Source organism: Cupressus sempervirens, chromosome 3 (assembly GCF_028749045.1).
Source record: "Cupressus sempervirens isolate cs-2001-9-10 chromosome 3, ASM2874904v1, whole genome shotgun sequence".
Taxonomy (NCBI): domain Eukaryota; kingdom Viridiplantae; phylum Streptophyta; class Pinopsida; order Cupressales; family Cupressaceae; genus Cupressus; species Cupressus sempervirens.
The window spans coordinates 706,238,033-706,382,211 of NC_143120.1; the positions used below are offsets into that span (position 1 = coordinate 706,238,033).

At 33.8% G+C, this 144,179-nt stretch overlaps 2 protein-coding genes across 6 annotated transcripts; one reads left to right on the forward strand and one right to left on the reverse strand.

The window, feature by feature from the left end:
• The first annotated feature begins 7,396 nt into the window (after window positions 1-7,396).
• Window positions 7,397-72,452, forward strand: LOC149568704 (immune-associated nucleotide-binding protein 9-like). Its single transcript, XM_089821592.1, has 6 exons — window positions 7,397-7,493; window positions 7,594-7,787; window positions 24,139-24,413; window positions 39,820-39,984; window positions 40,099-40,209; window positions 71,988-72,452. Exons 2-6 carry the CDS (start codon window positions 7,613-7,615, stop codon window positions 72,114-72,116), a joined length of 855 nt encoding a protein of 284 aa, XP_089677718.1. The 5' UTR covers window positions 7,397-7,493; window positions 7,594-7,612; the 3' UTR covers window positions 72,117-72,452.
• A 39,562-nt stretch (window positions 72,453-112,014) lies between these two features.
• HEI10 (RING/U-box superfamily protein) lies at window positions 112,015-115,440 on the reverse strand. Of its 5 annotated transcripts, none has more exons than XM_089817605.1 (11): window positions 115,128-115,440; window positions 114,902-114,993; window positions 114,714-114,762; window positions 114,380-114,492; window positions 114,234-114,306; window positions 114,084-114,129; window positions 113,946-113,976; window positions 113,600-113,855; window positions 113,346-113,515; window positions 112,672-112,975; window positions 112,015-112,473 (listed from the first exon to the last, which is right to left on the reverse strand). In XM_089817605.1, the coding sequence occupies exons 4-11, from the start codon at window positions 114,447-114,449 to the stop codon at window positions 112,467-112,469; spliced, it is 957 nt and encodes a 318-aa protein (XP_089673731.1). In that variant the 5' UTR covers window positions 114,450-114,492; window positions 114,714-114,762; window positions 114,902-114,993; window positions 115,128-115,440; the 3' UTR covers window positions 112,015-112,466. The 5 variants fall into 5 exon arrangements, with proteins under 5 accessions (XP_089673731.1, XP_089673732.1, XP_089673733.1 ...); XM_089817606.1 differs by having other exon boundaries at window positions 114,676-114,762; XM_089817607.1 differs by having other exon boundaries at window positions 112,105-112,473; window positions 112,672-112,936.
• Between the last annotated feature and the right edge of the window lie 28,739 nt (window positions 115,441-144,179).

Genomic DNA, 144,179 nt, shown 5'->3' on the forward strand with positions numbered 1-144,179 from the left:
CGTTAAGAGATCTTTAAAGAATGTAATTTGTTATGTATGCTATGTTTACTTTTAGATGGACATTGCTATTGCTTCCGTTATTATGCATAAGTTATATGTGGTATTTACTTTCGTGTTTTAGAAAAAGAAAAATGCTACCAAACTTAGTGGAATTCTAGGTTAATTCTTTGGATCCCTTGGCGGGGCATTACACACACACACACACACACACACACACACACACACACAGAGAGAGAGAGAGAGAGAGAGAGAGAGATATTCAAATATATAACATAACTTACATTAATACCTTTATGATTCCCCTTGCACCCTTGAGATCTTTATTTATTCTCACATTAAATGAGAGAGAGAGAGAGAGAGAATGAAAACTTCAATTATACAACATAACTTACATTAATACCTTTATGATTCCCCTTGCACCCTTGAGATCTTTATTTATTCTCACATTAAATATATTCCAATAGGTATGCAATTATACCTCTTTTGTTACAATTTTTCTTCTATATTCTTAGTCAATGCTAATTTATAATTCTTATTTATTCACCATGTATGTCCTTATAAAAAGTTAGACCCTTTCATAATCAAAATCTTATAAAAAAATCATAACCCTTTATAATAACATTCCTTTTAAAATGTCACAACATTTTGTAATTAAAATCAATACAAGAGTCACAACCATTCACCATTACAACCCTTCCAAAGATTCACATCCTTTCCTCATTGCAACCATTTGAGAAATTCATTTCCTTATTTTCTTATCATTCATGTCCTCTTCCATTAATCCCTTTCTAATTACTATCTTTTCCTCTTCCCTCTTCCACTTAAAAATGAACTCTCCTTCCTTATATATCTAAATTTGAATGAGTCACATCTCTTTGTTACTTATCTCTTGAATTTTCATTCGAATTAGTTAATTTATACTATTCTATATTCTATATTTTTTATTTATTTATTTTGTGTTTAATATGTTTATTAATAAATCACATTTAGAAAGGTAACATACTTTCTACAATATTACCTATCGTATTTTATTTTATTTTATATTTATTAAATTTTTATTATTATTTAATTATTTTAAATCTTATAATAAATCTTATTTTATTGATAATAAAATAAATATATTTAATTATTATTTCTTATTCTAATTTGAATTTATTATAATCATTTATTTAATACTATTATATTATCTAATTGTTATTAAAATTCTATCTTAAAACTGGGACATGATAGAGAGAGAGGGTAGCTGAGAGAGAGGGGGGGGGGGGGATGTGACTCTATGTGTCTTTTTGTGTGTGAAACACAGAGAGAGAGAGAGAGAGAGAGAGAGAGAGAGAGAGAGAGAGAGAGAGAGAGAGAGAGAGAGAGAGAGAGAGAGAGAGAGAGAGAGAGAAGCCTTGACTCACTTGTAATTGGTAATGATGAAGCACTACACAAAGATGTGAAAAGGAGGTTTACTCAATAAGGAGAATCTTATCTCTAATATATTTATATATATTAGAAATAAAGAAACATTTAATATCATGATCAAATATAGGATAAGATATCTAAGCATGCAAGTGTTTAAATTTACCAATAAAATCAATAACTTTATCTTTAACAGTTTTTTTACAATGCATCAAATCAGTCAAAGAAACTTGGAGATCATTATTATTGTGAAATTATTGAATGAAAGTGTTTTTTGCAAGAGTTTGAAAAGAATAATAAGAATAAGAAGGTACAAAGAAAAACCATTACAAGGTTTTATCCCTAAAAATATGTGGAAATGACTTAGCCATAAGCCTATAGTTGTGAGAAAAATCACTACATACAATCTGGAAACTCTTAACATGAACTATGAGATCTCCCTTACCATAATAACTCTCAAGATGTTGTAACAAACATGTTGTGGTATATAAACATGAAGGATACCAAAGGAAAGGTGATTAACAATGTCACATGTAGGAATATTATACTTAGATTGAGTGAATTGAACTACTTGTTTTTACAAAGTAGTGATAGATTGAACCAAGCTACTAATGGTAGGATTAAAAGATGTGATAGTAGGCATAGATATATTAGATTTATTAGAAAAATAATAAGAAGTGGAAGGAAGATACAAATATTTTCAAAGAGGATTAGAAGGAATGGGTAAAGGATTGGAATGTATAAAAGGAACTACATTATATAAAGGAAAAGGAGAAGATATAGAAGTAGAAGGAAAATTATAGGAAGTGAAAGGTTAGAAAGACAAACACTTAGATAAGTGGAGACTTTCATAGAAGTAATCATAAGCAATGGAGTATATGTAGAAAATCTCGAAAGAGTAGTGGAAATTGGAATGCAAGGTTTAATGATTGTTGAAGGAAGAGAATATCCTAAATCTTGATCAAATTTCATCAAAGTCTTATCATGAGTATTGATAAGGTGAGATACACCACACAAGATAGAAATACTATTGTCATAATTATTAAAAAATTTCTTAACAACCTCAATAGAAGCAACACTATCAAGATTTTGATGTTCTTGCACACACTAATTTTCAAATTTATTAAATTCATGAGAAATCCTATCAACATGCGAAGGAGGAATTCTAAAGGCTTCATCTTCATCATGGGATGAGTGAGAAGAGTTATGCTCCATTATAGGATTGAGATCTCGAGGAAAGATATTGATGTCATTATGAGTCCTAGAGAGAAAAGATGAATCATGATCAAAGGAGACCATGAATATAAGGATTCTCATAACTGGAATGCTATAGGTTGGACTTAGTGTATTTAAGATCATAAAAAGGGATACCTCAAAAGGAAAATCTAATGAGACCTAACCAAAAGAATGTAATAAAGAGAATAAATGAAGAGATCTAACCACATAAAAGATATAGCTAAATATAAATTTAAGAAGAAAGAGAATACAAGGGTGAACACTAAAAGGAATGTAAACACCTAAAGAAACAATTTAACTCCAAAAAGAAAATGTCACAAGTTGGGTTCACCAAAATGTTTAGTAGTGAAATGGAAGCTATTTAATATGATGTAGGCCTCCACTTCATGCACTAAAGAATTCAAAATGTATGTATAGTGAAAGGGAGGATTTTTAAATATGATTCCTCTTTGAATCCAAATTAGATTAACTTAATGCCCAAAAGGAAGGGATGCCAATAAAAAATTGAAATTATGAAAAGGAATACAATATAGAGAAATACTCTCTTTGGCCCCTATGTGATAATGTGCATGCAAAATTGAACTAATTGATTAAGTAATGTAGATCTAAATGCTAAGTGTACACAATCATCCCGATCACTATACATAATTATGATAAAATTATGAATAGAAATGAAAGATAGAAGACTCGCCTCAAAATGCATAGAGGAAGTTGTATTTTGGATCTAAAAAGTGTGGATCTAGACCTATAACTAAAAATCTAATTGTATATCCTTGGACAGAATGAAAAATCTAGAATACCTGAAAACTAATTTTTGTCATCTTAGAAGAAAGTAACACATTTACATAGTGGCGATTTTTTTGGAATGATTCACATGATTTCAACATATTCCTAGAGCACTGTAATGAGGCCACCCTAGATTTTTCAAAAAGCTTTTGAAGAGTAATTTCAAGATTTGCAATCACAATTTTGCTATCCTACTCTTGTACACATAAAGAAGAGATTTTTTTTTGTCTAGTTGATGAGGGTTTTCCTTGGTCAAGCCCTAAATTGAGGAATCAACATTAAATGGAGAAATGTAAATGTAAGTAAACAAGGTAAATGTAAGTATTCACCTTGCTTGTAAAAACCTTGGTCAATAATGATTTTGTCTTGTTGTATGTTGTAGATGTTGAATTCAGTACATGTAAATGTAGCATATTTGCACATGTTGCAATTGATCTACCATAACCACACTACAAAGCCATGGATGTAAATGTTCATCAATGAAGCGGATGGTAAATTCCCCAATGTAGATCTCCTCCCTTGATGGCCAACAATAATCTAGATCTTGAAGAGGAAATGCTCACAAAGAAGCCTTCAATGCTTGGTGGAAACTCCTTTGATTGGATGTTTGAATCCCTTGAATATATTGATTGTAAAGTTTAAATGTATCTTTCATGTGTGATACGAAAAATGAGGCATCGAAGCTTCTTTATATACTAGTTAACTGGAGAGTGAGATTTAACAATTTGGAACCTCAAGACTTTTTGAGGTCTAAGTATCTCAATCTCTAGGGAAGAGGTTGACCTAGGTCAACCTCTTTTGGACTAGGTTAGTTTAGGTCAACATATTCCCAGAGAGGAGACAAGACAAGGCCTCATAAAGATCAAGATCATTACAGAAAGATTTAGGAAAATGTGGAAGAAAATAGGACAAAGTGGGAATTGATAATTTGAGCACATATCCATCCATGGTCGAGGAAGTCACTATGAGACAGATGCTAAAAGGTCTTAAAAGACAAGTGCATCCATTTTAAGATGTTACTATGGGAAGTGATAATTATCTTCTCATCATTTATGCATCTATTTACAATTAACATCTATAATTATATCGAGTATATATGGAATTTTTTAAGTTGATGACATTAACTCCAAAAACTTCAAGAGCTAATGATATTCTATATCACACTCAATGTTAATATAATATATTTTTAAAATTATTTGATAGATAAAATTATTCAAACATTTATAAATTCTAGAATGATTAGTAGGCAATTTTTGTGCACAAGGATAAGTGAGATATATTATGACAGATTCCATATTTTATTTCATCTAGATACAAATTAATGGCCTTTTGATCTAATCAAAAAAATTCAAGAATGTAGTGGTTATATGAAAGAAAGTGTGTATTTTTATACAAACATAGAACAAATTTTTTTTTTTATTCCAAGTCTCTACTAGCTAATAAAGGAAATTCGTTAAATATTTACTTTAAAATTTTTGAAAAATCAAGATTATGACTACAAGAACAACAAGAACCAATAAGCACGACCAAGTAAATACACTAAGCTATAGAATTAGATTATGATGGTTAGATTTTTAAAGTATAATAAATAAATAAATAGAATGTAAATAGAATTATGTCTATATAAATATAGAGATAAAGAACATATGGACAATGATAAGAATAATGGTAATGGACAACAAATATTTGAGTAAGAAAGAGAGTGGAGGAAGGATATCAAATATTTTTAGAGTTACAAAGGGGGATGCAGATGAGGATGATGATGAAATTTTTCTATTACTCTATGACATTGGATATGTTGATAGTGTTGGGAGGGTTGGAGATGAAAATCTTGTTGGATGTTATCCCTTGGTTCATATTATTTTGGGTTTCTCTATTTAGATTGATGAGAAATAAGGATTTTTATGACACTATAGCATTAGCATCAATTTCTCATCCCACATTAGCTTTGCCTTCTTTTTGCAACAATTAATCTAGTTTGTCAATTATTAATGATGGTGAAGCTATTAGAGTTTATGGTGCTATTTATTATGATGAGGATAAGGACATGAATTTGATTCATGAAAGGGTTGAGGAGGATGAGATTCTCTTCTATATTCTATTAAAATCTCACCTAGCCAAATATAGGTATGTTTCCTAAGGTTTGTTTTTATGTTGTTGACTAGAGTGAAAAAGTGGAAGATGAAGAGGAATCCATCTTTTCTCATTGGTAAGAGATAAAATAGAGATCTTTCTAAGTTGTTCTACTATGGATTCTAGGGTGAGTTACATAGTTGAACACTTTTTTATTGGGGCTTTCTCCTTCTTAAACCAAATAATCCTATCGTATTAAGTAAGATTGTTCCCCTTTTTCCCTTGTAATTTCTCTTCAAGATTCTAGAATTTATGTTTCTCCTTCAGTAGATTAAAGTTCTTTATTAGGTGTAGGTTTGCTCCTTGCTTTCTTAATTACTAATCTAATGATCTACATTCCTTTAAATAATAATTGTGTGCAAGATTATCTTGGATTTTTCTCTCTCAGTATTGCTTGTGGGATTGGTGCTTATGGTGAGATGTGATTGGAGACTAATGCTCTTGAAAAAGCTGAAGTGGATAGGATGAAACTTGTTATCCCTCAATTAGTTGTGCATATACATGTTGATGATGTTGTTTCTACGAGCTAGAGTCTTGTGTTCCTCTAGTAGAATAGGTGGAATGGATGATTATTTTTGTCCTTGGCATACTTATTTACAAGATGGCACCCTTGTTCAATAACTCAATTTTTACAAAATTCTATGAGAGTAAATTCAATATTGATAATATTAGAAGATGGACAAGTTAGAACTAGAACCTCAAAGTTGAGGTTGCTGCTAAACATTTGTTTCTGATTCTTTTTCTCAAACCTATCACACTACTTCAAGATCCCATTAGGTAGTCCTTGGTTTATGGGGTAGAATGATATTTTCATTATATCAAGCCCTTTCTTTCATTCCCATGAGTATTGGTACTAGTATGTTCCTTGTCAGAGCTTAATTATCAGAGTTTAACTTAGAATTCTTGGATGACAAAGTTTTTCAACTAAGAGCTCATAGCCCTTTTGGACAATATTGAAATGTTGATTCAATTACAAAATTAAAGACATATATTATCATTTCTTGTTTTTGTGTGCTTATAGAGAAATAAAGGAGCACCCTTTGTAGTTTATTGTTTCCTTCAAGCATATGAGTTTGCATGTATCTGATTTTGTAAGACTCCTCTATTATTTGTTATTATTGTTGTAAAATAGGTCATTCTAGTGGGGATTGCCCTGCAAACAAGAATGATTAGCCTATTTCAACAAAAAGAGATCAGATTGTTGCAACAATAAGAGTGTTCAAAAGGTTGAAAGTAGAGGGAAAGCTTTGTTTGAATGTGACAAGATGATCGCTTCTTTCTTTGGTTTCAATTAAGGGATGCCTGTTTTTCTCCTTGGGCCAAGGAAGGAAGTTTAGAGCTGGTTAAACTAAGCACTATAAAACAAAAAAACTCTAAAACAACTTGGCTTTAAACCATCCCTAACTTTGGTTTGGGTGTTGTAGGTCTAATGACTTGCTGTTTCATGTTGATTCTCTTGGTTGTCCTTTGCTGCTAATTACTTAATAATTGAGTTCCAAAGTTCAATGCGGACGGTGGTATTACTTATGCTCTTTCTATCATGTGTCACAACATTCATGATAGGGCTAAAAGAGCATCTTGTCTTCCTTCCTAGAAATTATATGGTCTCCATTTCCAAGTGAGGATGGAATCTGACTGCGAATTATATTACCTTTCAAAATCTTGATATTCCTGCGGACACCCAAACTTTATCATTTGATCGCATCATATAAAGAATACCATCTTTTCGAGCATAAACTTTACCCCTCTTTTCTATGATAACTACGAATACATTCTCTTCTCGAACATAATCTGTACATTCTCTCAAATTTATTCCTTGGACTCAAGAATGCCTTATTTCCTACGCAACCATATATTCTCCTCTTTAATCACACTACACACAGATGAAATTGTAGCCCTTGTATTTGCTACATTTGCGTGGAAGTTGCTGGCCGGTGATTAAGCGAAACTTTGATTGGGAATTTGTAACTTATTTTTTGATTTTGTTGGTGGATAAGTTTAGAGAAATTTGATGAATTCAATGTTGATTCGCAGATAAAGTTTAGTGAAACTGATGATGGATCCCACGACTCTGGTTTTAATTGGGCGAACCGGAAATGGGAAGAGTTCAACGGCTAATTCCATCCTGGGACGAAATGAGTTTACGTCTGAAAGCAGTACTACATGCTGCCAGTTGGCGCAATGCGACTGGAAGGATGGCCGAACAATAAATGTTGTAGACACTCCTGGTAAACCTTAAACCGTTCTCCAATTGCATTTTTATTTTTTCCGTGTATTACATAAATGTAGTCCTATGAAGAACTTATGACGAATTCAAATCTAGTGGCATCAAAGTAGATAAATAGGAGCAGTTTACAATCTTTTATCGTGGAATTACTTTCATTAAGTATAAACTTATACAATCTTAAAGTTGAGGCTTATGTTTTCTAAACTCATTGAGATTATCTATATTCATAATTTGATAACCTGTCTGCATTCGGTGTTTTTAAATTCATGATTCGAAAATTGCTCAATATGTATAATGAACTTGATATTTTTAAGATAATTAACTTGATCATTTATCTTTGCTTATTTAGTAATATATTTTATAGGTAATGAATAATATTTCAAGTGTCTAACTTATGATTCTATAAAATTGGGACTCTAGAAAGGAAGTTTTGAAATCTATTGTCAAGAGTTGTAGATATGAGTAGCGAAAATGGTAGTGGTAAGGTTGAGGTTTTATGGGATGGTAGGGCTTAAGTTCATTTTTTCAAAGAAAAAGAGGTATAATGAAGAAAATAAATCTTAAATCTTCATATATTATAGATGCTAGAACAAACCCAAACTCAAAACGAGAGAACTTTGTATACATAAAAGATTCATGGGAATGGGTCAAAGGGAGAAACCACCAAAGTTTTTGAGAAGCAAGATAAAAATCAATTCCTAAAAAAGAAACAGTAAACCACAAGATTTTCTTTTTCTTTTTAAATTACTTGGGGTCTATAAAAAATACCCCAAACTTATCCTCCACATAAACATAAAAAATTAGGCTATAACTAGGGATGTGTGGGAAACAGTAGTAATTATCTCAACTAGAGGATGACAAAAAACACCAACACCAAAAATTAGGGCTTAGCAAACAATAAATGAGCAATATGAATATGCCCAAATGGAAACCCATAAATGTCATCATGCAAACTATCTAAAAGTATAATGGATACAACACATTGAATATCATGCCACCAAATAAGAAAATCATCCTCTAAATAGAACAACACAGAAGGGATGCAGATGAATTATATATGTATATATATTGGGGTCTTTTCTACTTCTTTTATTCACTCATATGTTTCACATTGAGGTGGTGGTGTCCCCTATGGAGGTGGGTTTTAGCATTGTGGGAATGACTAGAAGATTATATTTGAGGGATTTTTCTCTAGTTATTAGAAGTTGAATTTTTATAAAGTGTTTTCCTACTTTAATATTTTATTTGAAATCCATATTTTGGGAGCTATTTGTATCTTATCTTTAAGCTATAGGTAGCACGAATGTTTTGAGAGCTTTGCTAAAACACATTTTTCAATTAAAAAAGTCTAAGAATCCTTTTTTGCAAATTTCTTCTAGTCATTAGTTTTTGCTTTTCCCTCATGTATTTGATATAAAATTTTATGTGAACTTTAGTGAAATCCATTTATTAGCTTGAGGGTACTTATAAAACTATATGTCTACATTTGAGGTTAAGGGATATTTTAAAACCATTTTGTATTGAGATTAGTAGTTTCAACCTTTTGATGTTATAGCTAGAGATCTATCTAGATATCCCTTTTATCCAATTCTATTAGTTTTTGGTTTAGTTATCTCTAATATTTTGAAGCTGGTAGTTTTAGAGTGGGTTGAAGATCCCTATTAAATAAATAAATAAATAAATAATGGTAACAAGTCCCGTGAAGACCTATTTTACTCTAATAAAAATAATATCCTTTTTAACACAAGGAATCTATCATTTTACCCTTGACTGACCCTTTTCTAAGAAGTCTAATGCTCTAAAGAATCCATAAGCTTCTATGTAATCCTAATGTTTTAATTAATCTAATATGATTTTTGAAACCTTTAGCATCTACATATAAACTAAACACATTTTATTTTAATATTTCTCCCACTCTTCTCATTTGGGCATTCCACAAAAGGGACCATTATTGCTTCATCAAAGGAATTTCTTTGATGAAGGACATTTTTTAGCTAGTAATGGGGAGAGTCCACTATGGTATACTCTTGAAAAATATTTAGCCTCAAATAATTTAGTAATAATATTTAATTTTTGGGCCTAGAGAAATTGATGGTAGTATGCAATGGTTTTAAAAATCTTCAAAATTGAAAGGAATTTATTATCCAAGACTTGTGAAGTAAACTCTAATAAAAAAAGAGTGATATGAGTGAAATTGGCGGTATCTATATTTAAAACTAGTGAATTAGCCAAAGAGATTATAATATTCCTAAAAAGAAATATCAACTCATTAGTATAATAGAATAGTTTTCAGATGGATCTTGATTTATTTTGAAATTATTAAAATTCATTATAAATTATATACCAAGTTTTAAGGGTGTGTAATAGTTTCACAAATAGGAGTGCATATAGTCAAAACCCACCAAAAGAAATACGCACATGGTAACTTTCAAAGTCACCTTTAAGTATTGCTTTTAAACTATTAAATCAACCTACTCAACCATGTGTCCATATAGAACTACTCTAATTGAATAGTTTCTTTTTGTATATAGTTGAAACATAGTAATCACTAAAGAAATAGACAATCAAAGATAATTTACATTCTTTTGGTGTCCTTGGAATGGACCTAAGTGTTCAGAGAATTACTCCAATATTGTGTTCATGCTGAGGATAGTGACCGAATTCTTAGGGCACCATTGGTAGTTACATCCTTCAAGAAGGAACCTTGTGTAATTGGTTTTATGTCATCATCATCATCATCATCATCATTATATATATATATATATATATATATATATATATATATATATATATATATATATATATATATCACTATTTAAAACACCAAAGCTTGCAACAATTTCACTATTTCCAACAATTTTAGCAAGTTGATCTGTCTGCGCTAACACATTAGAAACTACATCTTGAAAACTAACACATTTCAACTTTGAATGAATTTTTCGATGGAGGAGACAATAGTTTAGAATCAAAAGGATGTTTGGATTATAATCTTCTCCAAGATACTTCAAATTTATTTTTATTTTATCCATAAAACCTTTCAAAACCTCATCTTTTACATGTGATTCCTTCTAAAATATCGAGGTAATATATGTTGGAGCATCATAATACAATGGAGTGTTAGAGATGTAGATTTCTGGAGGAGTAGGATGTAACCATAGAGAGACATCATGCATTAGAGACTCTTCTCTATTTTTCAAACCTTTTGTGTTCCTCTTACTGCTGCAATAAACAAGTATTCGAGAGTATCAATGCACTTTCTCTTCATTGAATGGGAACATAAATTCCTCTTGATCATCTTCATCATTGTTTCCTCCTATACATTTATTATATGATTCAAACAACATTACACTAAAATTCAAAGGTTTTTCCTCCATGATTTGGGGAGGCCAATATCGAACATCATTAAACACGTATTTCTTTTTACTTGAGATCATACTTTAATACCATTATTCTCATTTTTTATGCTATCATAAGGGCCAAAATTTCTTCTTTGATTTTGAGAATAATTATTTTGGGTTGAAATTTGTCTTGGATGATTTCCTTGGCTTTTCAAGGAATTAAAATTTATTTCGATAAGTTTGTTGGATAATTTAGAGACATTGTCCACTTCATCACCTCAAACTCATTGGCCATATTGTTCTCAAGTTTAGTACATGGAGAAGTCTTTTGCTCAAAGAATGTAGTCTTTTGGGGATCATACCTTGAATATAGAATTGTTGGTATTGGAGCTACACTATCTTGTTGGAGTAAAGGTACTAGATTCAAGAGGGGCATTTGATCAGGTGTCATAGGCACTTCTACTAGAAATGGTGGTATGGTTGTTGCATTACTCAAAATAAAGGAAGGCAAAAGGTTCGGTCCACCATGGAAATTTACCTAATTCATGAATGTAACAACCTCTTTGAAGACCTTCTCTAGGGTATCAATGTCTCTAGGAAGAAGCCACTTAGGAAAATAGAATTTAATGAATCAAGTGTTTCCAAATAGATCTTGATGGTAGCCTCTTGGGGGACATTTTATGGAAACTCCATTCTTCAATACATCCTATAGAAGAGATGATTAAACTATGAAATAGAGTCATGGAGATCCCTCTTAATTAAGATGAACTGATGAGTAGGATAGTTCAATTAATGTAGACCTTGAATTGTGCTAGAAACTTTCTCTCAAATGAGTTCCAACATCTAATTGATATTGGTGAGGCATATTGAGGTACCAATTGAATGGTGTTTCCCCCAAATTGAAATGAATAGGTTGTATACCATGTCCAAATGTTGAATCTTGTTTAGATTAAATATTTCCTTGAAAATTTTAAAATGATCTTCTATTGTTTGTGATTCTCCATAGATGAAGAGTGGGGAAAAAAATTTAGGATTTTTGGGCAAGTCATGTAGTTGACAAGTTAGGTTCAATGGTCAAATTTGGGCATTGAAGAAACCCATTGTGCATGATGATGGGAATGGGTAAAGTAGAACATAGAGTGGATGATGATGATGGAATTTGAAATGTGAGTGAGTTAAACCCAAGTATCCCTTTATCACTACAAGGCTTGGAAAAATGACTAATTCTTAGAAACTCTTACCTATGTGGTGAAGACCTCAATACTCACTAAAAGGGAGATGATAGGTCCAGATATTCTAGTTTGCACACATCTTGAGAAGCATACAATTGAACTTGGTGCACCCATGCAAAAAGAACACCTTGGTGAAAAGCGTATTGTTTGACAAACACACCTTAGTGAAAAGTGCACCTACTAATAGGTGCACCATATGACTATTAACAGGCTATCAAAATAGAATTGTGAATTTTATAGAATTGTCAAACAATGACTTTGATTTTGGGGATAATGGTTTTAGGCCCTCCTTCTAGCTCCACTTTTGTTGAGTAGTCATTTGGCATGATGGTAACAATATAAATTCTCATAAATCTCTCTCTTGAAAAGTTGATCACTGATTCCAAATGGTTCTTTTTCAACCTGCTATGTAGCTCAATTGAACATAAATGTAAATCTTCACAAGGAGTCCTTTTTTGGTATTTGTCAATTGTGCACAAATTTGAGGAAATGTAACCACAAAAAAATGTATTTTGTTATTTTTTGTTTAATGATGAGCATAATTTCTAATCAATGCAACTATATGATTCCTATTTTAACCAAATATTTGAAAATAAAATAAAGAAGATAGAGTAATGAGAGATTAAATAAAGTTATCGAAAGGGAAATTACTAATGGACATAAGCCCAAGTAATAACATGTCTATAAATTAAATTATCAAAAGGACCTCATAGGAAACCAATAAAATTAGGAGTAGTGCTTCCTCAAATCCATTGATGTAATTTTTTATCAAAACTTATAATGAAAAATTGAAAGATGTGCAACCACCAAAAGTGTGAGCACACAGCAAAAAAATCTATGCAAGAACAGCAGTGGTCCTTTCTTCAGCTTGTCACGACAACAAAATTTATTAACATAGGAAAAACACCAAAACTAAAAGATCACACAACTATCATAACACAATAAAACCATTATCTCCATTACTATTCATGAACACAAATTCATTAAAAATAACACACTTTGAGAAGATTTACTACACTCAGAATAAGAGTATCATTATCATAATATATTATTGCATCAAAATATCAACCTAGAGTACATATTACATCCATTTATTTATAAGAAACCCTCTCCTTGTTTTGTGTTAGGAGTGAGAGATCTTCTAATATAAATACTATGCTTAAAACTAATAAAATTAAGCTAATTATACATAATTTGACTCTTTAAATGGTGCTAAGTAGGTCTCCACCCTTGTTTATATCAATTAATGGGTGCATGAGCCTTTACATGACTTAAAATAATAAAAAGAGAAGAAAATAGGAAGAGAGAAGCCATTAGATGATCTAAGAGTCACTGGAGCTTCAAAAAATGAAAGATCAACCTTCTCTAGGCATTTCTTGGAATTAAAATTCCATTAAAATGTGCTTTTAGTGCATGGAATGACTAGAAAATGACACTAGTAGTTAACCAGTGGTACCCTTGCAACTGATCCAAAACTATTGATGCACCTTTGTGATTAACACACCTTATGAAAAGGTAACCTCTATATTTGGAAGACCTTATAAAAAGAGCACCTATGTATTTTTTGCACCATATCAAAAGTGCACCTTTGTGAAAAATGCACCTTATGAAAAGTGAACCTCTAGGTCATAGGACTAAAATGGATTTATTTTCTTCTAAGTTCACAATTTCCATAAAGTGATAGAATCTGAGTCTTGTTGCCTTCAACCAAAATGATGTTTGAATGTTCTCTTTTGAACTTTTAGATGGAAGAGGTTATTTCTTGAGGATTTGAAAAGTCCTTGAAGCTTCATACTTTTCCCTCACTTTCCTATGGAAATCATGAACTTCTTTTCTTACTTCTCATGCAAAATCATCCAACTTAGAGTCCAACTCCCTTAGTGTCTCCTCACTTTCAAAAATACATCCGGCATCATCCTTACAAGATACTACTTCAAATGATGCTTGAATTTTTGTACAACTATTTTCAAATAGCATAGTTGTGTTCTAGAGTCATCATCAAAAATCTCTAAGTCAGTTGCATGATAGTATTTTATCCACTTCTAATAGTTGTGCATGTGTTCTATACATATCTTGGATATCTTCATACATAGATAAAATGACCTTATTACTAGCCTATATATTCTTAATTCAATCATCAATCTTACCCAATTCTTCTCTTTATACCCTGACCTGAAGAATTCAAGTTTGCAAAGTGATTAATTAGACCCTTTTAACCTATTTATACCCTTAAATGAACAATCACTAGGTCAATGTTAATATGTAATGCTAAACACAATGCTTATCCACAAATGATTTTGCAATTAATACCAATGAACCAGACAACAATGATCATAATCCTTACATATTCCTATCTCATTATAGGTTTCGCATGCCTTTTTAGCAAATTCTTTTACTAATTTTGAATAGGGGACCTATGTATGATATTTTCTTTCACAAAACTACCCCATCTAAGCTTGGATTATCTTAGTTTTCTTGAAAACTCTCACCTTGAACTAATGAGCTTCAAATTTCTTTAGCCTTGGGAACTTCACTTTCATCAACATTCTTTGGCCAGATTTTGTTGAAGACTCTTCTAACTTCCTCTTTTTCCACAATCTTTCTTTTGTTCTCCATGTTTTTCATTTGGGATCCTCTTCTTGATATATAGTCTCTAGAAAGATGACTTTTCTTTCCATAATAGTAACAAGTCATGCCTATTCCTCTCCATAATCATAAGCAGTTCTTTTAACTGGTTGTAAATTTGTAGTATTTAGTTATATGTCCTAAATTCTCACAACTTGAACATACTGATTCACTGAACTTGTTGTTCCACTTGGGATTGAAGGTTCTCTGAGAGAACTAGATTTATATTTCTACTGATCTATAAACCTCTACCTTATTCCATGCTTGTTGCAAAAGTAGTAGTACCCATCAAATCTTTTCTCATTTGAATGAGATCTACATGCTTGAGAAGAATGACCATACTAATGATATGTATTGCAATACTCATAGAAGGTACTGTGTGCTTTGGGTATAACCTTTCTATGAAAGCATATTTAAGGTGTGACCTACTTTACCACAATAATAATAGGTGGGTTTCTTAGGCTTCATACCTTGGGATGATGTTTTCCCTTATTCTTTTTTGGTCTAGTTCTTGTTCCCTAACATCTCACCTCTTTCAGTCTCATTGTTTCCTTCATAAATAAAACTAATTGTGTTCTCAGTCTTCCTTTGAGCTTTAATTTTCTTGTATATCTTCTTAGAATTGTCGCTGAATTTTTTTAAACTCTCATTCCCTTCATTGGTGCTCCTAAGTTCCACATTTAGCTTTTGAATCTTCTTGTCCTTTTATCTGGCATTCTCTTCATTCATTCTCCTGGCTTCTATGGATTTTCTTTGTGCTTTTCTACCCTTCTCTAGTGCCTGCATAGTGTCACATTCTCTCTCTTTATGCTTGGTTAATGTCTCTGACACTTCCAATGCTTCTTCTAGTTCTTTCTACAACTTCATGAAAAAATTTCTTAGTTTCTTTTTGTTAGTTATAAGCATAGATATCATCTCCTCAAATCCACATGTTTTGTTGTGCTCTTCCATTATCTCAATGATCATATGGATTTCACTGAGTTTGTTTTTTATCCTCAATACTATCAAGAGCTTCATCATACTGCTTCTTGTACTTAATGACTTCTAATCGATCTTCCCTCAAGCTATTAGAATTTTATTTTCAAGGTCTAGGATTTTATATCAGTTGTTAGTTCCAACAGATACTGAGAGTTTGGGTGAATCAATATTGAGTCCAAAACTAGTTATTCTATCAGCCATTCTAAATGTACTAAACAAAAACCACTTCAATATTAACATATCTATGAATACAATGAAATAGAAATACAATGGATCACATGCAAAAGAATTTATTAGTGGACAAAAAAATTTACAAGTGAAAATCCCAATGAGAGGATAAAAATATGGTTGGGATAATATATCCACTAGCCTTTTATTATGAACAAAAGGTTACCTAATTAAGAGCTAGAACTTGTTCCTTCTAGGAATGTATTTTGTTCAGGATGTCTACACCTATTAGAATTACAATTGGCCTACTAAAGTTACTTGTTTATAGTATATACCACTCCTTCTAAGAGGTGCCTATTTAAAGGTTTTACCATATGCTTGCTATTGAAGTATGCTTTTTTAAGAGTTTAAAATGATTATAATCATTAGAAAGAAATCATATATGATCTAGACTATTTGGAACACCTTTACAAATAGATCCTCAATGTATATATTAGAACATAAGTGGATCTTGTCTTGCTAGTTGGACAATTTTGGTAATAGTTTTTGTATCACTCCTCTTTATCTTCTCTACTTCACCCTATCTATAGTGCATAAAGATTCTTTGGGTTGATTTTGTCTTTTTCTTCATTTGTCTATTTAATACATTTAAATTTTTTTCCTTTGATCTCTCTTCATGTGGCCATTTATTCATACTTTAAGCATACTTGTATATGCACACTTAGTTACAAAAGTGCATGTAACTATTTATCTTTGGGTGTCAAAACACTAGATCATCATTTCACTCAAATCAATAAATTTAAATTTTGAATTTGCATTACTAAGTGATTGACAAACAACCCATGACAACTACATCATAGGGTTTAGACTAGTAGCTTTGCTAGTTTACTCTTGGTCTAGCCTCACTTTATTTATCCTTTCTTCTTTTTGCAGCTCTTGTTAGAATTCTACATCTAATTTGAATTTCTTTCATGTCACAGTGATGAATAGTGTAGATTTCTTCCAGTTCTCATGAGATGGAGTATACTTCTTAACTGATTGCTAATTAATTACAATACTTTTGGTGTGTAAAGTATTTACAACACTATCTTCCCTTCATAATGCCAATGAGACTAGTTAGAACAACATTACATGTGTATGAGCACATCCTTTTAAATTGAATTCATCTTCAAAAACATGTTATACATGGTTAAAACCTTCCTATTATACCTCTTTATGATTTTATATGAGGTAATTGTTTCCCATAGATCATACATTACCATAATTTCTAATTATATAGGATGCTCCTTTATGAAAAAATCCCACTTATTTTATATGAACAACTTGTTTTGCATAAGTCTTCAAGTTTCCTTTGTAGTGCCCAATTTATTCTATGCAAAATATTTATTTTGTATAAGTCTTCATGCTTCTCCCACAATATGGAGTATGCTCTTGATTCCAAACCCCTATCTCAATGAAAAACATATGACCAACAAATTTTGCATGTCATTTTGTAAGCCTATTTTCAGGGTAATCTTTAAGAAACACCCCTCCAAAAAAAGATATAAAATATTGGTAAATCTTTCATTATTTTGAAACAAAAAATATTTCTATTCATGAACCTTTCAAAAAAATTATTTTAAATATTACTTATATTAGTGATTATTCTGGAATCATAGCTTTTGTATGGAAAATATTGGTGAATCTCAATAATAATAGAAATTTCATTAATCACCATAGAATATTACAAATGAAATTAAATATTTTTTGACTCATGGATTATTATAAGAATCATTACATTATATTTTAAAGCAATAGTTAAAACTAAATATTGGTGATATCCTTTAAGTAACTAATAATTATGATAATTATTGCTGAATTTTAAAAATTTCTCAAATAATATATAATATTTAGGTGAATCAAATCTAAGAATATATCGAATATTATGGCAAATCTTTAAACACAATTTTTTTAAGAAAATAAATTATTGAGCAATTTTAAATATTTTAAAGCTAAAATTTATAAAAATATGGCAAATTCGGTTGCATTCAATTGTAAATTATTAGCCAATTTACCATCCAAAAATATCTAAAATTAACCAGTTTACAAATATTAGCCACTAAAAAATACTTTCCCTATTGTACAACATAAGAAATTAATTTGTGTATATTCAATTAACCTATGCAATGTATCAGGTGCTATTCTAAGTTTGATGCATAATATGAAACTTTCCTTTAAGAAGTTATTAGAAAATAATTATATGGAACATTATTGAGGTAACTTAGCAGTGTCTAGTATTATCTTGACAAGAAATGTTAGTGGGTGCAGTAACTTATAAATGATAGTTTTGACATAAAATTTCTATTTCTAGTCTTCCTAAACATTATTTTTGGCATCTAAAAAAATTAAAAAATTATGTGCACCATAAAGTTCTATGTAGTTTTGAAGGTGTTAATTTAATCTTTCCCTTGGACCCCAAATGAAGCATATCCCTTTGTTTGTGGTACTACCCTTGAGTATTGCAAGGGGGGCTATCCCATGACCCCCATTTGATTTTTAAAGTACAATACAAGGTTAAGTTTCCATAGTAAAAGTAATTTTCTATTTTATTTCAAGTAATCTTCCTAAATATTGATAGATGTATACTTGTACAAATTCTAGAAGATAACCTTTTATTTATGGGCGATGATGTAATCTATAAACAATGCATATTGTTATATTTGATGTTAATGGTTAAGTACCAATGTATCAATTGTCAATTTTCTATTACTCTTGAATCATTATCAGTGTCATTTCGTTGATAGTTATTTATCTCTCAGAAACCACAAGGTCCTTCAAATGTGATATGTATTACTAGGGTGGGTTTAAAAGATTGAGTCCAACTTTTGGCCAAAAGGTGAAAGTGTTTTTCATATTTTATCAAAATTCTTGTCACTTAATGCCAAAATTTGAGGCACATCAAGATTGAATTTTGGAAAAATTCAATAATGGAAAATGTAGTGCTCAAAGTCTAGTTTTAAAATATGTAATTTGTATGAATACCCATATGATATAAATTACATTTTTGTAGGCATGAACTAAAAACCTATTGTTTCAAAATGCTTGTTTGAGGAGCATGCCACATATGTGAATGACCACCCTTTTTCGGAGCATACAAATGAATTTTGTAATTCCTTTTGGGAAAAGGTACCTAATAAACCAAAATTTGATGAGAATGTTTTTCCTTAATTTTTTTTGAATATTTGTTTTTCATTAAAAAAAAATTTGATCATAAAGTGGATTTTGAAGGCCTCTAGTGTATGACCACCATAATTTGATGAAAACTTCACCCTTTTTCATTTCTTTTTTAATATTGAAGTACATTCTATATAGATTCATGACATATAATTATTTTTTCTAATTTTAGTTAACTATACTATTTGAAGTTTAAGTACCAATTTGGGTTGATAAATATTGTAAAAAATACTAAAATAAGCCATAGTACTATAGAATTTAGATTTTTAGAAGTCATAAAGAGTACTATAATGATTTTTTATTTTGTAAAAAAAATTATTTGGAAATTTTTCCAAAAAAATTTATGGCAAGGCAAAAATTTCATGTTTTTGTGCGTTAGCCAAATTTTCTAGAACAAGCATAGGCTTTGTCCTACCAAGCTTATCCCAAGCCAAAACACAATGCAACCCATAATATGTGAATTTTGAATTTTAAGAAATGTGTACATGTTTCAAAATGGGTACTCATTTCTAAAAGTGGGTAAAAATGAGCTTCCAATTGTCAAAGTATAATTTTTTTATTTTTTAAGAAATGGGTACGTGTTTTTAAAATAACAAGTACACATTTTAAAGAAAAAATGGGTACACATTTTTTCAATTTAGGATTAGTGAACCAAGCCTAAAGTGAGTACCTATTTTTTAATAAACACATACCTATTTCTAGCAACAATATTTTTTCCTCAAGGACTTCCATAGTTTTGGTACTTGACTTCTTACATTTATAGACTAAGGAAAGAGGTTTAGTAGAGTCATATCAATTTCAATCCTTTCTTAACCATCTCATGTCTTCTTCTCTATAATGAACTCATGAGATAATAAAAATATATTCTAATCCTAATTCTAGTAAGAGAAGGCATTTGAACTATTATAATTTCATGTATATAATTTACTAGTCCCTTAACCATTTTGACACTAGAGTATAAATTAGTTTGCCAAAAAATACCTAAATCAATACAAATGGAAGCTTTTCCCAAGTCGCAATTATCTGTAATGGTAGATTAATTTCATTTTCCATTATAGAATATAATGTTTAACCAACCAAGAAGCTTGGGTAATCTTCTTTATAATGCATAATTTTTTATTGCTAATTTGTTTAAAGAATTCATGTGATTTAAATATATATCCAATAAGTTACCAATCAATGTTAATATAGATGGGTCTAGAAATTCAAGTGTTAAGTGGCATGATTATACCACAATAAAAACGAAGAAGAAAAACCATGATCTAGTTGAATAAATTGCTTTTATGGAAATATTATTAGTAAAAGGTTAAATGATTTAGAAAAGAATGTTATATTTAAAAAAAAATGTTTCCAAAATATGACATATAAATGAGAAGAGAGGATTACATTCTAGATTGTGCTTTAATAGTAAAGTGCACCCACTTTTGTAATGTGTATTTTTCACTTGAGCTTTGACCTAGGACCACATGCACATGGATTTCACATATCATGAAACTCAAGGGTCTTTTATCCAATTTTATGGTGGGAGTGGAAACCTAGTCCCTCTCCCTCCCTCACTCTCACCCTCCCTAGAAAATTCTCATTGCTCACCCAATCTTAGAGTGGGATAAATTTGAAGAGGATTGGGAAATATGAAAAAAAAGTACTAGGTTAAATTTACATGAAATAGGGTTTTTGAAGAACCTTAAAATTTTATTGCATCTGAATAAATTTTATTATACTCAGCAAACTTTACCTTGTTATGGTTAAAAAAACACCAAAAATTTATTAAAAAATAACATGTCTTCAACCTTTTGATATTGTTATATCATTAGATTTTGCTTAACCATTTCTCTCAAACAATCAAAATCAAAGAAACTCAACTACCCGAATCATAGCTCTATTTAACCATTTTCCATGAATGAACACTAAGGGTTGCGATATTTTAACTTAGCCTACAAGATCCCTTGATCATTTTTAATATTTATCCTATTTAATTAAGGAAAATGCATAAGATTTGAAACCCTAGTGTTTTTCTCACATATAAACATTTCAATGTGTTGAAATTCCCCTCTACTCCCTACAAAAGCTACCCTTTTGTGCACTGTGGCCATCTTATTGTCTTGTAAATCATAAAACAATTATAAGCTAAAAAAATAAAGAAATCACTATTCAAAATCATTTCATTTACTCACAAAAGAATTCCAAGACACACTCACAAAAAAATGCTTTGCTAGAGGGGAGCCTTAGCTCAAGAGCTCCATGTATGGAGTACCTACCGATATGTGTGTAGAGCCTAAATATCCTATAATTCTAGCTAGAGAACTATATGTTGGGTTCTATCTTCTGAGAAGCCACATTTTCCCAATGCATAGCACCCAAAATGTCAATGTGTGTGAGTGTAAACATATGGATTTAGTAAGGGAAAAGTTGCAAACTTCCATTAGACCTTTAGTTAGAGCTATGGAAATTTGAGAGGGTATAACAATTCAAACAACTAGCCATCTGGAAATGTCATTTTTTCCAATATTAAAAATTTCTCAATATTGTTGACTACCAAATTTTGCCAATATAAACTTCAAAATAAAAACATTAATCATACAAAATTACAATATCATCAACAAATAATTAAATAATATCGAAAGTTATCTTGTTGCAATCATTGGACTCATAGGTGGCTCTCTATTGTTGGCAAGGTGATTCTCCTGCAATCTATGCTACAAGCCTTTCTCATATATAGAAGCATGGTTCAGGCTGCCCCAACATATTTTCTTAAGGAATTTGATGCTCTTTCTCACCAATTTCTTTGGAGTAGCAATTTGCGAAATACTAAATGAAGCCTCATCAATTGGGATACTGTTTGCAAGCCAAAAAAGGAAGGAGGCCTCGGCATTCATTCTACTATCTTGTGTAGTCAAGCTCTTGTTGCCAAGTTCTATTGGTGCTAGTGTTCCAGTTAGTCTCAACTTTGGGCCTGTATCATGTACACAAGTATTTACCTGGTGTTGAACCTTTAGATGTTTATAGGTTTCCTCTTGAGGGAAGAGGCTCTATTATGTGGAATATCCTCAAGATTGGTGCTCACCTAGTGAAGAGTAGTCCATTTTGGATCTATAACAGAGGCATTGAAGCTTTGTTTTGGAGTGATTCCTGGAGCAAGCATCCTCCTCTCTTGTCCTCTTATCTACATGTAAAATCTCTTTCTATTGTTTTCCTCTCTATTGGATGGAATAAGGTGACTCATTATAAGGAGGATCATATCTTAGGCCTTGCTATTGATTACAGATGAAAGAATTCCTTTGATTGGTCATCGAGTGGCTCTCTAGGGGATCGATTGAAGCTTTCTCAGATCTTGGCTTCTAGGGAGTGCTGCTCTCTGTAGGGACCTGATGTTTTGGCTTGGGGAGATGCTTCTTCTAGCAAGTATTCTATTTCTTCAAGGTACCTTGTGCTAACTAAGCAATTGTTTGGCGAGGTGGAGGTCTCTTGGTGGAAAAAAGTTTGGAATAGCTTTTCTTGGCCTAAGTGTAAGTTTTTCCTTTGGATTCTGGTCTACAATCATTGTCTTACTTGGGAGAATCTTTGCAAGAGAGGCTTCTAAGGCCCTTCCTTTTGTGTCTTATGTTGCAATAGTGAAGAGAATATTTCCCACCTTTTTTCCAGTGGTCTTTTGTCAAGCAGATTTGGCACTTCTAGTGGAGTGTGTGGGGATGTATGTGCTAGCATGTTTCCTTGTTATTTGAGTTTTGGGACTATCTAGGTCATCCCCATTCTAAGACCTCTTTTCTTCTGGTGGCCTAGACTATTGGCCCTTCTCTTATTTTATGGCATGTTTGGCTTGAGAGAAATAGGATGATCTTTCATGATGTGTAGCTGGGGATCAGGCACCTATGTGGAAAAATTGTTAATTCTCTTCATGAAACACTCCTAGCTAAATGTGACTTTGGTGGAGGTTTGGACCCTGGAGATGCTAGTATTTACTCACACCTTTCCTTTCCTCTTCAGGGTGGTGCTCCCTCTTTCCCCCACAGACACTCTAGGAATAGAGCTAGGTAGCGCTCTCAGCATGTTAATCATGAGGGGCATTGGACTCCTCCCCATGTTGGAGTTCTTAAAATCAACACTAATGACTCTTCATGGGGAAATCTTGGACTGGCAGGCATTGGGGGAGTTGGGCATGATAGCTCTGGTGATGTTTAGTTTATGTTTTCTATCTACAAAGGTTAACATACAAATAACCTCATGGAAGCCCTTTCAATCTTGGTTGCAGTGAAACAATGCTATCAACATGGTTGGAGAAGAATTACCTATGAAATTAACTTGTAGGTGGTTGTAAATGGGCCTCCGAACATACATTGGATTGGAACATTATTGATCATAGGATGTTTCCACCTAATTTATCTCAGAAGCTGGTTCAACTTGTGGACCAAAATAAAGCTCTTTAGTGCGCTTTGTTTCTTCTATTGTTCTGTACTCTTTAGTATTCAATAAAAAATTTACCCTTCTTTTAGTGAAAATTTTTTAGTCAAAATTTCATACTAAAACATATCCCAATATCTTTTGTAAGCTACACAAAAATGATAGTGTATAATTCATATCGTAGCTTGTAATCGACATTGTAAGTACTCTTTCTATATATGCCATCACTTCAACTTTCCATTCAGAAAGTAGAAGTAGAATAAATTTACAATTTTCACGCTTCTATATTACAATTAAGTCCCCATGAGATTATTTTCCACTTTTCGCTTCTTTACGAGATTGAGTTTACTTTTTCCGATCATGAGAAACAAACAAGAAGTAATAAAAGTGTTCAATGCAGGTATGTTTGATAGAAATGCGAGTAAATTTACGGACAGAGAAATAGTGGACTGTGTTCGACTTGCAAGGGATGGTGTGCACGCATTTGTTCTGGTTCTCTCAATTAAAAACCGATTCACAGAAGAAGAAGCAGATATTTTAGATATCTTACAGATTTTGTTTGGACCAAAAAGCACCAACTACATGATCGTTGCCTTTACGGGTGCTGATGAGCTCGATAATAACACCAGTTTTACATTTGAGGACTATGTCAATGCCTCCACACTAGACCTCAAGGTTTGATTCTTGTTTTAATCCATTCTCCTCCCCCTCTCTCCTGTTTTCCATGTTTCTTTACTGCAAATTAAAATTTAGATCCTCAATCTCAAAATATCATATCAATCTAGTTTATATGTTATTAATGAGATTCCTTTTGTAAATTTATATTGATGATAAAGGAAGCCTTTTGTGTCAAATTCATTTTAAAGTAATTTTGTTGATTGTTTTATATCACATTGAGGAAGGATCTATATTGTAATTTAATAAGCTAAGTATTAAATATTTATAAATACAAGAATTTAACCTTTTGAAAGGTTAAAAATTCTAGAAATGTGCCATCATATTAATGTTTTGAAAGGTTCATGTTAGAATGACGCCAAAAAAAAAAAATAGCTATATTTAGTATGAATTTATTATTTGAAATATTTGTCTTTATCTGTTAATACACCTATAGGTTCACAATGTTGGATTTTAAAAATATGGGTATAGAATTGTCCAAAACCTCATGAAACCAATTGAAATAATTTTTTTTTTTTGAGAAGTTGTCCTATGATTAAACAAGAATATATAGAGATAATTTTTAGCCATATGACTGATAAGGAAAACTTACACTTAAATGACTATATCAAAGGTGACAAGAAATATATATGAAAAGGTCATAGAAATATATTTAGAATTATAACACAACATACTCAATAAATGTGTAAGAGTTTCAGCATTAGAATATTTATTCTATCTGATAATAAAAATTTTCACAATAGCATGTTTATTAAACATCACATAAGTTGACAAAATATGGATATTGACTAATAAAAAATTTTAAGGTGCCCATTTATATAAAAATCCCTATGTAAGAAACAGCAAACCATGAAAATAAAATGTATAATTAAAATAGATATAGAAAATTGCAAGAATTGTTATGACCTCATATCATCCAACACCAAAAGTTGTCCTTGAAGAGAGAGAGGAAAAAATAGAATTAAGTAATTAGTTATAGAGACAACAATTTAATATTATTAACAATTGATTAATGACTACAACTCCCCTAAAAATGTAATGTTAATAAAGCTTTGTTTACATATGATAGATTGAGAAATTGAATTAAATAAGATTGTGACAAGTTTCTTAGAATTTTGACATGGAACAATAGAAGAAAAGATGAGATCATATAATTAGTAAACCTTTTTAAAATATTTCTAACCCCAAGTAAATGTAACATACTAATATAGAAATATGATCTACTAAGCTAGCTAATATATTTTATTCAAATTTCCTGCAATTAAATCTAACACACTAATATATGAATCTAATCGACAAAGAAAAGTAACTAGATAATATCTTTTATACAAATCAACATCCTCATTTAGTGTGGAGGTAGACAAACAATGCTAATATATTAGATTAATGTTCCTCAAAACTAGGCCATGTTATATATGCGTTGAGAAGAAATCTCTCATAAATGAAGTAAAGAAGAAAAAAATCTATGGAAATTCTCCTCTCTTAAATTAAGAATGTGGGGCGGAAATAGTAGTGAAGGAAGTGATTAATGAAGGAATTAGCATGATTCTTATATATTATATCAATAAAACATACATAATAGATATTATGTAGTGGGAAATGAATAGTGAGAGTGTAGATCTAAATATTCTATTGTGTCTCTTCTTCCAATAATTAATTGGTGAAGTTAAAATACAATATATGTCTACAAATATCATAGCTAGATTCCCTTTCATACTAGTTTAATTTTAAGTTTGGACTCTTCCCCTACATGGCACATGACATGTTATTGTGAACAATTGATTATATTCAAGCTAGATTAGAATGCAATGCTAGTTTTATAACTGCTAATGGTTCCAACATTCCCCCCTTTATTACATTAATCTGAACAAGAGTAGGGCAATTTGATCAAGCACCTTAACTAATCCTCCTCACTCAAGAAACATCAAACATTATATCAATCGATTGCACAATGAGACACATTTCCTCTGAAATTCCACATCTCCTCTAAGTGTATCTAATTTTTTATTTAGTACTCAGTATGAGATAAATTTTCTTTAAAAGTCCACATCTCCTCTAAATGTCTCTAATGTCTCCTCCAGTACTATGGAAACAATCACAATCAACAATTTCTTCTAAAGTTCCACATCTCATGTAAGTGTTTCTAATGTCTCTTCCAATGCTATGGAAACAATCACAATCAACATGTCTATACATGAGATGCCTTTCTTCTAATTGTTCACATCTTACCTAAGTGTGTCTAACTCCTCCTCAAGTGCTAGACAAGTCATATCCAAATTCTGCACCCTACTTCTACTCCATGAAAAGAAAATTATGCTGCGACGCCCCTTCTTCTTTTAGAAACACAAATATGTCAACCCCCTCTTCTCTATAAAGATGAATCTGCTCCTACCTCTGTTGCCTCCTGCCGTGTACTGTTACTCTTTATCTATCTCTTGATTCCTTGAATGCATTATTCTGTATGATCTTGATGGGTTTGAAAACAAAGAGAATATTTGACATATGCATAAAGAGGACGTTATTAACTTCAACAAATGATGGATCCATAGACCTTAAACTTCTTGATGTAAGTGTTCTGATATATGACCATTGCCTACACTTTTTGACGCAATTGATCAAATGATTCATAGTTCATTTTTACCACCTTCAAATGTCACTAGGCACAAATGGCGCACCTCACAGATTTCTTACGCCATCTCTAAGGCCATTCAATGAATCAAACAAAACAAAAAGCTTTAGAAAGTCTTAAGCAAATGCAACTTTCAACCTCCCTCATCATGTAAAGAAATGCTTTCTCGGTATCCTCAGTGGCATTTGTAGACAATATCACCATCACTGCTATCGTATTCTCATTTGAAAACAAAATATATGCCTTAGAATCGATAGAAGAAAATAAGCACTCGTGACAATGGTTCTACAAGCACCTCATTATCTATACAGAGGCAATGCTTCGACATAAGGAAATTGCAGATTGATCCAATGATTCCTCTGCCTTAATTATGCATGTACAAAACAACTAATTCTTGACAGTACAATTGCTGCATATCCCTCTCTCACCCCCATCGTTAAGTTGCAATTTTCTCTTCTATTCTTCTTGCACAAGACTCAAAATTGGCAACAACAATATTATTTAAAAAGGGCCTCATAGCAAATGCAATAGGAACATTTAAAGGAAAAACAATTAGTTATGTAACTGATTTCAGAGAGATATTGATTCAAGATTCCTAGTATATGAAACATTTCCAGGAATGATTTTAAGATTCAGCCAGGAAAAATGGATTTTGAATAATATTGTAACAATATGTTACCCAAACATTTTACGGAGAATTTTAATTATATTAATTATTCGGAAAGAGAGAGATTAGTCCTAAGGCAAAATAAAACTTTCTCTCTTTATGTACTTTTCTGTCTCTCCATACTAAAACTTGTAGAGAGAAGTTTGGGTTTGAGTTTGAGTTTCATTCCTCTTTTTGCAATCTTCTCTCTACATGTACTTTTCTCTCTCCACGTACTCCAACCTTTAGAGAGAAGTACGGGTTTGGGTTTGGGTTTGAGTTTCACTCTCTCTCTTCAACTTTTTCTCTCTCCACGTACTAAAACTAGTAGAGAGAAATACAGGTTTGGGTTTGGGTTTTCTCATTCAAGTTTTCTCTTTCCATGTACTAGTCATACTCTCTCTCCCCGTACTCTAACTTTTTAACCTAATCTTAACCCAAACTTCCCAACCCAAAACATACCTATTAAAATAACTAATGGCTGGAAATAAACTTCATAGGTCAACTAGAATGAGTTTATGACCTAGAATGAGTTTAAATGTGACAGCACGAAAGCAAGACCAAGTTGGAGGAACACGAACTGTGATTTCAAAAAGTGCCATATTATACCATCTTAGAAATACATTGCTCAGCCACTCTCAGAAATAAATTTATTATCAAAGACATGCGATTTCATTCAGAATTGATACTGGTGAAATGGTATCTGCAAAAGCATATTAATAGCCTATGCAATGGCACGGCTTTTTCTTCATTAGAGGAGCTTGATTGATTGAGGGAGGAGACCACTAAGGTTACATGAGCAAATGGAGGCGTAGATTCCTCTATTCTTTCAACAGCCATCGTACCAAGCTCTAGCTCACTACTCTGCCTGCATTTTCAGAATGTTTTATCGCATGGCATTTGCAAAGTGATCAGTGAAGACCCACGGCTTCAAAAGACGTAGTCCAGGCCTGCGAGAGAGTTTAATCTAATTTACACCCTTGGCCACGCAGGCAATTTCAGACCTACGGCCTTAAAGGCACAGACTAGCATGCAAATTGTTGAAGTTGGACACTCAATCGAGCACGTGAGTTGCTTTAAAAGAATAACAAAGGTAAGAAGCGTGGAAAGATGGTGAATGATAATGGGTTTGCTGTTTACTGTTCCATGTACACCAAGACTCGTGAGTTGTTTAGCAAAGCTATCCCTGACAAAGCATATGCGTTGTTGAACAAAAACCGCAGGTAGAATTCTATGAGACACATGGCTCAATCAAAGGTGGTGCCAAACATTATTTTCGGAAAGCGCTGCTAAATATGTAAGCTCTGTTAAGGACGTATGTTGGATTGATGCAGTTAGCAATATTATGAACCTATCAAAGCATACAAATGGTGTTACTAATCTCTCAAACCATATTAGTGCTGGTATTTGGAGTTGAAAAACTCGCAATGGATTTGAATATCGAATCTAGAATCATATATGGAAATAGCAAGAGTATGAAAACTTGCACAATATTAATCAAGTGTGGGGCCAAATATCAACAGCATCTGTGACATTATGGCTATGATGAACATTAATGTACACATGCTCATTGCCAATCGAAATATAGAAGAGGGAAGATTGGAGAATCAATGCTCTTAAGTGAGAAAATCTGAAGTAGTCTACAGCCGGCAAAAGTTCAATGGAAATATCGAGTGCATGAAAACTGTTTGACGAAATGCCAAGTCCAAAGTGCACTCACATTGTTTGACAAAATACCTCTGTTGCATAGGAGACATATGCAGTATCTAGAAAAAGTGAACCAAATGGTACTGGTAAGGAATTGAAAAATTTCTCGTGAATACTCTAGGTGAATGTTGGATTCTTTGAGTGAAGTAGAAATTTTAATAGAGTTTCACAGAACATCGAGTTTGATACAAAGTAAAGTGATTATTGACTCCGCATTTCAGCCAGGACAATACTTGATAGGTGATACTATGAGGTATAAGTTTCAAGGTAAAGAGCCTCCTGAGATACTGAAAATCACACTTCCTAAAATATCTGACACAAAGATGGGGCATATAGAAGTTGTAGACTTCTGGAAAATGATGAATAGAGAAGATAAATCACCCCTGGCACATCAAACTCTGGAAAGTGGCCTAGCCCATGTAGGAGGACATCCGCTCGTAGTGCAATGTGTGGAATTGGTTTTAGAATGTATCAAGGCATATGATCAAAATTCTACAGATATTAAGATTGCAGGAGGTAATGTTGTGGCGAGGCTAGATCTAGTATCTATATCCATCACGTTTAGATTGCCAGTAAGAGGGGAATTCACAAAAAATTTCTAAAGAAGGTGCCCAAGGTTATTTCCATCAAAATAAGAAAACATGTCTTAATGTCATTGCTATAAGTTGGCTTGATCAGCCCAGACAAGGACAGTCACAGTTGCCAAGAATGTTATGCAGGAATATCTTTAATGAAGACATTTCTGATATGATAGTTCTTCTCAATAGAGTGGTGGGAAATCAGACAACTAAAGATTTTCAAGATTGGGTGTTTTTGTATATTAATACCATCACCACTGGAAAATAATTTAGACTAGGGAGAAATGATTAGCGATGCCCTCCATCATCAATTAACAGGCTTCAATGCAACTCAAGGGTTTTACATGTCTTCATACCTAATGTACGCAATTGCTAGTATGAAATCATGACCCGGTCTAAATCCTTATGGGGAGTATAGCTTAACCACACAAATTTATAATTATTACCCCCAGTTGCAATTAAAATAGAGCAATGCACACTTCCGCAGGGTGAATGATACTTTTTCTATGCTCACTACCAAGGAGCTACAAGGAGATATAGGACTTAGAATTTCTCCTGAAGTAGCTAGTCTCATTAGTATTTATGGTAGCTTCTTCATACAATACCCCTGATTCACTTACATTTGCATCGGAGGTTTTCAAGATTGTCCTCTCATGTTGCCTTGCTTCGTTGATGATAGGTTGGTACTTTCAAAAGTTTGCAGAAAAATTGGTCAGGTGAACAAAAAGTGCAAGAACAAAAGATCAATCCCATTCCCAATTGGCATTGAGCATTATAACTGTCTTTCTTCTTCTGATGCTCAAAATATTGAAAGATCCATGGTGAACATGACTTTACACTCTTTCCATGGTCATTTTCCTTTTGATGGCAGTGGATATGTTAAAAATAACTTGGCACTCAGGCCTCGCTATCTCCATTTCCCTACAATGAATGATTATTGGGTGAACTATGAGAATGATTTCGAAGTGATAAAAAGGGACTGGATGAAATTTACAGTACAACAAATTATTGATTACAAAATGGGATGGGATGTGACAGGCATAAGAGAGGATGGGTTAGATTTGATTGATCCTTACTTCTTTGAGCATAAATAGCTATTAGAATTGCCATATATTAATTGGTCTGTCATGTCCCCTTTTCAAATAATAAAAAAATAATAATCTTTGCTAAGGCAGGCAGGCCCAAGAAAGTGAAGTTTCAGAAAAAGGGGGTTAATCTTTGGAAACCGTTGGACTAATAAATGAAATTATTATTAAAATATGTTTCATTAACCTCTCTTGGACGTGAGTTACGATTATGGCCTCTTTTAAGGGGTTTGGAGGCATTTTGGGCAGACGGGGAGAACTTGATTTTTGCTCATTCTTTGTTATTCTTCAGAGGCTACCAAACCTGTGGAGAAGGAGACCCAAGAATGGGAGTTTGCAAGTTTCCAGGGAGACCAAAGAATGGGAGTTTGTAGGTGTCTAGGAAGGCTAAGGATGGAAATTTGAAGCCATTCCATGTGCATGCTCATACAGAGTTTGCCTTTGTGCTGAACAGTGTAGATTTGTGGGTTTTTGGGTGTGTTTTTTTTGCATGAGTTTGGTGTTTTCACTTGAGCATTTCATATCAGTTTTGGTTGCTTCTGTATTTCAGACTTTAAGCTATTAAAATAGAGCTGAATATATGTATTGGAATGTGATTAAACTTTTGAGATAGTTTATTAGTGTTTTTGTGGTGTTTTCGGGCATTTTTGTGTTAATTTTGGGAGCCCGATGAGCATAGTTTTTGTCCTACATTTGTGAGCTGTTGTGTAAAGGCTATATAGATCTAGAAATGTCATTTTGTAGGTTTTTATGCTGCTAAAATTTCTATAAAAATGTCCATTTTCAGATTTATTAATAATAGGTGAAGCTGTGAAGCTTTTGGCACCATTTCTGGCATACCCGATTTGGGGTTTCTTGAGAAATTTGGAGGATCTTTGTGATATTAGTTGTTTGATCTTAAAGATCTGATTAAAGGTTGGAAATATCATACAAAATCAGAAAAGGGACATTTCATGGTCTCTGCTAGAATTGAAAGACCTCAAGGAAAGGACATTCTTTGTGATTCAATGAACTGAAACTTGGTTAAAGAATTAAATCAAAGAAGTCACTGCCACTTAATCAATGGGGAGAAGTAGCACAAAGAATAATAATAATTCTCAAGAAGGAACATCGATTTCAGCCATTCAATCTTCTATCCCTATGTCCTCGAGTTCTTTACATACCACACAAGGAGGTGATGATGGGGAGGATTCGAATAAACGAGTTGATCTAACTTTAGCATGTGAAGTCAATGCAGTCACCAGAAAGAAGAGATCAAAACCCAAGGAGAAGACTTTGAAACCAATTCAACAGATGATAGATGAAGCTCCTAAGATGAATACTTTACCCTCATTTGTAGATGAAAAGGATGATTCAATTGGAAGCACCCAATCTAGATGTTGTAGCTGACTTAATGCATAGAGGTACAAAGATAAAGAAGACTTTAAAAATGGATTCTAGAATAGCAGTGAACCCTACTTCAGGTAATTTATCTATTGAAATTGCACAACCAGTCACAAAGAAGGACATAAATGAGGCAAATGAATCTAATTTTAGCATCACTAAAGTGGATCTAGGCTAGACTACCCGTGAAGGGAAAGAACACATTTTTCAAGTGTCAGCTACTATCCTAATAGAACAATCAAGGAGAGATAAGAAAGTTAAGAATCAACTCAAGTGTCAATTCTGAGCCCTTTCTTCATGCATCTGATTGATGGTTGGTTACTCCTTTCCAGATCCTAGTTCATCCATAGAAAGTACAAAAGATCCGAAGAAGATGTTTGATGAAGAAACCATTCAAAACCTAGGAGAATGCCAAAATTATGGTAAGATGGTGAAAGTGTGGGTAAAAAGCATGAAAGAATATGCATCAATCTTATTTCAATATGTTCAAGTTACATTTACCAAACCAGATCATATACAACAAAGCATTCAAAAAGAACTAACAACTCTCAAGGAACAACAAACATTCTGGAGAGAAATTGATGCCAATTTAGTAGAGATTAAAGGCATCGACAGCAATATAGTTAAATCACTAAAGTTAATCAGCACTGGAGAAGATGAGAAAATTGATATATGGCTGGAAAACATCAGATGGAAGAATGATAGTATGAGTAAACAATTGAGTGAAGGAGAACAATTCTTGAGCTCATGCAATTTACTGAAAGAGAAGACCTTAGGCGATATATTGATGATCGTAGACGGTATTCCTATTAGTGAACACACTCAAAATCTGGACATATCTTCCATTTTGGAATGCATAGAGACAAAAATCAGCGCCAAACTTGGTAGTAAACAAAGTTCAAATGCTAGTGTTATGATGAGATTGAGCAGTCTCTCAGTAGCATTGAACTTCTGTACTCAAAACTTGCCAGGTTGTGTCACAAAATTGGATGAAATTAGAAAGAGACATGAGCTATGTAAGCTGAAGATGTAGAGTTTAATCATTATTAAAAACAAAACTTTTTCTCATGTCATTAAATCATTTAGAGCGTACAAGGAGAACTTAACTCAATTGCTGACAGCACCTACAGATCAAAGGACGAGTTTAGGGAATATCAATGGTCACAGTTAAAAGTTAGAAGTATATTTGTCTAAAGTTGTCTTAGAATTTTATTTATGTATTTTGTAAAAAGGCCAACTTTAGAGTTAACTCTGGTTTTGGTTTTTCTACTTGTACTTAAGCTTTAAAGGTTAGAGTTGGTTACAAACCATCTTCAAGTAGTCCAAACTCTAACTTTTTGGGTAGTTATGAACCCAGAAAGTTGGTTAATCTAGATTGGCTATAAGTTCCTAGAAATCAATGTAATAAGGGACTCTTTTGACTTGGATACAAGGAACACTTATGCTTTGATAACAAAGCAATTTTTGGAAAGTGTGTACAATTGTTATTTTTGTAATCAGTTATTTCTTACTTTCCTGGTGCAAAGAAATAAAGGAAGTACATTTGGGCATTCTCTTTCTAAAGGGTCTGAATTGTGGAGGTGTTAATTCATTTATGAGTATTTTCATGGTATGGTGTGAGTATTCATGAATGGTTGAATTAGCATTGTGTTGGTGAAAGTTCTCAAGTGTAGTCCTTGATTGCTCTCATTAATAGTTTACATCATTTTTATGAACACGTTGAAGGCATGTGGTGCATTCACTATCAATGGTTTTCCTTTTTATTTTCTAAGTTCTATTCATCTCTATTGAAAAATCACATATTTTATCTTATGAGGAAGCTGCCCCTCTAAACATAGAGGAAGGCTCGATATCAAGGGCCTATCCAATTTTTAGAAACATCGATTTGCCACATACTCCATTGGGCCAAATTGTATATTTTCAAGGTGAAAAATTTGTTTACCAATACAATACTGAGCTGAAATGATCACTCCCACTGAATGCAACTTTGGCTTCTCCTTTCATCGCAAATGCGATTCAAATAGTTATCGTTTGTGCTCCATTTCTATGTCATAGCCATTGCACTCTTACAACATATGTGGTCAATTTCCTCACAAATGAATCCCAACAGAAAGAACATCATAGTGTGATATCTTCACGGGCTAAAAATAATAATTGATCAACAAAGACTCAATAAGCAGATTGAAACTCTCTTATTGTGTTCTCTGAGTGCATATGTGAATGCAGTGATAACTGCATTGATTGATTATATTCAATTGAGATAATTTCATTTAATCAAGCATAGTGTTTTGAAATGGCGCTAACTATAATCTTTAGACAAAATGTACCAAAGACACACAAAAAAAAAAAAAAAAAGTCAAACGTGATTCATTTTCAGAAAAAAAATAATTTGTTTCTGATTTCAAAATATACAGATCATGAAGATCAAATGCCAAAAATTTCGAAAAAAATCATTATATTTTTTATCTTTTGAAATTTAGTCAATGGTGCAATTTGTAGGAAAGATAGCATGTCATTTTGTAATGTAATAATTTTAACAGTTATGATGTTTAGTACATATTTACATACAGGTTCACATATTTTTATGCTAGTTATTTTGATGAATATGTTATATTATATATGATTGTTCAATACCTTTTGAAAATTTGTTTTTGATAGACTTGGGCTTGTGATAGTGAATTTGGAATTTTATATTTTAGATATCATTATTGTATTGTTAATGTCCTTCGAATGTGCTTGATTGTACCATGGACCAACACCTTTTTAGTGTTGTTTTCTTCAAAAAAACATACCTTTCCCTTCAACTTAAAGTTAAAATATAAATAAAAAACTAAAGATATCTTAGTTTTTTAATTTGTTCTATCATTTCTCTTTTTGACGCTTGAGATGACAATACCCAACTTCTCAACATGCATCAAACTAGATAAGATTAATATTTATCTATTCTTAAAATTTGTAAAATTAATTAAATAAATTATGTTAAATGATGAAGATAAATAATATACAGTCTGTAAGAAAACTTGCAAAAAAGTTATAATCATTTCCACATAACTCATAATAGATTTGAAATAAATATATAATTGAAATCCACATGAAATGAGAATAGACAACGTACCCAAAAAAATGTGACATAAGATATACCCTAGGAAACCCTCATTGAGGGAAAAACTTAGTGGCTAACCTGTCAAGCCTTGTGTCGGTCAACTTTCCTTTTTCCCTTTTACTCTTCTCATACAACAACTACCCTTGTGGTTTCTTATATAGTATCAAACTCCCACAAAACCACCAAGTGGTATTACATAAAGCATGTGCTAAAGCCATGTTGTACCTAACTCATTAACCCCACATTTAATATTTGACATTTAATTCTTTTTCTCCAATATTAAATAATTACATCAAATATTATCACAATGTTGTACAATAAAACTCACCAAGTATATCCCATGGAAATCTCTATATGTTGGACGTCCATCTTGGTGCTCCTAGGTACAATATTACAAAATAAAATAAAATAAAATAATACAATACAATATAAAAATACTATGCAATGTGTCCAACAACCATTATCTCAACAATCTTCCACTTATTTTATAAATTACATAGGGCCAATCCATAGCTACATAAATGAACAAGGAATAATCACTCCTAGCACATCCACCATCATGGATCAAAATACAACATGTGGTCTATCTTGGTACTTGTGACAAAATCAAAGTATCCAACCTCTCAAACATTGATGATCCCACCTCAATTTCTTAAACACTAACGAGGAAATTTATAATCTTGGCTTGCTCCATAGAAACATTCTTTAGAATAACATTAACACATATATTCATAGCTTCATCATTACTAGCCTCTTGTTCTTAACTGAATAATTTTTTATAGAATTGATAGAAAGCCTCAATTATGTCCTTATTGTCATTAGATATGCCATTATCACTAAGAATACCCTCTATGAATTCTTTGTTTTTCTTAGCTTTAATAAGGATAAAAAAGTATTTCAAACCTATATCACCATCCTTGAGCCAATTAGCTTTCGCCCTAACTTTCTAACCTTGAATCTAAATATTTTGAATCCTTCTCAAATGCATCTTTATATCAATAAACTCCTTTTCCAAGTTTAGGTCCCTCTATTTGTCTTGCAATTCTCTCTCAATTCTATTAATCTTCTTTTGATATTGATTTTCACTTCTCCTATCCTTCGCTTCCTTATACCCCATAATTTGGAAAAAATTTATGCAAGTATCCACCTTAATCATTCATGTAGATCAGGATAAGACATCTTTTTTGCAAAGGTTGATCATCATGGACACCATATATAAGGTTTTTTCAATATATTCTTCCCAGAGAAGGGAGACATTAAGCTTGAACATCCCTTTTCTACTCAACGTGTCAATACTAACATTCCCCAAATTATCAATGCAAGCAGAGATGGAAGAATGACCAGACATACTAATTAGAGTAACCACTATAGGGGAAACATTATTATGATGCTTCAACTTAAAGAAGAGAGGGCTCACATTTACTCCATCAAGTCTACAATAAATTCTCCTCCTCAAAGCTTGGTTATAGCACCATGTAAAATAGATGCCTTCAAAATCATTCTTCCTTTTATCAAGAGGGTCTTGGATTTGAACCCTTCTCTTAAAATTTGACCAAAAGTAATGTTCTTTTCCTTTCTACTCATGTCTAGAGCTCCTCTTTTTATCTTGAATATTATCAATCATGTTAAAGTCTCCCATGAAAATCAGTTAGAATCTAGGAGGTTATTTGTTGACCCATCCCAAAGTAGAGTTCTTTCTCTGTAGTCATTAGAGGCACAACTATTACAAACTCCTATAGAGGAACCACTAATATTAAAGATTTCCTACATAGCCTTATGGCAAGGGGAATAACAATGAGAGATAAGATTCTCCATCCATTTGGGCTGATGAATACAGCCATCCCACCTTTCCCTCTTTGGTGACCAGAATATAAGCATTTAGCCTTGTCCCAAACAAACTTGAGGGTGTTAAAGGCGTGATAACTAGTAACTTTGATTTATTGCTAGCAAATGACATCCTTATTATGGAGTTTGTTGCACCATCTTCTAACCATATACTTTCGGTCAGGCATTTCAAGACCTCTAATACTCCAACTATATATGTGCAAATTCATGTTTGATAGCTAGGTGTGTTAGAACTCTTGAAAAATATGTTAAAACAATCTAGGGTCTCAGTGTTTTTGGATTTGTTATTCCTTTTACTAGTTTTAGCACTATTGATTTTTTGATAATTTTTCCTCTTTTTCTTTTTACCAATAACCTCAATCAATCCTTCATCAACACTGTCATTAGAAACATTAGGAAAAGGATTATCAAGGCTAGAGGGTGCTCCATTTTTCATTAAGTTAGAGGACCGAGGGGAACCATTGAAATCAAATCTGTATTACTATTTAAATTTATCTTGTTAAAAGATAACTATTCTATATTAAATTTTGATGCATTATCTTCAATAACGTTTTCTCTTCTTATAGGAATGTATAGAGGTTTAACAGCGAATGTGTTAATGAAGTTCACATTCACTTTTTACTTAGCATGTAAAACCACATACTCATCATCATAAATTGGGTTATGATGAGCAACAAAACTGAACTCTTAGTGGGTTTCCCTTTCCCATGATTACCACTTGAGTTCTGAGCTTCATTTTTCCCATCTGCATTAACATTTTAAAAATTATTACTATTACCATGCTTAGATTTATCATCTTGTGTTGTATTATTGCCTCCATGAAACTCTTTTTGAGTATTTTTCAATAGTGGACAATCTTTTTTATTATGTTCATTTAATTTATAGTGGCAACAAGCTCCCAAATCCTCAATTTTATGAAACTTCCAACAAAAGGTTTCATTTTCAATTTTAACTAATATTTCTTAAGGAAAGGAAACATTGGGGCTTAGGGAAATTAGGGTTCTAGCATTTAACTATGAGAGAGTGATCTTAGATTGTTCAACTTGGAGGACTGATCCCAAAGGCTTTAGCATATGTGGAAGAAAAGACCAAAACTCAAGTTGGATATTCTGCATTTTCACCCAAAACGTGAGGAATTAGTGGGAATTTGTTCTGATTTATTTCTTGGAGACCAACGAAGAGCCTGAAACAAAGTTTTTGCAACATTCCACAAACCCTTATTCAACACTTTTTCCTACATAGCAAGTGTTTTAAGAAAAATAACGAACATGCCTTTTTAAATTATTCTACTGAAACTTACAGCAATGCTAAGTTTTTTTCCCCATACATTGTTAAGCCAATCTTCTAAGAATTTTCTAATAGGTAGAACTTCAACATACAAGCAAAAAATAAAAATAGCAATGTTCTTAAGTCTAGTTTTCTCCTCCCTAAATGTCTATACCATGTCATCATTTGGATCCAGAGTGAGAGTCTTCCCTGAGGATAGTGAGACCTTACCTTGATTTCCATCCTCACATTTCACTACCCTATCGGCTTCAACTCCCCATCAATCTCCATCAACATTGGTTGGTCCTCCTCCATTTTCCTTGTCTCTACATGAAAAAGTACCACTAAAGAATGCTAATGCCAGAAAAACCAAGACTAAAGAATCTTCCACCACTACACTATATAAAAGTTTAACAACATTGTCAGATTTGTTCACACCATTATTACTAGAACCCACATCACCTTAAGCACTCATCAGTAGATCATTATTTATTGCATATTTCCTCTCATCATTCGCAAATAAACCCTCATCTTGCATACTCTCCTTCACTGAAACATCATTACTATCCATCACCATGGTCAATTAGGTTAAGGGTAAAGAATGAAACATCATTACCATCCATCATCATGGTCAATTAGGTTAAGGGTAAAGAATGGCCATAGCAAATAGCAAAAAATCAGCAAACTCAAAGGCACCCACATGCGAGCACTAAGATTAGGGCCACCAAACTCACAATGGAAACTAGAAGCAAAACTCAAAAAATAAAACACAAGGACACAAACACACAAAACAAAATCAATACTCCCAAAGTACACAAGGAGCATGAAAGCCAACAATCTTGCCACTTGGAAGCCTGCAATTAGAGTACAAGTATGAAGTACGATGACAGCACACCCTCGTGGTAGACCTCCTCGTTTTCAATCCGATGTTGATTTTCATCCATAGATTCTATTATTGGGAATAATTCAGTTATTTATTTCATATATTATGTTTTTACCTCACCAACAATGGTATTTTTTTTGGTAAGTAGAACCTAGTCTTTAAATTCTAGTCATATGTGAAATTTTAAATATATTCAAACATTATAGTTTGCAAGGTATTGATGTTTAATATACCTACGGTGACTTTGTATTCTTAGTAACTGGTTTGGTGATGGATTGCAGGGAATTATACGTCGTTGCAATTCAAGAGTTGTCCTCTTTGATAATACAACTGTGTCCACAGCAAAGATGGAAAATCAAGTAACTAAATTAATGGAGATGGTAGACCGCAACTTTGCTGAAAATGGAAATCGCCCTTATACAAATGCATTGTTTGATAAAGCTAAGGTATGTTGAATTCTGAATACATGATATGATGTACATAAACATATCAGAATTGATTATATAAGTATGACTTATGCTGTTATGAATCTTATTCATCTGATTTTTTTACTTGTTCAGATTATGACAATGCAACTGTACTACAATCGAGACAAGAATAAGGCTCATGAAGATGAAATCGAACAGCAAGAAAGGTTTTATGAAGAGCAGATCAGACAATTAAAACTGACGGTGCTACTTTTGACTCTAATCCTTCCAATGATGTGGCTTAAAAGTGTCGAATAGGTCATTCGCTTCTAGTTTCTTCTCAGAAGTTTCAATTTTAAACTGTAGTTTCAAGCAGCTTTATTATATCGCTTTTGTTTAGGATTTTAGACTTTAAATTGGTCTACTATCACATTCTGAATACCTTATTTAATTTTCAAAAAATTTCGTAACCCTAGATTCGCTATTTTTGCCCTATATTTTGCATGTGCCATCTTGAACTTCACATATGCTGGAGATTTCAAAACAAACTTAACAAATATATTTCCTTTTGTAAGATATTCAATGATATTGTCCACATGTTCTGCTCAATTTTCAATCTATATGTAATCAGACAACAATATGACAGTGTTGTGTACAACTACACATACTTATAAAATATAAAATATTATAATATTTTAGATTACATTTAATTATTGAAAAGAGAAAATATAAGTATCAAAATTATTTTGTAACCACCGAAATTTTATATTCTAGTAATTATTAATGTATATAATATTAAAAATAAATAATTATTCAAAGATAAATATTACAAAAGCCTCCTAATGAGCAAGCATTCATTAATCAGCTAATAATTGTACTTAGTTTAAACTTTAAATAATTATTAATTTATTAAAGTAGGGTTCATGCAAAATTACTTCAGTTGGCCAAAACTAATAATGATTTATCCAAACATAAAATAATTACTAAACTCTAGTGCACTTCGTGAGTATGAGAAAATAGTTGAAGAAATGTAGTAAATTGTTCGTAATAGTTTTTAGTTCATTTTTTATCTGCAGAAACAAGCGTTTCTTCTGTTGAAATGCATTGTTGGCGTTGAAATGTGGAACGATAGGCATATCTCTTGTTTTTGGCCACTAGGCCTTGGAGTATTCTCATTTAGCCAATTTTTTGATAAAGAAAATTCTCCAATGTAAATACTTAGAATTTTAAAATTTAACTCGTTTCTCGAGGGGTTATTAGGAGGATGCTAAATTTCTTTGTATTTCTTTTTATTAAGGCATATATTATTGGAATTTTGAATCAAATCAGATTTCCATGAAACTTTTTGACACACCAAGAGTTGTCAATAAATCTTTAATAGACCCACAACTGGCTCCTTACGTGTATTATTATATGAATTTATTATTGAAGATAATTAGATTTAGGAGAGATCTGATTTAATTTTTAAGATAGACATCATTCATTCACCAAATAAGTTTGGACCAAATATTTTGTGTAAAATCTTTCTTTGTTTCTTATTTATAGTAGTCCACAGATAAGATTTGAATTAGACTTGGGGAAAATTGATTTTGTTTTAGAAAGGAATGTTGTCAAGTTTGTATTAGTTGTTAGTTTAGTTAGCTTTGGATAGCTGTTCATCCATATACTATTATTTAGCAAGTAATTGTTTTGCTAACTAATTGGTTAGATTAGAGACAAATATTTGTTAATTAATTGACCACTTTTGGAACAACTAGAAACCAACTTCGTTAGGGTTGTTAAGTTGTTTTAATCTCTACCATCGATTGTAAATCAATCTTGGTTGTTGGTTTACCAACGAGAGTAGTATACAAGGGGGTCTAGGGGGCATTTGGAGAACAAGAACTTTAGAGATACATTTGCAGTGTTAGCAAGGGTGCAATGTTAGCGTGAGAAGAGAAATGAAGAATATCAGCAGGAGAAATTAGGAGGTTGTTGGAGTTCTGCTAGTGAGAGGCAAGAAATTTTGTATCTCTTGATTCGCTAAAATTTAATATAATTCCTCATCTATAGAACTAGTTTTCCCTTAGGGGTTTTCCTAAGCACAATTTGTCCAAAAATATTGTGTTCATTGTCTTGCACATTTCTTTCCATATTTTATAAGTGAAGTTGTAGTTGTGTTATTTTTCAATATTAGCTAGGAATTTGTTTTTAGCAGTTTAATAATCATTTAAGATAGGAGATTAATAATTAGTAACTGCAAGAGTTGATTTTTAACATGGTATCAGAGCATTGTTAAGGGTAGAAGAGTTTTTCCCTAGGAAAGAAATCTTGATCTCTTTAGATTTATTATTGCTTTAATTTCTTGAGATGGCTTTAGCTTGTTTCAGAGATCATGATAGATTGGATGGTGCCTCAAATTTTGGTGTCTAGAAGGCCAGAATTTCTTTATTGTTGGAAGAGAATGGTATTAAGAATTATGCTACCAGTGATGTACTTGTACCAAAATGGATGCAACACAACTTGTAGCATATAAGAAGGATGATGCCAAGGTGAGGAGGATTATCCTTGATGGTGTCAAGAATCATATTGTTCTACATATCACAGAGCTAAATATGGCGAAGAAGATGTGGGATGCCATTTTGAATCTATACCAGAATGCTACCACCAACAAGAAGTTGATTATCAAAGAGAAGCTAAAGAATACTTGAATGGACCAGGTAGAAGACATCACAAGTTACCTCACCAGGCTTAAACTTTTCAAGGACAAGTTAGCAGCTATTGGAGATACCCCTAGTGATGACGAGCTAGTGAGAATAGCCCTAAATGGGTTTGCTAAATAATGGAGTGTCTTTGTTCAAGTTGTCAATGGACAAGATAATTTACCAAGTTGGGATTGACTATGGACTAGTTTCACTTAGGAGTAGTTTAGGCTAAGTCTTGTCAATGGGGCCAACAAGAGTTAGAAAAATGAGGTGGAACAAGAGAAAATTGCTCTAGCAGGTAAAGGGAAATCAAAGAAGAGATCTCGAAAAGGATAGAATTCACAAAGTGAGAAGAAGAAGAAGGACCTTTCTAAGGGCAAGTGCTTTAGATGTTATGAGTTTGGCCACTATGCTAGTGATTGCCTAGTTAAGAAGAAGGGTGAGAAGTAGGTGGTAGCTTTAGCAAGTGCGGAAGAACCCTCCAGTAGAATGGAAGATGAATTTGCACTCATAGCTTGTATGGTCAGCTCAACCTCACAGTGTGTTTCGTATATAGATAGTGGGGCATCATTTCATATGATAGGAGTTAGAGTGTACTTCTCTAGTTACAAGGAGGAGGACACCAACATCCAGATTTCTATAAGAAACTTGTCCAAACTCAACCCAGTTGAGAAAGGGACTATTCAGTTTCAAAGGGAGAATGGAAAGATAATTCCACTTCATGATGTGTTGCATGTGCTAGGCTTAGGTATGAATTTGATTTTTATATCTATTCTTTAGGATAGGGGGTATAATGTACTCTTTAGAGGGACAAATGTGTTGATTAAGCACAAGGATTTGAAATCACCCATAATTATTGGAGTTAGGAGTGGTTGCCTTTATAGGTTGCAGTTTGATACTCCTAAGGAACTCATGAGTAGTAGTAATCCTAGAGATCTTGGAGAGCTATGGCATAGGAGGATGAGCCATATTCATCATGGATCACTTAAATTGCTTCATGAGATGGTGACAAGTGTTCCAGAGGTGAGCACAGAGTATGATGACATATGTAAGGGATGTGTGTTGGGGAAGTTCATGAAACCATCTTTTCCAAGGAGTGACACTAGATCTAAGGGTGTTCTTGATCTAGTGCATTCAGATGTTTGTAAACTGATGTCAATGAAATCTCTTAGTGGATATGAGTACTATGTTACTTTTATTGATGAATTCTCTAGAAAGACCTGGATATATTTCTTGAAGATTAAGGATGAGGTTTTCAGTCAATTCCAAGAGTTTAAGGCTCTTGTGGAGAATTTGATAGGAAAGAAGATAAAGGTTCTTTGGTTAGACAATGGAGGCAAGTATAAAGGAAATGTCTTCCTAGAGTTCTATACCAGAGAAGGAATCAAGAGAGAATGGACTATTCCTTACAATTCATAGTAGAATGGAGTTGCTAAGAGGAAGAATCGTTCTATATCAGAGATAGTCGAAGCTATGCTACATGACTAGGACATGCCCCATTACTTATGGGCAGAGGCATGTAATATAACAGTCTACATCCATAATAGAGTTCTACACAAGGTGCTAGGGAAGATGACATTAGAGGAGGCTTTTACAAGCAAGAAGCTAGATGTTGGTCACTTCAAGATATTTGAGAGTCTGGCATATTGTCATATTCCTGGAGATACATTTACAAAGTTAGATCAGAATGCACAGAGGGGGTACTTTGTTGGGTACAGTGAGACCTCAAAAGCATATAGGATTTTCATTCCAGTGACTAAGAGAATTATTTTCAGACGTGATCTCAAGTTCATGGAGGAAAAGGCATTTAGGAGATCCAAAGATTTGCCATAAAATGATTAGAGTGAGTAGCCAACAGAAGCTCCAAGACTAAGTCAAGGGTAGCAAAGCTCAAGTACGGTTACTAGTATGAGTGTAGACTCAAGCAATGAAGATTCATAGAGTATGGAGCAATAGGTGCAACAGAAAATGCATATAGAGGACATTGAGGTTGACATTTCATCCTCTACAATTGGTAGCAGGAACCATGATGTTCTAGATACACAAAGGGATACTCAAGAGTTTTTGGGAGCTCCTAGGAAGAGTATTAGACAATGGAGACAACCAACCAAGTTCAATGACTATGTGGCATTAGTTAGTCAGTTGGTAGATAATGAGCCTTCTAGCTATTAGGAAGTTGCAGAACATTAGGTATGGAAAGATGCTATGGTTGAGGAATATTCCTCAATAATGCATAATGATGTGTGGGAGTTAGTGCCTAGACCAAAAGATAGGGCAATAGTTGGATCACGCTGGATCTATAAGATAAAGCACAGTACAGATGGTAGCATCGAGAAATACAAGGCTAGGTTCATGGAAAAGGGGTTCTCTCAGAAGGAGGGAATAGACTATGAGGAGACATTTTCTCTAGTGGCCAAGTATACTTCTACATGAACTGTAATCTCACTTGCAGCGATGGGATGGAAAATCCATCAAATGGATGTCAAGACAACATTCCTTAATGGTGAGTTGAAGGAGGTATACATAGAATAACTAGAAGGCTTTGTAGCACACAACAAAGAGACCCACATATGCAAATTGAAAAAAGCATCGTATGGACTCAAGCAGACTCCTAGAGTGTGGTATGAGTGCATTGATACATACTTGTAGAAAATGGGCTTTGTGAAGAATGAAGCAGATACTAATCTCTACTACTTGATGGTTGGGGGTGATATTCTCATTCTTATTATTTATGTGGATGACCTATTTCTTATAGGTTCACTAGGGCTCATAGTGGATTGCAAGAGGAACCTTGAAGAAGAGTTAGAGATGAAGGATTTGGGACTTATGCACTACTTTCTAGGCATGGAAGTGTGACAAACAAATGGGGAGATTTTCCTTGGTCGAGGGAAATACTGCATTGAAATCTTGAAAAAATTTGAGATGGAGGATTGCAAAGCCATGTCTACACCCATGATCACAAATTGGAGGAAGGTAGAACATCCAAGGAGAAGGATGTAGATCCCACTTTATATAGATAGTTGATTGGTTTGCTTATGTATTTGGTCAACACTAGACCAGATATAGCATTTGCAACCAACTCTCTTAGTTAGTTCATGGTTGAACCAAAGTGAATGCATTGGATAGTAGCCAAGCATGTATTGTGTTGCTTGCATGATACAACTGAGTATGGGATTTGATATGTTCAAGGTGAAGGTATCAGGTTGATAGGCTATACTGACACAGATTGGATAGGAAGTACAACAAAAAAAAGGAGCACTTTAGGGTGTTGTTTCAGCTTGGGATTAGGAGTTGTTTCTCAGTTCAGCAAGAAGCAGAAGTCTATGGTTGTGAGTTTAGTAGAAGCAAAGTACATAGCAGCTAGCATGGCAACATGTGAAGCTATATGGCTTCAAAAGTTGTTAGTTTCTTTGTTTAATCAGAAGGTTGAGACTACTATGATACATTGTGATAATCAGAGTTGCATCAAGTTGTCTAAGAATCAAGTGTTTCATGGTAGGTCTAAACATATAGACATTAGATATCACTTCATCAGAGATTGTGTACAATGGAGGGTTGTTCAACTATAGTACATACCTACAAAGGAGCAAGTAGTAGACATTCTAACTAAGGCATTGGGGAAGAAAAAATTCATCTTCTTTAGAGATAAGTTGGGGGTCATGCTAAACAACTTTCTCACTAAGAGGGAGTGTTAGTTTAGTAGCTTTGGACAGCTGTTCATCCATATGCTATTATTTAGCAAGTAATTATTTTGCTAACTAATTGGTTAGATTACAAACAAATTTTTGTTAATTAATTGACCACTTTTGGAAACAACTAGAAACTGACTTAGTTAGGGTTCTTAAGTTGTTTTAATCTTGATCGTTGATTGTAAAATGATCTTGGCTGTTGGTTTACCAACAAGAGTAGTATAAAGGGGGTCTAGGGGGCATCTGGAGAACAAGAATTTTAGAGATACATTTGTGGTGTTAGCAATCAATCTTGTAGTGATAGCAAGGGCACAATGTTAGTGTGAGAATAGTAGTGAGGAATATTAGTAGGAGAAATTAGGAGGTTGTCGAAGTTCTACCAATGAGAGGCAAGAAATTTTGTATCTCTTGATTTTCTAAAGTTTAATATAATTCCTTATCTATAGAATTGGTTTTCCGTTAGGGCTTTTTCCAAGCAAAATTTTTCCAAAAATATTGTGTTCATTGTCTTGCACATTTCTTTCCCTATTTTATAAGTGAAGCTGCAGTTGTGTTATTTTTCAATATTAGCTAGGAATTTGTTTTCAGTAGTTTAATAATCATTTAAGATAGGAGATTAATAATTAGTGACTACAATAGTTGATTTTTTACATTAGCAAATTTTCAACAATAGGGAATTAGTATTCTGTTGCGATAGAGATTCTAGGTGTTTGATTGTTGCATGCATTTTGAGAGAGATTAATGTTTGTATGGAATTCAAGTTGCTACAAGTTTAATATGTAGTTCATATTTGAAATTACTAATTGTAAATTTTTATCTTGGATTCGAATAGAAAACAAGAAAAAAGCTTGTATATCTCCAGCCTTTCCATTTAGGAAATAGACTTGCAAGTCTATGTGTTTTCTTAGATTTGGAATTTTAACTTCTTCGCATACTATGATAACTATTTGGCTCTTAATTTGTCTAAGTTTCGCCATTTGTTTTTCTGACATGGTTGGAGATGAATGAAAATTTTAGTAGTGTTCATGGTCCTTTAATGGAAAAAAATATGATGTTTGGATGAGAAAAATATAGATTATTATGACTATAAATGATTTGTGGGATCTTAAAATCAATAGTTTTGTAAACATAACTGAATGAGTCTAGTTTTCTACCCTCACAAACAATCAAAAGACTCAATTGGAGTTAAGAAGAAAAGATGCTAAGACATAATTGAGTTTGATTGAGGGAAGCTTGTGATTTTTTTGAAATCATTTATTAAAGAGGTTGATAAATCTCATATGTTGAAGATAGGTGTTTTGAAGTGAATTTGAGTCTCTCCTCGTGAAGGAAAATAAATCTATTATAGAGTTCAACTTTAGAGTCTCTAGTTTAATAAATCATCCAATAAAAAATAAACAAGACATAGAAGACAAAAGACTAGTGAGGAAAATCTACAAGACTCTTCCTCGAATATTTGATATTCTTGTAAGTGTAATTGAAGAGGCAATGGATATCTCCATGTTAAAAGGAGATGAATTAATGAGCCCTTTCCATACCCATGAGTAGCACCTTAATAGGTCTATAACTTTTTTCCAATAGAAAGTGTTCGGAGCTCAAGCCAATGTGAGACATAAATAGAGAGGAAGAAATAATATTGGACAAGAATCTCGAGGTAGAAAATATACTAGCTCTAGACAAAGAAAAGTTAGAGGAGAATCTCAACATAAGAAAGTAACCATGAGGGAGTCAGTAGCTCTGAAGGAGGAAGGAAGAATATTTTCTCTAATAGGAGCAACGTTGAATGCTATTATTCCCATAATTTTGGGTACTATGCAAGTCATGTGGAAGAGACTAAGTGGTCTCTTAAATGAAAGTGAAAATGTAATGCCCCACCAGGGAACCCAAAAGAAAGTAACCTAAATTTTTCACTAAGTTTGTCAAACATTTTCTTTTGAAAGATAATAACTTAACGACAACAGATATAATATAGTAGAAGCAATAACATACACACATACATGCAACACATAAATAGATTTCACCTCTTTAGGGTCCCATGGCGTTGAATCACATTTAAGTTTAATTAATTCAAAACCCAATATATAACAAATGCACATCAAAGAACAACTACAAGTATGAATCTATTTAAATAACATACAATTATAGGATGCCACTTGGCAATAATCAGAATGCACAATCATCCATTGTAAAAGTCACATGTTATGAAAGGCTAAAAGAATACACATCATAAAATAGATTACATCATCTCATAAGATCTATGAAATCAATTAAAATACAATAGAGTATAACCATCCATCATAGTACACAAGAACAAAATGAAAGGTAATACAGAACAGGGAACTCTAGAAATGGCATCAAACTATTGTATCTCAATAGTAAAAGTAAAAAGCACTACCACTTGACCTCATGGTAACCGAAATGGACCATTCCCACTGTCGTGAGGAGATAATCTCAAGTACCATACATGTATCAATACAAAAAATCAAATCCAACATCTAGGTCAAGGAGAACCTAAAAGCAATCTAACTCAAGCTACCAAGACACAAATGACATCTAAATCTAGAGGAAACAATAACACATAGGAAATCTACTATGTAAATGGTCAAGTGTCATCACATGAATCAACTCTAAGGTTACCCTAGTAGTCTCATGGGACTCTAGCTCGCTAATGACTCTATGTGGCACCAATATCCTTTCATATAGAAAAGGGATACTAATGAAGCAAGGTCGCAACCAAGCATCCTCTCTAGTCTCATCCTAGCTTGTACTAGCACTTGAGGCATGGGCAAGGGGAAAAAATGACTCTTATTAATTCATTTTACTCTCATTTAATGAAATGTTATCACTTATTAAAATAACCTACAATGGGTTACCCAGGAAGCCACTTTAAGGCTCTAGCCTCCATTGCAAGCCACTTCCCAACATGACATAAAGATAACCTACCCTAAGCTTAGTAAAAGAAGATCTCATACGACCATAAAATATACACCAGTTCTTAAACAAGCAAATAGAAAGCACTAAAATATTATCGATCAAAAATAATAGATTTCACCAATACAATCATCCTAATATGACTGATCCAAAATCAAATACACATGTACAAAACCATGTCATGAAATGACATTGCCAAAAAAAATAACTCTTAGCCTCTGGTAGACATCCCAAAACTGGTTAATAGTCTAAGTCAACCCCAAACCCAACACACAAGAAAACATACAACTGGCAATGTAGTTTCATAGTTTTCATTTGGTTTTGAAAACATATAATTTTGGTTTAATAATAAGGTTCAAGTTTACAATTATAGATTTTTGACTTGATAAAGTTTACAATTTTCAAGTATAATTGAACCCAATTTCTTTTTGGTAATCAAGACACACGATTGACACTAACTCACAAAATCAATGCCTTAATTAAATCTATAAAATAGATTAAATAAAAGTTATTAAATTATTAAATAACAATTATCAATTGATTGATAAAATAATACAATTTATTAATAACCATAATCATTACTTAAAAAAATCTAATAAAAGTTTATTTTAAATTACTAAAAAACATCTAATATTAATTTAATTAATTAAATAAAATTTAAAACATATTAACTAAATTGATTAACAAAGCTATATTTAATAAAATTTATTGAATAAAATTTATTGAATAAAATTTAAAAACATATTAATTAAATTAATTAATAAAAAACTATATTTAACAAAAAAATTTATTAAATTATTTTTAAAATTTCATAAATTTAAATTTAAAAAATATTTTTTAAGGCCCGACAACGTACCAATATAGATGGTTGCAACAGCAGAGTACTACTATGCAATACTCCTAGAGATTGCTATCGAAAAGGAGAGGAGGGGAGGTGGGGTGTGGTGGCCTCCTCCCACTCACAATATTTTATGTAGATGGTTATAGCAGCGGAGTACTGCTACGCAATACTCCTAGAGATTGCTATCGAAAAGAAGAGGAGGGGAGGTGGGGTGTGGTGGCCTCCTCCCACTCACAATATTTTATCTTATCTTTTGTTTATTAAAACAAATAAATCCCCCCCACCCCCATCCACACCCCCCCCCCCCCCCCCCCCCGCTTGCCCCCCCAATTCAATTTCAAACACACACACACATGTATATATAGGAATTCCCCCAAATAAATTGATAGGGGAAATATGAGAAATCAATCGAATTTCTATAAATAATCCTAATATCTTTTCCAAACCCTATTCGTATCAAAATATTGTTCTCTAAAATTTTACAATGAGGATTTTCGATTATTAATTCATATACAAATAATCTCACAATGAAGAACAATGAAATTTACAACAAGGGTTTCAACCCTATTTAAAACTCTAAAAACTCAGTCTCTTTCCATTGGTAAAGCTAAGCTTAAGGGTGGAGCCCTTATTCACTAGTTTTTTTCCTTTCTAGCTTTATGAATTTTGCCATGATTTGATCCCTTATTCTAGTCTTGCCCCCCCTCTATCTATTGAACTCAATGATTTGATCTTTAACCTTACTTATTCTTTATCCAAAGAGTTACAAGATCCCCATGCCCCCAAACATGTTCCCTATTTTTTGTGTACTAGGATCAATCTATCTCGTAAACTAAGTCTAGAATGCCACTTAATAGTAGCAAGAAGATGACAATGTGAAAATTTTACATGATTCTTCTTTTAGCTCTTCTTGGTCTACTACATTATTTGGACCCTAGAGAACTCCACCCCTTATTCTATGCCCAACTTCTTCATTGAAAAAATTAGTTATAGGCTATTGAAGAAGATTTTGGAGAACGGTTACCATTGCCAATAATTCTTGATGAGGTAAAAGATCATTATTGAGAACTTAATTCAGAAAGAAAATAACTTAATTAAACTAGTAAACAAATAAGTCTTATGAAAAGAATAAAAAACTATCATTAAAGGAAACTAAATATCTAATGCAATTGGTACAAAGGAACATTATTTGTAAACTAGCATTGTTAGTGAATACTAAACAAGATGAATAGGAGAACAAAAGAAAAATTTTGTAAATTAGATGTGCAATCATAAAGGAGAGAGATTCATTGAATTTGGACAAAAGATTGAATGTAGTACACAAGTCAATGAACTCAAGAAAATTGATTATATAGAATTGTGCATATATCTATGTTTCGAATTCAACGAAGGATTAGTGAATGGAAATAATTCTACCATGCCATATATGCAATAGGACATTCCACATATGTGTCATCTAGTCGCATTCACCAATGCATTATATATGTTTTTTTAATAGAAAGGAAAATTCACCTAATCAAATATCTATTTTTTCCAATAAATGAGAAAAATCCCCTAATGCAATATTTTTTTTTCCAACAAATAGGAAAAATCGCCTAATGCAATATATATATTTTCCCAATGAATGGGAAAAACCACCATCTCAATATATACCCTTTGTATCAAAAGGGACAAAATTTCCTCAATTTTATGAAATTTTGTAATGGTCGAAGAAAATTTGCATTTAACATTAAACTTTTCATGACATTGGAAAAAGAAATTCCCAATAGAAATTATTTTTCCCCTGAAAGTAATGTTGGATTTGCCACAAATTTATATAATTTTTGGGGAGGGGGTTTCTTAAAGTTATCCCTGACACCCAATGACTTGGAAGCTTAAGGAGAGAGGATTGGTAGAAGCGGTCAAGTTTCCAATGGTAATTCATGCACAAGAGTTAGTGAAGGAATGTATAGAGAGATACAATTAGGAAACAAAGCGAATTTTGTCTCCTAACTAGTCCATTCTCATATCAATTAACAAGGCATTCATGCAGTCAATATTTGGCATCCTTGTGCAAGAGAAGTATTGTGATATTGATTTTGGGTCCTTCGCATCCATGTTTAATGAAAAGAAGACCTTCAGATGGGAAGACATGTAGAGGACCTAGTTCCAAACTACCTAATCAAAGAAGAGAAAAGTGTCAAAGAATCTATTTGGCAAAAATCTAAAGCAAGAGATTGTGGATTTCCTGGCACTCCTCCTCAAACTAAAAGGAAAAGAGGAGATTTTGGAGTTCATTGAGTACCATTTCTTCCTAGTACAGGAAATATGTACTAAGGATATGAAGATTGATTAGGCACAGATCATCTGTGTTGAGCTCACTTCATGGTTGAATCATGCCAGAGCATTCAAGAAATTCTATATGTCCTCTTATTTTATCCATGCTTTGGAAACACAACATTTGTGGCCCAGCCTCCCTAGCATCCCAAATTATGATGAGTGCACCAAAGTCTATGAATTTTACCCACATCTACAACTATAAAGAAGCTACGAGGAGTATGTAGCTATTAATGATGCTTTCAAAATGATGTTGTGTTGAGAATTTTAATGATGCCATGAAAGGAGGTTCTAACTAGTGGCAATTTTGGCCATAAGACACTTCGGTTGCTCAGTCATCCATTTCATGAACTTCTATTTTTGAATAGGAGCCTATGATGGATTTCCCAAGAGGTTACCCAGATATCTAAAGGACAAGGTAGTTCTAGTCAAGCTTTGTCAAAAAATCCTAGAGGTGACCACCCTATGTTCAAATGTGAAGAAGATTGTTGGGATTACAAACCCTATAGTGGTAGGTCCATATTCATGTGCCTCCAAATCAAATGCTCTAAATCTGGTAAAGAGTTTTAAAGGCAAGCTTAAATTTTTGGATTATGAGGTGCCCAGGCATCAATTCTATCTAGTGAATTTTGTAACGAATCATCTAAAGTTGGGATATGCCTATAGGAATTTCTCAAATGTTGAATATTTTTGGTTTGGGTGTCTCAACAAGTACCAATCTTGGGAGAGATTTTGGTCAAGGCTAATTATTGATGTTTCTGACCTTGTAGATGATGGAGCCTACATGCACCCCACATCTTATGAGAAGATCAAAGGTACACCTATTTTTTCTACCCCACTTGTAGATCTAGTCATTGACACAATGGAGGTCCTTATGTAGGGGATAATCAAGAGAATAGATAAATGAGTGGAGTGGGCCCAAGTGAGGAAGAAAAGGATTGTGAATATTGGCTCTATAAGTTGAGTATCAACTAGAGCTTCCTAGTTAGCTATAGCAACAATCACAATGGCCACTACATCAAACTTTATAGGGACATCACAATCCATTTGCCAAGGATGAGACCAGCCTCTAGAAAAGAATGTGCCACTCACTCCTACTTGTGGAGCTAGTTGTCTTCCAAACATCGGGAAGACTAGAGAGAAGGAAGATGACAAGGATAAGGGGAAGGAGCAAGAAAATTCAGCAGCTAGGCCATTATCCCTTGTTCAAATCATCAATTTGGATGGTGATACTAACCCCATGGATGGCCAAGAATAAGAAGAATCTCAGCAAGGGGATACTCTATCCCTTTCAATAACCACGATGGTTTCCTTCCCTGTTGCTTCCCAAAGAAAGCCAACTTCATTAATCTTGAGAAAGTTGTTTGACCCTACTATATTACAATATGCTATCAATGTGCTCTCAAAAAAAATATTGGCTTGAAGAGACCATTGGTAGGAAGAAGAGGAGATATGAGGATGCAGCCCCATCAAAGGAATTGATTACACAAGTCACCTCCTCTCAGCCATCAAAGAAAATAAAGAAGAAAAAGACAATTGTTGCACTGGCTATGGATTCACTGGCTAGCCACATGCTAGTTCAAATTGTTGGGCCTTAGAAAGAAGATTTCATGCACTCTCAAAGGATGACTTTAGAATTAGAATATTGGATCTTGGCATTCATGTTCATGAATCCATGGTGAATGTGTGTTCAAGTCAAGTAATGAGAAAATTGAGGAATGACAAAATTGAGGACAAGCTAGATGAGCTTAAAGAAGAGAAGGAGATATTGAATTCCTCCAATAAAGAGATAATGGATTACTTAAAGTCTGCACTTAGAAGCACTTCTTTGAGTCAATTCAACCCAACTGTAAAGGAGAACAAGAACTCACTTCTAAAGCTACAAAAAGAAAGACAATTTGATAGAGTAGGCCAAGCATGGGTAGACCAAATAAAGACTCAAGGTCCCCCACTATCTGAAAACTTGGGAAGCCTATTGTTGGATTCTCACAAGCTTAGAGAAGTAGCTTCAAATCATCAAACTACCATACAAAAGGTAGTGTACAAGCTGACAAAGAAATTGGCCCTTCTACAAGAAGTGATTGACATTAAGACCGATGTGTCCATTTCTCATAGGATTCTAAAGACTGTAAAGGAGTCACTATTCCATTGGTAGCACCACTTGGAGTTTTTTATAGAAAGCTCCATGAGGTCTATGAATGAACTCAAGGATGTGCATGACTTGGTGCAAAAAATCATTGAAAAGTTATTTCAGTTATTTGAAGATCTTGCACACAGAGTCCTTTGTGTCTACTAATGGCAAGATGGTGGACATCAAAAGAATGAAATCCAAATTCTTGACTTTTTTGATGAAATCATTAACCTTCTTAACTTCCAAGTGTCCAAAATCAAGGAATTGTCAGTAGGAGATGCAATCATAAAGAGGGAAGTGGAGAAATTCAAGTGTGGCTAGAATTGATGAACTAAGAAAAATGCATGACTACTGGATGGTCTGAGTTGACAATATTCTTAGTCTAGGTGTTGAAGAGCTAGATAAAATAACCAAAGCCATGAAAGCCTATAGAGCTAAATTAGTTACTTCCAAGAAGATATATGATGCTCTAATGCATTTCCATACATCTACCATTCTTCCTCTCCTCTTTCTTTTGTTGACATTCATGGTATTTTGTTAGTCTTTGTAACAAACAATGATTCATGATTGTCCTATTTTTAGATTATTCCATTTAGAGATGCTCTACAATAAAATGTAATTGGCCATTTTTGAGAAGGCCTATAAATGTAATCTTTGAATGAAGTTGATAAGATCAACAAAATTTACTTTTGGAAAACTCTTTTAGCTAGTACTACTTTGTGTGACTCTAAGTTCATTTTAAGTTTTGTTGTTAGTTTAGTTTAAGACTAAGTATATGGAATGAATGTGTGAATGTTGCAAGTTGAGTGAATGTGAATGAACTTGGTTTTGTTTCCTTTATTCAATTGATTGTATGTCTTACTCTCTTCAACATAAGCATGACTTCTATTTTCTCTATTGCTTATCGTGGTCTATATGTTTAGTTTTAATTCATTGCATAAGGAAGATGGAAACTTGTGTGTGGAGTAGCTAAAAGATATACAATCTAGGAATTATCAAAATATTAGATGACTCTATAATCCGAGAACTACTTAACTCACCATCTCTCCCTTTCTTCCTATTGTTGTGGTTAGTTATGCATGTTTCCATTTCATTGCATTTTCAGTCTAAGTAGATTGCATTTTGTGAGTCTTCCCCTTTCTTTTCCTAGGTTTTTTAAAGTGTTGAGAATATTGTTTTTTCCTCTTCTATAATCTGGTTAAGAGCATACCCCCAAAACTTGAAAGAAAAATTCAATTCATATCTTTCACTCATAAGGGAGATGTGCCTTTCAATTCAGAGGTCTTTGATAGATTACTACTTTGACCTATTTTGTTATTAACTTCTTTGTTTTCCATAAGTCATTGGGCAGTCAAAGAGTCAAGGTATAAACCAAAATGTCAAGGAAGACAAATTGTTAACCAACACATATATATGAAGAACATAGTCAAGTTGTCTTGAATACCCTTACAAATAAACACCTAACATCCATAAAATTAGCTTTCATAAACAAAATAAATAAAGAAAATTATTCTGATGGAGATTGTCTTGAATTGAAACTAAGTCACTTGGTTACAACTAAGTTCCTTGATAACAACCTAACTCAGTTAACACTAAACTTTTAACTCAGTTACAACTAAACTCCTTTGGTGACTAGCCTAGATTGGCTTAAATTGGATCACTAAACTTGTCTTCTGCTCGACTAATACAAGATCCTTCTGAGGTCAGTTCCAATTGGAAATGCTCAGTTAGAGTATAACATTTGTGTAACATTAGTGACAATATACAATTGAATAATTGTTATCAATAATCTCCCCATTTGGCATTGATGGAAACACAACATGTCATAAGAAAAGAAAATTTTGGAAAAAATCTCCTTAGTTTGATTCCTACTCTTTAATCATGAAACTCCCTCTAAGATTCTAGCTCTATCATATTATCTTTAGATTCCATCAGATCAAGTTCTCCCTCTTTCTGATATGCAGATCACTTCCTCTGATTATTCTCTGAATTCATCAATCTCTTCCTTAATGACATGATTCAATCTCTCCCTCTCCAACATCACATGCCAAAGACTTGATACAATGTTTTTATAATGTACCTAATGTATTGATTCATATACAATGAGCTCTGACTACTTTACATCAACTTGATAGATCTTCATTATAGTTTGGTTGATTCATTACTAATCTATATTCTAGTGGGCATCAAATATGGGAATGGACCCTAGATTTCCTCTTAGATACAAAAGTGCATCCTTAGGTAATGGTTTGGTAAATATGTCATTAACTTGCTCTTTTTTGTTCACATATTCCATTCTTACCTCTTTATCTTGAACTAATTCTCTCAAAAAATGATACTTGATTGTAATATGTTTTTTCTTGGTGTGCATCATTGGATTTTTAGATATGTTTATTACACTTGTGTTATCACAATATATAATCATTGGATCCTTGATTCATTCCTTCATTCTTGACAATAGTTTCTTGAACCACATTAAGTTGGAATAATTAACTACTATTGCAACATATTCAGCTTTTTTTGTAGACTAAGAGATGCAATTTTTAATTTTTTGTCCATGATACTAACCTCTTCCCAAGAAAGAATGCTCCTCCACTAGTACTCTTCATGTCATCAATGCTTCCAACCCAATCAACATTAGTAAAGATTTCAACTCAAATTTTCCTCCTTTATTGTACCATAGACCATAGTCCTGAGTGCCTTTTAGATACCTCGTGATTCTTTTAATTTCCATCATATGATTTTCTCTGAGATTTGCAAAAAATATTACAACTATACCAATAGTTGATGCAATATCACGTCTTGTGTGAACAACATACTAAAGTTTCCCAAACATAGATCTGTAGGTTGTCTAATTTACCTCCTTAGAATCATCATCCTTGGATAGTTTATGTCCACTAGACATAAGTGTACCAACTAGTTTGGAATCTTCTATTCCAAAGGTCCTTAATATCTCCTTTATATATTTTTACTATGTAATGTAAATTCCATATTTCATTTGATGAACTTCTAGGCCAACAAAGAATTTTGACATTTCAAATTCTTTCCTCATTTCTTCAAAGAATGACTTGCATAAGTCATCATGACTTATGAATAGGGTATCATCCACAAATAATTCTACTAACACAATCATGTTCAATGGTCCTTATTTGATACACAAATTACTATTATCATTTGTTCTTTTAAAACCAATATTTACCAAATATCCATATCATCTCGTACCATGCTCTAGGAGCTTGCTTTAGACCTTATAAAGCTTTGTGTAATGTATAGGCAATGTCTCTCATCTTTGGATCAACAAAACCTTTAGTCTGATCAATATAAACTTCATGTTCTAGAATTCCATTCAAGAAATTTGATTTTACATCCATTTGATATACTTTGAATCCTTTAAATGTAGAATATGCAAGTAGTGTCCTTACACCTTCAAGTCTAGCATTAGGACAAAATGTTTCTCCACAGTCTATGCCTTATTATTGAGCATATCCCTTGCACACTAGCCTTGTCTTATTCCTTGAGACTTCTCCATTTTCATTCAACTTTTTTTTTATTACCCACTTTGTGCCAATTACATTTTTGTCCTTGGGTTTAGGAATAAGATTAAAAGTTTTCTTCCTTCCAATTTGTTCAATCTCTTCATTCATTACCTCAATCCAACTTTAATTATTTAATCTATCTTTAATAGTTCTAGGTTCAAACTCAGTAAGAAAACATGTACCTTTTAGTTTTTTCCTTGACATTGTGCCCTTTGTTTGATCTCTAATAAGTTATCTTAGGTGCATGATGCCTTCAGACATATCTATCAAGTACAAGTACCTTTGTTTTGAATTTTGGACTTGATTCATCATCCTCAAAGGTTTTGTGAGCTTTTAACTCCTGCTCAAGTCCCTCTATCTAAGATTCAAGTTCCTTTGTCTATGACTCAAGTTCCTCTGTCTATGGCACAAGCTCCTTTGTCTGAGACTCGTGTTCCTCAGACTATTACTCGAGTTGCACAAGCTATAACTTGGGTTGAACTAGTGATTTTGGAGACTTGGGTGGTGAAGTCTACTGATTTCCAATTGCATTTTCTTAAGCTATAGGTAAAGTATCAAGATAAAAGTAAACAAATTTTTTGTATTCTTCAAGTTCCTTTTTGCTTAGTTCTTCGCCATTTTCTACAAACTCATCTATTTTTACATGTGCACTTTCTATAACCTTGTGAGTGGAAAGAATCAAGCATTTATTTGCTTTGCTCTTGTTGGAGTACCCTAGGAATATGACTTCATCACTTTTCACATCAAACTTTCCTTCCATTGTCTCTTTTAAGATATAACATTTTCTTCCAAATACTTTGAAATAACATACATTAGGTTTATAGCCATACCATAATTCAGAAGGAGTTTAATCTGTACCTTTCTTTAGTTGAACTCTGTTCAAGTTATGAATTGTAGTGTTGATTGCTTAGTTACAATATTTGGTTGCAACATTTTTCTCTATCATCAATTTCCTTACACAATTCATGATGGATCTATTGCTTCTTTTTGCTATGCCATTCTGCTAAGATGTACCAGGTGCAAATACTTTTCTTTTGATTCCTCTTTCATTGCATAAGTAATTGAATTCATTAGAGATGAATTCTCCTCCTCTATCTAATCTTAGACATTTTAATTTCCTTCCTAATTCTTTATCAACTCTTGTCAAATGCCACTTGAACTTTTGAAAAGTTTCGTATTCTTCTTTTAAGTTCATTACTGCCACCATCCTAGAATAATCTTCAATAGACAAAATGAAAATTTGTCTCCATTATATCTCTCTGTACCTATTGATCCACAAAGATCTATATGAACTAGTTCCAAGACTTTTTCAGTATTGAAGTTTTACTTTCAAAGCTAGTTTTACCCATCTTTTCAATCTAAATTTTTTTTAAATATGGCCATTTCAGGTTTCTTTAGATTTGGAATATCTCTTACTCTTCTTCTCCTACTTATAGTAACCAAATTATCAAAGTTTATGTGACACATTATTTTATGCCATAACCAACTTTCCTCTACTTGTGCCAAAAAGCATGAACTTTCAGTGAGATCAAGATAGAGTAGATTACCTTTTGTCTGATTTCTAGTTGCAACTAGGTTTCCTTTACCATCAAAAAGCACAGCCTTCCCATTCATGAATTCTACATTGAATCCAATGTTGTTCAATTGTACCTCACTTAGAAGATTATGTCAAATTCCTTCAACCTTGTAAGCATTGTCACATTTGAGTTCATCAATTAATGCAATGCAACCTTTTCCCTTCACATAACATGGTTCATTATTTCCAAATTTAATACTTCCACCAGCATAGTGATCAAGGTGTTCAAACTTAATGAGAACAACCACTATCTATTATCCATGTGTCATTCTTGATAACATGAGAAATGAGTGTTTATTTTCATTATCCTCGTCATCTAATTCATTCTTAATAGCAATATACACCATTTCACCTTCATCGTCATTGCTAGAATCTTTAGCAATATAACAAGATTCCTTTGAGCTTGCTAAATTTTCTTTCATCTTTGCTTTCCTTGTTTGGACACCTTGCAGTAATGTGACCAACTTCTTCACAAGAGACACAAATCAATGGAAATTTTCCTTTTTATTTACCTTTTCCTTTCGGTAACCTTCTTGCAAGAAGGGCTTAAATAGCTTCAAGGTCATCATCAAATTCTTCTTCTTCTTCACTATCAAATTTTTTTCTTTTTTAGTGTCCTCCCTTTCTACAAAGAGTTAGTTTGTCTTTGAAATCTGATTCCATGTTCCAAGATCCAGGATGATAGTTATCAAGGTTATCCAACTCGAAATCTATTAACCTTCCCACTAGTGCATCCAAAGTTATATCATTTTTTGGATCACATCTCATCTCTTGAATAGCTAAAACTCTAATTGCATAAATAGGAAGAAGCGTTCTTAATACCTTGCTAACTATTGTAACATCATCTATTGTTCCTCCTAAGACTCTGATTGTGCTCACACTTGCTTTGATTCTTTCATTGTATTTTTCAATATTTTCTTCTCCTCTCATCTTCATCTGTGAATTAGCCTCTTAAAGTTTGTGCTTTAGCTCTCCTCACATTGTTATCTCCTCCATAGGTCTTTTGTAGCTTTTTCCACATTTCATGAGTAGTAAGACAATATTTGACTTCGTCAAGTAATGTCAATAATCATTGTGTTGTGATTCTTATTTTGTAGGATATGATCCATAGTCAAAGGATCGGAAGGTGCCACATACTTGGTGTCTAGAAACTTTAGGCATGTGTCTCCAATAGTTGCCAAGTGCAGCTTCATGAGTTCTTGCCATGCTTTGAAGCTATCTCTATTCAACTTAGGAATCTCTCTTTTGTAATACATCTTGATCTTTAGATTAGCTCCTTGAAACCTATCCTACAAGCACAAAATGCTCTGATACTAGTTGTTGGAAAAATAAGGGGAGTAACTGAGAGGGGAGGGGTGAATCATTAACCACTAAAACAATTCTAAATCCCTTAGATGTCAATACAATACTCTCCTTTTATCTCACATCTCACTTAGAACTAGAAATCCACTATAACTTAGGAACAAAGAAATCTTGAAATTTAGTCACAAAAAGATAAAGAAATAAGAAAATAGCATGAACACCCGAGACACCAAGATCTAACATGGAAATCCAATTTGGGAAAACTACCAATGCAACTAGTTACAACTTTTCACTCTTCTAAAGTTAGCCCTGTTAGAAGCCAACCATGTTAAAGGTTACAAAACACATTATTAGGTGTGACCCTATTAAATGATTTAAATCACCTTGTTTGGAATGGTCTTGTTAGAGGTCTTAGGACACTTCGATCTAGAAATGTCACCTTGTTAGATGATTTTAAAAATGAATGTTAAGTCAACTCTGTTAAGAGATATCTTCACTACTACAATTGTTATAGAGTGACAATGATTAACCTGATTGATGAAACAACTAGATTGTAGATTCAGATCATTATTCTAGTCTATCCTTTGGATCCTTCCTGATAAAATATTATTTGTAGCTTCTTGGATGTTCTTCCCTTATATCAAATATCCTTCTTAATTCACATCTTTTCTTCTTTCCACAACTTCTATATTTTAATCCACAACTTGACCTTTCATATATATTAATTACATAGTTAATTATGCTTGAATACCCTTAAAAATAAACAATTAACATCCATAAATTTGGCTTGCATAAACAAAATAAATATATAAAAATATTGTGATGCAAGTTAGCTTGTACTAATGATTCATTCGGTTACCATTGAGTTCCTTAATAATTGACCTAACTCGGTTTACACTAAACTTCTAACTTAGTTACAACTAAAATCCTTTGGTGACTAACCTAGCTTGGATTCAACTAGATCACTAAACTTGTCTTATGCTTGGTTGATACAAGAGTCTTCTGAACTTGGTTCCAACTGGTAGTGCACAGTTAGAGTATAACATTTGTGTGACATCAATGACAATATACAAATGAATAATTGTTATCAACAAAAAGTAATGAAGGCATGTTCCTAGGATATTCCACTAAAAGAAAAGTATACAAATGTTTGAATTCTTGCACTAACAATGTGGTGAAAAGTGCTAATGTTACACTTAATGAATATGCATAAAAAAATGAAGTTGAATGCAAGAAGGAACCTAAAGATTACAATAATTTTGTATATGTTTATGAAGGAGAGCCTAGTACCCTACCTAATCCTGAGAAGAAATTTGTTGAGTAGCAGTAACCAATGAATACTGAGTTATAGCAATAGACTTTTGAGTATTAACCAATTGGAGCCAAGTATCGGGAAGAGCATGTCAGGCATCAGTAAGTAATTGATGAACAACCAGAAGAGGTAGGCAAGATAGATGAAGTACTACATGAATTGAGTATAGAAGATGAACCTAAAGAGAAAAAAGAAGAATTAAGAACGAAAGAGTCTATGCTAGAAAAATATGTAAGAATATATCATGCACCAGATTAAATCATTAGAGGTAAAGACTCATGAGTTATGACGAGAAAAAGGTTGAGGAGTGAGACATACTTATTGTGTGAGTATGAGCCTAGAGCATTCAAGGATGCACTTGAGAATGAAGATTGGATTGCATCCTGGAATGAAGAGATTGAGAAAATTGAGAAGGAAAAGACCTAGATATTGGTACCTAGACTAAAGGACAAAAAAGTTATCGGTACAAAGTAGGTATTTAGAAATAAACTAAATGAGAAATATGAAGTCACAAGAAATAAAGCATGAATAGTTTGTAAAGGATATGCACAAAAATAAGGAATTGACTATAGGGAGACATTTTCCCCTGTTGTAAGATTAGGAATGAGAAATCTACTTGAATATTTTTCTTACAAAGGATTCAAAGTGTATCAAGTGGATATCAAATATCTATTTTAGAATGGAACACTAGAGGAATATATCTATATTGAATAACCTAAAGTATTTGTTGATCCAAGAAAGAGAAATATGGTATCTAAGCAACAAAAAGCATTGTATGGATTGAAACGAAGCCCTAGAGCATGGTATAAAAGGTTACATTCATATTTAGTAAATATTAGTTGTGTAAGGAAAAATGGTAATGGTAATCTATATAAAGATTGAATCTAGAACAGGGATACTGTTAGCTGAGATATTTGTGGATGATATCATACTTGGAGGACAAGATTCATTGTGTCAATCATTTTCTAATGAAATGAAGAAAGAGTTTGATATGTCTATATTTGGAGAGATCAAATTCTTTGATTATTTGCAAGTGTATCAAATGAAGAATGGTATATACATTACACAATCCAAGTACATCAAGGATATACTAAAGAACTTTGGAATGGAAGACTTAAAACTAGTTGGAACACCCATGGCTACTAACATGAACTTTTAGAATGATGATTCTACTAATGTGAATCAAACCATCTATAGATCAAAAATTGGAAAATTATAGTATGTTGTTTAGGGAAGACCAGATATTGCACTAGTAGTTAGAATTGTTGCTAGATTTTTTTTAAATCCTAAGGAGAATCATATGATGTTTGAAAAAAGGATACTAATATATTTGAAAGGAATAAAGAATTATGGACTATAATACAAGAAAAATGACAAGTTTGAAATGAAAGTGTGTAATGATCCAAATTGGGCTAGAAATGTTGATGACAAAAAGAGTACAAGTGATGGAGTTTTCTTTCTAAGAAAGAGATTTTTTTCATGAACAAGAAAGAAATAGAATTGTATTTCTTAATCTACAGGAGAAGCTAGATATGTAGCAACAACACTTAATTTTTCTAACATAGTGTGGATAAAAAAAAAATTGAAAGGAATGAAGGAAGAGATTACTGAACCTGTTGTCATATTTCGTAATAACACAAGTGCTATAAAGATATCTAAAAATCCCATGATGCACACTAAGAGCATCAACATTGTTATCAAATATTACTTGAGAGAGTTGGTACAAGACAAAGAAGTGAGATTAAAGTATGTGAATAAAAAGGAGCATATAGCTGATATTTTTACTAAAGCTTTACCTAAGGATGCTCATGACTAGCTAAGAGGCAAATTGCAAGGTATTCCTTCATTAAATGCTACCTAAGCTAAGATGGAGCTCTACATCAATTTTTTTTATCATAATATCTTACAAATTGATGCAATATGTCACACCTTAGGATATATCTAATTTTTTTGAGAAGATTGTGAGGAGTTTGAGATATAATGCTAGCATAGATACAATCATGAGCAAGATGAAAGAGGGAGAATCTAGTTTAGAGAACTTACAAATAGATTTCTACATGTCGAAGATGTATGAGATAGATTGAAGTGTCTTTGGCATTGTTCTAAAAGAGGGAGAGAAGTTAATTAATTATCATCAACAATGAGAAAGAGGGAGAGTATGTACATTTACCATTCAACTTGTGAAGTCAAGAAGTTAACACATAAGAAGATATATATCAAAGAGGGAGTTGTTAGTTGTTATAATTAATGTCTAGAGGTGTTATCTATTAGAGTTGGCTAGATGAGAATCAAAATGAACCTAACAAATGAGATTAGGAAGATTGTTGGATAAAGACATGAAAATCAGAATAAAACTAAGGATATTAATGAAGATTAGTTATATAACACAAAGAGAGTTCACAAAAGAAAATCAATGGATACTAGAATGATTTTTTGGATTTCATGGTAACTTGAGGTGTTGCCACCAATTCCAAAGATGGAGACTGTTGGAAGCTACAATTGGAACAATTGTTATATTATCATGAATGCCAAACCTTATTGGTAAGATAGTTTCTACCTGAGTAGAGTACCATATCAAGATAATTGATGAAGAGGATTTGAAAAGATGAGATAACAAGAAGACCTCATAGAAAGGTTGAGTTACGTTGAATTACAATGGACACTTGATTAGTTAGACTTTGACAACATAATGTACAGATAGTTGAGTTGAAGCCTAGTATAGATGATCAATGGAGGATCAAATGTATAGCATAAACCAAGCAAGAAAGTATAAGATTAAGGAACTCATAATTGAAGCTAAGTTGTGCTAATGTCAACCAAGTGAATAGTAGAAGCCAAGAAAATATATTTACAGAAAAGCATTAATGAAAATAAGTATCAAAAAACTTAGGCCGAGTGAAGAGAGTATACTCTGAGCAATAGAGTTTACTAGTGATCGAGTTGTATAGTGATGATGGAGACTAAGGCACACAATATTAACTAAGTGTCAATGTTTGATAGTTTGTGAAGGAATTAATATTCCTAACTAACACAATTGATTTTTTGAATTGGTCAAAGAATGTGAAGGATAAGTGTTGATTATATGGAGCATTTAATGCATGGTAAATTGTATTTGAACATTTCTAGACATAGATTCAAAGAGAAGTTTTGAGAAGTATCTAAAAGGAGACAGGGAAAAATAAAATGATGGAAGGATTTGATGAATCTGACCTAACCCTAGTAAATAGGGATGTTTAATGAAAAAAATCAAAGCTATATATTTAAGGAGGCATAAGAATAACCTAGATAGATTGGAGCATTTTTTATTCTATTGAATGACAAATTTGACCACAAGGTTGTGAAGTGTTGAGTAGAGGTGAAGTGTATATATTAGAAGGGTTTCCAAGTGAATCAGTGATGGACATATGAATGAAGACCAATCAATAGATCATCGGATGAGACACACTGTGATCTATATTTTCAGAATGAATTGTATTTATCTGATCAACCTGATGTTACTTTCTAACTATTGTATTAGTAAAAATCCTTTAATCAAGGGGACATTCTAGTAGAATGTTCTTAAGCCCTTTAACAAGGCCACTCCTAATAGGTTAATTAAATCCTTTAACAAGGTCACCCTAATAGTGTGTATTTTAACCTTTAACAAGGTTGGTTTTTTACTGAGCTTACTTCAGAACAATGAAAATTTGATAGTGTGTTACTCATGGTTTTTCCCATGGGTTTCCACACAAAATCCTAGTGTTATAGTTGTGTGAATTCTATTTGATGTACTTTTTTTTCTTTACATTCTGCAAGTAGGTCACTATTGGGACAGTGAACTACAATTTTATGTTACTATTAAGCTAATATAGAGACAGAGTATACTAATGAATAAATATGAGTTGTCAAAAGTGGTCAAAAGTTTATTTAGAACATTTGGACCTCGAGATGACTGATCCTCACCCCCCATCGCCACCCCCCCCCCCCTGCCTCCCTCCTAGTTATTTTCTATTTTTCATTATTTATAAATATATTTTCATCAATTTTGTTTTAATTTTCATTTACTAAGTATGAAAATTAATATCATGTAATACTTATCAATCTCGTCAACTAAAATTCTCATACTAGGATAACTCTTTTATTTTCCTTTATTTACTTGACCAAAATGTCAATATTGGTTGTTAAACCCTAACTTCTCCTTACATTCAGATTTCCACACAAATTTTATACTATAAATTTTATTAAGGGTAGTTTTAGTCTTGATCACATTGACTACATTTAAAAACTTCAATCTACATATAAAAATAAATAAAAGAACACATATTACATGTACATTATACTATACCCTTCACCCACATAGTATGTTAAAGATTTCATTGACAAGATGCACAACTTAATAACCTCTCTGAACATTGTTTGTGACCAATATCTATTTCATTCTATCCAACATACTCACCTTTCCTAAATTCAATAGAATAGATGTGTGCCATATATAAGTGTTATGAAAGATTTTTAAAATGTTATTTTATTGCAATATATATGATATTATATTTAATATGAATTTATAAAGTGGAGATTATAGAAAGTAGATAGATATTTTAACAATGCAAACACTACTTCTCAAATTATCTATCGTAGTTAATATACTACATTATTGGTGTTGTAATAAATTATACTAAAAAAAAACTATTTACAAAATATCCATAGAAAAAGTTAAGAAACAACAGGCAACTTTTGTAAATAGTGCCAAGGGATCCATTTTTATCCAATATTCATAGAGGATCAAAATATTTTTTTCTTTAATGCCTTGGTAGTATAATTTGAGTATAATTTGAATACCATGCTTGATTAGTAAAGTACACCATAAATAGGAAATTCTCTACTTCTCCACTAGTAGATAAAGAGATGAACTCTATGTTGAAATATCTTAAATATCACATAGTAAGGTTGGATTTGTAGGCTAAAAGTGTTTTTGATATAGAAAAGAAGCGAAATCAGAGTGCTAGTCCTTTACAACAAGAAATCAATACAAGGCAAGAAGTCTTGTGTTGTCAATAGAATAATGCCAGGTCATAACTAACCATTTACAATGAAGGTTTCAAAACAAGACAAAGACAACACATTTCCAACCACCTTTAGGAGGGTAAATGAGATAAAAGATGCTAATAGAGCCATCTTAAAATTAGTAAACATGATCAAATAAACAATCTATATAATCCCACTTCAAAATTGAGCCAAAATGATGAGAGATGAGTCTCCCATTAATGAAAGAGAACACCTCAAAAGAGATCCATCTCCCAACTACAAAACCCCTTTCAACCTCTATACAAAAGAGGTCTTCCTCAATAGGAACAATGAAGAAGTGTGCCAAAAGGAAGAGGAGGAGACACTAGTGCCATTTCCTTTTCCATCCAAAACAAGGTTCAAACACAAGGTTGGGAATAGCCCCAAAACCAGCTCCACAAATATATTAAAACTAACAATCTAGAATGAGCCCTTGAAAACTTTTAGCTCAATCATCCCACCAAAAATAATAATAATAATGATCCATTAAAACTAAAAGGATAGGCCACTCAACATGAAAGAAAAAAAATGAGCCTTTCAATGAGACTTGCACTCCATAAAGGAAAGCCTCCACCTTCCAACAACATATCAAAGCAATTGGGGTATAAATCCCCACACCACTGAATCACCAAGGGACCAAGGGAGCACCACAATCCATTCCATACTTGGGAATCCCATAACTCTTCCCATTCCAGCAACATCATCCCATGAGAGCTACATCCAAATCCAACCAAAGTTATTCTCATCTACATGAAGGGGAGAAAATCCTTTTGCAAGCTTACATCTTCTCTTCCTCTAGATTAGAAAATAACCATCTAAAGGATGATAATTACCTCCACCAAGAATAGAACTTAGACAAGAACCTATCCTTCGATAAAAACCATTATTAGCAAGGAAACCATACCCCAAGACAATACAAAGCTCTATTGAGAAATTAGAGCCTAAGTAGATACAACCCAAAAGGGCTTCACCCCTACCAAAAAGAGAGGAAGGTGCTAGAGACCAACTCCATCCTCATCCAAATAATTTTGGGTCCTCCAAACCTTCTCAAAGAAGCCATGTAAACACCATAATAGAAGCATTGTACTATTGTGACCATATCCTAAGAAGAGGTTTAAACTCAATACAAAAGAAACATGCATTCCAAGGAACAAGGCACCACCCAATTCTCATAAGTGTATAGTCTAGTAGCATAGATTGATCAGAAAGAATCATAAGGGGTCCAAAATCTAAGCCCTAAAATAATCTTCCAACAATAACCTTAGGGTCATCAAGTACCAACTTTTCAATAGTCTGTTGTATCTAAATATTACCCTAGGAAAAGATAGGGTCATGGGTAGAAATATGGGTCAACTCCCTACTACACCTATCAAGAGTAGAATTTGTTAATAGTTACTTAACCAAATAAAAAATACTTCGCCTAAGCATGTAGGGCCAAACAGGAATAGTAGGCATAGAAAATTGGTCGACACCCCAGAGTTAAAACACTCCACAACCACCACAACCATGGGGGAGAGAAATTTCTAAGCACCTGCACATGGTAATGTAGAAGAAAATTGAAACCAAGAAGACAAGAGATCAAGAGCTACCCCTAAATCTCTCAACCAAAATTGTCTAAGTTGCTTTCCATAAACACTCCCAATTAGCTGATGGAATATAAGTTCAAGAAGTTTAAAGGACCAAGTTTCAACATAACCCCAGTCACTAAAAATCCCAAGAAGCCACCAAAAAGTAGGAGCTTCTATAATATCATTGTCAAGAGACATAACATAGGGACCAAGTCTCTCTGAAAGAAAGTCTTTTCATAGGGAGGAGTCCCCATATTGGTCCAAACCAAACCTTCTCCAACATGACCATGCAACCAAAGAGAAGGGGAACCCACAATAAAAGGGAAAAAAACCAACGAAATCATTAAAAGTAGGGGACTAAGCAAGGAAAAAAGGAAAATAGTACATCAAGTATGGCAGAAAATCAATGAAGCACCTGTAGGTGTTTTTAGAGGCCCAAAGGACCTTAAAAATAGAAATCCCCTCCCCCCCCCCACAATACAAAATTCTTCCCATAGCCACCTGGATCATCATCTTCATCAACACCTTCCTTCCCAGAGAACTTGAAATTTGAAATCCCACCCCCACTCATTTTCCAACTCATCATTAAATTTTGTAGGCTAACAAATAGTCAAATTTGACTTATTTAAGCTTATTCCTTAATGTGTGATGTTTAAGAATATGATAGAGACATAAAATGGAGAACAATTTAACTATTATCAATTAAATACTAGAAACCTTTTATCACAATATATGCTAGTTTTAAGCACGGGAATCTAACTGCTATGACATGAAACTAATGTCAAATAATTATTGCAAAACCTTTTATCACAATATATGCTAGTTTCAAGAAACACATGAAAATAATGTTAATTAAATAAAATTTCATGCAAGTAGCTAAAGAAAAAACATCTCCAACTTAAACATCATTAAAGGAACAAACCATGTGTACATTTGTATCTCAAAGAGGAAATCACTAATTTTGGATGACATAAGCCCTAAATACAAGAATTTTAAAACAACCATTGAGTCAACCTTTAGAAAAGCTAATTGAAATGAGGAGAGGTAGAAATCACCATCTAGTGTCCCTTCAAGCTAAAATTCCTTTAGCAAAACAATCTTTTAAAAAATGAGTGCAAATAAAATTGTAAAGTGTTTTCTCAATCCTATTTATACCCTAACCTAAATTAACGTTCTTCAAACCATCAAACCTCCAAAATAATGTTACCACTAAATAAGATATTATAAAGAAAGTAATCCATGGTGTAAGAGATGTTTTTTTTCAAATTCATAATATTTTTTACGAATACATGTCATTTTATATATCATACCACTTCGTCTATTATACTCAATCAATTAAAATATAATTTTAACACTTATTATTATATAAACTCAAGTATAAATAATATGTAACATTATATTTAAAGTACGTTAATAAGAATGTTTAAACAAATATTTATATTGTTGTATCCAAGTATGGAATATCCAAAAGCATGCAACACTGAAATATTATAAACTTCAAATTTAAGATACTAAATTGGGAAATTTCAAAACTTTGTAAAGATATCTGGAATACTTTTATCAATATGTTGTTATTTAAACTCTTCTTTCCTATCAATATGTTGTTAAGATTAGTTAAATTGATATGTATCCAAAGAACATTAGTTGAAAATTAAATAATTTAATTTTTTTTAAATTCAAAATTTAAAATAATCTCTATAAAAATTAAATAATGCATTAACAATTTTGTTCAAAATCTTATTTTGAATTTATTATATTCAAATCAATAAGATTTTAAATATATGTTTGAACTATATGATTTTGCTTAACAATCAAATATGCATCTATAAAATGTTCTTGTCTACATATAAAACACTCAAACTCGAAATTCGAATTGCCATATTTTCAGGATCCTCTAAATTATTTTATTAAATTTATCCCTTTCAAATTGAAATGTGACAGATGCTTAGAAATCGAAGACGTTGATTTCTTTATTTTTTGTGAACACTCTTGCGTTTTTTTCCTTAAGATTAAGAACAATAACTGACTGTTTTAAAATGTTTCTTAAAAAGGCTGATTTTACATATATTTTTTTATAAAGCGGTTTTTCTTAAGAACCGAACAACAAACCTATTTAATGTGTTAAACAAACATTTTTCAACCAAAGAACCCCTGCTTAACCATTTGATCGTTTAGAAAAAGCGAAATAAAGATCTATCAAAATAGATTTAAATTTATCTATTTTAAGGTCAACGTTGATTAAAATATTATCAATTATAAATTGATTATAGCTTTAATTTTATAAATTAAATTTTTATTATTATATATATTAAATATATTTATATAGTGATGTAAAATGTAAAATATTAATTTGTATAAAAATAAATATATAGTACATGATATAAATTATATAATTTTATATTAATTTATTATTTGACTATATCTATAATGCATAAATTATTATATTTAAAAAATGTTATAATATGTTACAAATATATTTTTTTCATTAAACATATTTTTATAGAATTAAAATAATGCATGTTATAAATTTATATGTTTATATTCAATTTATTAATTGAAATATATATATAAATATTATAATTGTTTTAAAAAAAAATTTATATTAAAAATATTAAATCTTATTTTATGAGCACTTGAATTCTAAAACTCCAAATTATAATAATATAATAATATATAAGCAACAACTACATTATGATTTAAAAAATGCTATTGCAATCATTCATATAAGACTCAAAAGACTTTTAACTTTATAAATTAAAATATTGTAAAATATTGTAAATTGTGATTGGTTTCAATCACTAGTTAATATATGAAATCTAAAACTTGTCACAATATCAGCAAGTACGAATAAGACTTTTTACTTTAATTTGTAATGCTTCTTAATTTGAGAAAGTTTCATGTATTTCCATTTATTTTTGAGCTTAGTATTTAACATTGTATCAGATTTTTTCCATATATATATATATATATATATATATATATATATATATATAAATTGGGTGTGTGAAAACCAAGTGATTCTTATGCACTTCCTTGCTTAAATTGGTGTATTTGAAATTTAGTATATGCATGCCTCTTTTTTGTGATGATAATTGAATTGTTTTGGGGTACAGATGGCACAGAACATGAATGCTATGCAAGAGAGGATGGACGCTAATGAAAGAAGTTCAAGGCAGACAATACAATATCTGCAAGAGCAAGTCAATTCTCTGCAAAGAAGTCGATACTATCGCTATTGGTGAAAATAGATCTTGAAGAAAATAGAAACAACAATGAGAAGAATAATTTGAAGCTCAGAAGCTTTAGAATTGAGCATTTCGATATAATCAAGAAACCCATAAATGATGGATGGTTAGATTGTTCCTCAATTGTATGGGAAAAACTAACATAGTATGCATTCTTACAATAATATAGTGTTTATGAAGATAATTACGTTTGTGCTGATGCTAAAAGTTCGGATCGTTTGATCAAATAATTAACAAACGTATATCTAGCCAACGTATCATGGAATAAGCATCTATATTATGTGCTACTAACATTCCAGTTGAAAACATAAAAAGGAAATGCTTCTTTTGATATTTATGGTGCATGCATTTGTTTGAGTTATGGGTTATACGAGTGAAGCTGGAATTCTAATATATAATTATGTTAAAATGTGAATTAAACAATTTTAAAGTGTGTATTGGTCTCATTTGATAAATTTATGTTTCAGAAGGTTTAGTTAAAAAAAAATTTCGTTTTCTAATAGATCTAAATTATTATTAATTATAATTCTTGATTAATTTTTTATTTTGTAATAGATCTAAAATAAGATTAATTGTAATAATTATTATTATTTATTGTCAATAGATCTTTCGTGTGAAGTTGAATGGTTCACAAAGAATCTGTCAGGTATTGTCTCGGTGTGATTTTGATAGTTGTTGATTGTAAGGTTCTAACATCAAAAGGGATGAGGCGGAGATCATGTCCCAGTGTGATTTTGATAGTGTGGATGCCCCTCATTCCTTGGCTCTAAGCCGAAGAGGTTTCAGACACAAAGCTTGCCTATATGGAGTTCCTCCTAAACCTCTTCATGTTGGACTTCCCTAATTGATAACTCACTGAGTTGCATTAATTTGTTTATTACTATGAAGCATATTGAATGTCTCCATTAGATTTAGGATAATAATTTAAAAGTTATATATCTATGAATACTTTTTTATTTGTTAGATTTATTTTATTATAATAACCCAAACAAAGTACTTGGCTGACTATGATAAATGCATGTAGTTGCCATTAACGACAACATGCCATTCATTGTAAGTGATCTCTTTCCAACAGAGTTTTTTTTTTTTTTAACATTGAATTAAATATGAACACTGTTCAAAGTTGTTACAGATTAATGGCACCTGAGGCATTGGGAGGAGCTATTGCAAGATTTTAGCGCTGTGTTTGTGTAGAAAAGAACAGAGAATATAGTCGTGGCCAATTGGGCTTCCAATATTTGTAAAGAAGATTCAGAGGGTACCGATCAATCACAAGGGATTACAAGGTCAAATCCTTTGGGCGAGTCATCTTTTCTCAAGCAAGGAAAATTCAATTTCGGGTTTTGGGCGGGACAATGGTTTAACTAAGCATCTGCGTCTATCTTGAAATAATCGGACAAATTTCATAGATCACAATAAATAATAATAATATGCAACAAATGGTTCAAATTATCATCATTGATCTGGATTCATGTGCCTTCCCGACAATCCAAGTAAATTATATTCGTGTTACTCAAACATTTTACAAGGAGGTTTAATTATATTAATTAATAAGAAAGAGAGAGATTAGTCCTCAAGTAGAACCAAACTTTCTCTCTCCCTGTACTTTTCTCTCTCCACTTACTCCAACTTGTAGAGATAAGTACAGGTTTGGGTTTGGGTTTGAGTTTCACTCTCTCTTCAACATTTTTTCTCTCCCCGTATTTTTCTCTCTCCACTTACAAAATTTTTTAGAGAGAACCAAAGGTTTTGATTTGGGTTTTCTCACTTAATTTTTCTCTCTCCATGTACTAAAACACTCTCTCTCCCCGTACTCCAACTTTTTAACCCAATCCTAACCCGAACTTCCCAACCCAAAACCTACCCGTTAAAGCAACTACTGGCTGAAAATAAAGACAAAAGGATCTGAATGTTTTGGAGGCATTAATGAACAGTATTAAATAATCATTGAAAGTGAAACCCAAAGGCACGTGATTTCATGAAAGCTCAACCTGCACTTCCAAACCTTTGCTGCCGATTGGATTCCATACCTTACTTGAATTTTAAGAGCTAAGATTCCACATTTAATGGAATATAAATGACTGAATATGCTCTATGAGGCATTGATAACTATATGTTTCAAGACGCACTCAGAAGAAATTGGTTTAATAATGCATATAGACCGACTGCCAAGTCTTTCAGAAGATGTTGTTAATAGAGATTAAACACAAAATCTGCAAGACATGAATGCAAAGGAGGGAATGGAAGTATTGGAGCAGGTATATAATTATTGAAGTGTCTTTGCAGAGAACTTGCTTGATGTCGTGTATTGCAAAGAGGGTGACATAGAGGATGCACGCATATGGAGAGTAGAACCATGCATTTCAAAACGTGGGAAATCTGACCATTCACAAGGTGTGTAGTTTGTTTGGGAATATGGCTTGTCCCTCCTGCCACGATAGGCCCATGGAAACGTAGAATGATATGGACATTGTCATTCAATTGTTTGATTAAATTCCCATCTTAAGTCAGTTGTTCCTAAGCCGCCAATACAAGCCTTAGACCAACACGTGAGCAGACCATTTGAAGACAATTTGGAACAGATTTTGTATTCCAAGGGTCTGACATAATACGTTGATGCATTAGCAGGCAGAGAATTAAGTTTCATTGATACTCCATAATGCGCAAAGCTGAAGAAAATGCAGGCATGCGGTTTCATTTAAGGTTGATATTACAAGATATTGTTAATCTTTTTTTTCACTCTTATGCAAAAAGTTGGTCATAGACATGCAGCCCCAAGTATAATACAACCAACTCAATCTATTGCTCCCCCAGATGGAATCACAGCCGCGCACATGAATGATTTGATTTGTAATTTGTAAGATGGCAATGCATAGACGGTTGTTCAAACATTGATTATATCTTTATATTATTATTATATTCAGAAAAGCCGGCTGGACATTCAATTCAAATACATTTCAAATGATTAAATAATTGAATCCAACTCGGCAATATCAGTTTGTAACAAAGGCATATGCAGCTCTGATAGGCATGAACACAACAACACTACAAATGCGTCTAACTGTTTGACGGAATGCCAAGTCTAAGTGCATCCACATTCATCAAACAGATCTACTGAATTGTTTGACAAAATACCTCTGTTGCATATGAGACGTGTGCGTTGTTTTGAAAAGGTGAACCAAATGGTATTGATAAGGGATTGAAAAACGTCATGTGAATGCTCTAGATAAATGCTGGATTCTTCAAGTGAAGTAGGGATTTTAATAAAGTTTCACGATTGCTTGAAGAAAATAGAACGCAGAGTTTGATAAAAAGAAAAGTGATTATTGATTTCATATTCCAGCAGGGCAATACTTGAGAAGTGATACTATGAGGTATAAATTTCAAGGTAAAGAGCTTCCTGTGATATTAAAAAGCACACTTCTCAAAATATCTGACACAAAGATGGGGCATATAGAAGTTGCAAACTTCTGGAAAATGATGAGTAGAGAAGATAAGTCAACCTTGGCACATCGAACATTGGAAAGTGGTCTAGCCCATGCAGGAGGACATCCACTTGTAGTTCGATGTGTGGAATTAGTTTTAGAATGTATCAAGGCGTATGATCGAAATTCCAGACATATCAAGACTGTGGGAGGTAATGTTGTGGCAAGGCTAGATCCAGTATCTATATCCATCACGTTCAGATTGCCAGTAAGAGAGGAATTCACAAAAATCTCTAAAGAAGGTGCCCAAGGATATTTTCATTAGAATAAGAACACATGTCTCAATGTCATTGCTAGAAGTTGGCTTGATCAACCCAGATGAGGATAGTCACAGTTGCCAAGAATGTTACACAGGAATATCTTTAATGAAGACATTTTTGATTTGATAGTTCTTCTCAATAGAGTAGTGGGAAATCAGACGGCTGAAGATTTTCAGAATTGGATGTTTTTGTATATTAGTACCATCACCATTGGAAAACAATTTATAGATTCGGGAGAAATGATTAGTGATGCCCTCCATCACTAGTTAACAGGATTCAATGCAGAACAAGGGTTTTACATGTCCTCGTATCTAATGTATGCAATTTTAAGTATGAAGTCATGGCCCGGTCTAAATCCTTATGGGGAGTATAGCTTAACCACACAAATTTATAATTATTACCCCCAGTTGCAATTAAAACAGAGTAATGCACATTTCTGCAGGGTGAACAATGCTTTATCTATGCTAATAGCCAGGGAGCTACAAGGAAATATAGGACTCTGAATTTTTCCTAAAGCAGCCAATCTCATTAGTAGCTATGGTAGCTTCTTCATACAATACCCCCAATTTACTTACATCTGCATTGGAGGTTTTCAAGATTGTCCTCTCATGTTACCCTGCTTCGTAGATGACAGGTTGGTACTTTTAGAAGTTTGCAGGCAAATTGGTCAAGTGAACAAAAAGTGCAGGAACAAAAGATCAATCCCTTTCCCAATTGGCATTGGACATTATAGCTATCTTTCTTCTTCAGATGCTCAAAATATTGAGAGATCCATGATGAACATGACTTTACACTCTTTCCATGGTCGTTTTCCTTTTGATGGCAGCGGGTATGTTAAAAATAACTTGGTACTTGGACCTGGCTATCTTCATTTCCCTACAATGGAAGATTATTAGACGGACTGTGAGAATGATTTTGAAGTGAGAAAAAGGGACTGGATGAGATTTACAGTACAACAAATTATTGATTACAAAATGGGATGGGATATGATAGGCATAATAGAGGACAGGTCAAACTTGATTGATCCTTACTTCTTTGAGTAGATACAATTATTAGAATTGCCATATATTAATTGGTCTCTACCAGAATTGAAAGACCTCAAGGAAAGGACTTTCTTTGTAATTCAACGAACTGAAACTTGGTTAAAGAATAAAGTCAAAGAAGTCACCACTACTAAATCAACAGGAAGAAGCAGTGCAAAGAATAATAATAATTCTCAAGAAGGAACATCAGTTTCAACCATTCAGTCTTCTATCCTTACATCCTCTGGTTCTTTACATAGCACACATGGAGGTGATGATGGTGAGGATCCAGATAAATGAGTTGATCTAATTTCAACATGTGAACTCAATGCAGTCACCAGGAAGAAGAGATCGAAATCCAAAAAGAAAGCTTTAAAACCAATTCAACAGATGATAGATGAATACTTTACCATCATTTGTAGATGAGATGATTCAATCCATAACATCTCCTGTATACTCATTGTCTCTTGAAAGTATAGAAGCAACTCAAGAGGTACCAATTGTAGAAAATGCACATAACTTGGATTTATCATCTACAGTTCTACAGGTTCCTTCATTAATCAACCCATCTACCAATATTTCAACATCTTGGTTGCAACAAATTTTGGAAAGGAAGAAGAAAAGGATGATTCAACTAGAAGCACCAAATCTAGATGTCATAGCTGATTTAATGCATAAAGGTACAAAGATAAAGAAGACTAAAATGGATTCCAAACTAGTAGTGAACCCTACTTCAGGTAATTTATTTTTTGAAATTGCACAACCAGTCACAAGGAAAGACATGAATGAGGCAAATGAATTTGATTTTAGCATCACTAAAGTGGATCTAGGCTGGACTACCCGTGAGGGGAAAGAACATAACTTTCAAGTATGAACTACTATCCTAATGGAATAGTCAAGGAGAGACAAGGAAGCTAAAAATCAACTCAAGTGTCAAGTCTGAGCCCTTTCTTCATGCATCTAATTGATGGTTGGAGATTCTTTTCCAGATCCTAATTCATATATGGAAATTACATGAGATCCCAAAAAAATGTTCGATGAAGAAACCATTCAAGATATAGGGGAATGCCAAACTTATGGTAAGATGGTGAAGGCATGGGTAAAAAGCATGAAAGAACGAGCATCAAGCTTATTTCAGGAGGTTAAAGTTGCATTTTCCAAAGTAGATCATATACAACAAAACATTCAAAAGGAGTTAGCAACTCTCAGAGAACAACAAATATTCTGGAGGGAAATTGATGATAATTTATTGGAGATTAAAGGCATGGACAGCAATATAGTTAAATCACTAAAGTTAATCAGCATTGGAGAAGAATAGAAAATTGATATATGGCTGGAAAACATTAGATGGAAGAATGATCTAGTATGAATGAACAATTGAGTAAAGGAGAACAATTCTTAAACTCATGCATGTTACTGAAAAAGAAAGCCTTGGGGGATATATCAATGATCATAGAAGATATTCCTATTAGTGAACACACTCTAAATCCAGACATATCTTCCATTCTGGAATGCATAGAAACAAAAATCAGCACCGAACTTGGTAGTAAACAAAGTTTACATGCTAGTGTTATGACGAGATTGAGTAGTCTCTTAGTAGCATTGGACTCCTATGCTCAAAACTTGCCAGGCTATGTCATAGAATTGGATGAAATTAGAAAGAGACATGAGCTATGTACTTTGAAGATGCAGAGTTTAATCATCATTAAAAACAAAACTTTGGCTCAAGTCATTAAATCATTTAGAGCGTACAAGGAAAACTTAACTCTGTTGCTGACAACACCTATAGATCAAAGGACAAATTCAAGGAATATTAGTGGTCATAGTTAAAAGTTAGAAGTATATTTGTCTAAAGTTGTCTTAGAATTTTATTTATGTATTTTGTAAAAAGGTCAACTTTAGAGTTAACTCTGGTTTTGGTTTTTCTAACTATAGTTAAGCTTTAAAGGTTAGAGTTGGATATGAACCATCTTCAAGTACTCCAAAATCTAACTTCTTGAGTAGTTGTGAACCCAAAAAGTTGGTTAATCTAGATTGGCTATAAATTCCTGAGAATCAATGTAATAAGGGACTTTTTGGACTTGGAGATAGGGAACACTTATGCTCTCATAACAAAGCAATTTTTGGAAAGTGTGTACAATTGTTGTTTTTGTAATCAGTTGTTTCTTACTTTCTTGGTGCAAAGAAATAAAGGAAGCACATTTGGCATTCTCTTTCGAAGGAATCTGAATTGTTGAAGTGTTGATTCATCTAAGAGTATTTTCATGGTATGGTGTGAGTATTCATGAATGGTTGAATTAGCATTGTGTTAGTGATAGTTCTCAAGCGCAGTCCTTGATTTCTCTCATTAACAGATTACATCATTTTTATGAAAACATTAAAGGCATGTGGTGCATTCTCTATCAATGGTTTTCCTTTTTATTTTCTAATTTTTACTCATTTTTATTGAAAAAGCACAAATTTTATCTTATGAGGGAGCTGACCCTCTAAGCACAAAGGAAGGCCAGATATCAAGGGCCTATCCAACTATTGGAGACATTGATTTGCCACATACTCCATTGGGCCAAATCATATATTTTCAATGTGACAAATCTATTTACCAACAATTCGATATTTTCTTAAGGACTCCTCCAGGCACTCGAATTTCTTTAGGTGAAAAAAGGTTCATCCTGCGGATAAAACATCAACCCAACTACATTATCTCACAACTGTTAGGATAAAAAGCGTGTGTCGACCTTCTATCTATCTATTTTCTAAATAGTTTCAGAAGTAATGAGGATGTTTTTTACACATTGGTGTCTTGGAAAAGGGAATATTAGTTTTCTAGATGTTATAGGACTCTTTTCATGATATCTTACTCTCGCTTATGTTTTTTTTTGTGCAATACAAGTCATGCGTATGCAACACATGTCATAGAGAAGTTTTCCACGTGGTATTGTAAAAGTACAAGTGGTTTCCTTTGAGAAGCATATAAAATGAGGGTTTGGAGAAGAGTTTAAACATTGAGTTATGTTTGCAAGATCAGATGTTAGAAGGTTGTTTGTGAAGTTCCTCTTGGATTGAGCTGAGGTGGTGCTCTTGTAAGATCTTGCATTGTAAGTATGTTGTATAATTCATTGATTTGATAATACATCATGCAAGGCTTATAGTGTGGGTTTTTTTCTTCTAAACAACATTCCCCATAAAAAATTATTGCATTATGTATTCATTATCATTTAGTTTATGTTATTATTTGTCTCTTGAAGTTCTTGTAATAGTTTGGCTAAAATTTGCATATTAGTCTCTTCATGGTTAGCACAGGAAATGATTTCACTCACCATAGCTTCCTTAGAAATGGTATTAGAGCCTAGTAGTCTTGATTCTATTTGTTTTATGCATGGTTTATTGAGCTAATCAAGGTTTGAGTAAGAGCTTATGTAGAATATTTCATTTTCAATATTGAAGTTTAGTAAAGATGGTGAACATGATAGAAAGGATTGATGCGGAGAAGTTTCCTAGCACAAACTTTAAGATGTGGAAACTAAAGATTGAAGTTGTGCTAATTGATTGGGATCTATAGAAGCAGTGGATGAAAATGTCCTAATGCATGTAGATCCAACGTTAGCTACATAACATGATTTGATGGTTAGAATTGCTAAAATTCTCATAAGTTTGTGTTTTGTAGACTCAATTATGATAAGTTTCCATGAATAATCTACTATGAAAAAGCTTTCGAAGAATCTAGGTGAGATATATTAAGAAAGAATACTAGTAAATAAGATTTTCTTCAGAAAGAAGTTGTATTCATTGAGAATGGAAGAAGGTGGACATATATCTGAGCATCTAAAGAGCTTTAACATGTTGGTGAATGATTTGACCTCAGTAGGAGTGTTAATGGATGGAGAAGAATGGAGCTAAATATTTCTATGTTCATTACCAAACTCATGGGAGAGCCTTGTCATGGTTATAGCTATTACTAAAGACATCTTGAAGATGGATGATGAGAAAGAAGGTCTCTCTAAATATCAAAGATGCTTTGAGTGTTTGAGGAGGAATAATAGAAAGAGTCAAGAACAAAAATCTCCTAGTAAGTACATGGAGTTTCGATGGAACTATAGGAAACCCACTCACTTCCAAAAGGACTACAAAGAAGAGAAGAAGAAGAAGAAGACGAACCAAGATTTCAATTTTGAGTCCAATAAGGAAAATGGAGGCTACTTTATTTTAACCTTTGCTACTGTTGTAGTTGACAATGCATGGTTAATAGAATTAGGTGCATATTTTCATATGACTCTTAATAAAAACTAGTTTAATAAATATGAAAATTGTGATGGCGGTAAGGTGTATTTGGGTGATAACTCCTTTCTTTATCTTTTTTTGGTGTATTAAGGTGAAATTTTCTAATGGAAATTAGAAAATTTGATGGTGTCTTGCATACCTTGGAACTAGCAAAAAAATTGTTATCTATAGAAAAAGCTAATAGATCAGGGTGTGCATGTACAATTTTCTAAAGAGAGTGGAAAAGCATAAATAGGTGATATGGTTATAGAAAGAGGAAGAAGATTGGGTACATTGTACTAGCTTGACACATGCATAGTTGAGTGTAATAGTACTTCTTGTAAGAGTGTATGAAAGGATACTCCATTAGAAAATGAGAGGATTTCTTTTTAAGAAGATGGTCATAGATTTTTGTGCAAGGGTGATATGTTCAAACAATTAGAGTTATCTACATAGAAGATTATTTTATGGCACCAAAGACTTGGCAATAAGGTGAGAAGAGTCTACAAACTTTAAAAAATAAAAATCTAGTTGATGGGTTGAATGACTACGATTCAAAGTTTGATTTTTGTGAGCATTGTATCTATGGTAAACAAGATGACATTTAATTTTATTTGGACTCTCATAATTTCTCATGTATATTTGGTCTAATCCATTTGGATGTGTTTGTTCTAGTTTTTGTTCCTTCTATTGGTAGATTAGTTTAAATTATGTTTCTTTCATTAATGATTTTAGTTGAAGAGCATGGTGTTTTTTTTTTAAAGAGTAAAGTTAAAGATTTTAGTCATTTCAAAGAGTTTTAATCAATGGTTGTGTTACAATGTCGAAAGGATGTCACTTTTTAAAGAGTTAATAATAGTTTTGAATATTGCTTCAATGAATTTGATGCATTTTGTAAAGATTTTGGTACTAAGATGCCAAAGACAACACTATGTTGTCCACAATAGAATGGATTTGTAGAAAGATTTAATAGAATCTTGATGGAGTAGGCTAGGAGTATGCTAAGTGGTGTTAATTTGAATTAATGTTCTAGGCTGAAGTTGTAGGCATTGTCTAGTACTTGATAAGTAGGTATCCTATTCCAACTCTTGTTGATAAGATGCTAATGGAAGCACAGTCTAGCCAAAAGCCTTCACTTAAGCATATAAGAGTTTTTGGTTGTAAGTCATATGCTCATGTACCAAAAGAGAGAGAAACAAAACTAGTTAATAAAGTTGTTAAATGTATATTCATCAGATATAGTTATGGAATTAAATGATACAAGATTTGGGATCTTGTTGCTTCAAAGGTATTTTATATAAAATTTGTTATTTTTAGAGAAACTAAGCCTTCTTTTGTTTTAAAACATCCTTAAAAAATGGAGGAAATGAACAGTTTGATTCAACTATCTGCTACACCTAAGAAAGTTGAATTGAGGACCATAGGAAGACAAGAAGTTAAGAGATTTATGAGTTGAGAATCATTAGAGGAAGAAGATGAACCTGAACTTGAGCTTGGACTTAAACATAAGATTGTTCAAGGGTCTATCCTAAGAAATCCACCTAAAAGGTATGGTTATGCTCTTGAGGATTGGAGATACATATTTTTTTGAATGCTAGTATTAATGAAATGAGGTTTGTAAAAGAGTCTGTTGGTATGAATGATCCAAAGTTAAGGAAGAGATCCATGGATGAGGAGATGGAACCTATTAAGAGGAATCATACATGGTGCCTTATATGATTCCCTAAAGAAAAAAAGCCTATTGGATGTAAATGGCTGTTCAAAAAGAAGATAGTTTCTGATGGAAGCAATGAGAAGTACAAAGTACAATTAGTTGCAAAAAGGTTACTTTTAGGTTGCATGAGTTAATTATGATAAATAAAAAAATTCTCATGTAGTGAAAATGATGTCCACTTCAATTTTACTTTCTATTATTTCTTTTTATGATCTAGAGGTTGAGAAAATGGATGTGAAAATAACTTTCCTTCATGGATATTTATATGAAAAAATTTATATAACCCAACCAGAGGATAAGTGCACAAAGTTGTGGTACCAAAAGGGGGTATAAGTTGCCACTTCTTTTTTCATGAAATCAGCAATTTTTGTACTTCGACAAGAATTTGAAGATAGTTACACTAAAAATTTTAAGATATGAAAAAAATAATTAGTCCTTCAAAACTATTTTTTAAACTACTAACTTTTTTTCAAAATGGTTTAGTTTTGGGCCCTCAAGAAAGGGGGCCACAGAAAGTGGTACTATTTTTTTTTTTTTAAATATAACATGGTGTAAAGTGTGCCCCCCCTAAAAAAATAAATTCTTTTTTGAAATTCTTTAATTGCTCTAGTCAAAATTTAGCTAACACCAAGTAGTTTATCCTATATTTTTTAGGTAATTTTATAATGTGTCTTTTTTTATGAATTTTGTAATTGAAAACATCCCAAAAATGTGAATATATGTGTGTTCCCCTAGAAATTATTGAAAACTAATCCAAAATCAAAACTGCTTTTTTTGAAAATATGTAGAATGGAGTCTAGTTTCTAAAACTAACTTGTTGCAATATTTGATGAACGAGCTAAAAACTACACCCTAATTAGTATATGTTGATTTTTGAGAGAAAATGGACATACTTTCAAAAGAAATTATAGTTAAAAGGATTGAAACAGTATGAATTTGAAATAAATTATATGATTATATAACTAACATAGAGATCTACAATATCATGTTGTAATCACCTAAAAATGGTCACTTAAACTATTAGCCCTCTTCTCAAAATTTTGGCTAGATTATTTAATTATTTTTCTAAACCAAATCTCTAAAAATTAGTTTATTTGATTTTAGAGTAAAAACACAAACCTGTGTCACCTTTTATAAAGGAAAAGTGATATCAGAATTTAAACTCTTCAACTTTAATGACATAAAAGTGGCATTTGTGTTTAGAATTTCAAGATGGTGTAAACTAATGAAATGTGTAAAATTGGATGAAGTTTATGTTTGTAATTTTTTTTTTAAAAATTGAGAGAAAATTTTATTTATTTTTGAATTTTTTAAGTCTATTTTTTTATTTTTTTAAATGCTGAAAATATAGAGTTTTTTTCCCGTCAAACAAACATCTGAAAATGTTCATATTTTGGTCTAATTTTGGAATATGTTAGAGTTGACATGTATACCTAGTGCATTAAAAAAGAAAAATTGAAATTTGGCTAGTATTTTTCAAGTTATAACTGGTCAAAGTCAAAGTTATCAAAAATTGATAGTTTTTTTCTCCCGTCAAACTTTTCCCATCAAATCTACATATTTTTTTTTTAAATTACATATTCTTGAAGAAGACTCTTTCCTCTAGTACAGCATTAAAAAATAATAATTTTTGAACATGATTTACTATTTTTTTCCTATTTTTGAATAGACATCTTCCTGAATATTAAAATACCTACTTGTAATATTTTCAAATTATAACATATTATCCATAATCAAAATAATAAAAAATTTATATGATCATAATCATGACTTTGAGTGCTACAAAGGTATATTTTTAGTTTTTAAAAAAACTTCAATTTAGTAGGTCAAATTGTTCTTCAAATTGAGATGTTTATAGAAGTTCTTATTTTTGCTTGTGTGGCTGCCACCTACGATGCCATATTAGGAGTTATGGTCAAAACCATTTTGGTTGTAACCCTTTCGATCGGACCCATTCTGACCGAAACCCTCGTCGGCCAATTAAACCACATGAGATTAATGTGGCTATTTCATATAAAATAAAGTTTTATTTTTCTTTTTTTTTTAAATAAATATGCAAAACAACAAAAATTGGAAGAGCGTTTTCGAAAGACAACTAATTTTGAAGCCATTCTCAGCAACTATTTTGCAGATTTAATCAGAATTGTAAAGGATTGAATATTTTGAAGGTGTTTTTTCCTATCTACTTATTTTTATTTTTATGTATTCTATATTGAACCATTAGTTGGTATTTAGTGAAATCTAAATTATTATTTTTGTTTCTATAGATTAAAGTATTCAATAGGAAGTAAAAGGAAAAGATCAAGGAAATATAATAGAATAAGAGATGACAAAATGAAAGGTCATACAAAATGTAACCAAAACCAACCTACTAAAATTTCTAAACAGGATGAGATTCATGAAGAAAATGAAAGTAATGAAGAGGAAGAAATTGACCATTCTACTGATAGAGACAAATTAGAAGGCATAACAAATTTGATGGATGAGAAACTACTTTTTAACCAAATTCCATCTAAAGATATGATAAACGATAACACTATTAGAAAGCATTGTCAAAACATGTGGGATGAATATTTCAATGATAAAAGTATATTTGGACAACCATAATTATTTGTCAAGTTATTTAGGAGAAAAGATATGAGACCTATTTTGGTGTTGTTGGGTGTTGATAATAGGAAAAGCCATGCACATAATATTAATAAAACAATAGTTGAAAACTTGCAAAATGCTTATAACAAAATTGACAACACAACTCGAGGAGGTGATTTGAGTAATGCACATAGAGCATTGATGACTACTATTTCTAGTAAAAAATTGACACATAGAAAATAGGTACATGAAATTTTTGATGTACTACATATATCTAGAAGAACTATCAGAGATACATCAAGAGGAGAAATATGCTAGATGATAACATTGAGAATAACTAGGTGAATATTTGTAGAGTTCTTCAAAAAGATAGAATTTTTGAAGATGTAAAAAGATAAGTTGTTGAGTTTTGGATGACACATTCTCGTGTTTCTTCCAACATATGTGATACTATACAAATTAAAGATCAAGAGATAGGGACCAAAATTGAACATCCAAAACATTTCATAGATATAACTCAAGTGAATTATTTCAAACATTCAAACAAAAATTTTCAAATGTCAAAATATGTCAAAGAATGTTTGAGAGTTTGCATCCTTCCTTGGTATGCATAAATAAGATGTGTGAAACTTGTTCTTTTTGAAATCATGTTGAATTTGGTCTACATTGCAATCATATAAAAAAGTTATGGCAGCACTTGATCCTAATTTCGTCATCCCTAGTAGTACAACACAATTTGTGAAGTCCATATTATGTGATAAATTAGAAGATTCAACTGAATTCAAAGTGCAATGCATCAAAAATCAGTGTGAAGATTGTGGAGATTTACATAAATTTTTTGAAATGCAAATTGAGAATATTAATGAATCCACACCAATTTCATGGATGAGATATGAATATCAAACATACCAAAATAAGATAGGATATGAATCCATAAAAATTGTATTGAAGGAGAGTGAATTGCATTATGATGAGTTTATGACCAAGTTTTGTCCATTGATATATCCACATGTCCAACATTGTCATGGTGGATGATGGCAAGCTAAATAGTTTCGTGATTCCAAAAAATTGTTTTCCACCTGATTGTATACTTTTAGTTGTAGATTTTTATGAGAATTATATATTTGCACCTCAAATAGAGCTTCAAGGGCAATATTATCATTATGAACAAGTTGCAATATTTGTGCAAGTGACATATAGACATGCACAATTTGAGGTGGGTCAGATAGAATGGTTGGATGAAAATGAACGCATCATCATCAAAGAGGTTTATTTCTATATTAGTGATGATAGAGTTCATGATAGGAGTTATATGGCTCATTGTCTTGCAATGTTCTCTAAAGATCTTAGAAATCGTGGAATAAATGTTTCAGAGCATTGAATTTGGTCTAATGAATGTGCAGGTTAGTACACATGAATTTACACATTTATTTAACTTTATTTTAACTTATATTATTTGGACATGCCTATTTTGATTTGATACATGTACACAGATAATTGTAGATACTTATCATGTTTCATGTTCAGAGGAAAATTCAAATCTGTAAAAGCATTTAATTGGTTAGCAATGCAACATGCTAGAACCAATGTTAGGTTTTTATGGAATTTCTTTAAAAGTGGACACGAAAAAGGGGATCATGATGGAGCAGGACCATGTATAAAATGTGTGCTTCGACAACATGAACTTGCAGGTAAATATATGCATTTTTAATGTGCACGTTTAATACTAGAGTAGCATATATTTTAAATTTTATATATATGCATATTGTATGTACATACAGGGAATAGGATAGAGTGTGAATCAAATTTTTGAATGGTGCAAAGTTCATTTTGCTACTCGAGATACTGAATACAATAAGCGTTACTTTTTGGAAGTGAAAGATGAATTGAGTTATATTTATTTTTAATATATTTTTCAAATCAAGTTGAGTTTTTTATTAAATATGTATTTTGAAATATGACAATTATTTTTTGTATTTGTAATAGATATAGATTGATCTAATCCTTACAATTGTCAAACAATTCTTGGTATTAGAAGTTTACGTCGAGTGATGACTATAGGAAACCATAAAGCTCCAGTAATTAAAGTAAAAGAGAAAACATATTTTTGTGATGACTGCATTAAGGACAATCTAGTGAGTGCATGTGAAAATATTGTGAATGGATATGTTTCACATTGGGATTTGAAGGAGATAGTTAGAAAGCCTCCTTTTGAAGATGTTGACATTAACATTGACATTCATGATCCTATATATTCAGCTGATTATGAGGGCATTTCTAATTTAGTTATGGTAGGTTTGTGTGGAAATATATATATATATATATATATATATATATATATATATATATATATATATATATATATATATATATACATGTATATTCATTTTAAAATTAATTTATATTTATCTATATTTTTATATACATGCAGGAGATATTATTGTAGTTCAAGCCTTACCAAATAATGTAGAAAATGTGGACTATTATCTTTTAAGATGCACAAAAGCAAACACAAGTTGCTAGAAGGAACTATAGATGCTGATCAATAGTCATATCTTATTGGATCAATTATTATTGAAGGAACATATTATCAACAAACAAGGGTAACTAATAGTGGTATTGAATTTATTGAATACAAGCCTGGAGGAAAGGTTTTGCATTATAGTAACCATGTTATAGCAACCAAATTACAATTTGAAGCAATACAAAGAAGAGGACATTGTCGAAATCAAAAGTGGAAACTGTTTATTAAAGAACATGAAAAACTTCTAGAGATAATAAAAACTAGAGAGAATCCTAACAATACATTGTTTGTGGAGCTCTAGTTTACCTATGTACTTATTGTGGTGCTCTAGTTTGGCTATGTCTATATAGCTCTTATACTTTCACATTTAATGTTGACAAGATATTTGTTTTATAAATTTGTATACATTGGATCGTTTATCTTGGATATGCAAAATTAGACATGTTTTGTTATTTTTATTTAAATTCGACATGGATATCTCATTTAAGACCACCTCTTAGGACCTCCCCTTAAGACAACCTCTTAGGACCTCCCCTTAAGCCCACCTATTAGAACATCCCCTTAGTACCACCTTTTACCTAACCTCTCCTTAAGACAACCCCTTTAGTATTTGTATGTATTTATATACATTGTTTATGTTTTCTTACATATGATTGTTAATATTGTTATGTATCCATGTACATATAATCTTTATATGTTCTTATATGATACATTCTTTATGTAACTTGTATATAATCTTTATGTTCTTATATGTATTAACTTTTATTAATTAAATGTTGTAACATGCATTCTTTAGGTCATACTCTTTATATGTTCTTACATGTATATGTTATATTCTATGTTACATATTGCATGTAATATTTTATTAATTAAATGTTGTTAATTATAGTTAATTAAGACATGTCATTAAATATAGTTAATTATACTTAGATTAAATATAGTTAATTATACTTAGATTAAGACATGTCATTAAATATAGTTAATTTTATAGTTAATTATAATTAGATAAAATATAGTTAATTAAGACATGTCATTAAATATAGTTAATTATAGTTAATTATAGTTGGATTAAATATAGTTAATTATAGTTAAATAAAACATGTCATTGGATATAGTTAATTATACTTAGATTAAGATATGTCATTAAATATAGTTAATTATACTTAGATTAAGGCATTAAAAACAATAACATATACATAAACATGAATATAAGGCATTAAGATGAATAACATATATAGAAACATGAATAACACATACATAAACATAAAAGATTAAGACATTAGAAGATCAATAACATACATGTGTACATTAAAAGATCGATAACATACATGTACATATATCTAGAGAATAATGTACCCATATCAAATGTATAAAAATATCGTGTATCAAATGTCTAGAAATAACATATATAAAAAATAAAAGTCTCCATATAAACATGTATCTAAATAACATATAAAACATCAAAGTGTCCATATAAACATGTATCTAAAAATAACATATAAAACATCAAAGTGTCCATATAAACATGTATCTAGAAATAACATATAAAACATCAAAGTGTCCATATAAACACATGTATCTAGAATTAACATATAAAACATCAAAGTGTCTATATAAAATGTAAATCCAAAATACTATATCAAATGTCTCCAAAATAATATGTGTACATAAAATAAAAGGCCATGATCTAATCAGCTACATCCCCCTCTTGATCCTAGATGTCCCCATAAGGGTCTCTCAGATGTGTCTGAACCCTATGTCAAATGATAGTGGACCAAATTATGTATAGACAAATTATATCAAGATACATGTATATAAATCAAATATATATTTAAATTGTAACATACCTGAGACTCAGGACGTGTAGGAAAACGTAACATACTATCACTCAGACCCTATAACACATACATAAACACACACATATAAATAAATTTAAACATATAGACATATTATTTACCATAATTAAAATAAATTTAAACATATAGAGATATTTATCGTAGCATCATGTAATGCTCTGTCGATCTGACTGATATCTTAATCATGCAATGAAAAAACACTATTAGGCTCCAAGTTGGTAGTGCAGCCCTAATCTGAAAGCATGGAGGTAAATAGACCAAGCTACCTAGCCATGAAATCCTGAGGAGGGGGGTGTTGTAGGGTCCTGAGTAGTTGGGGCTGGTGTTGTAGCCTAGGCCTATGTAGTAGCAGGAGTAGTACAAGGTGCAGGAATGTCCTCCTACCTCTGTGAACCCTCTGATCCTATTGTACATGATAAAATATGACTAATATGAGAGGGGATGTCATAGAGTGGAATCCTTGTGACTATAGATAATGCTTGATATGAATCCAAAAGATCATATGCTAAACATGATCCTAAACACCGCAATGCATCCACCTCTAAGATTGCAGAAACCTCTAGTGGAGAAGGTATGTCTACTTCTCCATATGCATCATCAATAGGTGTGATAGATGATGCAGCTATGGGAATAGTACCTCGAGACCATAACATATATCTACCACACTGATCAAAAGAAATCTTGTGCAATTGTGTGGCGATGGTGGCGATGCTCAAATAAATCTTTCTTGATTGTGATGTATCAAGAACACTCTATCCTATAGCAACCATTTGTAGACCTCTCGACATAACCAAAAGGTTTGGACCCACCATTTCCCATTTGTTAACCAGCATAGGAGTTTCCACAAGTCTAAATCTATCTGAAAGTCTCCCTAGGCCTTGCCCAACATGCCCTGGATAATCTGTGTCGTCAACATCATAGTGTAAATGAAATTCTGCAAAATATTGTTTGCAGAAATATAGAGGGAACTCATCCTTCTGTGGCCATCTATGATGAGTGGCCAACCAGCAAAAATACATGAATGGTGCAATGAGCTCATTAGTACACTTCATCGTAGAGTAGCCTCTAACTCTAGCTCTATCTTTATAAAATGGAAACATGGTCTTCACCATGGCAGTGGAAACCTCAATGTCAACCTATCTATACTTCACAATGCCAGTGACACTGTGAGATAGAGAAGAATAAAATGTCTTAATGCTAATATCATCAAAAGGGTTGTATGATTCAACGGTATGAATCATATGGAATAACTCCTTTCACATCACTATGATCTTCTCCCTATTAGGGAGGGTGGTAGAAGAGGAAAGCAAGGTGTCCAAAACCTCTATAGCATGAGATAATCTCACAAGTGTATCTCTGAATAACCACTCTCTATCCTCAATGGAGGATGTCAATCTACATGCTATGCCAAACTCAGCACTCTGACCCCCTCTATGGACACTAGCATCCCTTGAGGATTCAGGACCATGATCCCCAAAACCAGATGCCATAATGTATATATGTATATAATCTATGAGGATATGAGTGTGAAGCTACAAGACTGATAAATATCTAGAGATCTGCAGACACATGCATATATATACACACATATAAACATACAATTGTATAAATTAAAATAATTAAAAGTTAAATTTAATTTGAAACACACGTACATATAAATACACAACATTAAATGTATAGTGTTATTCAATTGAATGTAATGTATATATTTTAAAACAAATTATCTTAGAGACTATATCTAATGTATTTTAATGTGCTCATGTTCAAATGTGAAAAATAAATATTCACGTACATGTACATGTATATATGATAAAAAAAAAAAATCTTGATTAAATTATAACTAAGTGTACACATGTATATGCGATAAAAAAATAAAATTCTTGACTAAATTAGATTTTGATTTAACTACAAGATTAAACAATTTTTCTAAATTTTATATAAATGTAATTTAGTGTTCCTAAGTTTCATATAAACGTACATTTTACCTAATGTTTTTCTACAATTTTACCTAATTTTTTTCTACATTTTTTCACTAATATTATTTTACATTTTTACCTGATATTTTTCTAATTTTTTAACTGATTTTTTAAACATTTTTACCTAATGTTTTTCTACATTTTTAACTAATATTTTTCTACATTTTTACCTAATATTTTCCTACATTTTTTTTTACATTTTTACCTAATGTTTTTCTACATTTTTTACAAATATTTTTTTTATTTTTAACTAATGTTTTTCTACAGTTTTACCTAATGTTTGACTACATTCTTGCTTTTGTTTTAAATAATTTACTAAGAAATCTAAAAAACAATTTAAATATATTAAAAAATTAACAAATCTAAATATTTCACTCATAAAATATGTAAAAAAAAATTAATTTAAGTACCATTAACATTTATTAATCAAAAAACACATTAAAAAATAAATAAAATGGAAAAAAAACCCACTAACCTATTACGGTCGAAACACCTAGACCACTCTCTAAGAAGTTGGGAACTGTGATAGTCAAAATGATAGCCGCAAAGGGTTTTTCAGTGCTTTTATAAAAACTTAATGTTTTGGCACTTTTATAAAAACTCAATGATAGCCGCAAAGGGTTTTTGGGCACTTTTCTACATAAGTGTTTCGGCCGGAACCCTTTTGGCTAGAACACTTCCATTTGAAACGGTACATGCCACATCGACATGGGAAAATACCACGTATGTATGGTCGAAAACGTTATGGCCAAAACTATTCCGGCTAAAACCCTTGTTGATATCACAAAGGTGACACAGGTTTGTGCTTCCACCCTTTAACCTATAGTTTGACATAATATTTTAAGTCCATATTTGATTAAAATAACATGTCCCCTTTTAATTAAACAAAGACCCCATTCTTCCAACCCACTCTAATGTGCACACATAAAGTATTTTTCCTATTTACAAATTAAAAGAAAATACTTTGTCTCACATGAAAATCCAACTCCTCCTCATTGGTGGAAATGATCTTGTACATGGATCATATCAAAATTCAACCCCCACCCTTGATCACTCATTTCTTGAACTTGATGTCAATCGTCTATACACCTTTAAAAGAGAGAGAGCTTTATCTGTCTCTAAGGATCTCATTTTTGAGCTATTGTTATGTTGCAAGTTTACTTACAAGTTTCTTTGGAGCATTTTGTCGAGAACTTCTATCCTCCTATCTCATTCTTACATCCTCGTCTTATCTTAGCCTCATTTTCATTATCTTAGTTTCCTTTTCAATAGTATAGTTCACCTAGTTTAATTAGGATGGCTTGGTGATACTTTCACATTATTAGCATAGTTGCATTGTTCATCTCATTCTAGCATAGTTTCAACTTTGCATTCCATATTTGAGAGTTATTTGACACTAGCACTCTTTCTCTTTTCTAAAAAATCTACCATTTCATGGTTTACTACCAAGGGTTGCATTTTTAAGGCTCAGCTGAGAGTAATCATATTGATTGTATTGTATGCCTTTACACTCCATGACTAGGGAGTTCTAAGTCAACATTTAAGATTTCCAACCCATGGAATACCTTGGATAGAATAGTTTAAAGAAGTGTACAATTCTAGTGTACATTTTGTGCACCCACCATGAGGCTTTCTACTCCTAAGGGGGGATAACTCCCTAAACCTATCAATATCCTACATCTAAAGAAGTTTTATACTTAAGACTCCCATAGCTTAGTTGTTTGTACAGACTTTATGATCCTGAAAAAATGCAAATAAATTATATATGATGCTGAAAATTTTCTAAAATGTGTAATATTTCCTTTTAAAAAAATCATCTTAGGGGAAAACCTAGCAATAGGTGCTTTTATGTATCACCAAAATAAATTAAAAACTCAAAAAATTACAAAAGTTCTAAAAAAAATCTACCAAGTGGTGAAAACCTAGAAACAAGAGCTACTTGAGACCCTTGCACCTATGTCTATTAGTCTCACTTCATGCTCATCCATTTCATGGTACCTTTCCTAGCTTGGAATTGACTTTTGTCCCCGTCTAAGGGCCACAACTTTTTAGCTTATTAGGATCTTCTTGTGCAAATGTTAGGGTTTCTCAAGCAACTCGTCTAAAATAGTATTTCTCAAAATTTTCTATCATGACATCAAGTGTTTCTTGACACTTTTCAAATATCTTACCTACAATCTAGGATGCTATGATATTTCTCACCAGCATATTTGAGTCCTAAAGAAATGGCCATGTGACTTACACACATGTACCTAGCATTAAACTTGTTGAGACTTTATCTGCTTTGTGTGTTGTCTATAATTATTTCTTTGTTGAGTGTTCCCTCCCTAATAGTTTTTGAGGATGTCGTGGACTAGAAGAATGGTGACATAGGGTATATTTTACTTGTTTACTACTTGTGTGTATGCTTTTTTTGTCTAAGGTGTTGAGAGCCTTTTTGTTGTCTGACTTGACACTTTGGGCCTACAATGTATCATCCTTGTTTGTTTTTACAAGACTACACTCAGGGGTTATCCTGGCACTTATGCCTTGATATGGTGTAATCTTGATATATTAAACTTAGGGAATCTAATTGCATTAGTCATCTTGTCTTACATGTCTTTGATTCTTAGGTTGGATTCCCACATACCTACTTGATATAGATCATATTCATATCCTTGTAGTTATACTACTGAGCATTGTCTATGATCTTTTGATGTCCCTAATAACACTCAATGATGAAATTAGAGTCTAAAAGTTATGTGTGTCTTGCACGTAAAACACTTTGCATATTAGTTTGCATTGTAAGAGAATTCTAGTTTAGTCTTTCATTTTGCATATATAAAGAGAGCTCTCTCTTCACCTTTCATGGACACATCAACTAATTGTGTTCATTCCTTCTCATCTTTCCTCTTGATCATTTGTCATTTGTTGATCATGTCTACTATTTTGCTTATTCTATACATGTCATCACAAGGGGTTAACCTCATCATCAAATATAGTCTATCCAAGTATCATATTTTCAAAAAATAAGTCTATATCATAGAGATACATCCATGAGCATATAAACATGAGTATGAGAATGAACATGCATGAGAAAAAAATTACAAACATAAGCACAAGTGTTGAAACATCCATGCAAACCCATCACATGAGCATAAAATGAGACAAGTGTGAAATGAAGATCAAATCTAATCCAACATCTTGTGTGTGTGTGTATCAAATACATCAGAGTACATGTACATGTGAGATCTAAAATCTAGATAACCATCTCAAAATACACGCGCACGCGCACACATACACACACACACACACACACACACACACACACACACACACACACACACACACACACACACACACACACACACTCACTCACTCACTCACTCACTCACTCACTCACTCACTCACACACACTCACACACACACACACACACACACACACACACACACACACACACACACACACACACATATCAAAAGTGTGACAAGGACATCAGCCTAGACCAAAGACTAACTCCCACCCTCTTGAGACAATGGTGGTCATGGAGGAGGGCCCTATCTCCTATCTGGCAACTATAGTGCACCCTCTAACCTCTCTTCCCACTCTAAATAATTAGGAAGCCCATTCCCTAGTGATATTGCACCCCTATATGAGGCATAAAAGTAAGCCACTCATGCACTATGATGCTCTACCTCTCACCTTTTTGTGTTTGTCTCCCTTTGAAACTCCTCACTGTGTGCACACTTGTCAATGAGTTGTTGGTTCCATACAATGATGGTGATTCATGTCCATTGCACCTTTGCCTCCAGTTCTCAAATCCAAGAATCCCTAACATCCTCCCCATCTCCCCCATTAGGCTTCTCTTATTGGGACTCTTCCCTCTCTACCCTCCTTTGTCTTACTAACCCCTCTACCTCCTCAAGCTCCTCCTCATCTCTCACATCTTGGCTCCATGACTATGCCTATCTCCCTCAAGCTCCTTGGGAGCTGCTCCCAACCTCCATCTACCTAAAACCTCTACTACTATCACCTCCTTGATCTCCACCATCCCTTCCCTTCCCTTCTTCCTATGGTAGTGCATTTAGTTTAGTGAATTAGGGAAATCAATGTCTTTGCATCTCATGTAGATAGACAAGCTCAACTCCTACATTTGTGACACCATAACAATAGTATCATGCCTCCCATTATGACATTTTTTATATCTCTCAAAAGTTCCTAATAGCCCAACATAGGAATCCATCCCTAATCCTCCTCCCCCCTAAAGCATGCATATGTTGTGGACTTAATGGATAAACCATATCATTGCCCAAACTGTCTCCACACTCTGCTAATCACAAAGCACTCAAAAATCTTTGAATGCCTACCCATGAGTGATCTATTGTATCGCATATACTCTAGCTCTAATGCATTTAACCACCTTGCACACTATCGATAAAGCCTCCATATCAATGATTTCATCTTATCGAATAATCTCCTATAATAAGTTACATCTCCACTATGGGACTGTGGGATAAAGATTATATATCTATAGATGTAGGGATGCCTCTGCTCCCTAGGTTGTTCTTGTGGCCACACTATTGTGATGTGCTCCCATGCCCAAGCTAGGCCAAAACTACATTGCAAGCCCATGTCCTCCCCTCTCGATATACTATCTCATGGAGCTTGTAGTACATGTTCACAAGGATTGCTGGTCCCCATGCCATCCTTTGAGGTTGTCCAATTAGATCTACCACTAACCAACCCCAACCTAAAGGGAAACCCTTTTTGCTCATATCTGTGATGAAGGCTTGGGCTACCAAAGAACAAATAAGGTAGGCTATGGGATATTGATCCCCATACTCATCTATCAACCTCTCCCAACTGAGATGGTGATCTAGGATGGTGACCTCCTCATAAAAACTTTTGCACTACCTCTCTCCCCTCTATCAAATTCTTATCATAGTAAACATGTGACATGGACACGTTCATGTCAGTACACTTCATATGGAAATCAAGAACCAATAACACAAATCTCACAACATATCTATCATACTCATTGGACCATAATGGCATGGTACATAAAGGATGCAATACACATCCTCCGGAGTAATGATGGTCTTAGTGGCCTCGCCAATGGGAAATGAAAGGTGTTATGCTCATTATGCCACCTCTCCACAAATGTTGTTAACAAGCCGTGGTTTGCCCCAATATGAGGTATATGAACCAACCAAATCCATGGTCTCTAATACTATGACCTCATCATCATCTAGATGATGTATGACACATAACCCCACCACCTTAGGGACTTTCATAAGTAATTCTGGAAAAACAATCTACATGACCAAGTCAAGAAACAAACAAGCATTAGTACCAACCATGATGGATCAATTAAAGCTACAAACAACTAAACACATAAGAAGAAAAAGTTGCATGCTCAAATCCTACTTGTAAGCATGAAAAAATACTCAAATAGTAACTGTCTAGTACTTTTCACAATAGTGATGTGATATTGTTTCCTCATAAAGTGTCATGCAATACTTCTCATAACATGTGTGTGATACTTTCATGTTGTACAATAATGGACACATTATTGTGTAATTATTGGGTACCTCCCATATAGTCTATAACACTAGTGTGATATAATATTGTTGTTAGAAACTTGTATCATGTGATACTTGTCATAATATGTGTGATACTTTTAAAGTATCACATGATATTTGGCACCAAACTATTTAAAAATTATAAAAATATGCTCAAACAATAAATAAATAAATAAAATGCTCAAAAAAAATTATAACTTACTAGGGCCTCATATTCTTAAGGTCATCTGTTCAACAAACTATGCTCGAAATGGTGTTGATGAGTCAAAATCCCTACCAAAGCCATCACTATCTCTCTTCAATCACTCAAAGCTCTCAAATTCACAAAAGACAAAATGAGTTGAAAATGATCCTTGGATCCCTTATATAGTACTTTCACTTCATCTCATTTCACTTCTATATCATCTTTCTATTTGATTTGGTCTAATTTTCATACTTTATCCTTCTTGGTCAAATCTAGTCAATTTGGGAAACTCTATCACTTTCTCATAGTCACTGTTGGGTTCTAATCACTTATCTATCATCATGGACCATGCTCATTTCCACATCCCCTTTACCACATTTTTATTTTGATCCTCGGGGGGCAAGAATATTCTATCATGGCTTGCTTGCTATAGCTATCTATTTCTTAGGAGCATACGGTTGATCATTCCATTTTCTCTTGATCTATCTAATTTTATTGATGTTGGTACTCTTCTTGCATCCTGATATCTTCTATCTCATAGTGTTCAACATTATTGCTACTAGGTTGTGTATTCAGGACTTTATATCTAGTTCAACACTTTTGTTCTTCAAAATCATATCTCTCTATTAGTTGCTACCTACTTGGCTTCTTTATTCTTGGACGTAATGTATTCCCAAATTGAACACACATTAGTGAAAGAGGGGAAAGTGTAATCACCTAAAAATGGTCACTTAAACTATTAGCCCTTTTCTTAGCATTTTGGCTAAATTGTATAATTACTTGCCTAGACCAAATCTCTAAAAATCAATATATTTGATTTTAACCTATATAGTTTGACTATAATATCCTAAGTTCATATTTTATTAAAAGAACATGTCTCCTTTTAATTAAATAAAAGAGCCCATTCTTCTAACGCACCCTAATGTGTACACATAAATTACTTTTCATACTTACAAATTTTTTTTAAAAAGACCAATTTGTCTCACATGGAAAGTCAAGTCCTCCTCATTGGTTGAAATGATCTTGCACATGGATCATGTCAAAAGTCAACCCCCAACATTGATCACTTATTTCTTGATCTTGATCTCAACCCATCCATATACCTTTAAAAGTGAGAGCTCTCTTCCTCTCTAAGGATCACAGTTTTGAGCTATTGTTATGTCGTAGATTTACTTATAGGTTTCTTTGGAGTATTTTGTGGAGAAACTCTATCTTCTTGTCTCATTCTTTCATCCTCATTCTAACTTAGCCTCATTTGTATTAGTTTAGTTTCCTTTGCAATAGCAAAATTTGCCTAGTTTAATTAGGATGGCTTGGTAATACTTTCATTTTATTAGCCTGGTTGCATTGTACATCTCATTCTAGCATACTTTCATCTTAATATTGCATATTTGGGAGATCTTTAACACTAGCACTCTTTCTCTTGTCTAAAGAATATCTCATTTCATGGTTTACTAAAAAGGGTTCAATTCCTAAGGCTCAATTGAGAGCAATCCTATTGCTTGAATTGTATGCCTTTGCACTCCATGACTAGGGAGCTCTAAGCCACAATTCAATCTTTCCAACCAATGGAATACCTTAGAATTTTTTAGAGAAAAGCACAATTCTATTGTACACATATAACCTGATTTTATCGATACTCAATCACAAGGGAACTTAAAGAAGACCACAGAAGAAAAATCAAGATTTTTTTGTATTCTTTCTCCAAGACATGTCTTAAACTAGTTTAGATCTTCCAAACCTTTGGATTGGATCCCCAAGAAAAATCCAAACCTTAGGCTTGGTTAGTATCCAATTCTTTATATAGTTTGTGTGTGTGCATGCACTATAGTTTGTGTGTATGTGTGTGTGTACACGCACACTATATAAAGCATTTTTAAGTTCAAGGCTTAAAGAGGGAAGGAGAGAGGTAGAGAGGTAGAGAGGGTAAAGAGTGTGAGATAGTAGAGGATGGGGAGAGATTAGGGGATAGGATTTAGAGAGAGTAGGGGAAGAAAGAGAGAGTGAGAGAGTAGATAGAGAGAGAAAGCTAGAGAGAGAGAAGGGGATGGAGAAAGATCATGTGATATGATCTAGAGAGAAAGAGAGGGATTAAAGTAGAGTGATAGAGTAAGAGAGAGTAGGGGAGAGAGAGGGAGAGAGAGAGAGTAGGGGATGGGGGAAGAGTATGGGATATGATGCAAAGAAAGGTAGAAGATGGCTAGGGAGATAGGGAGGGATGGAGGGAGAGAGAGAGGGGGGGGGGGGGGGGGGGGTGATAGGGGAAAGAGTATAGGATAGGATGCAAAGAACAAGAGAGAAGACAGGGTAGCAAGAGAAGCGAGGGGGTAGTATAATAACCCCAATTGGTTATAACTTCAACAAACAAAAAATTATTTTATAATTCAATTGTTTGACATTTTTCAAACACTTTGCAAGCAAGCTCGGATACTAATGTAATATCCCTTGCCCAAACTGACTAAACTTAGCTCAAGGAATATTGTCAACACTTGTATGTTGCTTCGCCAAGCTAAGAAATTTAGAATGATATTACAATGCCTCTTACAATGAACTAATATGCAAGTGAAGCTCTTTTGGTATTTTCAATGCATATACATGTAAACTAGATATGAAATGCATACCTACAACCATCTAATATTTTGACATACAATTGACATACAACTATTATGCTGACCATATATGCTATTAGATGGACATTTCATCAACCAAATGGTATGCAACATGTATCTCCTTTATTGAATTCATTCTCACAGACTTACAAAAATGACTATAGTAATGCCAAAATATGATTCTAAATTATCATAGCAAAATCATATTCTTAGAAATTACAATGATAGCTACTAATAGTTACAAGAGGAACTTGATAATAGTGATTCCCAAGAATGGAAATAAATCAAACATAAATATTGTAGCGTGGGAAGAGTATGGGATATGATACAAAGAAAGATAGAAGATGGCTAGGGAGATAGGGAGGGAGGGAGGGAGAGAGAGAGAGATAGAGAGAGGGGGGAAGAGTATGGGATATGATGCAATGAAAGACAGAAGATGGCTAGGGAGATAGGGAGGGAGGGAGAGAGAGAGAGAGAGGGGGGGGGGGTGATAGGGGAAAAAGTACAGGATAGGATGCAAAGAATGAGAGAGAAGACAGGGTAGAGAGAGAGAGAGAGAGAGAGAGATAGAGAGGAAAAATGGAGAGTGAGAAAAATAGAGATAGAGATATAGAGATTGGGGGGAGGGAGAGAGTGAGAGTGTGTTTGTGTGAGAGAGAAAGAGAGGGAGAGAGAGAGAGGGAGAGAAAGTTGGATGGGGAAAATAGTATAGGATAGAATGTAGAGAAAGAGAGAGAGAGGGGAGGGGGTAGTGTAATAACCCCAACTCGTTATAACTTCAACAAACAAAAAATTATTTTATAATTCAATTGTTTGACATTTTGTCAAACACTTTGCAAGCAAGATCGGATACCAATGTAATATCCCTTGCCCAAACTGACTGAATTTAGCTCAAGGAATATTTTCAACACTTGTATGTTGCTTCTCCAAGCTAAGAAATTTAGAATGATATTACAATGCCTCTTACAATGAACCAATATGCAAGTGAAGCTCTTTTGGTATTTTCAATGCATATACATGTAAACTAGATATGAAATGCATACCTACAACCATCTGACATTTTGACATAAAATTGACATACAACTATTATGCTGACTATATATGCTATTAGATGGACATTTCGTCAAACAAATGGTATGCAACATGTATCTTCTTTATTGAATTCATTCTCACGGGCTCACAACAATGACTTTAGTAATGCCAAATTATGATTTTGAATTATCATAGCAAAATCATATGCTTAGAAATTACAATGATAGCTACTAATAGTTGCAAGAGGAACTTGATAATAGTGATGCCTAAGAATGGAAATAAATCAAACATAAATACTATAGCGTGGCATCGTGCATGCATACTGTATCAGCCAAAATGTATTCTCCAATTTAAGCACAAATAGAACTCCTTAATGAAGCTCTCTTGAATACCAAATTCAATGGATATGTCACCACCTCAAATGGTTGCAATAGTGAAGAGTTGATCTTCTCCAATGGCTGACTGAAATTAGAAACCTTAGTTTCTTCTTCCAAGTTCTTATCAAATGCAATTCACAATAATTGGATGATAAAAAATGAAGCTTTCACCTCTATTTATTCTTTTCCTTCACCCTTCTAGAAGGAAATAAAATATTATTTAATTTTATTCTCTAGAAGCTTCCCTCTTTCTAATAATTAATGCACTATCTAGAAGCTTGTCCCTTGCAATGCAATAATTAATTGTGCTTCTAGAAAATTAAATTACTAGAAGCTTCCCTCTTTCCAATAATTAATGCACTCTCTAGAAGCTTCTCCCTTGTAATACAATAATTAATTATGCTTCTAGAAAACTAAATTACTAGAGGCTTCCCCCTTCCAATAATTAATACACTCTCTAGAAGCTTATCCCTTATAATACAATAATTAATTGTGCTTCTAGAAAATTAATTTAATTAAATTTAAAGTCACCTTTTAATTTTTATTTTTTTAATGACTTTATAAGAAATTAATTTAATCAATTTCTCCTTATTTCTTCACTTAGCCTTCAAAAAACATAAAGGCTAAGAAATCTACTAAGTTGCTAAAAAGATGGGGACATTAGAGTCCACCCTCCCTAAAATTGCTTGTCCTCAAACAATCCAACAACACAATGAACTCCAACCTCCACCTGGATCCCAAATGAAATAGTATGTGACATCCCTGTGGACATTAAACCAATTGCAAACCAACATTATCAGGACCAACCACTAGTCTAGCACCCAAAACTTGTGTTGATGATGTAGAAGTTAGAATGTCAGTAGAAGGAAACTCCATAGAAGATCTATGAAACCTCTTATTCTCTATATCCACCCACATAATATATATTGGACTAAAATCATGATCATCACCAACATGCATTGAAAAATTTGTAGCAATAGGTGAACCATATGCACTCATGCCAACTGTATCAACAATAGGTACATAGCCACATCAAAATATATGGACATAGGAACATTACCAACTGCCAAACAAAAAATTAAATCTTTGTGGATGGTGAAAATTGAGCCCAACTCCACTCAAGTGAGTGATCAACATCAACCTCAAAAATCAGATTTTCATAACACAATGTTGCATCCATGTTGAACATAGTATTATCTAAGAAGTGAACATCAAAACTTTGTTGATCAATAGTATAATATGACTATATCACTAAATCACTCACCTCATCAACAATAACAAGTGTACTATCATCAGAGCACACATTTTCAACCACATGCATACTGCTAAACTCCTCATTAGATGGTTCAATCAACATAGAAGAAGTGGTTGCTGATATGACAACATCCTTGCATGCTCCTACTCTCGCTATTGTTGCATTGCCATCAAATACATGATCTGGAAAACACATGCCAACAACTATATCATCTGACTTAACCTAACATGGATTCTCATCGACATCCATGTTAATTGTGCCCAAATCATGTAGTACCTTATATGAAATGTCCTACAAATATGAATCCACAACTATGTCATCACATTTCACTCTTCAAAAAAGTGATATTATGCTCTACTCAAATCTTGGATTCAAAATTAGTTGGGTCATTCATTTGTGATTTTATTCATCTCATTCACTAGCACATCCAACTATTTCACAATACCCGGTATCTCAAAATCTTTAACCCTTAGCAGAGAAGTATGCCCTTCATGGGTATAATGAATACCAAACCTTCTATCGACATCTATAACATTGAAAACCAAGTCCTCTAGTTGTGGTTCAAAAGAAAAGTGATGTCCTCACAATGTAATGCTAATAAAAACTCCCAATCTCATCATCATCAAACTAGGAATCAGAAGATGGCTCCACTCTCTGACTTTGAACTATTGGTCAAGCAAGATCCTAGGCAACCCTCTCAGCAAACTGAACCACAAAATCCTTATTGGGAAGAATTGTAGCCAAGGTCTCTACAATCTTCTTCACCAATCATTGTATAGCACAAGATCCTCGAATGGAGTACCCTTAGACATACTATATGAAACCTCCAACAAATCCAAGCTCTCAAGAAAATATTCCATGAATGACTTAGTATAGTAGAAATAATATATGGAAGTATCAATCTGCTCTCTCGTAATCCATAGTTGATCCCTCTAAAAATGTGACAATACCAACTGTCCAACCAATTGTATGAAAAGAAGAAATAGATTCACTTCCAGTAGAAGGAAGCAAATCACCATGAGATCCCATCTCCATTGATCCTCTCACCTCCTCTATACATACTACACTTATATCCTAGATGAATGTGTTTGCTACATCATCACATCCCTCATCCTCAACTGTGGAAGCAAACTCACCACCAACCACAATATGTAATTGAATAAGATCTGGGGCTAGTGTCAACTATACCCATTCTAAGTCCATGGTAACCTTATCCAACTATGACTATGACTCCTAAAGAGCCAACTAAGTATACAAGAGAGAGTCCATAGTCACCTCAAGCTCCCAGGTGAGCTCAAGCACCTCCTCCTCTTTTCTTAACTATATCTCATAGCAAGTGCTACCCCACTCTAGAAGGTAATCCCTATTAGTAACTAACTAAGAGTAACTATGCTTCAAGATCATAATAGCCTCTCAAACTACATGAACCTTTTCTAGAGAAAGAGTACTATCACCATGCTTATCAAACATAGGAGCACCCCAACTATATGTAGCTAACATCTGACGGATAGCATCATAATGCTTAAGAACTACAGAAATATTACTATCACTCACCTTTAGCTAACAAGTCACATGATGCCTCTCTAATCCCCGACTCCTATGCAATCTCTCTATCTCAGTAATTACACCTAGGTAGGAAATTGAATTGAGCCTCCTACCACAAGATTTCTCATATGTGTGTTATTTTCCTTGTACAATTCTACATTTGACATACAACTTCTACGTACCTCAACCAACTCCTCATCCAAAGAAATGGAAGAAATTATCATATCAATCTCATCACATGTCTCAACTTCTACCTCATTAGTAAGATCATCTAAGCATCAATCCTGGGACCCATCCAAAACCTCCTTGGAGTCATCACCCCATATCTAACAAGAGGTGTCATACCTAGTACATATTGTAGCATCATCAAATGTGTCCATACTATCTACATCGACATCTCCTGACAAAGCCTCAACTATGGACTCCTGACTCTACACACATGACTCAGTGCTAGGCTATGAATTAGTAATACTAGAGCATAAAGCCACATCTACTGACTCTATTGAAACACCCACATCACCATCATCACAACTGAGCGACTCTATACATGCCTCTATCCCACCTGAGGAAGCAATGACCTCCTACACTATAGCAACACCATGAGATCTCACATACAAATCTCCAATAATAATCTTATATTTGAGAGATCCAAAAGTATCTATAGTAACAATTGCATCAACTATTTATACACTAATTGTAACAATAGCTCTAGGAGCCTTAACCTATTAAAGCTGTGTGTTGCTAAGTCCATTTTCAACACTATAGATAGGACTAATAGGTGTCATACCAAATATAGGTACATCTACATCAGGGACTCTTGTCGAGGAAAACTCAAGCTTCCTTCCCTACAACCTCAATGTCAATCTTCTAAAGGTAGAAACCATACAACTTGTTGCCCTTTCAATTGTCTCTAGATCTGACAAGCTCTCCCTCAATCTCTATTGATGAAAATTAAGTTTCTCCATACTCTCTTACAAATCATTCATCTTCGCACTAACTTTCTCATTACTCCACCAATTTCTAGAACTGTTAGTCCTCCTATGTATGTCCATGGCTAGAAAATGCTAGAGTGTTGGTCACTCCAAAATGCAATAGAAAATTTGACAATAATTAATATTTCCCTACCCCACAAGATGGAAGGAAACCTCTCTGATACCAATGTAATATCCCTTACCTAAACTAACTAAATTTAGCTCAAGGAATATTGTCATCACTTGTATGCTACTTCTCCAAGCTAAGAAATTTAGAATGATATTACAATGCCTCTTACAATGAACTAATATGCAAGTGCAATTCTTTTGGTATTTTCAATGCATATACATGGGAACTAGATATGAAATGCATACCTACAGCCATCTAATATTTTGACAAACAATTGACATACAACTATTATGCTAATCATATATGCTTTTAGATGGACATTTCATCAAACAAATGGTATGCAACATGTATCTCCTTTATTGAATTCATTCTCATGGGCTTATAATAATGACTATAGTAATGCCAAAATCTAATTCTTAATTATCACAGCAAAATCATATGCTTAGAAATTATAATGATAACTACTAATAGTTGCAAGAGGAACTCGATAATAGTGATGCCCAAGAATGGAAAAGAATCGAACAAAAATACTATAGCGTGGCATCGTACATGCATACTGTAGCAACCAAAATGTATTCTCCAATTTAAGCACAAATAGAACACCTAAATGAAGCTCTCCCAAATACCAAATTTAGTGGATATTTCACCACCTCAAATGCTTGAAACAGTGAAGAGTTGACATTCTCCAATGGCAACTAAAATTAGAAACCTTAGTTTCTTCTCCCAAGTTCTTATCGAATGCAATTCACAATAATCAGATGCTAAACAATGAAGTTCTCACCACTATTTATTCTTTTCCTTCACCCTTGTAGAATGAAATAAAATATTATTTAATTGCATTCTCTAGAAGCTTCCCCCTTTCCAATAACTAATGCACTCTCTAGAAGCTTCTCCCTTGCAATACAATAATTAATTGTGCTTCTAGAAAATTAAATTACTTGAATCTTCCACCTTTTCAATAATTAATGCACTCTCTAGAAGCTTCTCCCTTGCAATACAATAATTAATTGTGCTTCTAGAAAATTAAATTACTAGAAGCTTCCCCCTTTCCAATAATTAATGCACTCTCTAGAAGCTTCTCTATTGTAATACAATAATTAATTGTGCTTCTAGAAAATTAAATAAATTAAATATAAAGTCACCTATTAATTTTAATTTATTTGATCACTTTATAAGAAATTAATTTAATCAATTTCTCCACTTATCCTTTGGATAACATAAAGGCTAAGAACTTCACTAAGTTGCTAAAAAGATGGGGACATTACAGGTAGGGAGAGAGGGAGGGAGAAATTGAGAGAGAGGGGGGAGGAGAGAGAGAGAATGGGGAAAATTGTATGAGATATGATGCAAAGAAATAGAGAGAGGATGGGGGAGGGGGAGAGGGAGGGATAAATTGAGAGAGGGGGGAGAGAGAGAGAGAGAGAGAGAGAGAGAGAGAGAGAGAGAGAGAGTAGGGGATGGGGGAAAGAGTATGGTATATGATGTAAAGAAAGAGAGAGAGGATGGGGTAGGGAGAGAGGGAGGGAGGAAAGGAGAGAAAGAGAGAGAAATGGGGAGAGAGAGAGAGAGAAAGGGGGAATAAAGATAGATATAAAGAGAGTAGGGGGGAGGGAGAGAGTGAGAGTGAGAGTGAAAGTGAGTGAGAGAGGGAGAGGGAGGGAGGGAGGGAGAGAGAGAGAGAGAGAGAGAGAGAGAGAGTGAGAGAGAGAGAGAGAGAGAGAGAGAGAGAGAGAGTACACAAGAGGATACAAAGGGAGGGGGATAGAGAGAGAGAGAGAGAGAGAGAGAGAGAGTACACAAGAGGATACAAAGGGAGGGCGATAGAGAGAGAGAGAGAGAGGAGGGGGTAGGGAGAGAGGGAAGGAGAAGTTGAGAGAGAGAGAGAGAGAGAGAGAGGGATGGATAAGTTGTGTGTGTGTGAGAGAGAGAGAGAGAGAGTATGAGGTAGGGAGAGAGGGATTGATAAATTGTGTGTGTGTGTGTGTGTGTGTGTGTGTGTGAGAGAGAGAGAGAGAGAGAGAAGGGGATGGGGGAAAGAGTATGGGATACAATGCAAAGAATGAAAGAAAGGATGGGGTAGGGAGAGAGGGAGGGAGAAGTGAAGAGGGAGGGAGGGAGAGAGGGAGGGAGAGAGAGAGAGAGAGAGAGAGAGAGAGAGAGGGAGGGAGAGAGAGAGAGAGAGAGAGAGAGAGAGAGAGAGAGAGAGAGAGAGAGAGTATAGGATGGGGGAAAGAGTACAAGATAGGATGCAGAGAAAGAGAGGAGGGTGTAGGGAGAGAGGGAGACAGAGACAGAGGGAGGAGAGAGAGAGAAGGAGGGAGGGAGGGAGGGAGGGAGGGAAGGGGAGAGAGAGGGGGGAGGGGAGTAGGACGGGGGAAAGAGTATGAGATATGATGCAAAGAAAGAGACAGAGGATGGGATAGGGAGAAAAAGGGATAAATTGAGAGAGAGATGGGGGAAAGAGTATGGGATATGATGCAAAGAAAGAGAGAGATGATGGGGTAGGGAGAGAGGGAGGGATAAGTGGAGGGAGGGAGAGAGAGAGAAAGAGAGAGAGAGAGAGAGAGAGAGAGAGAATAGGGTAGAGTGAGAGAGTGAGAGTGAGAGTGAGAGGAGGGGGGAAAGAGTATGGGATATGGTGCAAAGAAAGAGAGAGAGAGAGGATGAGGATGAGATAGGGAGAGAGGGATGGATAAATTGAGAGAGAGAGAGAGAGAGAGAGAGAGAGAGAGAGAGAGAGAGAGCAAGAAGGGGTTAGGGAAAGAGTATGGGATACAATGCAAAGAATGAAACAGAGGATGAGGTGGGGGGGAGAGAGAGAGAGAGAGTATGGGATGGGAGAAAGAGTACAAGATAGGATGTAGAGAGAGGAGGGGTAAAGGAGAGAGGGAGAGAGAAATTGAGAGAGAGGGAGACAGAGACAGAGGGAGAAGAGAGAGAGGGGGGGGGGAGGGAGGGAGGGAGGGAGAGGGAAGGAGAGGGGGGAGGGGAGGTGAAATGGGGGAAAGAGTATGGGATATGATGCAAAGAAAGAGAGAAAGAATGGGATAGGGAGAGAGAGAGGGAGGAGAGAGAGAGAGAGTAAGGGGTGGGGGAAAGAGTATGGATACGATGCACAGAGAGAGAGAGAGAGAGAGAGATAAGGGATGGGGGAAAGAGTATGGGAGAGGATGTAAAGAACAAGAGAGAGGAGGGGGTAGGGAGAGAAGGAGGGAGAATTAGAGAGAGAGAGAGAGAGAGAGAGAGAGGGGGGGTTAGGGGATGGGGGAAAGAGTATGGGATATGATGAAGAGAGAGAGAGAGAGAGAGAGAGAGAGAGAGAGGGGGGGGGTAGGGAGGGAGCGAGGGGTAAATTGTGTGTGTGTGTGTGTGTGTGTGTGTGTGTGTGTGTGTGTGTGTGTGTGTGTGTGTGTGTGTGTGTGTGTGTGTGTGTGTGTGAGAGAGAGAGAGAGAGAGAGAGAGAGAGAGAGAGAGAGAGAAGGGGATGGGGGAAATTTTATGGGATATGATGCAAAGAAAGAAAGAGAGGATGGGGTAGGGAGAGAGGGAGGGAGAAGTGGAGAGATAGGGAGAGGAAGAGAGAGAGGAAGAGAGAGAGAGAGAAGGGGGTGGGAGAGTATGGGATAGGATGCGCGCGCGCACACACACACACACACACACACACACACACACACACACACACACACACACACACACACACAGAGAGTGGGGGGGGATGATAGGGGAAAGGAAGGAGAGAGTGAGAATGTAGATAGATGATATAAATATATGTATATATAGATACATATTATAAATATATTTATATAAGTATATTTATATTTATTTATATATTTAAAGATAAACAAAATATAAATATGTAATTATATATAATGTTCATGGGAAGTTACAATTAACTTTAGTTTTACATAGATATAACATGATTGCATTATGGCCACTATGGCAATTGAGTTTTACTATTTATAATGCAGTCAAATATTTTAAACATAAAAGCTTTATCACATTTAGGCTTGGTAGTAGGCTTTTTAAGCTACCCAAAGTCTTGGGTTGATATTTTCCCTCGATTTTTTTTGCTTTGGACATTTTTCATAATCTAAGATCAATTCTCATCTTTGACTTCATCAAGTTTGTGAATGGTGAAGTGGCTATCTCTAAAATTACCACCATAATCTCACACATTATCTTACCTTTATAACCATATAGTTTTTAAATTTTTGGACAACATTAGCATTGTGAAGTTCACTTTTCTATATCAGTGTCTTGACAATCCTCTCAGACATACATCTACTATTTTATAATAACTTTTTATCTACTTAACCAAATGGAAAATAATTCAAATATTATTGCTATACACTTGACTCTATACAATTTCAAAAAAAAGTGTTGATTTTAGATTATTTTGATGGGGTCATTCAAACAATTATAGAAAAACTTACTTGTCAAAAAAATTTGAAAAAATACACAACTTCTAGATCTTGCTCTTACCTATCACCCTACCATAGGTTTTTTTTAAATACAAAATATATCTATATGTTTTTTGGAGTGTATAGCAATAGATATGTTATTTTTTTTAGGAAAAAAATAAGGAACAAATTTTTGTGTGTGTGGGGTTTGTCCCTCTTAATCTTATCCATTTTTTTAAAACCTTAGTAGTTTAAAAACTAGATTCATAGTACTATAAGTTTTGTGTTTTACAAATTTTCTCATTTCAATGCATGAACCTAAAATGACTCTTCCAAATCAAGTTTACCTAATTTCAAAAAAAAGGTGTCCACTTATACCCCCTTCGCACACCATCATGGTGCTTTTACCCTTTAGTAATACCTCAATAAAGAAAATAGCATTAGAAATAGAGAAAAGGTAATTCGAAGGCATCTAAAATAGGATGGACACTAAAATGGGTGTGGATTATTCAACATAATATGTAAAGTATTTAATCTAAATTATCAAAAGAAAATGAAGTATCAATACCATCCATGAGTATATCTTGTGTTTTTTTACTAGATGTTATTATCGTTAAGCATTACATTAAATAAGGGAGAAGTTGGATTGCACTTTTGGTTAAGGAAACAAAATTGATGTCCTCATTAGATAAACTTTCATGAATAATATGATCGTATATATGTAAACCATGACTTGTGAATGGGTCTATTTTAAATAACATAGATGAAGTAATATTATCATGATATGGGATAATTATTTCATTAATGTTAGGTATGATAACATCATGAATAATTGCAATTAAGGTAGGGCATTTGATCACATGAGTCCTGATGTCTAATATGTAGGAATAATTTAAAGAACTAACAAGTTGTATATATATATATATATATAATGAAAACCACATCATTATCATCATAAAATCATATAGGAAAAGATAGGCATTTTAGAATGGATAAAAAATTATTGATGACAAGGATCTAAAAATTAAAACACATCAGGATAGGTCCACAAAATAAAATTTAGTGAGTTGACAACTTCTACAAAAATAATCAGGTAGGTCAATGCATTATGTAGGTTTCAAATTGTAGAGTTCATCAAAATGTAAGAAAATAAAATGACACCCTAAGTTAATTTAAGTCTAATTAAATGGAAATAATAAGTAGGTAGAATAAATCCTAAGTATATTTATATTGATAAATTAAAAAAAAAATTTATTGATTTTAAATAGTCAATGATTAATAGTTAATTCTAGAGTGCTTTGAATTAGAAAGATTAGATTTTGTATTGGTAAGTCTTTTTAAAGTGATAAAAAATTAAAATCAGACTAGCTAGAAGTTGTACTAAAAAAATTTATCTAAGAAAAAGTAATTGATTAATAAAATCAAGTTTGGAATATCCTAATCCATTCATATATTACATTAGAGAATTGGTAATATTTTTAATATATTATCTTATAAAACACACATATATACATACATTTCTAATGCTTTATGTAATATTCAAATATTTTTCTATTAAACTTAAGATTAATTATTTTTTAATTATTTAATCTGACAAATAACATAATATATTATCTTATAAAAACACACACATATATACATACATTTCTAGTGCCTTATCTTAATATTCAAATATTTTTCTCTCAAATTTAAGATTAATTATTTTCTAATTATTTAACCTCACAAATATCAATAGCTTCAAAGAACATATATGAATAAACTTTTTAATTTAAGAAAACTAATTTGAAAAATACTTCTCTCCAAATTCAATTCATCAACGAACTTCACAATTGGGAATAAGAAATCAACAATATATTACTATTTCCTTTCCTTTTGCTCAAAGTTTATTTTATCCTCCACACCACCTAATGAAGGCTCAGACTTAATGGAGGCTACTAACGGGCCTACAGTACAGTTCAAGTGCGTAATATACGCCTCTTTAACAAACTCGTAAGAAACGTAGGCATGTTTTAACCTAATTTTACTTTCCAAGTTGTGCCAGTAATCAGTTAGAACGGTACGCCAAATACAGTTACGGGTCGTAGTCGCAATAACCTAAAAGATTTATTCAAACAAATAACAGACTGGAAATAAACACAACCAAAGAGAGAGTAGGACTATGTAATTTATTACCTAAATACAATTATCGTTATCTTTCTATTAGCAATCTCCTAATTTTAAACGGATGACAAGAAGCTGCATTACAGTTGCCTCGAATGCTCCTAATAATCAACAAATGACAAGAAGCTGTATTATAATTCCCTGAAACGTTTTCAGGGAAATTCAACAAATGAAAAGAACTCTCGAAATTTTTATTTTTCATTTCTTTAAGATATTTAGCCAGAAACAGAATTTTCTCAGGCTATATCTATGGCTACAAATTGATTCAAATTCTCACGCATGCCACAACTCACTTCAAATTATTAAATTGACAAAACCAGTTTATTCAACAGTTTATATACAGAAGGCAATCCCTACTTGCTATTAGCGTCAACGTTAAGGATCTCCAACATTAGGAATTTTTGCCATGATGCTGGGAAAACATGTTTGCTCTTTGGAATTATGATCTGGCAACAGGCAAAATAGTTTCGTCAACCACTAAGTATTTATCCCCATTACTGATCAGACATAATAATTTCTATTAAACTCCAACTACTCTTGGCAAGCCCTGATTATCCAAACCCGAACTAGTTTTCTATTCAATCTACGAAATATACTGTAGCTGAGAAGAGGACTGCACGAAAGGTATGGAAGAAAAATTTTACGTGAATCCTTGGGGGCGAAGACGAGAAGCAGCCTGTCGCTTCATCGGCGAAAGAATCAGATTTCTCAAAGCGTTTGAAGGATTGTTGCCAACCGGTGTGAACAATGAATGCTTTGAAGCTCCAAAAGATGATGTATTCATCTGCCTGTTTCCACCGGCGCCCGTTCCACTTTTCGCCGACGGACCTCCGGCAGCGATGTCAAAAACATTTACAGGGCTAGTTTTGCCTCTTTGCCGTGGAGGATTCCAAAAGTCGTTCGAGTGTCCTGGAGTTTCAGGAGTAATGTTGGAACCATCCAATTCATCTGCAATAAATAAATAAACTGAAGTTTTTTTGGGGGGAACAATTATCATATACGTCAATTCCTTTAACATAGGCCTAACATGCAAAGATATTTCCCAAAAATAGGGATGTAGTACTCGAATCCTTCAAAAAATTAAGCCGAAATGGAAAGACTCTTCACAAATCAATGCAAAAGCGTAAAGATCCTATAATAATTTATGTTAAAACGCAAAAATCCTTCAAAAACTCGCACTGAATACTAAAAGACACTGGTCATTCTAGTAACATCTCGCATTCAAAATATTTCTAATGAATATTACTTTTCAATAATAAGAAGCCTGGAAAACTTGATCTGATGAATTGATGGGAAATATGTTTGAAACTTATCTAACCTTGTCCTTGTTGTGCGGGTGCAACAGCCAACAAATTAGCTGGACTTGAGAACAAATCATCTTGTCCTGTTCTTTGAAGAAAATTATTTCTAGGTTGTATGGCCAAGCGCTTTGATTGCTCGTATTCGTTTCTTAGTGCGTCGTACATCTCCTCCAGCTTTCGTTTCTGCCTGCAATTTTGAGCTTCAGCTTAATTCAGAATCTAAGACAAATTCCTTATCCATCCTTCAATTATTTTGCAATTATGTTGTTACCTTGATTTCTCCGCATATTTCTCTTGAAGTTCCTCTTTGTCCTTAGACAAGGCTTCGACTTCTTGTTGCATGAGATGGATCTTCTTAACTGCTTTCTGATACGCGGTGTGGACTTGCTCGAGCTTTTCTGTAAACTTAGCCTGCATTTCTTCGCACTTACCTCGGTACTGCTGCATAATTTTGCTTACCGTGGCTTGCATTTCGACTTCCTTTTGTCCTAACCAAAAAGCTACACCTTTGTAGGCACTCTTCATAACTAAAGGTAAATTAAGACTAAACAATCAACAAAGTTCAAATTCAGAATATTCAGTAAACGAATTTCTCTAAATATTTAAGCAAATGATACTGTTCTGAGGCGGAACGCCCGCCATGGCCATCTGCACCACATGTACATAGCTTAAATTAGACTTCAGTCAGAAATATCCGTAAATTTCAGGTTTAAGATTAAGGAGCGACAAACCTAAGAAGAGGAAGAACTTCTTACATTCATCCATTCATCGCTAGGGTTAATATCAACCGACTTCATTAGGCTGTCATATTAGAACAGTTAAAACATTGAAACTTCGAAATAACTTTGAAGCCTCAAAGCATTAATTTTTTGCGGAATTTTCAGCTTGAATCTCTAATTCCTTACTTTTTGGACAAAATTTGGTCGCAAATTGGACATGATGAGTCAGTGCTTAAGATTCTGCCTGCGTCTCCTGTACCTGATTTCTACAGTTAAATAAAACAATCTTATATAAACTCCAAAAAAACAAAATTGGATAATAAAAAGGATACACAAGATATGGCCGCAAGTAGTTGCTATCGCTCGTCCCTCGATCTCTCGCCAGCACGCGTTGCACTTCATCGAACAGTTTAAAACGAAAGAAAGAGAAACTGAAAATAAAGCGCTTTACCCAAAGAAGAATATTTTCAGGTTTCAGAAAAATGACCGCAAGAAAATCGTGGAAAGCACAAAAATTTAACTGAGCAAAAATAATATGCAATTGATTATAATTTAAATAGCAAAACTGAAGATATTTTTACAGAATTCGCTTAGGAAATAAAGTCAATGAAAAAAGAAAAAGCTTAACAAATTTTCAGCTGCTTTCGAAAGAAATTTGTCACATACGCGAATCGCCTCTTCACATTAAATGCTTGAATTCCGGCTTAAATATGACCTGCATAAAGGAAATGGTTGAAATTAGCATAATTTCCAGCGTTAAACCTTCATTTAATCCCTAAATTCCAGAAGAGCTACATTTCCATTTGAACTTTGGAATTTAGCAAATATTTGAAATTAAAAAAAATCGCTGTTACAGAGTAAATTGTAGTATCCGATCCGCATTTCGAAGGAAATTTCCTCCACTCTCCTGGAATCGGTTAGATCTAGTTGTTTTCCTCACTTGGAGCTGTTTTGAAAAGAAAATTGAAACACAATCTTAAATCTAGCAGAAAATTAAAATTAAAAATCCGGAAATAACTCCATTTCCATTTGAATTTGAAAATCTAGCAGAAAAGTAAAATTTCAAAAAATCGCTATTACAGAGTAAATTGTTGTTTCCGATCTGCATTTCGAAGAAATTTTCCTCCAATCTCCTGGAATCGGTTAGATCTAGCTGTTTTCCTTACTTTGAGCTGTGTTGAAAAGCAAAATGAAACACAATCTTGCATTTGCCTCGTCCTGGTTTAAAAAAACAGCCGCAAAATATCTCCCATTGTGCTCCGAATGAAAAATGGTATGTCTAATACAATATTATTTTTAGGCTAATCGCTAGAGCAATGAATGTCTGAAGTGCACACGGATGAAAAGGGGATCAGAAGTTCAAAGTAATCACTTATAAGGAAAACTTTAATTTAAACTACAATGCGTCGGATTATAATATATATAATAATAATAATAAGTATTATTACGAACACTTTAAGTGCTGTGCATTAATATCTTTTTAAACACTTTTAAACATACCGTGGACCCCAATTTCTAATATATATATATATATTATTTCAATGTTTTTCATATTCTTGAAAGGAAAAAGGGACAATGAAACATATATATAAATCCAAAATATTAGAAATTGGGGTCGAGAGTACATTTAAAAGTGTTTAAAAAGGCATTAATGCACAGCACATAAAGTGTCGGTATTACTATCATGGAGTGGCATAACTTTATGTGTTGTGCATTAATGCCTTTTTAAACACTTTTAAACATACTCTCGACCCCAATTTCTAATATTTTGGATTTATATATATGTTTCATTGTCCCATTTCCCTTTTAAGAATATGAAAAATATTGAACTCGGGCTTATCTTAATGCTATCTTTTAAATTAGTTTTTTGAACTCGGGCTTATCTTAACCTTAGCACATATATATATATAAGGTAAAGGATCTAAACATCTTAAATATATGAATCTAAAAGTGTCAAAGGATTGCATCATATTATAAAACCTTTAATGAGATTATTAAGGAAGACTTCACCCCTCTCATATATTCAATTACAAAATGAGGGTAAAGAGAGACTAATAACTATTCATTGAGAAAGTTTATAAGAGATTCTTCAACTAAAACATAATAATAAAAAACGTGAATGATTTTCAAGGGTCAATTATCCCAACCATCATTAGAGCTACAGACATTAATCATTGTAGCAAAATAGAGTTGATCATCCCAATTGTCAACTTCATGATTTGTTAATATAACAATTGTTTCAGTAGAGCTTCGGGTCCCATGTTAGTATTAGTTTCCAAGAAAGTCATAGTTCTTCCATGATCATCTTTAATATTAAAATCTTTCATTATTTTATTTTATTTTTCAAGCTCCTTAAGATCTAGTATAGATTTGTATTGATTCAAGTACATCATAAAATAGCTCATAGAGATATCCATAGTTAAGGAAACTTGACGCATAATAATAAAAATAATAAGTGTTTAAGCTTAAACTTAGTAAGTCATCTTACCTTCTTTCAAGAATCCTCTCCATTTTGTTCCTTCCACAAAAACTAATGTATTTCACAGGACAAAGCTAACTACAATTTATTAAGCTTAAGATCAAAGAGTTCAACATAGCAAGAAATAATTTCACTCCAAGAGAAACTAGGATGACTATTCTCTAAGATAGAAGAAACCAAGAAAATAGACCAATTTTTTTGGGCAAATTCACATTCAAAAAAAAAATATTCAAAGGATTCAATATCACAATAATTTAACCACATTTTATGAGTTCCTCACCTAAGGACTTAATAAAAAGCCAACAACCAATTTTTTAAGCAAAACAAGTTGTTTAAAATATAAGATTTTAGGTTATGTGTGAGGCTCATGGAAATTTTATTCATAGAAGAATTAGCAATAGCCTCTAGTAATATAGAAAAGGTCTTCTTTTGAGTATAAAAAATGTGAAATTTAACCCTAATATCCTCCCAATACCCCAATGAGTCCCTGATCAATGAAATGCTAATATTATTCCAAGGTTTTATTATTCAAGTATAATCCTCACTAGATAGATCTATCAATCATTGCATAAGAAGGGAAGGATCAAAATTAGAATATTAAAAACATACAATATTCATGGTTGGGCACGGGTATATCTCTAGTTCCCTGCCTCTCTATGTTGGGAGTTTTGATCCCTTTTCAGCTCCTGTTGCTCCCTCAACCTTAGCTTTGGTGAATAAGGCTAGCTTGTCTTCAATAGCTCAACCAGGAAATTACTCCTTTGTTGTAAGGTTTTGGGTGTAGCACTTTAGGGGTGTCTTCTCCCAAATCCTTCAGCTCCTGTATAGTTAAAGGTAGCACTATCTTAGTTCTCGATGATATTATTGATGACTTAATGTCTACTCTAGAACTATCCATAGTGGGTCATTTCATGATCTTTAGGTCATCTATTGATTACCTAAGTAAATGGGCAGCCTCAACATGGTCTCTTAAGGGGAGAGTTAAGATTAATAATATCCTTAATAGATTTTTTATCTTTTCCTTTAAAGTTAAGGAGGATTTGGTTTTAGTTCTTACTAATAGGCCTTGGTATAGGATTAAACAAGAAGAACATTCTTAATCTTTGCAAATGGAAACCTAAACTAGACCTAGTTATTGACTTGTGACCTTCTGTACCAACATGAGTACGACTACCAGGGTTTCCTTCAGACTTCTCGAATACTAAGGAATTTAGAGGAATATTGAAAGCCTTTAGATCCCCTTTTTTGGTGGACAAAGATACCCAAAAAGATCTTTCTTTTTGTTTGCTAGAATTTGTGTTAATGTCTCTATGAATAAGATTCTTCTTACATTTGTTACCCTAGACATGTTCAACTGCTGGTTTTTGAAAAAATAGATTCGTTCTATGGGAAATGTAGTCATTTTGGCCACATCGACCTTTATTATCCTTCATCTCCCCCAAGTTCTATGGTGGATCCCAAGGAATCCATGGAACCCCTTGTCTCTCCTTTGAAAACCCATGTGGACTTGGAGATCCCTCTAGGTATAAGGTACCTTTTGTCCAATCAGGTAAAGAGGGGTCAAAAGCTACTTTATTCCCTCCTCCTAAGGTGATCCCTCTTCTCACTTCTACTCAGCAAAAAATATTGGATGAATTCATCAGATCCAACTAATCTAAAACCTTGGCTTCTTTGAAGAAAGAACTTTTCCCTCCCCTTGTAGATATTAGCTTGGAAAATTTGATGGTTCTCCCTTACCCTAAATCTATGTTTGGGAAATTTAGTTACAATCAATTTCTTAATGGCCCTTTGGGATCTAATAATCTCTTTTCTCGTGTGGATGCTATCATAGTTTCATAAAGTGACTTTATGAAGGAAAGCTTGCCATTGGGCTAAGGTGGATAAGAAGAACAAAAGAAAGTATAAAATTGATTTTGGAAAAGGTAAAATGATATGCCACTATGCAAAGAAAATGGCCCAATACCTAAAAGACAGTTGAAGGGTAGTCTTTTCAACTTAGCTACTAATGGATGTCCCTTTGGAGAGATCAAATTATAATTGGCCTAATTGGAGCAGGTTCAAAAAATCACTTTTTGGTGCTATATAAAAGTTTTTAATGGTTAGAATACTTCCTTAGAATATTAGAGGGTTGAATAATCACTTGAAACAATATATGTTGAAGAGTACTCTTCATGATCTCACATCAGATATTATCTTCATTCAAGAAACTACAATGAATAAATATAGTATAGAAAATGCAATGAAATTTTGGTGGCCTGATATCTCTTAGTTTTCTTAGGATTGTCAAGGTGCTTTAGGAGGTTTAGTGATCATTTGGAATTTGAGTAAGATGTTAGGTACTCTCATAAACTCTTCCAATAACTTTATTATTTCTAATTTCAACTCTTGGAATTTAGTTGATGTTTATGTCTCAAATAACCAAGGAAAAAGAAAACTTCTTTGGAAAAACCTAGCCAATATTATTGATAATAGTGATTCTAAATTGATGGTTATGGATGATTTTGACTCTCCTCTTCATCCTTGTGAGAAAGTGGGGAGCATCAAAGACTTCTAGGGAAGTATGGAAAACTTAGGGGAATTCTTTATAGAATTTGGCCTCATTGATATAGATCTAAGGAGGGCTAGTTTTACAAGGATAAATAGAAGACAAGGAGTTGGTCTCATCCAAGTTATGTTTAATAGGGAATATGTTTCTTCTAACTGGACTAATACGTATGATTTTATGTTGGAAGCTAAACCCTGAAATGGACCGGATCATAATGCTCTTTGCCTTGAGTGGAAAGCTAGAAAAAAGGTGACTGGCCCATTTAGATTTGAGAATATGTGGATTATAACCACATCCAAAGAGATCAAACACAATCTTGGTGGAATAGGCTTGCTCAATCTTCCCTTGTGATCAACATTGAGATGAAGTTGAGAGCAGTTAGGGACAAAGTCAAAAAGTGAAATAAGCTTTCATTTGGAGACATCTTTGATACTAAAAGGACCATAGAGAACAAAATTTTGGTAGCTCAAGGGCTACTAGAAAATAATTATTTTGACCCTATCCTATGCATGGAGGAAAGGTCCCTCAGAGACCAGTGGATCTCTTCTTCCATCTAAGAAGAGATTTTCTAGAAATAGAAGTCTCGTATTCAACAACTAAAGGAGGGGGATAAAAACACTAGGTTTTTCCACCAAACTACTCTAAAACACAAAAGAAAACCCCATATTATATCTCTAATGTGCACTAATGGATTGGAGGTAAAAGAAGAGGATGGTATCAATACTGAAGTTTTAAAGTTTCTTACTCATAAGGGACCTATAGCTCATGGTTTCAATGATCCCAATAACCTCCTCAAGTGTATCCCCCTTTCATTATCAAAGGAATAAAATGATTTTCTAACTTCCAAAGTTAGTAGAGAAGAAGTAAGAGTCAATACATTTTCTTTTTAGGCTTTCAAGTCCCACGGCCCATATGGGTTTCCTCCTGCGTTCTTTCAAAAGTATTGGGAGTTTGTTGGGGAAGATGTTTTCAAGGTTTTTTTTCCACTTCTTTAGAATGGGTGTTATGGAAGAGTTAACCAACCAAAATTATATAATCCTCATTCCTAAAACTAGAGACTCCTTTTCCATGAGTGACTTTAGACCGATAAGCCTTTGTAAAACTACTTATAATATCATTTCTAAAGTCATTGTGAATAGAATGAAACCTTTTCTAGATAAAATTGTGCATAAGCAGAGAGAGTGACCAAGTTTCAATCTAGTGCATCACCACTTTTCCCTTTTAGCATTTACTTTTCATGCCTTCCTTCCCCCTTTTCCTCAAAAATGATAGTTAGGTGCATTCTAATTGTAAGTAAGTTAACCTTCTCTAATGATTCTGTCTCAAAGCATAAGTCCCACACTTGGAGGTTGATTCCATGTTTCACATGGTTTCTTGAGGGTCAAGTCCCAAGCTTGAATGAATTTTTTTGTATTGAAAATAACCTTATAGGGTTTCATTGATGAAGGTAAAGATTCTTAGAGTGAAAATAGAGAAAAATACCTAATGTAGCCATGTCTTATTGAATCCAAATTATTCCAAATCCTTAAGTTTAAAAAACTCCAATCCACTTTGTCATAAAATTTATTAATATCTAGCTTACTCATTGTGAACTCTTTATACTAAACTGGACAAAATACCTCTGGAGAAATGATGATTCTATCTAGAATGGATCTTTCTAGTACTTGAATTTAATCTATTTATTTGAGACAATATACTCCAAAATAAATTTCTTCTTGCTAGACATAACCTTGGAGATATCATTGTAAATGGTGTTGAAAAGTGAGGTTTGATCAAATTCATCCACAGAAGATACCTCCACTTAATTCAAAATAAAGACAACAAAATTTTTAATAATTTACTTTGAATAATTTCCTACCTTTTAAGTATAATTAATGGATTCCATCATTTCATCCCCTATAATGTACCAAAATTTTGTTAAAGTTGATGAAAGATCAACCCCATAGCTCCCAAGAATCACCTACATGCAAACACTTATTATAGAAGAGAGAAGCAAAAAGCTATGGAGGTAGGAATTGCCAAATCCATAGATGAGACATTTTTTATGAGCAAAAAAGATATTGCTATTATCAAAATTTGATTTAATGAAATTTAGAAAGAGAGATCATCCTTATAAAGGAGATCAAAACCCTAAAAATGTCTAACCTAAGTTGCATAATAATAATAATTAATAAAAGAATTAATTATTATATGTCTAAAGTTTAGCTTAAGTGAACTAGAGTTAATTAGGAAATATCTAATTACTCTAACACCCCCACTTAAGATAAACTTAAGGAGTAGCTAAAAACTTAGAAACTGCTACTGAAAGTAGAATTGGGTCCTGGAAAATAAGGCCTGATGAGTTACCCAAGCACAACCAAATCTCTAAAAAGAGGAGAAATAGAGAACACCACATGGGAAAAAATCTACTACAAAAAGAGATGAAAATAATGCTGAAAGAAATTAGTGAAGGACTGAAGAAGCCTTCAAAATATAAAATGTCCCAGAAGATAGGAACAAAAGATGATAATGAAAAAGACCACTAAAGTATGTAGAAGTTGCAAAACTCTGTCAAAAGTAACTGTTGATCTGAAGAATCTTCACTAAAATATAACCTGACCAAGTAGAGAAGATTGTAATTTGCATCAAATCAAGAGGCACACAAAGGCAAACAATTGAACTCATAGATAAAAATGGCATAAAACATCGAAGCCTGAAGAGTTGATCAATCAAACAAAGAAAGCATGAGAAACAACAGAAGAACCCCCCCAATGTAGACAAGGGTGAGGTGACAGACAACTGAGAAAGTGGGCCAAAATAATTGCATGTTAAGGAACCAAGATCAAAATACGCAAAAGAGTACATATGTGTTTACTAAGGTGATCAATCTCAAACATGACATGAGGCTAATGTCACGAAAGGGACATTCATTAGACAAAGGAAGATGACAAAAAAGGCAAAACATTAACTCCCCATGGCACTTGAGTAGTGCATGTACAATAACGCACAAGATATAGTGAATCTCAAGAAAAAATTATTGTACGAGTGTCCTTAGATGACATTGCTCAAATTAGAAGGCAAATAACTAAAACAAAAAATACAGATGCAGTATGGTAGTTTATCTCAATGTGTTTGCAAGAATACATACAAATGATGCCTAAATAGACTAGAAGTGACATAAGACTAGTACAAAAGATAGTACAAGTCATGACCAATCATCTAAAACAATGAAATTGATCCCCAAACCTGAAACAACCAAGTTATCCACCAGAATGCAAAAATGAAAAAGACTAATTAGAATGTGCCTAGAGTATAATTTAGAAAAACAACCAACATCACTAGAAAGAGCTAAGAAAGACCTTTCCAACGATATAAAGAATTCGTATCGGAGATTGGATTCTCAAGATATGTCCCCCAAAGTGCAAAAATAAACTATGGATTTTAACAGCAAAAGAAAACATCAAGATAGCATCAAAACTGGAACTGTACCACTGTGATGGGCTCAGAACCAGCTTTCCATCGATATCTCATTTGCAAAAAACAGAGTCTGTATGCCTAAGATATGAACAAAAAAGTGAAGGTAGATCCAAATAGAGCCTGCGGAGGTGACAGTAAGTAGTGATGTAGTGCTGATGTTGGGCTTATGTCAGCAAGTGATGAGCCCAAATTTGATGAGAAAACAGCCGTTGAAACAAAAAAAAAAAAAAGCCATAAAATAAACCCTATCGGAAAAAGAATATATGATCGCCGGAAACAAGACAAAATGACAAAAAATTCATTGTTGCCAGATCAAAGGGTCGTTGCCGGATTAAAAATCGGTGACCAACATGGGTGGGAAAACTTCCAAGCACCCATACAAAGGTATCACTGATGAGAAAGTGTAGAAAGGGCCCTGCCAATCACAAAATCACTGCCCAAACAAAATTTTCACCAAATGTGACATCCAATAACATGCTGAGTTCACCAATGTAAACAGAGGGTTTGGACCATTGAGCTGGCACAATAGTACAAAAGGTCAAGGAAATCAGACATAGAAATTTTGTTATCCATGTGGGAGATCCTAAGGCATGGAATGAGGCGAAATTGAAGTGGAGCTCAAAAAATTCACTGCTTTCATCAAGAAAAGCATGTAGCAGAAGCAAACACAAGCCTCAACCACCAAAAAACCACCTTCTCATTCCCCAATCCATTGAATGGAAATCAAAAAAAACTCCCCATTCATATACCTTTGTTGAAATCAAGCATGCGATACCCACCAAAAAGGAGCTAAGGATGATCTTGCATTGAAGAGGGAGGAATGGAGCAAGTCCCGTCATAAAAAAAAAACTTCACACACCACCCAAGAGTGGACTCGCAGTTGTCATTCACTCTTTGACCAGTAAGACTTCAATGGCTTCCATAATAGCAACATCGCCGATGGAATGAATTTCTCTTGCACATGCCAATTCATGATCAGAGGTTAAAAAAGATGGATTTGAAGACACCTCTAACACTGGTGCTGGATGAGCACACTAATGAGCGCACCAGCAGTTGCAGAGAGGCAGAGGCGGCAGAGTGATTACATCTCCCAAACTTCAGATTCCACGTAGGTAGGAAAGTAGGACAGCACCCTACACAATGAAGATTGGCTTCTCGCGTCGCTTCTAAACACATCATTGGCCCAAGTTGGTAATAGAGGAAAAACTTGTGAGGAGGAAAAGCACATGGATGAAACAAAATGACAAATGGATGCAAAAATGGGATATCAACATCCAAACTTGCCCAGATAACATTAAAGAAATAAAAAAAATTGTCAATGAAAAATTTTGCAATATTCTGTGGACAAGACACATAGGGCGGAAAAAATCTTATTACATTAAAGAATTTAATCCGACTTCTAGTCATGATGAAAAGGCCTATATAAGGGCACCTATTAACTGGAAAGCAAAAATGTTGATGGCACAAATTAGAACTAGTTCACATCAGCTGCGATGTGAAACTGGTAGATGGCAAGTTCCAAAGGAAGAGTGGGCAGACAAAACATGTTTATTCTACAATATGGGAATAGTGGAGACAGAGCAACACTTTGTCATGGAATGCTCGGCTTACAACGACATCAGATCTGATTATACAAAAATTCTGCAGAACAAGGACTTCAACTATTTATTTGAGGAAGATCAAGTGAAGAGAACAGCGGATTTGATTATCAAAATTCAAAGAAGAAGAGACAAGTTAACCAAAACTTTGTAACTGACTAGTTTGGCCCCTGACTCGAAAAGGCGATTACATGGGTCCCATAGACTACTTTAGTCTTGTGGACGTCATTAAAATCCATCATATCATATCATATCTGAAATCTACTAAAGAATGAAGTCTATACCAACCAAAAATGGAGGGAACGCAAATCACGGAGGGAGAAATAGGAGTCCACGGTCACGCAAACCAAAAAAAGGAGTTAAAATTGCCAAACAAAAAGGTCAAGCGCATTCACATGAAACCTGCATTGATTGAGCATGTGACTAGCTCACGTGGCCGCTGGTACAGAGGGTACGGGTGAGAAGACCAAGAAATGACCCATAGCCACTATGCATAGTTACCATCCAAACTAGAAGTCATCAAAAAATGTCGCCCACAGCTCCCACGAAATCTTCAACTCAAGGGAAAAATAATTGAGAAATGGCGACATCACCATCAGGAACAGCAGCCAGCGCTGCCACCAATAGAAGCAACAGCGGATTCAATATAGCCTCTAACACCAAAGTTGTCGCTCCCTCCAAAAAGGAACGCCGCCCAAAGAAGAAAAAGGAGTGCCACAGGTTCAAAGGGTTATGGATCCCCAAGGTGGGAAGAAAATTCATGCGAAAAGGGATCTTCCTCCAATAAACATTGGATCGCAGCTCAGGCACAAAACCCAAAAACTAATGAGAAGATCGCTTTGATGAGTGGAGATCGGAATCCAGTAGGAGACAGGCTTGCCACGCAAAACCCAATGGGGTATGACTATACAGTGGGTCCCCTCTTCAAACAATCAACTCGACCACTCCTCCCCATGATCTAATGTTCTTCCAAATCAAATGCATATTAAAAAAAACTTTTCATTTTTCGATAAATAAAATCAAAAAATAGTTTTCGTGGAAATCGTGCCCAGGTCAAAACAATTTTACCTCATATTTCAAGTTCTGAACTGGACATATTTTATATGGAAATGGTTTTTTTGAGCGCTCTAAGCTCAATGTTGATTTTTGTTTTTGCTCAAATTGCTTCGAAAAACAGTGACCCCCCAAATTAAAAAAAAAATATATCAAATGTCAAATCTGAAAACTGATGCCAAAACCCTCAAGAACATAATAGGGGCATGAAGATCTGGAGCTCTAATACCATTTTGATATTGATGAAAGATCAACCCATAGCTCCCAAGAATCACCTTCATGCAAACACCTGTTATAGAAGAGAGAAGCAAAAAACTATGGAGGCAAGAATTGCCAAATCCATAAATGAGACATTCTAGATGAGCAAAAAAAATATTGCTATTATCAAAACTGAATTAATGAAATTAACAAAGAGAGATCATCTTTATAAAGGAGATCAAAATCCTAAAAAAGTCTAACCTAGGTTGCATAATAATAAAATAATAAAATAATAAAATAATTAATTATTATATTCTTAAAGTTTAGCTTAAGCGAACTAGAATTAATTAGGAAATATCTAATTACTATAACAAATTTCTGATCTAAAATCCCACAAGAAAACCATCCAAACCAAGGTCTTCAACTAGGCGCATTTGGAAGAAGCTATTTTCATTTATTCTTTCCCTATACTTTCATTCAACATCATGTTCTAAGCCATTGATATCAACTTGGGCATATTGTTCAAAAAATATAGTTCCACATGGATCTCAAGCCTATCTATGTTGATAAGTAGATCTAAGAGAAGAACTCGAGTATTTCTCCATATATCTACTTTGGATTAGCTAGCAAAGTGACATTAGATATCTTCAAATATGTTATTTTCTTGAGATTCTCTTCTATTTGGTACTATTATGGAATTTTTTGTGTTTCTATTCCTTTTGTAAATCCATGTCCACCTAGATTTTTTCCTCCAAAATGTTTCCTCATTTACTAGAATTTCTTTATACTTGCTCATCAATTCAAGTTTTTTCTAACATAAATACCTTGGTCCATTCATTGTTATATAAAAATCTCACTAAAAGCTCTTAGATATGTTTCTCATCTCAACATGGCCTCAATTGTAATTTTAGATTACCCCGTGTTCCACTCTTTAAATTTTTTCTTTGGACATTTTAGTTTTACTGAGAAGAAAAACATATTAGATCCTATCAGTTCTTCTATACACCACAATTCTATTAGGTGAAATCGTTCTAGTGCCTTATACCACATATTTTAAAACTTAAATGGGCTTTTATTCCAAGACCCTTACCTACTTGTATCTCTAGACATATCGAGTAGTGATATGTTCCATTCATGGCTAATATTGATGCTTCAAATGTAAATATATAATCTCCCAAGTCTCCAAGAAATGAGAGCATGTCTAACCTCTTTGCAATGTTAGTAAATCTCTCTCTTATATTTTTTAAAGTGTATCCAATTTTTAAAGTCTATATTGATGAGATTTTTTTTAAGTCACTCATTCCTTGAGTTTGTGAAAGATCTTCATTCTCTCCTATTTTGTCATTACTATCCAATATGACATTGAAGTGACCACAAAAATAATGGTTGAGTTAACATGATTTTTAAAAAAGATACCAAAATCAATGCCACTATCCTTCTTATTTACTATTGAATTATCTCCTTAAATATTTATTAGAATAAATTATAAGCTATTTATCAAGCTCTTGATCTTACATCATATCCACTTTAATCCTTAACCAATTTGGTCTAAGACATGTACTACCCATGGTTTCCATATTATTTCCAATCCTCTTGATGCTCAAATGGCTTAAACACCTAAATAATTATATTATTTCAATGTTTTTGAGAATATTAAGATTTTGTTGCGATCAACTCAATTTTTCAAATTGTGATAATTTTGTCTTAGAATTATCATATTTCTTTTTACCACATGTTTTTAATAGGGGCATTCAAACCCCTAATATTCCATGAAACAAGAGACATGTCTCCTTGGGAATGGTTTCCCATTTTCTTGATATCAATAACTAAGTGATATTCCTTTGACCTTCAACTTCACCATCTTCCAACCTCTTACCTTTAAGATGGTTTTTTCTCAGGTGTCTCTACCTTTGCCATATATTTTTTACCTTGCTATAGAAAATATTAAGTGTTTGAGAGTCTTTATTTCTTCCTCCTTATTTATATTTGTAGAAGATATTTGTCAATGAATTACAAATCTTCTTCTAATAATTTTTCCTTCTTTATTCATGTTAATTAAAGATCTTTAAAATATAAGGAAATACCCTCATCCTAAATTTATGTGTCATCTTAACATATGATTTGCCCCTCCTAGAGGTACATAAGGGGTACTTAGTGAGGATTCCTACTTTTCTTTTAATGTTTTTGAATGATAGATTAAGGATCTTCTTGAGGCACTTTCTCATCTACTATGATTACTTTTTATTATTGATGTCTTTCTCAAATTCTCCTCTTAACTTTGGTTCTAATTTTATTTTCTTATAGATCCTCTTAAATTTTTATGTTCTTGAGACCTCTTTAGCCATGCCTTTAATGGCCTTCTTGGAATCCTTGTCTATGATTTGCTTATTATGAATTCCATCCTGTAATGTCCCCATTTTAGCAGTTGACCAAGTGTGTGCGCGTTAGCCTTGTTCTACATGGTCCCGAGGGCTAACGAAGGGTTTAATGGGATCTTGGAGTGTTTTGGCCTAGTCATTTCTAGTTTGGGCCAAAACGAAGTTGATTTACTTAGTTTCAGGCATACTTACTATTTTTAGTAAGTCGGCAGGACACAGTGCAGGTCAATTTTGGTGATTGGACTCGATACTCCTCGGTGAGAGCTTTTCGATGAGCTATCACTCGCATTATTTGGAGTCCGATTGCTAATACATTTTAATGCCTGAAGTTTTATTAAAGTAACGTCTAATTTAATTGTAAAATATTAAAGTGTTACTTTAATATATATTTTATGGTGATGTGTACCCAAGGGAGACATAAGGGGTATTTTAATATATGTTTTATATTACACATCTTTTATCCCACATTGCCCATATGAGTTGAGGGGACCCGTGGGAATAGAATAAAAGGAAGCATTTGTGGCTTCATTAGACAGGTTGAATATGAGAAGAAATTGGTGTGTGAGTTGCAGCTTTGTTTTCGGCATTTGAGGACGTCTATCCTCTCTTATAACATTCTAGACGTCATTCCCTTGGGGTTTGGCCTTTGGAATTCTTTCTTATGGGCTTCATTATCAGGCAGTTTAGTTGCATTTCCGGCTACAGGCAGATTTGATATTTTGCTCATATCTTCTTCACTACTTGTCCGACGCTTATGCCGCTTGGAGGGAATGGTATTATGAAGGTAGTGGACTGATTGGAGGACAAAGTATTGTAGCAACAAGTTCGTAAGCATGGGCTGGAGTATTATGACAATATTGCTGAAGTAATTAGTGAGTTGATAAATCTGCTATGTATTTGATTTTATGAATTCTGAAAATAACATTTTATTAGCAGCAGTTCATTTCCACTTTGCATATCATTGTAGTTGCTTTCTTGTTTATGTTGTATGATACCAATTCCATGCACGAAACACAACAAACAATAAATGTTTGATTTCCGGAATTATAAGGGGTCTAAAACATTAAACGGAGAAAAGAGAAGTTGAATGCAAACTGTTTGACATAATTCCTTTCAGCAATTTGGTTTAGTTTTTTGGGACATCCAGGGGTGCCCATTACAGTGGTATCAGAGCTATAAGTCCTGCCATCCTGTGGAGGTCTTATAGGGAATTTGGAACAGCCGGATAGAGGGAAAAAGTAAGTAAAAAAAAACACAGGCTAAGCATTTATGTTTGAGCATGCGACAGGGGTCTTATAATTTCCGCGATACCAGAGCAAGACAAAATAGGATTTCAGACTTGCAAAGCAAATAGTCTAGTACATCCGTGCAGGGGGACATTGAATTCAACCATACAGACACAGAGGAGATATTCTGTGATCAGGACAATAATATGGGTGATCGAGATGACAGGAATACAGGATTAGGCGGAGGCAGAAATGCTGGTCCAGATCAAGGGGAGGTACTGTTCCGACAGTTATTGGATACATTAGAGCAGGGGCAGCGTATGCAGCAGGAGCAGAATAGGCGAATGGACATGATGTTGCAGCTCATGGCTAGACAGATGGGTGTCAATATTAATCCAGGTGATGCCAACAACAGAAACAATAACAACGAGGGAAACAATAACAATGGGGGAAACAATAACCATGAAGGCCAAGGCAACAACAATGGTCCTGAGAATAACATTAATGGTAATAATGGACACGGCAACAATGGGAATGAGGCTGATAACTTTAGACACATTGCACACCCAGCACGGACTGTGAGCTCGAGACCTCTTCTACCCACTTTTCCACCCAGAGATCCAGTTCATCCAGTAAACGAACCGCAGATTACCGAGTTACAGGATCAGTTCAGGAGGGACTGGGAGGCTAGTGGACCAGAGTTTCAGGCGGATATTTCTCTTAGAGATTATATGGACTTGAGGATGAGACACATGCCTAAAGCAGGAGGGAGGAATCAAAACTTTGAGCTGAGGAAGAAAGTTGGAAAACTTTCTTTACCTTATTATGATGCTTCAGGGAAGATGACTGCACGAGCTTGGGTGCAGAAGGTAGATACATACTTGCAGCTTAATCCTATGCCTGAGGAGGAGGCTATCAAGTATGCGGCTATGCACTTGGATGGCGTTGCACATGAATGGTGGCATCATGGCATGGTGACTTTGGGGCATAATCAGATTACATCTTATGAGGAATTCACCGAAACATTGATTGGGAGATTTGACACTAAGGATCCCGAGTTACATTTCAAGGAGCTAGCACAGTTAAAACAGTCAGGTTCTGTGGATGCTTACATTGCCGAGTTTCAGCGCTTGTCTGTACTTGTTACTGATATCTCTCCTAGGAGATTGGTGGTGTTATTTTGTGATGGTCTTGCTGATCCATTACAAGGTTGGGTGAAGGGACATGATCCATTCACGTTAGCTGAAGCAACTAAAAAGGCACGAGATTTAGCCCCTTCGGTATACAAAGGAAAAAACCATTCAACAGATTCTTCCTACCGCAAGGACAAAGACAAAAAATCATTTTAGAAAGAGTATAGCAAACCCAAAGAAGGATCAAAAGGACTAGAAAATGAAACCTTGAATGAACTTCGAAAGAAGAAGCTGTGCTTCCATTGTAGAGAGCCTTGGGACTTATCTCATAAATGTTCTCTCAAGGCTAAGGCAAATCAAATGGAGTATTTTTCAGCAGAAGAGTCAGAGTCAGAAGGGGAGGATCAGCACTCCGATTCAGATGAGGGTAACACTATAGAGGAGAGCAACATTCCTAAGGATGATAGATCGTTGGCACGCTTGACAGGGGCCCAAAAGGCAATCACATTTAAGGTCAGGGGTACTATCCAGGGGCAGAAAGTGATATCTCTTATTGACACTAGGGCTACACATAACTTCATAGATGCACAGTTGGTAGCCAGGAGAGGGTTACAGACAGAGGAGCATGATGGGTTTAGAGTCATGGTGGCTAACGGTGATAAGTTATTATGCACTCGGAAGATATCTAATCTTCGCATCAGGTTTAGAGATGGCTACGAGTTGGAAGATGAGTTCTATGTTGTGGACATGGGAGATTATGATGTCATCCTCGGCATGACATGGATGGCTTCACTAGTTGAGTTCACACTCAATCTAGCGAAATTGGAGATGAGATTCCAGCATGAGGGGAGAACTGTGGTACTTAGAGGGCTTTCAGATGGAGGTTGTAGAATAGTGTCCTTGAGGAGAATGCAGAGACTTTTTCGTCATGATGACATAGAGTGGGCGGCAGAGTGCCACATTATGCCAACTTCACCAGAGCCACAAGAAAAGAGTCATCCACTAGATGTCCAGAAGATACTTGATAGACACGCTAAAGTATTTAGCGATATTCCTCATGGGGTTCCTCCTGACAGAGGGATGGACATGTTATTGAGCTCAAGGAGGGAGCCAAACCAGTTATGATTACTCCCTATCGTCATCCTAAGAAACACAAGGATGAGATAGAGAAGGCGATTAAGGATTTGTTGGAGATGGGGCATATCAGGCCCAGTAAGAGCCCTTTTGCTTCAGCAGTAGTATTGGTAAAGAAGAAGGATGGGACAATGCACATGTGCATCGATTACAGGGCACTGAATAAGAAAACAATTAAAAATAGGTATCCCATTCCTAGGATTGATGAGCTGATTGATGAGTTGCATGGGGCATGCTTCTTCACCAAAATTGATTTGCGATCCGGATACCATCAGATCAGGATGAGAGCAAAGGACATTGAGAAAATAGCCTTCCGATGTCACTATGGCCACTTTGAGTTCATGGTTATGCCATTTGGTCTAACCAATGCACCTGCTACATTTCAAAGTTGTATGAACCAGGTATTCAGGAAGCAGCTGAGGAGATTTGTCTTGATCTTCTTTGATGACATCTTGGTCTTCAGTAAGACCTGGGAGGAGCACTTACATCATCTGGAGGAGGTGTTATCTATTCTGGAGAGAGAGTCATTATATGCCAAGGAATCTAAATGTGAGTTTGGCATGACAGAGCTCCTTTACCTGGGGCATATCATTAGTGCAGATGGCGTTCGGGTTGATCCCGAAAAGATTAGAGCTATTGTAGAGTGGCCTACTCCCACAAACCTTACACAGCTTAAGGGATTCTTTGGTTTATGTGGTTTTTATAGAAGGTTTGTTAAGGGATTCTCACAGATTGCTACACCCTTGACAGATCTTACCAGGAAAGGAGCCTTCGTGTGGACAGGGGCAGCACAGAGGTGTTTTGAGCATTTCAAGCAGGTAATGTCTTCATGTCCAGTTCTAGCTCTACCGGATTTCACAAAGCCTTTTGAGCTTCATTGTGATGCATCAGGTGATGGGATTGGAGCAGTATTGATGCAGGAGAAGCATCCCATTGCATTCGAGAGTAGGAAGCTCCGAGGAGTTGAGAAAAGTTATTCTGTCTATGATCGGGAGATGTTGGCCATAATGCATGCATTGGCCAAATTTCGATCATATTTGGTAGGTGGACATTTTGTGATCAAGACTGATCACAACAGTATTAAATACTTCATCAGCCAGCGTGATCTTAATGACCGGCAACAAAAATGGGTGACTAAATTGCAGGCTTATGACTTTGACATAGAGTTTGTCAAAGGTAAGAAAAATGTGGTGGCTGATGCCTTATCTCGGAGACCTCACTTATGTGCTCTGGCAGAGATTTCAAGAGATTGGAGAGATCGGATTATAGCAGAGTATGTCGGAGATGCTTGGGCTTCTGGATTGATTTTAGGTACCATACAGGATGATCGCTATGAGGTGATAGATGGATTGATCAGAGTTCAGGATAGGGTTTATTTGATTCCGTCATCACATTTGAGAGAGGCGATATTGAAGGCATTTCATGATGCACCCACAGCAGGACATCCGGGGGTCTTCAAGACCTACAGGCAGATCCGAGAGCGGTTTTCATGGAAAGGGCTCAAGGATGATGTTCAGACGTATGTCAGGGAGTGTATGGTTTGTCAACAGAATAAGGGAGAACACACATTTCCTGCAGGTTTATTATAGCCCTTGCCCATTCCTGATAGGAAATGGGAAAGTATTTCGATGGACTTCATCACTGGTTTACCACGAGTGCAGGGAAGGGATTGCATCTATGTGGTGGTGGACCGCTTGACGAAGTTTGCTCACTTCTTTGCTATTCTGTCCACTTACACAGCAGCACAGGTGGCAGATCTTTTCTTTAAAGAGATATTCAGGTTACATGGGCTGCCCAGATTCATTGTCAGCGACCAGGATAGTAAGTTTATGAGTGTTTTTTGGCAAGAGTTGTTTAGGTTGTGTGGTACAGATCTTACACCTAGCACTAGTTATCATCCGCAAACAGATGGGCAAACAGAGATTGTGAATAAATGGGCGGAAGGATATTTGAGGAACTATGTAACTACACAACAAAAGGCTTGGATCAGATGGTTGCATATGGGAGAGTATTGTTATAACACCACTTATCATATGTCCATCAAGATGACTCCTTTCATGGCACTCTATGGTTATGAAGCACCTAGCTTCATGGATTTAGTTTTGGGGGACAGTAGAGTGCCCAAAGCCAAAAACCTATTGCAGGATAGTCAGGACATCCTGAAAGTGCTCAAAGAGAATATACAACAGGCCCAGAATCAACAGAAATTGTATGCTGATCAACACCAAATAGAGCGTAGCTTCGAGGTAGGGGATATGGTTTACTTGAGGCTACAACCATATAGACAGTCATCGCTCAAGAAGAGCGGAGCTAAAAAGTTGAAACCTAGATTTTATGGTCCCTACAGGGTGATTCGCAAAGTGGGCAAAGTCGCCTATGAGCTTGAGCTTCCAGAGGGCAATCGAGTACACAATGTGTTTCATGTGTCTAGGCTTAAGAAAGCCATTGGTCAGAGTGTAGTGCCTTCTGCAGATTTACCCCCTTTGGATGAGGAGGGGAAGCTTGTGTTAGTACCTGAGGCTATTGTGGATACCAGAGAGAGGAAGCTTAGAAACAGGATAGTGAAGGAGTATTTGGTCAAATGGAAAGACCTACCGGAGGAAGATTCTACATGGGAGAGTGAGCAGGTTATTCAGCAGGCTGGACTGAGGTTGCTTGAGGACAAGCAATTTCAAGGGGGGCGGACTGTAATGTCCCCATTTTAGCAGTTGACCAAGTGTGTGCGCGTTAGCCTTGTTCTACATGGTCCCGAGGGCTAACGAAGGGTTTAATGGGATCTTGGAGTGTTTTGGCCTAGTCATTTCCAGTTTGGGCCAAAACGAAGTTGATTTACTTAGTTTCAGGCATACTTACTATTTTTAGTAAGTCGGCAGGACACAGTGCAGGTCAATTTTGGTGATTGGACTCGATACTCCTCGGTGAGAGCTTTCTGATGAGCTATCACTCGCATTATTCGGAGTCCGATTGCTAATACATTTTAATGCCTGAAGTTTTATTAAAGTAACGTCTAATTTAATTTTAAAATATTAAAGTGTTACTTTAATATATATTTTATGGTGATGTGTACCCAAGGGAGACATAAGGGGTATTTTAATATATGTTTTATATTACACATCTTTTATCCCACATTGCCCATATGAATTGAGGGGACCCGTGGGAATAGAATAAAAGGAAGCATTTGTGGCTTCATTAGACAGGTTGAATATGAGAAGAAATTAGTGTGTGAGTTGCAACTTTGTTTTCGGCATTTGAGGACGTCTATCCTCTCTTGTAACATTCTAGACGTCATTCCCTTGGGGTTTGGCCTTTGGAATTCTTTCTTATTGGCTTCATTATCAGGCAGTTTAGTTGCATTTCCGGCTACAAGCAGATTTGATATTTTGCTCATATCTTCTTCACTACTTGTCCGACGCTTATGCCGCTTGGAGGGAATGGTATTATGAAGGTAGTGGACTGATTGGAGGACAAAGTATTGTAGCAGCAAGTTCGTAAGCATGGGCTGGAGTATTATGACAATATTGCTGAAGTAATTAGTGAGTTGATAAATCTGCTATGTATTTGATTTTATGAATTCTGAAAATAACATTTTATTAGCAGCAGTTCATTTCCACTTTGCATATCATTGTAGTTGCTTTCTTGTTTATGTTGTATGATACCAATTCCATGCACGAAACACAACAAACAATAAATGTTTGATTTTCAAAATTATAAGGGGTCTAAAACATTAAACAGAGAAATAAGAAGTTGAATGCAAACTGTTTGACATAATTCCTTTCAGCAATTTGGTTTAGTTTTTTGGGACATCCAGGGGTGCCCATTACACATCCCCTTAGTGTAGGGGATTCTTATTTTTTGAAATTTTACTAATTACCTCTCCTAAACAACCATTTCCATATCTTATCTACAAAGGAACTTTCTTTCTAAGGTTGTAGTGAATTTAACAACCTTATAATCTTGTTTACCAAATTATGTTAGCATATATTATTCACAACCAATCCATTTAGCATATCTACTTATTAAAAACATCTACATTCCCATGCTTTCCATTAAGAAAATAATTTCCTGCCCCACAAAAAATTACAATGCATCTCCTATTTTTATTTATGCATATATTTCATAGATTTTTTAGGGTCAAATTACATTAGAATTTTCTCAATATGGTGGTTTAGGGGGATAAAGTTGGTATTCCAATTTATGCAATGAAAAGTAGCCCCATCCATAAAAAGTAAATTTCTTGACAACAATTCTTGCTTTAATTTAGCATCTATATATTCTATATATAAAAAAAGCTAGATCAAAATATTCACATTTTCTAGAAGGGTTTTCAACCATCGTTATGGATAATTCTTGGTTCAATCTACCCTCTCTGTACTATTTTACAAAGAAAAATCCCATTTCTTCAATCCCCTAACCATATTTATTAGGATTGGCATTGGGGTTGTCATTGTTTTACTGCTCTTTTTTTGTTTGTTGATTCATTTGGCCCATTTCTTTGGTTAGATTTTATTTATTAGCATGCCCCTTTATATCAATTTCTATATTTATTGAAAATGTTTTGTCACCATCTAGTGGGATTATGATTTCATTTGTTCCTTTCTAGATTCAAGGCATTATATTTTTGGATCTACTATGTGTTTCCTCATTTTAAGTAGAATGAAATTAGCCTCAATAGAAACTATCAAAACCACTTAATGTCTCCTTCTTTAGTGATCAATATTATGCTACTTTTGTCTAACCACATGTGTTCCCTTTCTTAGTTTGTTCTCTTGGTTTGATTATAATACAAAATAATATACCTTCCTCCATCTCTATACTTATCACTGATCATCCTGCCCCTTCCAAGTATAATTATTACTTATATTTAGTATTATATATTTATTCTATATAATTAATTTTATTTAACATATATATAATTGTTATAATTAATATTTAACATACTCTTATGCAATAGAAATTAAATCAACGTGTATAAAATCTAAATAGTTGAACACAACTTTAGAGAGAGAAAATATGAGAGGGAAAATGGAATAGAGAGCGATTTAAATATATATGAGTATTTTTTTCTGAGTAATCTTTAACTATGAATTAGAACATGGAAAATTTTGTATGCAACAAGAGAATAATTGAGACTCTTATACAATTTTTAAAAAGAAGTAAAAGAAGTTATCAAATTTAATATATTTATTATAGATTTAATGTTTTATAAAGTATTAAATTCAATTAATTAATGCAATTAGATTTCCACAATCCATTAGAAATACAACAACATTTTTTTGGAGATTAATTTTGTGTATTTTTTTCATCAACAACATCTCGGATCACATACATTGATCCATTATTATAATGAAGGAGTGGTAGAGCATAAAATAATCAATCTCCAAAAGATTATCATTACATTTCAATTAATTGCTTCAATTAGGTTCAAAGACATAACTATACTATGACATTATGAATCTTATCCACCAAATCCACCTCTGTCCAAAAATGTTTTATATGCATTTTATATAGTTTAGCTATAGCTATGTCATGTGATCATGAATATTATCCAATAAATCAATAGTGTCAAAAAAAACAAATCACCAAAATAAGATGTGCTTTATTTAATTTTAGAAAATAAATAGATACACAAAGAGCCAAAGAAAAAATACCATAATCCTAGGTTCATTTCTTATGATGTGGGGTCTTTTTCACTCAACGAGACTTGATCTCTCATGGGTTCATTATGAACCATTACCAAGGGTCAATTGGCTAGAGAATCTTGTTGGAATTCTTTAGAATAGCTGAGAGGGGGGGGGGGGGGTGAATCAGTCATATAAGGTCCAAATGTACAAATAAAACTTTTTATAGCTTAGTGAACCCATATTCATAAAACCTTATTATGCATGCATCCATTAGATCATACAACACTTAAACTTTGTTGGTTACTTTCCTAGGTCAAAACATCTTTGTAAAAATGCAAACATGAAATGTAGCAAGTTCAATAACACATTTTGAAGCATGGATTTTACATGGAAACTCAATTTGAGAAAATACACCCGTAACATGCTACTAATTCTCACTCTTTTGAAGTGATGCCCTATGAAAGACCAAGCCTATTAAAGGTTACAATACACACTATTAAATGTGACCTAGTTAGAGGATTTCAATCACCCTATTAGGAGTGAGCCTTGTTAGAGGACTTTAGACCATTCACTTGGAAAGTCACCTAGTTAAAGGATTTACAAATGAGTGTTAAGTCAACCTTAATCCAAAGGATTTACCCTAGATTGATACAATGATTAGAAAGTAATAGTAAGGCTTAATCTGATAACAAATTACAACTCACTTGTAGATTACAGATCTTTGTTTCAATCCTCCATTCTACTTGGCATTCATACTCTTAAGCCTTATTGATTTCCTTTCTAATAGTAGTCTCTTCTATTTACCCTAGGATTCACCTAGTTAAAGGATTTACAAATGAGTGTTAGGCCAACCTTAATCCAAAGGATTTACCCTAGATTGATACAATGATTAGAAAGTAATAGTAAGGCTTAATCTGATAACAAATTACAACTCACTTGCAGATTACAGATCTTTGTTTCAATCCTCCATTCTACTTGGCTTTCACACACTTCATCTTTGATAGCTTGTTTACCCTTCAAGCATTCATACTCTTAAGCCTTATTGCTTTCCTTTCTAATAGTCTCTTCTATTTACCCTAGGATTCACCTAGTTAAAGGATTTACAAATGAGTTTTAGGTCAACCTTAATCCAAAGGATTTACTCTAGATTGATACAATGATTAGAAAGTAATAGTAAGGCTTAATCTGATAACAAATTACAACTCACTTGCAGATGACAGATCTTTGTTTCAATCCTCCATTCTACTTGGCTTTCACACACTTCATCTTTGATAGCTTGTTTACCCTTCAAGCATTCATACTCTTAAGCCTTATTGCTTTCCTTTCTAATAGATGTATTTCTTTTATTCACTTCTTCCTCATTAGTAAACATCAAGTACACTATCTCCCTTGGAGTAGATATTTCATATTTCTTTCTCTTTCTCACTATGTTTGGTATTCTTTGTTTCTCCCTTTACTATTTCTCCCTATTATTATATCTCCCTCTATGACAACAATGACAAACCCCTGTCATCTCAACATGCAAATTTTAGTTGTCAATCTTCTATTCCAACTCTTTGATTACTTTAGGCAACTCCTAAAGTAATATCCACTACATCAAGTTGTATGATACAACATTAAGCTTGTTTGATGCAAGGCACTACTCATTCTTCTTAAGTAGCTTTGGATAGGGGTATCACCCCTAGTTTACCTCTTGGAAACTCATGAGCATCCTTAGGTAATGTTTTTGTGAAGATATCAGCTATCTGCTCCTTTGTATTCACATATTTCATCCTCGCCTCTCTGTTTTGAACTAACTCTGTCAAGTAATGATAGTTGATTGCAATGTGCTTAGTCTTTGTGTGCATCACAGGGTTCTTTGATATATTTATAGAACTTGTATTATCATAACAAAGTATCATAGATTCAGTGATTTCCTCCTTCATACCTTTGAGTAGTTGTTTGATCCATACAATGTCTGTACAATCTACTACATCAGCAACATATTCAGATTCAGTAGTAGATTGAAATATGAAATTTTGTTTCTTGTTGGTCTAGTTGACCAACCTCTTTCCTAAGAAAAATTCTCCTCCACTAGTGCTTTTTCTATCATCAGTGTTTCTAGCCCAATCAGCACTAGTATATGCTCTCAACTCAAATTTTTCATTTTTCTTGTAGTATAGACCATAGTTTTTTGTTCCTTTCGGATATCTCATAATTCTCTTAACAACCATCAAACGATTCTTCTTAGGATTAGAAAAGAATCTTGAAACTATCTAAATAGATAATGCAATGTCAGATCTTCTATGTACTACATATTGCAATTTTTTAATCATAGGGTGAGTGCACTAAGATGGTGTACAAAAAGGGGTATAAGTGGACACCTTTTTTCTGAAATCAGGTAAACCTAAACTTGGATGAGACATTTGAGGGTCATCCACTAAAAATGAAAAATGTGTAAAACATATAAATTGTAGTACTCTAGATCTACTTTCTAAACTACTAGAGTTTTTTAAAAATGGATAAGATTAGGTGGGTCAAACCCTATGCACACGAAAAAAAAGTTCTTGGTTTTTTTAAACATAATATAGTTGTTTTTGTGTACAACACAAAAGGCCAAGTTATATTTAGTATCTTGCATATCCCTTTGGTAGGATGATAGATAAGAGTCATATCTAGAAATTGTGTATTTTTTTGTAATTTTATGATGATTATTTATTTAATTATGAATTATTAAACTAACTACATCCTAAAATTTTGGTACCTATTTGTGTGCTGAGGATAACTTACATCAAAATAATTGAAAATGAAAACTTTTTTTTAAAATTGTATAGAATCAAGTGTAGAACAATAATATATAATTTATTTTGAATATGGTTGAGTATATAAAAAGTTATTAAAAAAATGGTAGGCATATGTCTGTGAGGAATGTCAAGGCATTGGTAAAAGTAATTAAAGTTTACAATATTAATGTTTTCCAAAAAAAGAAACATCTATATGGTTAGAAAGATAAGAAGATGTGTAAGATTATGGTGGTGATTTTAGAGATACCCACTTCACCATTAGAAAACCTAATGAAGGCAAAGGCAAGAGTTCATCTTAGAAGATGAAAAAACATCTAAAGGGAAAAAAAAATGGACGGAAAATAGTCTCCCAAACCTTTGGGTCATTTTTCTAGGCTATGACCAAGCCATAAACAAATCAGGTTTTTTGGATTCAAATCACCTGATTGGGTTATGAAAATAAAAAATGCATTCAGAACCCAATCGGGTTTTGTAAAACCTAGTTGAATTCTACAAAACTTGATCAGGTTTTGTATTACTACTTCACAAGGTTAGATTGAGGGAGAGAGAGAGAGAGAGAGAGAGAGATCATGTTATGTATTCTAATAAAAAAGTGTCTATCATATCCCCCAAAGTTGTCTCTATCCCATCCTCTCTCTATATCACTCCCTCTCTCTCATTTTTGCTCTTTATCCTATCCCAGTCTCTCTTTCTCCTATCCCCTTCTCTCTCTCACTCTTTCTATCATATCCCCTAATCTCTCTTTATCCTCTCTCTCTCTCTCTCCTATCCCCCTCCCTCTTTCTCCTATCCCCTTCTCTCTCTCACTCTTTATATCATTTCCCCAAATCTCTCTCTCTCTCTCTCTCTCTCTCTCTCTCTCTCTCTCTCTCTCTCTCTCTCCCCCCTCTTCATATCTCTCTCTCCCTCTCTCTCTCTCAACCCCTTCTTTCTCTCACTCTTTCTATCATATGCTCTAATTCTTCTATCCATCCCATTCTCTCTCTTTCCCCACCATTATCTCTTTGTCCTATCCCCCCCTCTCTTTCTACTATCCCCTTCTCTCATTCTCTCCATCTCTCTCTCTCTCACTCTTTGTATCATATCCCCTAATCTCTCTATATCTCTCTCTCATATCTCCTCTCTCTCTTTCTCCTATCCCCTAATCTATCTCTCTCTCACACACACATCCCCTCTCTCTCTTTCTCATATCCCCTTCTCTCTCACTCATTCTCTCCACCTCTCTCACACTCTTTCTATATCATATCCCTAATCTCTCTCTCTTACTTATTATTTCTATCATATCCCCTAATCTCTCTCTCTCTTTCTCCAAGCCCCTTCTCTCTCACTCTTTTTATCATATTCCCTAATCTCTCTCTCTCTCACTATTTCTATCATATCCCCTAATCTCTCTCTCTCTCTCTCTCTCTCTCTCACACACACACACACACACACACACCCTACCTCTTCATATCTCTCTCTCCCCCTCCCTCTTCCTCTCTCTCCTCCTCCCTCTTCATATCTCTCTCTCTCCCCTTCCCTCCCTCCACCATCTCTCCCTCCGTCTCTCCCCCTCCCCCTCCCCTCTCTCTCTCTCTCTCTCTCTCTCTCTCTCTCTCATATCCTCTAATTCTTCTCTCCGCCCCTCTCTCTCTATAATACCCTCTAATTCTTCTCTCTCTCTCTCTCTCTCTCTCTCTCTCTCTCTCTCTCTCTCTCTCTCTCTCTCTCTCTCTCTCCCCTATCCCCTTCTCTCCCTCTCTCTCATTCTCTCCATTTGTCTCTCACTCTTTCTATCATATCCTCTAATCTCCCATAATCTCTCTATCTTCCTCCTATCCCACAATCTCTCTATCTCCCTCTCTCCATCCCTCCTATCCCATAGTCTCTTTCATATCCCCTATACTCTTTCTCCTATCCTCTTCTCTCTCTCACACACACCCCCATTCACTCTTGATCTCTCTTATTCACTCTACCTCTTTTTATCTCATTCTATCTCTTTATCCTATCCTCGCCCTCTCTCTCTCATTCTCTCCATCACTCCCTCCCTCCTTCAATCTACCTTTGTGTAGCAGTAAACCAAAACCTAATCAGGTTATTTTTCTATATGGACAATGCAATTAGAACTCAATAACCTGATCAGGTTATACAAAACCTGATCGGGTTATTGAAAATTGTAAATAAAATAGCATGTCAACAATTATTATGTTGTTTCAGTGTGGTATGGACCAAATTCTACTGTTGTTCACATGTATTTGTATACCAAGTAAGCAAGTGTAAGGTTTTTTGTGCTTGGAAATGCTATATTTTATATTTTTCATGTGCCAACATCTTATTTTATGTTAGTATCTTATGATTGAGCATAAAATAATCATGTTATTATTTTATTGTTTATCTTGTTCATGTTATTGTTTGTAGGGTAATTTGCATCTACAATCATGGGAAGAACAAGAGAGAAATAATTGAAAAATGAGAGGCAATAAAGGCAAAAACAAGGGAGTGTATGAGGAGATTATGTGAAGGTACATCATCAAATGCCTCCAATGTAAGTGATGAAAATTTACCTATTGATATTGATGTCAAAAATGCACCTAATTTGACAAACAAAAATGTTCAACATACCCCAATTGAAATGATTATGAAAAATACACTTATGTCACATGATCCCCCTAATGTGACATCTTAAGTTGAAATGATGAATGCACATGATATATGTAAGAATTTTCCTAAGGGAAAAATTCACCTAAGAACTAAGAACTCAAACACAAGCACATAGTAGACCAAAAATGAATATGATCAATTAATCAAAGTATGTTTGAATACATTGCTCTGTTCAGAATGTGATGTTCAAACGCAATAGGAGTGCTTGTATATAAAGGCCTCTCAAGAATCACCTAGAATGTCTCTAGGAAAAACTAGAAGATAAGACAACTAAGCACCTTATCCAACATTCTAGATGAATGGATAAGAATGACAGAGTGTCATGTGTGTAGAAGATTCATGTCTTGTAGACACCATGTGCTTAAAAGAGGTACGAACCCCAATGATGTCATCAAGACAACTCACAAGAGTGCACAAACTCCTAAGTGTCTCACAAATAAAATAATGCAAAATAATTAAATAATGCATTAACCTAAGTAAACTTAAGTAAGTGTAATAAGTAAATACTTATTTACACCAACACCCCCCCTTAAGTGCAACTTAGGGGAACGCCCTTAAGCTTATGAAACTAGGATGAAGATGCAGAATGGGTCCCGGCTACTAGGCCATGTTAGGTACCCATGTACATAATGAAAATGCAAATCTCTCATAAAGCGAGGAAAGAGGGAAAACCTCATGGGAAAAACCCTCCCATAAAAGGGATGCATGGATGGATGGAGTAATCAAGACCCCCCCATTATGACATACATCCATGTATACACAACAAAGAATGGAGAACGACAAAACCTCCTATGAGGAAAAAGTCCCCCCCAAAAAAGAGAAGAAGGAGACAAAGTAGTCCCCCCCCCTTAAAAGTAGTGTGTCAATCAGTGAAGAATGCTCCAATGTAGAAGTTGATCCATGACCTTTGAATGATGTTCCTCCCCTTTGGAAGAAACAATGGCAAGGGTACTTGTGAGATGTGTCTCCTAGATGGAGAAGGAATCTCTATGATGACTGGTATCTCTGAAACTTGTTCAAAAGTCCCTGTATTGATACTGATGATGGCTTCCTCCAAAACTACTGAAGAGAAGAGTAGATCGAACAAGGAAGGATGTAGAACTTGCTTTAGGAAACCAACAGTCTTCTCAACTAATGAAGAGACCTCCTGCAGATGATGTAAAGAAGAATCCACAATCATTCCAATCTGGAAGGATTGATCATGTAGAGCATGGATTTGAGGGTCAGAGTGGGCCCTCGCAACAACTGTAGAAGACTCATAAGAAAAGAGAAGTGAGAAATCATCATAAAAGTCTCTCATATCTACTGTGTGTGACTCCAAGAACAGAACTGAAATGTCTGGCAAGAAATCATCACTTGGAAGACTATGTATACCCTACAGTGTTGAAGTACATGAATCTATCACTGCGGAAAAGGATGAAGTATCCGCCTCCAATAGAAGATGAATGGCATCAAGAATGTCTCCCACATCTTCAATGTGAGACTCCACGAACAATTGTGGAATGTCTGAAAGGGAGTCTTCATATGAAGGTAGAGTAGGAAGAAATAAAGTATCCTGCTGCACTAATTCCAAAGCACTTGTGGCTGAAATAGGATCAGTAGGAGCAAGAGGAGCTGGAGGTGTGATCTCATTTGAAGAGGAGTCGGCTGCAACTGGAGGAATGAGATCTTGTGGGAATGGAGGAATGTTTGGATCTCCATAAGTCTCCCAAAGATACATCCAAAAAACATATGGATTAGATGACTTAATGTCAGACATTCTATCCAAAATTCATCAACCATAAAGAGAAAGAGAGTATGCCAAATGATGAGACTCTTGTCAAGATGATACTCAAGATCTGGCACATATGGCAGTGCATTATGCTAAGATAGATATCTAACCATAAGT

Excerpts from the sequence above, each read along its gene's own strand:
- HEI10 (XM_089817605.1), bottom strand. The coding sequence starts at position 114,449 with ATGAAGTGCAACGCGTGCTGGCGAGAGATCGAGGGACGAGCGATAGCA. Across the intron at positions 113,856-113,945 it reads GGGCGTTCCGCCTCAGAACA|TTATGAAGAGTGCCTACAAA; the intron begins GTATCATTTGCT and ends ATTTACCTTTAG. Across the intron at positions 112,976-113,345 it reads ACCCGCACAACAAGGACAAG|ATGAATTGGATGGTTCCAAC; the intron begins GTTAGATAAGTT and ends TATTTATTGCAG.
- LOC149568704 (XM_089821592.1), top strand. The coding sequence starts at position 7,613 with ATGATGGATCCCACGACTCTGGTTTTAATTGGGCGAACCGGAAATGGG. Across the intron at positions 7,788-24,138 it reads AAATGTTGTAGACACTCCTG|GTATGTTTGATAGAAATGCG; the intron begins GTAAACCTTAAA and ends TGTTCAATGCAG. Across the intron at positions 39,985-40,098 it reads CATTGTTTGATAAAGCTAAG|ATTATGACAATGCAACTGTA; the intron begins GTATGTTGAATT and ends TTACTTGTTCAG.